General features: G+C 44.6%; 2 protein-coding genes across 6 annotated transcripts; one reads left to right on the top strand and one right to left on the bottom strand.

The window, feature by feature from the left end:
- Positions 1-31,449: 31,449 nt before the first annotated feature.
- On the bottom strand, positions 31,450-100,723 carry PRKCQ (protein kinase C theta). Of its 5 annotated transcripts, XM_075428158.1 has the most exons (21): positions 100,634-100,714; positions 98,331-98,544; positions 82,276-82,392; positions 81,626-82,028; positions 80,343-80,468; positions 74,742-74,941; positions 72,865-72,925; positions 69,416-69,578; positions 68,888-68,919; positions 68,705-68,790; positions 67,506-67,635; positions 66,694-66,803; positions 64,891-65,014; positions 62,687-62,862; positions 60,029-60,202; positions 49,944-50,035; positions 47,507-47,569; positions 42,161-42,299; positions 37,681-37,869; positions 34,748-34,876; positions 31,450-33,420 (listed from the first exon to the last, which is right to left on the bottom strand). In XM_075428158.1, exons 5-21 carry the CDS (start codon positions 80,458-80,460, stop codon positions 33,265-33,267), a joined length of 2,142 nt encoding a protein of 713 aa, XP_075284273.1. In that variant the 5' UTR covers positions 80,461-80,468; positions 81,626-82,028; positions 82,276-82,392; positions 98,331-98,544; positions 100,634-100,714; the 3' UTR covers positions 31,450-33,264. The 5 variants fall into 5 exon arrangements, with proteins under 5 accessions (XP_075284273.1, XP_075284272.1, XP_075284276.1 ...); XM_075428157.1 differs by lacking the exon at positions 98,331-98,544 and having other exon boundaries at positions 100,634-100,723; XM_075428161.1 differs by lacking the exon at positions 82,276-82,392.
- On the top strand, positions 87,305-104,694 carry LOC142362328 (uncharacterized). Its single transcript, XM_075429564.1, has 3 exons — positions 87,305-87,318; positions 100,560-101,330; positions 104,231-104,694. Exons 1-2 carry the CDS (start codon positions 87,305-87,307, stop codon positions 101,221-101,223), a joined length of 678 nt encoding a protein of 225 aa, XP_075285679.1. The 3' UTR covers positions 101,224-101,330; positions 104,231-104,694.
- The last annotated feature ends 39,485 nt before the right edge of the window (positions 104,695-144,179 follow it).

Below are 144,179 nucleotides of genomic sequence, written 5' to 3'. Positions count from 1 at the left end.
AAAGATTTTTCTAATGATGGAGATCACAAACGTCCTTGCCTGAAGTTCTGCAGTCAGGCAGGCTAGGAGCCCAGGGCAGTGTGTGCAGTTAGGGGTGAAATGTATTGCAGGTCTTTCTTCTTCAGCTCCAAGGTATGGTGTGATGTGAAAACAGAACTGACAGTAGCTTCTCCGGTTTTTCACAATCTGGGGTAACAGGAGGACCTGCCTTATCATCGTAGAACGACCATAGAATCATGATAGAATAGTTTGGGATGGAATAGACCTTTAAAGGTCGTCTAGTCCAACCCCCCCTGCAATGACCAGGGACATCTTCAACCAGATCAGGTTGCTCAAAGCCCCAGCAAACCTGACCTTGAATGTTTCCAGGGATGGGCCTTTACTGGGAGTTGCCCCGACCCAAGTGCAGCACCCTGCACTTGGCCTTGTTGAACTTCATGAGGTTCACACAGGCCCACTTCTCGAGCTTGTCTATGTCTCTTTAGATGACATCCAGTCCCTGAGGCATGTTGACTGCACCACTCAGCTTGGTCTCATCTGCAAACTTCTTGAGAGTGCACTAAATCTCACTGTGTAGGTTATTGATCAAGATCTTGAACAGTACTGGTCCCAATACCGACCCATGAGGGATACGACTTGTCACGTATCTCTGTCTGGACATTGCTCCATTGACCACTACCCTCTGAATGTGACCATCCAACCAATTCCTCATGCACAGAACAGTCCATCCATCACATCCAGCAGTCCAGACAGATGACATCCACAGCTCTTCCCTTGTCCACTGATATAGTCACTCCATCATAGAAGGTCACTAGGTTGGTCAGGCAGGACTTGCCCTTGGTGAAGCCATGCTGGCTGTCTTGCATCGCCTCCCTGTCCTCCATGTGCCTTAGCACAGCTTTTAGGAGGATCTGTTCCATGATCCACCCAGGCACAGAGGTGAGGCTGACAGGTTGGTTGTTCCGAGGGTCCTGCTTTCTGCATGTTTTAAAAATGGGTGAAATATTTCCCTTTTTCCAGTCACCAGGGACTTCACCTGACTGTCATGACTTTCAAATATTACGGCAACTACATCAGCCAATTCCCTCAGGACGGCGGGACGCATCTCGTCAGGCCCCTTGTCCTTGCTGCCTATCCGGAAACCAAGTCATCTTTTCCAAATAACTGAACATCCTTGGGGCAAACAGTAGTTTCACCTTTCCAGACTTCACCTCAACGTATTTTCAAGCAGAAGAATATCAAGATATTTTCTCAAGTGCTGCCACTTCAAGGCAGGAGAAATGCTGGGTTCTTGCATAGTCATGTTGGAATCCTGTAATGCAACCTACCATAAAGATAATCTAATCTGTTTTAAAAACTATGTCTATTTTTTGCAGTGGGGATGAACCCACCTGTTGTCTCCACAGAGCAAGCCCTGAGTGATCTGCAAATTTCAGGGCCATTTACAAGGCAGAATAAATTTCCATTTACTGTTTTTGCTTCCTTTCTGTGAACATCAGAGTCCCCAGGGGTCAGGATCAAGCTATTCCTTCCATCTTGGAAAGCCAATATAGGGGTGAAGGTCAGAGTACCGATACAGACACCCAGTGAAGGCATCTGGACAGAGGTATCTCTATGTGATTTGTGAGAGATTTAGTTAAAATAAGTGACAGAATCTAGGCAGGAATCCAGCTAGTCATATGTAGGTGCCTGATACAGAGTGAGTTGTGTCACTCTCTGGACTACTGACTGCATTGACTAGTGTTGGCTTCATTGGCTGTGGAGGGAACCTAACCCTGGTGGTTTCTATGCAGAAGACATCTATGGGTGGTTGCTTTGACAAGCTACATCACAGCAAGAAGGGTGACAGCTCAGTCTCTATAGAGAAAGCAGTCTCTTCTGCATTACTATGACAAACGCACCGAAGGACAGACAGTCAGACAGATGCTTGTCCCTCTCTTCAGATTATGATAGCAAGAGGTTCATCTTCAGTCATTCCCTGCCAGCCCAAAGTTTCCATTTGCTGCTTAGATAATTAGGGATAAAAATCTCCAGTTTTCTTGCCCTGTTCCTCCAAATAGAAGAAGAAAACAGTGGGTTCTGGACAGCCGCAGGGAATATTTTCAAGTGAGTTTGAGCAAGGAGCTCTTCACTGCTAGTGTTGTCATTTTTGGATAGTTTTATGAATTCCTGCAGTTTGTGTTTATTTCCAGAGGAAGATGTTAAGGCTCTGACCTGTTTCACAATGAGTAAGACCCAGGTCCCGTAGACACAGGTGATGCAGTGTGCAGCACCCTTTACGATTTGCCCTGAAGCCATGGTCACCACCAACACACCTTTGCTCCCACTGGGGCTTCCATGTGTCCAGGCAGCTTCAGTGTGACACTGAAAGCATGAGACCATGGTCTGGGCAACTGGTGTACCAGGACTGTGGAGCACACAGTGCATCTCTGCAGCATCGACACAGCCAGGTAGAAGAAGGTCCTTCCCAGACATTCTCAAGAGCATTGCAAATGATCCACAGTCCTTCCCAGCCAGAGGGAGCTTTGTGGGCACAAGCTGGATAGTTGGGGAAACCCAAAAGGGAGAATGACTGCTTGGAAGAGAATGCCTTGCTGGCCCACCAGCCACATATTCGGCTCTTGTATTTACAAGCTATCTTGAAAATGAAGGCAAGCCAACAGTGTGACCCCTACAGAAAACTCTCCTAACAGGGACTGTATTGTTGAAGACCACCTAAGAGCAGGAGAAAGCCTGTGCTACAGGCCAGGAGTGCCAATATTGTGGGGCAAGCCCTTGCCAATCATTTTCCATCAACATTTTCTGCATTGGAAGCATTTTAAAGTGACATTTTCCTTAATCACCATGTACTCTGTGTTCGGAGCCAAACAGGGGAATTTATTTTGCTTTGGGGCCATAGCTCAGCTTAAGAATACATTGCCTTTTGGGTGGACACAAAAAAGGAGTAGGGTGCGTTGTGTCCTTCTGAGTTACCCCTTGACTTCCAGGTTAGGCTCAGGCAAGAACAATAAACAAGACCGAGCCCTGGTGCCGCTCCAGGGGCATTCATCATACTTGAATTCCTGTGGCACGTGATGCTCTCACACGGCTCCTACCTGAGACCAGAAAGCTTTGGAGTGAGTTACAATAACTTTAGCCCATGCCTCCCTTCTGCCCTGTGCTGCTTGATCTTATCTGACTGCAAGAATGATGACGAAATTTTTTTTTGCGAAGGGAAAACAACTGAAATGTTATGAAATGTGTTCCCTGCGCTTCCCCCCTTCTGTGGTGGGTGGAACAATTTAAAAGCTCAAGCGCTTTCCCTCTCTTATCTGGCTCCTCTCTTCACATGGATCCTAAACCTCGCTGGAGGGGTTTGAAAAGTCTCTGAGCTGGAAATGCCAGAGTGTCTTGCAGACTTGTGACTGCTTCAGAACTGTCTCTGTGCTTGGGCCCTGGCCCTATGCATCTGTCAACAGGGCAAAACACATGTCTGCCAGCTTTTCCCACGAGCGCAGCAAAGCTCGCTTCCCTCTGCCTGGCCCCAACTTGTTTCAGGTCAGATTAAAAGCTACATAAGCCTGATGCTGCCTCTATAATGCATAGATGTGGGCTGATTACCAGGGAGAAATCACTTTGCCGCTACTTTCTTGGCAGAGGATAAGGCGAGAGAGACAGGATTAGACTGGAGAGGGGCAATCCACTCTGCAAGCATTTCTCTACCCACAAATTAGGAGTATCTCAGATATGCAAGGTGAATCGGAGACTAAGGCAAGATTTGCAATTAATGTCACAGGAAATCTAACATTTTTCATGGACTTTGCAAGGCCAGTGACACTGACACTTTCATGGGAACAGCCTCATTTTTGAAGCATGCCAAAATCCCAGATTTTGCCAGCTCCATCCCCAGTTTCTAGCTGTTGGGATGCTGGATGGCTGAGATGAGTCTTTCCACCCCAATAGCTTCAGGATGCTGCAGATCATTGAAACCGAACTTGTCAGGGAGGTAAAGGCTGCAAAAGTACTTATTCCAAGGAGTTTAATGAAAATAAGTAGCCAGAATGAAGACAGAGAACATAATAAAATCCCCTCTGAGGGAATGGCTGTGTCATGAGCTCAGTCCTTACTCGGCACTAAAGAATTTAATTTAAAACCTGAGGTAGAAGAAAAGCCCCACGGGAACTCACAGACACTGGAAGTCCAACCACAAGCTTCAAATCAACAAATCCAGGCAGGTTCTGTCATCCAGGAGTAGCTTGTTTAGCCCTGATTAGAATAAAATCAATTTAGAAATAATAAATAAATTTTCCATCCTACCCCACCTAGCTTAGGATGTGTTAGAGGCTGAGATGGTCTTACATTTTAATAGATATTTTTCACAGTAACCTAAAGGCTTTGGGCTGCAGCTGCTCAGTCTTGTGGAAATGTTGCTGGTGCATTAATGATGATAAACACGGTATTATCAAAACGCCTTTCTGTGATTTGCCTACCCATAAATAATAAGAAGTTGTTGTGCTTACACAATGATTCATTTCTAGACCACTTCAAAGAAGTAGTATTCCAAATTATGGCTTCTGCAAGTGTGGGGAGAAGAAGTGTCTCTCTGTTCTTCTTTTGAAGAGAACGCATGAAAACTTGCTTGTGGCAGGTCTGGATTTTTGTAAAGCCTTTGACACGGTCCCCCACAACATCCTTCTCTCTAAATTGGAGAGCCATGGATTTGATGAGTGGACTGTTTGGTGGATAAGGAATTGGTTGGAGGGTCACAGCCAAAGGGTAGTGGTCAATGGCTCAATGTCCAGATGGAGACCAGTGACGAGTGGAGTACCTCAGGGGTCCATACTGGGACCGGTGCTGTTCAATATATTCATCAATGACACGGACAGCGACATCGAGTGCACCCTCAGCAAGTTTGCAGATGACACCAAGCTGAGTGGTACGGTTGAGACACCAGAAGGACGGGATGCCATCCAGAGGGACCTGGACAAGCTGGAGAGGTGGGCCTGTGTGAACCTCATGAGGTTCAACAAGGCCAAGTGCAAGGTCCTACACCTGGGTCGGGGCAATCCCCGGTATCAATAGAGGCGGGGGGATGAAAGGATCGAGAGCAGCCCTGCCGAGAGGGACTTGGGGGTACTGATAGACGAAAGGCTGGACATGAGCCGGCAATGTGCGCTGGCAGCCCAGAGGGGCAACTGTGTCCTGGGCTGCACCAAGAGAAGCGTGGCCAGCAGGTCGAGAGAGGTGATTCTGCCCCTCTACTCTGCTCTGGTGAGACCTCACCTGGAGTCCTGCGTCCAGCTCTGGAGCCCTCAGCACAAGAAGGACATGGGACTGTTGGAGCGGGTCCAAAGGAGGGCTACAAAAATGATCTGAGGGCTGGAGCACCTCTCCTATGATGACAGGCTGAGAGAGTTGGGCTTGTTCAGCCTGGAGAAGAGAAGGCTGTGGGGAGACCTGATTGCAGCCTTTCAGTACTTAAAGGGAGCCTATAGGAAAGATGGGGACAATCTTTTTAGTAGAGACAGCAGTGACAGGACGAGGGGTAATGATTTTAAACTAAAACAGGGTAGGTTTAGGCTGGATATAAGGAAGAAATTGTTTACAATGAGGATGGTGAAACACTGGAACAGGTTGCCTAGAGAGGTGGTGAAGGCCCCATCCCTGGAAACATTCAAGACCAGGTTGGACAGGGCTCTGAGCAACCTGATCTAGTTAGCGGCATCCCTGCTCGCTGCAGGGGGGGTTGGACTAGATGACCTCTAGGGGTCCCTTCCGACCCAAAACTTTCTATGATTCTATGATTCTATGGAAGAGTATTGTGAAGGAATTTATGGAGTCCTGAAGATGGAGCAAGATCATACTCCAGAGAAGGCTTTTAGCCAATATAAACTAAAAAGATCTGCAGGGCTTCACCAGTTGCATCGCATAGGAGAAGAAGCGAAACAGCTCAGGGACCATGGCAGGAGAAAGGATGGTCTTCCAGCTCTGGACACTGAAGCTTCAGGCTAGTAAAGTAATGTAATAGGCAATTATACAAGGAATCCCTGGAATTTAATGAAAAGCCTCAGCTCTCCCATTGAAAAGGAAACAGTAAAACTACTATTGGAGAAGACTGGTGGTCTCAGGGCTGGATGCAATCATGCTATGGAGGGGTGTAAACATTTGTATGTTCAGCTGTGAGTCCCCATGTTCTGTGACACGGTGTGAAAGGGGATTACAGCTCCCTTAGTAAATGCCAGGTAAATAAAGTCTTTGGAGAAGTGGGCAATGCTTCCAGTCCTGGCATTTATTTCAGTCTTTCATCTCTGGCTCATTGATCTCCTTTGTCCACCTAGTCCCCTTCTGGATGAGGCTGCTGCTAGAAGTGACCATCACAACCATCAAACGGCTTCTCTGGGCTTGCCCGCGTGGAAAGGGACATTTCTGAAGATGTAGCTCCATCTACTGCCATAAAGGGAAACGTCAATCCTCCACCAGCATTTGTCTGGGGCCTTTTGCTGATGCATGAAACAACTTCAAGTCAGCATAGAAATGACACTTTTTTTTCTTAAAAAAAGACAAAACAGAAAAGAAAAAGGAACAAAACCAGTAAGGAGCCAGTTATCATTCCTGGACATTCAAAATTCCAGTGAAAAAATTTCTAGGAAAGTAGAAAATAACAATGCACAAATATTTTTTTGGTGCCCAAATCTCCAGCTTACCCTAGAAAAGGCATTTTACCTGCCACAATTATGCAAAATTGAAGAAAGTTCTGGAAAAATCTGGCCCAAAGCACTGTTGCTTTACCTTACAGAAGAAATTCAAGGTGCATGGTTTGGTGGCGGTCAGTGGTATGAGTTAGCTTTCAGTGGGTTAGTTTTCACCTGGGTTCTGTCACTGAAAATGTTAGGACCTCGTGTAAAATACTGTTTGGTTCTCCTTGTAGCCAATATGGAGAAGACAAAAACTCCAGAAGACAATTCATCCTCCTTCTCTCGGATGCCTGGCTCAGGGTTTCATGGCTGTCCTTCTCTCCAAAGAGACACAGCAGGTGGAAACAGGAGCAGGAGATATCCGGAGATGGAAGCTAGATCTTTTCTTTTTAATTGTGATAGTGGAAACAACTCACATGGGATGTGCCACAGGAAAGGAAATATGGATTGGGTCTCTTCCCTTAAACACAGTCTTTTGGACTTGAGTATAAGCGAAGAGCTCTTGGCTGAGTCAAGGAGAGTTACGCAGATCTGGAGATGGGCAAAAGTCACAGGCAGTGGGTCACGAGCAATGGGGCAGTGCTGGTGGGCAGGGCATGCTGGATATAGATTGTCACAACATTAATCTTGCCAAGAAAGCCAACTGCTTCTCTAATGGTCCCAAATCCCCTGTGACATCTCCCTGGAACCATGACACTGCCCTATATCTTGGTACAAGTTCTCCATCACTTGAAGCCCTCCAGGAAGGGATCAGCAGACAGGGACTGGTTGCAGGACTTGCAGGGTGAAGTTCTTTGGCCTTATTTATTTTTTTTTTTTGCCAAATCTGAGAATCATTCTAATTTTTATCAAGGACTAGTTAATATCAGTGATGTTATTAATGATGCAAAGCCAGTGAGAGCAGAGGAGTTTCCAATGGTCCAAGAGAAAAACCTTACTCAAGGATATAACATAAGAGATTTTGTTTTTAATGTTAAAACAGATTCGTGGCTGGTTTAAAACAACTAGCTGATATCTATTTGCCTGACCTCTCATTTCTCAGTTCATTTTTGCAGTAGAAAAGGTGTTGCTATATCCCAACAGTGGTTTCACATCACACCAGGATCAACTTCCAGGAGATGAAATCAAACTTTGAAAAAGGATTATGCAGAGTTAGGGCAAGGAGTATGTGATCCACATGTGGTTGTAAGAAGTCCTTCTGAGGGTAAAAGACACCTAGAAAAGACAAAAGATCAGCTGTAAATCTGAGCCTTTATCTTGCATCCTCTAAAATATGTGGAAAAAGGTGACCATAGATTTCAGCATCACTGAGACTCCTGAATGACACATGTTATGGTCCCGTTTGGATTCAGTGGTGGCCATTGGTAATACCTGTATTGATTACAACAAAAGCATAAGCCAGTCTAATTTTACAGAATCCTGGGACAGTGCATTGGTCACCAGAGACAATGACAGCCTTTCTATTGACTTCACTGGGCTCAGGTTAGGGCTATGAAAGCTGGTCTTGTGTTACACAGAAAGGGAAGGGCTTTGGGACTGCATAGCTCCAGGGATTAGTAACAAACAAAGAGGCTTTAACTTCTAGGTCACCGCTCTGAACCCCTGCCAAGCTGCTGGTGAGTGAATACTATTACCATTTATAAAGCAGCAGCTGATGAATGAGTTTGACAGTTCTCGGTGTGGTCCTGGACAGAAAATGTCCATATCATTGCAAAGTCAGTCTTCTGTGCCTTTGTTGAAGAATCAAGGGGACCCATGAGATAGATCATTTTGCTGATAGCAGTATCCCCAGCTGCATGGTACCAGCTGGCAGGGAGCACAGCAGTGCTCGACCTTTGAGGAAAGGTGCCTCATCTTATCTGGCTGGCTATTGGTGTGGCTGGGACAACATATTCCTGCTTAACATCTGGCCCAAAGGGTTCAACTGGTGGTAAATCAGGTTAAATGAGCAGCTGTAAGGACCTGAATTTCTGACCAATCCATGTTAACCGCTGTATTCTCCACCTGGACAATCCCTGGACCCCAGCAGGTCCTATTCAGGGACTTACAGGGGTAGGTGAGTCCTGGCTGCTTTCTTGCGTTGGTAGGAGACCAGGGAGCAGGCCAGTTGGTATTCATTTTTCCCTACTCAGACATATTGTGAGCTTCCATGATTTAGCACTATTTCATGGGATCATTGGACAATTCCTTCAGGCTTGTAGCCCATTCATTGGATAATACGGGCTTGTAGCCCATTCACTGGATAATACGGGCTTGTAGCCCACTCATCCTCTTCACTTGGAAGGGCTGGACGTCGTGGTAGGACATGAAGTGCAATTGTGGTATTGAGAGGAAACAAGGCAAGGCTGTCTGCCTGCTAGGGAATTGCTTTTTGGCAACAGAAGCTTCAAATGTGTACATTTGCAACCTCTTTTCCACTCGTTTCTATCCCATCCAGGATTTGCCCTTGCTGGTATCATCTGATTTGTGGCACTAATAGGTGAAGGAGTTGGGGCATGCATAGAAAGAGGCATGACTATCACAGCTTGGGACTCAAACACCCAGTGCCTTATCTGCAATGCTATACTCCTTGAGGGTCTTACTGAGCATCAGCTTTCCTGTAATGGCAGGACCTGACCCAAAATGCCGTGATCTGGGAGACTTCCAAGCACATTATGATCCTCCCCATCAGTCCCTGACAAGCTAAAGCGGTACCAGTAGGTAACCCAGAAAAGCAGATTCTCTCAGCCACCAGAAGTTCTCAGACTTGGTGTGATTTGTACCCCAGCAGCTTTCCTTGGTCTACTTCTTCCATTCTAAAAGTTGATCACCTGCTTAACAATTTTTAAAAAATCCAGAGCTTGGGACTGTGAGCTGTGTGGGTCTGTCTGTAAAGGACTTTTCTCACCACATCCCCGCTTATGCTATATTTATTAGAAAAGTACAGGACGTCACAGAAATAGGGACAGAAAGGAGGATGCGTGTATGACAGTGGAAAAGTATAAGGTAATTGCAAGCAGCCTTTTTAGGAGGCACAAGTCTCTGCAAACCAGAAACTGTGAAGACAAACCAGTACAAAGAAGTAGATTGATTATTACCAAAAGTCAAGGTAATTGCAGGGAAGGGGTAGCTAATCAGAGGTCTAAAGAAGTACAAGGATTTGACCACAGTATTCAAGGTCCACCCACTGAATTGGTGCACTTCTGAGCCCTACTGAAATTTTCTACCACTTGGTTTATTCAGCTCCAACCACTCAGGTATTTGTTTGCTACACTGTCAAACTGCAAGCTATTCTCAGAGCCTAGCCTAAAATTATAGGCACTTCCATAGGAGAACTGACTTGTAGTAACGTCTGCCTGTGGCTTGTTTGAGGACACCTGGAGTGGAGACTTCTACGAATGGCGTCAAGCTAGTTTGTGGGGGATGAGAGGAGAAGATTGCTTTGGTTCAGGTTGTTGTCCAAATATCAGTAACAGTGTGGCTGTCTTCCCTGTGTCACTGACACCTACCTGGACTGCAATTCAGATACTATCAGGATGGCAACTCAAGGCACATCCGCCAATCCAATGGCATAGCCATGTGAGGGGGAGAAACATTCAGGTTTTGATGGGAAAAAGTACACCTGACAAAATGTCAAAGCCACATCTCTGCAAGCCACAGACGCCAGTCCTGCCACAGTGAAGTCCTCATGACAATGGGAAAGAAATGTATAAAATGATCTACTCTGCAATGCGAAGCCAAGAAATTTGGAGTGGGGAAGGGCTAGTGCAGTGCTAGTCACTGCGAGCCTCAGAGTCTGAAAACACAGTGCAGCCCTCTCCCTCCTTGTGAAAAGGGCGTCTGCGTTATGCTTTTTAACTGTGTCCCCAATGAGGAAAGAAATCTGCCTTTAGCCTCATTTCCTTCCGAAAGGCACTTATGCAATGCTGCGTGTCCCACCAAGCACCGTTGAACCAGTTGGCTGGTTTTAACTGCACTCAGCAGAGAGGGAGACGTCTCCCCTTATGTTCTTGTGGATTTTGCAGCAAGTGGCTGGGCAGAAAGAAAAGTCTATAAGGGCTCGTGAGAGCCCCTAATGAGGGCAAGGCAAAGTCACTGGGCACAAAGAAGCCCCATGCAAGAGCAATGGACAGTTGTGTGGTTCACAAATGTCTCAGTCAAGTGCCCACTGGGTTTAGCCACAGAAGTCAGGCAAGGATGGTTTTTGAGTCTATGAGGAGTTGGATTTGTGTAATTTCATTAAAACTTGTTAGTCTGGCACATCTTTTTCCTAGTGAGTCTCACATAATCACATGACCCTGGGAGCAGTGACACACTGTCTGCTCCATCTCTCTGGTAGGTCATGTCTCTTCCCTGTGCTCTTTTTTATGTAGGCTCAGCTTTGTCAAGTGGCTCAAGTCTTGTATACGTCAGTCATTAGCTTTTCCTCAGAGAGGGGCAAAGGGCTGGCCTGGGAATTTGCATTGCATTCGCAGTGGATTGAGAAGTCTTTCCCAAATGCTGACTGCAGTGGAAACACTGCAGACACAGCAGATCTTAATTTGGTTAGAGTATAACCCTAGACAGTGCATTTTTTGTTGCTAGATTTTGTTTAGCTTGTATTGCATTTGCCATCTGGCACTTTCTGCCTGGACTAATGAGGATTTTGCTGGGCATCGTGGCATTAACACAGATTATCTAGGTAAGGGATGGTAGGCATCATCTCCTATGGAGACTCGTCACAGGAGATGACTGCGGTGGTCATTGTCCCCTGAGGAATTTTCTACACTGGATGAGATTTAAGATGAGTCCTTGAGAAATGTAATCTTTGCTTGCAGCTCTCATACAACTTGGATTTAACCCTGCTCATATGAGACAGGCTGCCAGAGAGACGTTTTAGCTTGTCCTTCTCAGCATCCCAGAGACTTCTTGGCAAGATTCATCAACAGAGGATCCAAAGTGGGCTTGTTTTAAATGCCCCGAGAAGTAGAAACAGCGTAAAGCTACACGTGAGGCTGGCTATCAGTGGATGGCAGCACCATCTTGTGTTCACTTCTGGAGAAGGGACAGAGACTGTTTTCATCGCTGAACAGGCTACATATTCTCAATCTAATCGGCAGCTCTCCTGAGATAAGTAATAACTATTGGAAAAACCTGGATCGACACAAGACAGAGGCATAAAGTCTAAGCCAGGCTCCAAGCCTCCATCGCACCCAGGGTCTCCAGCCAGCACATCATTTTGTTTGCACATCAGAACTGATTAAGGGTGTGTGCCACTCTCATCCCAGGAGGTGCTTCAGTTTTGTGCTCATTCTGATCACATATGCTCCCTAAGGTGACTAGAACCACCCTTTAAAATCAGGCATCTGAGAATTTTTCCCACCCTGTAAAGTTTCAACGCATAGAAACTTTGCATTATCTAGTCTGATGGGCGATATCTGGACTTCATTATCACATATTATTAAATCCAACCAATAAAACCCTCCCACAAAAAGCTCTTGGAAAAACTAAAGACAATTTCAGCCTGTTTTAAAAGACATTTTGTACAAAAAAGCTTGAACCCTAGGCCATTAATATGGTACTATGAGGTTAATTAATGACTCCTATTATTTCACATTTGCATATTTGAATAAAACTCCCAAGTCTCTTGCCCCAAATTTGTAACCTCTGTGTGTCTCTTGTCTCCAGGTTACCCACAGGTAGCATCAGGTCTCACTCATTTACAGAATCAGAGAATCACAGAATGTTCAGGGTTGGAAGGGACCTCTGTGGGTCATCTAGTCCAACGCTCCTGCCGAAGCAGGGTCACCTACAGTAGGTTGTAGAGGACCTTGTCCAGGCGGGTCTTGAATATCTCCAGAAGATGATGAGATGCTGAAGACCGGGTGACGAATGAGCTTGGCTCCCTGTCAGACTCCAAAACAAGCAGTGGCACAGCTGCTTTTTTCTGAAATCTGGCCCTACAGAAGAGAGACAGGGAGTACCCGAGCCATCTAATTCCTGTCACTGCGGGCATCAGACTTTCCTGAACCGAGCAAACACTGTTTTGAAAGTCAGTCTGTCATTTCTGCTGCTGCTTCTCCTATGGGAGTGAAGTCCATGAGGGTTATGGGAACCACCAGTGGTGGCTGTAAGTCAGACTTTCATCCCAAATATGTTCAAAATTGGTTTTTACTCACCTATTGTTGCGTACACCAGTTCAGAGCTTCTCCCATTAGCAAATCCGAAACCCTTTGTGCTTTGCTCAGTGTCACACACGGCACCAGGGATTAAGGCATCTTCTCCAGACCCCTCCTCAGGACCGGACCTGAGTGTCTTTGCGAGTCTCGTCCCCTTTGCTTTGCTGTGTGTGTGTCTGAGGCTGTGAACGGGGTTGTGCCATACGCAGCCATCATGCTCTACAAAGCCTTGTCTCTGTAACGCAAACTGTGATAGCTGGTTGGGAGTGTTGGGCATTCAAGGTTTGAGGCTGCAGACCTGCCCATCACGTCTCAAGCCCACGTCCTGGCCAGCCCTCCTGCTGCTGCGGGGGAGATCTTCACAGAATCACAGAATCGATTTGCAGAGCAGCACCAAGACACATCAGTTGTGATGTATCAAATCACATTGTACGCATCTCTATGTGATGATGGAGGGGTGACAGAGAAGGGAAGGGACTGAGAAGTGTGCAGGAAAACAGGAGAACACAGGGAGGGAACAAAGAGCAAGTACCTCCTCCAGGTGTGAGGTTTCACCTGTCTCTTCAGACAGGTTCTCCATACTACTTAAGTGTTTTTATCACCAGGTTGTCAGAGAAAAAGACTCAGGAAAGTAGGAAAGATGGATTCACCTTAATCACAGAGAACGAGAGCATAATTTTCTGGGTGCCTAGAAAAATTCTGCGGGAGAGCAGGTGTGCAAAGTTTTTTTGGGTACTTCTACGTAACACATCGTCTGCTGGTGTGGAGTGGTGGGACCACGGCACAGCTCTACACTGGCTCGGCAGGGCTCACTACAAGGTCCTGAGCCTTTAGGGACCCCTGCTCAATTGCACCTTCTCAGGCTCAGCACGGTGCTGGGGCTCTGTTTTCCCCATCCCCTGGCCTCACACACCTGTATGTTCTGCATTGGACAAGTACCTCCATGAGAAAGCCGAGAAGGTACCAGCTGGCCAGAAAAGGGGACCACTGCCAGATTAAATCTCGCCCAGTGGACCTGTATGTATGAAAAATGTGCTCCTAGCAATTTTTGTACATATTATTTTACATAATTTCTACCATGATGTCACTTAGGTGCCTGGTTTTTGACCTAGATCTGCACTAGACATTTGCAAGAGAGAGCAGGTGACATTTGGCCAAATTTGAAGCAATGACAGATTTGCTGCTTGTTATGAAATATGTATGTCGTAACTGTTGTCTGTGAAAGCTGTGAAATTAGAGACCAAGGCTTTGAAACCTCAATAACATTGACTGTGTACTATTATTGTGTTTGTCATGTCATCGGTTTTGAGGTGTAACTAAATATTCCTAGTGGGGACCAGGTCCTCCTGGACGTACCTATATCAGTACAAGTATACACTCCTTGTATAGCTATGTAGATAAAACCTGGTGAAGTATTCTGGGAATATTGTCCATGTTTGTGAAATGCTAGAACATTCCCTTGCACACATTTGGCCTATTTGTACTAAGAGTTACCCCAAAACCATTTCTTCTTTGAAATTGCAGAGACAATTTCAGGCTCTCTAACCTGTCTCATTTGTTGTCCAGAAATTTTATCCTATGAGATATATGTGATAAACTGATCCATTTTCCTAATCAACCTTTTCTGATGCAATCATAGGATGGTTTGGATTGGAAGCGACCTTAAAGATCATCCAGACCACCCCCCTGCCATGGGCAGGGAAACCTTCCACTAGACCAGGGTACTCAAACCCCGTCCAACCTGGCCTTGAACACCGCGACCGAGTGGGCAGCCACAGCTTCTCTGGGCAACGTGTGCCAGGGCCTCACCACCCTCACAGTAAAGAATTTATTCCTTATATCTAATCCAAATCTCCCCTCTCTCATTTTACAGCCATCACCCCTTGTCCTTATCACTCCATGCCCTTGTAAAAAGTCCAGCTTTCTTGCAAGTCCCTTCAGGTACTGGAAGGTTGCTGTAAGGTCTTTTCTTCTCCAGGCTGAACAGCCCCAGCTTTCCCAGCCTTTCTTCCCAGCAGAGGGGTTCCAGCCTTCACATCATTGCTGCGGCCTCCTGTGATCTGGATCCAACAGGTCCAGGTCTGTCCTGTGCTGAGGGTTCCAGAGCTGGATGCAGGACTCCTGGAGGGTCTCTGGTTTCACCGCCACATCTGCAGGCAACTTTGCTCATTGCAGCCAGGCAGAGTTTTGCCTTGCCCGCAGGCACCTTGCGCTGCAGGATGGTGCTGGGAAATGGTGCTCGCCTCTGCAGAGCTCACCCAGCGAGTGGCAAGGCAAATATCCCCTCTGATAAATGGGAACGAGGTTTTGCACGGATGTTACCAGCTGTGTTGCCCACGAGGCCATGCCAGAGTGGGAGAAGATAATGCAGCTGGAGAGCACTGGCAAAAGCCTCCCCTTTCATTCCCAGCCACATGATTTGGGCACTGGGTTGCAATGACCCTCAATTATTTCTAACCTAGGGACAGAGCAGGTTGCAATTACACCTCTTTTAAAAAAACAAATCTCTCTCTGATAGTTTTGCTTCAGCTAAGGTTTTTCCAACCAGCTTTGCTGAGGAGCTGCCACCAAGTTCCCAGGACAGAGTTTACAACAAAAGACTGTTACTGGAGGGGTTAAGGAGGGAATTTAGGGGTGGAGGATGGGGCTGAATGGATATGTCTATGAGGACGATCTGTCAGTCTATGGCAAGGAGACATCTTCAATCAATGAAGGCGTTTGATGCCACAGGAGCCTCGAGGAAAGGGATAAAGGGGTTTGGAATTGTGTTAGTTGCTACCACACCGATGAGCAAGGAGATCCTTCTTCCCCAAATAGACAGGACCCTCTGGGACTGGAGAGATGCGATCACAATGGTGTTATACTGGAGTTACTCTAGCTTGACACTACGGACAAAGATCACCCACCACCTCTGTCCTGGACGCTATCTGTTGGCCCCTTCTTTCCTTTGTAGGGAAGGCACTGACACAGCAGTGCTTGGAGAAGAAGAAGACAGTAAATGGGTATTGCTGGATCTGTCCTTTTGTGTCCAAAGGGGTTAAGAAGGGAGCTATTTAGAGCCAGAACAGTAGCACTGAATATGTTTGACATCAGTCTCCTTGCAGGGCTTCTCTGAAATTGTGCTGGAAATGGATTGATTTTAAGCCACCTCTTTCTTGAAGAGTCTTCTTTCATGCCACTGTTTCATTTTGAACTTGTCTGTTCTTTTTGAAGCTGACTCATCTACACAGAAGGGAGATCTACTTGCAATGTTTTTTGTGTTTTTCTGTTTCAGAGGAAAAAAATACTTCTGAACTATGAAAAAAAAGGCTGGTGCCATTGCCATATGAGGAAGTAGCTGTAGTTATAAGGAAGAGGAGTTCTGAGAAGCGAGGACATTTCTCTGGCACACAAGAACTAAAAAGTTCCTAAGAACTGCAAGATGAGACTTCAGAGCTGCAGGACCTTTCCCTTGTTTACAAACTCTGACTGACAATGAGCAAATCCCTGGAATTTTAGCTTGTTTCATGCCTCTTTTGATTTCATTCTGTTCTTCTGAGGAGAACAACTTCAGGAGACACAAAAGCCATAGACAAAAGTACACCTGTGCCAAGTCTCAAACCACCATCCACCAGAACACTATGGGGAAGGTTACAGTGGATAAGAGTCTTGGATTTAGGTTTACCTCTTTGCTCAGGCAGAGCTGCAAATGAAACGAAATTTTTAATAGCTGAACACTGGGAATTCATTATATGAAAATATGGTGTGTAGTTATTCCTGTAAATGAAGTTTTCCCTTTAACCAGAAGAGTTGTTAGTTCAAGCTGTTGGCCAAACAAGGATGCCTCAAGGTGGTGTGTTATGGACCCAGAACCAGGCTAATAAAGTGCAAGTGAAGACAGCTGTTGCAGAAGAATAGGCTACAAAGGTAAACAACGTGATGGCTGCACAAAGCACTCCTCAAATAACTATGACTGACAAATGAGTTGGTGACAGTTAAACCTCTGTGCACAGACAATTCCTGAACAAAAGATTCAGTTGTTTGTTTTTTTTTTTTCTCTCCAGTATTTTGACGTTTTAACTGGCTCCAGAACTCTGGCTTGGGACATGCAGCTCTGGAGTTTCCATCCTTGCATATTTTAGCTACCATGTATGGAAAAGTGAAAAACATTATTTCTGAAGTTCCATTTATGTCTAGAGAATCCGTCCAGGATTCTTCTGAGTTTTTGTAGATGTACAGACATGGAGAGACTAGGTCTGTGCCAGAGAACTTAGGGTAATTGCATTTTGCCATATCATCTAAGGAGTGTTCAGATTTTCAGCTTCCACTTAAAAGAAGTTAAACATCCCAATACCCTGGAAAAACAAGGCAAGGACTTAAAGTCTGAAACTTAAATTCTACCTAGTTTCATGAAACTAGTTTTTAGAATTGTAGAATCACAGAATGGTAAGATTTGGAAGTAACCTTAAAGATCATTTGGTTCCAACCCCCCTGCCAAGAGCAGGGACATCTTCCACTAGACCAGGTTGCTCAGAGCTCCGTCCAACCCGGCCCTGAGCACTGCCAGGGAGGGGGCAGCCACAGCTTCTCTGGGCAACCTGTGCCAGGGCCTCACCACCCTCATGGTGAAGAATTTCTTCCGAATATCTAATCTAAATCTGACCTCTTTTAGTTTACAGCCATTCCAGTTTCTGACCAGCTGCTATCTCTGAAGGCTTTGAAACACTACCGGGAAACACTAGACACCAGGGCTGAAGAGGACTTTATGCTAATTCTGGGTGGAGTGACTTCAATCCTATTTTTGCCTGGGGTTCTGGGTATCTAGCGGATTCAGCGATGGGTTTTGTGGGTCACAGGTCATTGTCTAAACTTGACTGGAAAAACAGCTGCAAGAAGCCACCCATGCACCGGGAAGGCAAGAGTCACTTGAGAAGGGATGTGGTTCACAAGAAATCAGAGGGCATTTTGAGCTTTCATGTACTTTTCCTTGGTTGGGTTAAAATCTGGCTGTGCTCATTTGTACGTCCATAAGGTGTCTGTCCTGTTGCTTTTCCATCACTGCACATGCTTTTTGCTAGTCTTTGATTTTCTCTGCACCTTCAGAATTTGTTTACTGACATCCACATTTAATGAGATTAAAAGAAGATACTGAATAATTCATTTGAACGAATAATTGAACCGCAGCGACCTTTATGTTAATAAAAGCGTCCCTTTCCTCTGTGCAATCACTTTAGCCTTTGCAAAGCAGGGAATTCATTGCATCTGTTGAATTCACAAGTGGCTTTTTTTGTTTCTGTTTGTTTTGTTTTAAATAACTGCCTAATAGCTGGAACTGGTATTGTGTTTCTCCTGCTGACTCACTAGTTTCCAAAAGCTCTGCAGTGAGTGTGACATCTTTAAACACCACAGAACATACTGTTTCATTTCAACCAGGCATAATCTGCAGTGATTCAACTCACGTAAAAGAACCGTGTGGTTACAAGCATCCCAGCTGAATACGACAGCTTCCATACCTCCAGCCTCTGTGCCTTGTACCCAATGTGCTATGCTATTCAAACACAATTCACTATGGCAATCTGTAAAAAGACACTGTCTTTGTTTCCAAAATCATGTAATGAACATGGAATTTGACTGAGGCAAAATAGTCCGTGCCTATTAAAGTGAATAATTCCAGTTGTTGCCTCTAATGGGGTATGAAGTGTACTGACATTAACTACAAAGTAGTTATATAGGGTACCCTGTATAGGGTAGCACATTGCTTGGAGTTATGAAAGAGGGTAAGGACAATAAATCATATACTAAAAAGTCCCTAAATCACTGCCTGTTAAAAAGCATCTAGATCTGAACATTGTGCAAGGATGGGAATTCAGAGAGAGCAGAGGTTAATTCTGTGATTCTGCCATTTGCTGTCTAATCTGGGGCAAGCTTCCCCATTGTGGTCAATATCAGTTCCTCATCTGTAAAACGAGGACAGTATCTTGCCATTCTTTTGTGTACATAGACCAAGCTCTTCAGGAAGGAGATAATTTTTCAGCTGTGCAGCTAAAGAGCTGAACACAAGAGGGCTTTTCTTCTGGGTGAGATTTCTAGATAGTGCTGCAAAATAAATAATCTGTAAGCATTCTTGTGTTTATGTGCAAAACCTTTTTATTTGCTTTTTTCAGACTGTTTGAGTGTTTACTCGTAAGAATGTCCGTGGAAAGTTAAGTTGTCAGGAGAATTGGTGAGAATAAATATTCATGAGAATAGTGTCGTTGCAAACACTTTTGTGGCCATCTGTAAAAGCTTTTTCATTATTCAAACAATGCTGAGCTTTTGCAGATAATTTGCCAACAAAAAGCAAAAAGAAAAAGGTTTTTTTTCTCCTTTTTTTTAGAGACTGCTGATGCTGTAGTGGCACAGCTATCATCATTGGTGTGATTTAATATCCAATATGTAGCACAAGTAGCCAGGAAGAAGTGATGAGAACACTACTGCCCTGCTATCAGAGAGACAAAAATATGCCTACACCAACTATTTTGAATAAGGAACAAATTAGTAAAACCACCACCTGTTTGTGAATAATTAAGACAAACAAATAAAAGATTCTCAATTTACGAAATAACTTGTTTATAGCAGCAATTCCCTTTAATGTTGGTGTGATGCCTTACTGCTGTTACACAGCACCGTTCTGTTCAGAAGAAAATTCTTCATTGTGGGTATTTCCCTCTCTTTTTAACATGAATCAGGAGTCACATGACTTAATTTTTCTTTTATTGGTCTTTTCATCTAGATGTCTGTGTTTTTCAGCACCATATTAGCAAGGCATGTCCAAAGTGTTATGGCTCTAGACTTACACCACCTCCTTTTTAAAGTAGACTTGTCATTTCTGTGTTACAGCAAGGGAAATGTGGTGCAGACATAGTATTTGCCTTCTGTTGAGATCAGCCCAGAAATCTCTGGCAAATCTGGGAAATGCAATTTTACCCAAATCCCTCCTATATTGCCATTAGCACAAAACCATCTTTTCCATTGATCATTCTACTCCTTCTTTACTTTATGCTTTGGAGCTGAAAGGGAGCAAAAATTGGGAGGATCTCTCTGTTCTTAGACCTTTTCTCTGTGCAAGGACTTCTTACCATAGTTGGAGAGATGTTTGTGCACCACAAGGGCTATAGATCTGACTGAGCTGTGAGTTTTCTCATTTTCTTTCCTACCCCATAAGAGTTTCACCAAAAATTACTAGCACATTTGGTGTGCTGTTAAACTCCTTACTATTCTTCAGCAGTAAGTTCCACAAGTTATTTATTCATTGCATGCAAAGTTATTATTTCAGTTTTTGTATTTGACTTCTTTTTCTGCTTAGAAGGGTGTATAGGATTTTTTTTTCACTGCACTGATCTCTGTTCTAGCTTGTGCATATCTCAGATTCCTAGGTTGTGGGTTCTGCTGAAAGTCCTGGGGCCAGACATTTACCTCTGCGCTGAAAGGGTGAATCTGCTTGAAAAGGCAGTCTTTGGGATCTCTTTTTCTTTAAATGGGGACTTCTCCAAACACCTTGAATGTGTAAGAAATTTCGGCTGAAAACATCTCAACAGAATCTGCTTACAGTACTCCATCTTCTCTGAAATGAGTCACTGAAAACTTTCGAAATATCATAGGAGCGATGGAGCGAGTTTCCTCCTACCTCATCGCATCAGGGTGGCCAGAAAGCAGGGAGCTGCTTCATGGTGCCCGACCCCACATCGTGGATCAAAATCAAGGCTCAGGAATTAGGGGAGCCCTGTAAGCTTTGAACCCCTGCTCTGTTCAGGCAGTGGTCTCTGGGGAAAAGGCAGTAGTGTGATCTCAGCGTTTTTCCTTCTGCGGCAGCAGTGATGAACACTTGAGGGAGGCAATGTGCTTCTGGAGGAGGCTTCTCCATCATTTCAGGGGAAAGGGCCAGCCCTGCCGTCAGTGTGGGTGCATGGGTGCATCGGCATGGGGCCATGTCCCTGTGCACCTGCCTGAGTGTCTGTGGACATGGCTGGGCTGCTGGGCGGTCTCTGGGTTGTTGGTTGAGCTGGAGTTCAAATACGTTACTGTAAAAACTACAGGGAATCAATCTCCAGGAAAACTCTCCCTTCTCCCAGACACATAGTTTGCAAGACCCCTTTTTTTGCAAAAATACCCTATTTCCCAGCTTAAGCCATCGTGATAATTTTGAACTGTTCTCATGGACTGACTCAGTCTCTGCTGCAGACCTGGTCCTGATTCTGACTGATCGACAGGGAAATAAATCAGGAAAGCATTGCATTTACACCAGTGGTAACAGCAGTCCAAGCTCAAAATCATTTCTTTTTCTTCAAATCTACTCTTTGCTGCCTAAACTCAAAATTTTAATCTTTCTAGCTAACACAACCATTCAGACTCCTGATCATTCGGGGTAGCCAGCTACAGTGCAGTTAGTGGATGGAGGGACAGACAGATTTTGAGCATGGATTTCACAATGCTCTCAGTTCAGAAGGTCTTTATACCTATCAAATATGAACCAAAATCAATAAGGATACATTTCATCCATGGCTTTATACCATGCCCTGCCTAAGACCCCAAATTGAATGTCATATACAGCAGAGTGTGTTCAGACCCAGACCCTGAATTTATGGTGAAAAATAAATTTCCCTCTCTGAACAAAACTGGCTTGCACCCTGCAGCTCACGTCCTCCTGCTCTCTCCCCTTCATCAATTCTCTATTCCCTTTCTCACGTCAGCTGCAAACATCTCATTTGGCTGGGATGTTGAAGGCAGGCTCATCTCTAGCAGTTCCAGGCTGTTACTTCAATCAGCTCTTATATCAGCACTAACATACGTGAAAAAGGCTTTTGAATTTCATGACCTTGTTAAAAACTCAGATAGATTTCTGGAAGGATTATTTGATTTGCTTCACTACGTTTTATAAAGGTTTGTACATAGCATTTAAACTATTATTATTTACTTTTAACAAGCTATTTATGTCCTACTCTGAACTGCATAATCAATACTGTTCTCCCATCTGTTCAGAGATCCTGACATCAGCAAATTTCAATTCTCTTCTGACTGAGTGAAAAGGAAGGAATAATTTAAACACAGCAAGTGAATGAGAGAAAAAAGAGCCCAAAAGAGACTGATACGAACTAAATCTCTATGTCCAAAGATGTCCAGGCATTCGGGAATTGTGCGTCTAAGTCCTAAACTTGCTGAGGACGTTGCTGAGAGCATTCAAGGAAAATGCTATGCCTGGGAGTAGATTAAAGTGACTGCTATCCCTGACAAGAAGAATATTTTGATGGCCATTAAAGCTGCTTGAATGAGTTTTCTTTTGAACTAATTTATTGAGCCTTGTGAAGGTTTTTTAACTTTGCCCTGGAGCAGATCAAGGGGTCTCACCCGGGCATTTCCAGCCCCTCCGCTGCATGGCTGGCACAAAGTAACTTCTGAAACCTCTTTGGCTAGATGAATTCACCCCTCTGTATGATGAAAGGTGAGACAAGGATAAACGTCTGTGTATGCAGAGGGATGCAGAAGCACAGATGGGTGATACAAACGGAAGGGGTCCTAGTCTACTGCTGACCCACTTTGTCAAGGTCTCAGGAGATACCCAAAATCATGGGGCCAAAGGTTTCTGGCTTAATTTACAGTGGTAGAAATCTGGATTAACAGCACTGAAGCTTTTGGATTAGGTCACTTGAGGATGCTCTGATTTCTCCTTATTCAGTGATTTCAGGCAGAAGAAGTAAGGGTTTGGGGTAATATCTTCAGCCTGTTGGCATTATCACCAGAAACATAGCCAGAGATAGCACAGAGATCACAGCAGCTGGATTTACTTCACAGTATTTTTCGTGGTTGTTCTCTAGCTAATAAATATTTAGCACTCTAGGGGCAGGCTTAGTTGGTCCACGTGGACTGGCAAGTCCATGCAGCCACTCTGCTGCCTCTACAGCTCACAGTTTAATTAGTGCAGCTTGTGATCTTCTTGTTCTGATCTCATCTGGAAGGAGATTCTTCTCTCCTAACTCAAAGTGACTTGACTTTCGGCACTTACACAGGAGACAGCTCTCTTGGTCCTGTGATAGTCAATCGAGACCTCATCAAAACGGCTGGTGAGGTTTAGGGTACAAATTAAAGATTACTTAAGATTAAGATCTACTTAAAGATTAATTGATTTGTATTATAAATTTCTCTGACAGTAATAATTAGTCCTTAGTGACTATATATACTATACATATACGATATACTCTTGAACATATATAACTTGCAGATCTGTGATTTGCTAGACTAGACCTTAACATCCCAATAGCATCTCTCATCTCTCAGATGAGATAAATATGGCTTGTGCTATCATGGAAAATGGATTCCAAGCACAAAACATTAAACTCAGGCCTACAGACCCCGAAGAAATGGGTTTATCACCATATTATGCAAGGTTTGCATTGCCTGCAGAGCCACACTCAAATAAAAACACGTTCCAGGCTGCTCTTCCACTTTCCTGTTTTAGTGTCAGCCCAAGGTCACTCTGTAGCAGCACCCTCAGTTGAAGAAGCACAAGATTTTAATCCAAAATCTCTAATCAAAGGAATAGGCAGATGTTTGGGTCTTATTCCCTGGTATAAACTGGGCAACATACTAGGGACATTAAGAGTTATACACCTGGTAAGATATGGAGAAAGCTGCCTCCATCTGAATGATCAGTTATTTCTTCCAAAACTGAAGAGTTTGATCGTAGTTTCACCACTGTTCAGGCTCAGCGTTTGGTTGAGCACTGACAGCAAGGATGAACTGTGTATTTCAGAGAGCTGCTCCACAGGGATCAGACTTGCCTGTTTCTCCACACCAAGAAAAAATGAGTCTTTTCTGTTGCAGTGGTCCTCTGCAGTCCCAGCCTGTATGTTGAACTTTCCTAATCACCTTCTCAGCTATGTCTAGACCCAAAATTTTTGCAGGCTTTGGGCGCAGGAGATCTTATTCTCCTCTGTCCTCCTGTGATGACAAAGAGCCACTTCACAGCTCCCAAGAGGTCCATCAAAGACCCTCCATTTGGAAGATGAGAACTTCTTCAAGGTGGTTACTGCTCGTAAAAATAGTGGCTTGAGATGATACAGCTGTCTCCCTTTAGTGGTTAGTCCACATAAGCATGTGAAAGTGTTGCTGCTTTTAAGCCAAGGCATTTAATTGAAGTTTTAAGGCAATGGCTCATATTAGCAGGTTGAAGTTCTGCTTTTGGCACAAAGATAGCAGTTTTTCTGCCAAATCTGCTGTGGTCTTTTGTGGAGACTTTCTATTTATTCATTTATTTTCTGTCCACCGAAAGAAAGAGAAGCAAATGCATGACTTGGTGTGGAGACAGCCCCCCAAAAAGAAACAGCTAATGCTCCTCTTCCCATCTGAATTCCAGTGTTGCCGGATCTCTTGATGAACTAAGATGCATTATTAAGTTTTAACACCATTTTTTACAAGAAAGGTCATTTTGTGTCACTGCTGACTCCTACCTCACTATCTCAAAAATGCCACTATGGTCTGTGATTTATTATCCTTATGATAACAGTGTGCTCAATTTTCCCCATTTTGTCAGTTTTTTTACATTTTTCATTATGCCTAGTTTGACCAGAACTGAGTTGATTTGCTGGGTGAATTTTTCTTTCTTCTGAATGAGGGTTGCTATTTTGTCCCTTTTTCTCCACTACTTTGGCCCCGTGACATTTCTGGGGGAAGGAGGGAGGCAATGAGAGGTTATATCTTGAAGAATTTCACCCTGGTGGAAAATACCAGTGATTTAAAACAAATATACTCTCTGAGATACCACATTACCCTGCTGAGCTCATATACAGCAGAGATAAAATGGCTTTTTTAAACCGATTTTTCATTCCTCACCAGCTGAATGGAATAGCAAAATACACAATTTAAAGTAACTGTTAGAAAAAAGGTTATACACAATGCTATCAACAGAAAGGAGCTGAAAATTAAATGGAAATGATTATCGGAGAACGCGTTTCCTTTGCTACTGGGAGACTAACACCAATAATAAAAAAGAATTTAGAAGTGAAAGCTGAGATTCTCCCTTTGATGTCTGAATATTTTCTGTTTATATTCCTTTGAAATTAAGGGCCACAGCATAGATTAATTGTAATGCTTAATTTTTATTTTCTCTCCACTCAGACAGCATGTTTTCCTCTAGATGATTATTAAAATAATGGTTCATGTCTCCAGCTGCTGTATACTGGCAGGTTTTTGTTTAGCAGTGGAGCAGCACGGGTTGAGTGATAGCTGGGTCCCAGACTGACAGAATCCAGTTGCCTCTTGGAACAGAGATTAAGGCTTTATTTTAGTTTAACATGTGAAAATGTAGAATGAGAAAGAGCCTGTGACCTTAAGCATTTCTGTAGGCTCATCTTAATTGAGCATCTCCTACGATACTCCAGTTATTTAGCCAAGATTTCAACCCGCTTCAGCTTTGGAGGAAACACCATTGCTTTGATGAGATATCTCAGGCTGATTGACCATACTCCAGGTTCCTACATACCGGTTACACTGGGGCCCTGGATGTCTTTAAAGACCAGTGCACCATTCACAACCCACAGGCACCCTGGGGTGCACCTGCAGGTAGAGCTGCACTGCAGTTGGAGAGCCCAAGCACACCCACCGCTGTTAGGATGGACCCAGGCTCTGTCCAGGCAAGGCACATATGCGCAGAGTCTTTCTAGATTCCAACCCACCAGTGGCTGTCCCAGGACCTTACCAAACACTCCTAAACGGGCTTCACTTTCTTTATGGCAATGGACTGTGGGAAATGTCCGTGGCTTAGTAGCTGGAGCTTTCTAAGATAAAATGTAGACAGGTTACAGCTGGGCTATATCCAACCACATAGACAAACACGCAGTAGCTTTTTGCTTTGAATAGATTAAGACCATGAATGTGGTCTTCAACTGGAGTGCAGAAGAAAGCAAATGTCACTCGTATCTTCAAGGAGGACAAGGAGTAGGCTAAGGGGTCTGTAGGCTGGTCAGCCTCACCTCTATCCTGGAGAACTTGATAGAGAAAATCTTCTGGAAAGCAATTTCCAAACTTGTTATGGACAAGAAGGTGATTAGGACTAGTCAGCATGTATTTATGAAGGGGTAATCAAGTCTGCAGAAAAGCCCTCTACAGTGAAATTATTAGCTTGATGAAAGAAGGGAGAGCAGTTGATGCTGTTTATCTTGATTTTCACAAAGATTTCAACATAGTCCATAACAGTCTGATGAACATCTCTTCAAACTGATGAAGCCTAGACTAGCTATGTGGATGTTGAGGTGGATCAGCTCCTTGCCCATTCCTAGCTCTAGTTGCCAAACCAGGGTGCCACAACAGAGACCTGGGTACTGTGACACTCACAGCATAGTCATTCAATACTGGTCTTGGGAGAACAAAGCCTCATTCACAGACAGATGAAGTATTTCTATATTCTCCTTATTAATACAATGGCACTACTGTATCTACTGAACCCCAGAAGTGATGCACAAGGTGATGCACGAATTCACACAGGGTAGCACTTGTCTACTTTTCTAGAAAGTGAAAGTGAAAGGAGAGAAAGTTCAGTGGATAACTCATGCCATCTATCTTAGAATGGGATGAATCACACTCTTAGACTATTTCCACTGATAACAGAGGAAATGTAGGTGATTACTTTGGGAGCAGCTAGTTAAATTTTAATGAACTTTAAAGATCACATACTTTTAGGCAATTCAGGTTAGTTGAGCTTGAAGTCTATTCCATGAGTCTCCATTCTGAACAATGTAGAGCAACAGAGTATGAACTATGTCCATTTAGAGCAAGAAAACTCAAAGCCTAGCAAGGTAGCTGGAACCAGGCCACAGGAGATATGTACAGTAGAACTTGGAAACAAATCTAGGTCTACAACAAAGATTTAACCACAGGATCGTCTTCCCCCTCAGACATGTCTTTCTGTAAAGTAGTGTTGAATATTGTTAGTTCAGTTTTGCTCCAACTTAACTCCTTCGAGAGATCAACTAGACCTTGCTGACCTTTTGAGGAAATCTCGGAAGGTGTTAAGGGTTTGCAATGTTTTTCTGCATGATTTTCATGGACGTGGACAAAGATTTCTGGCAGAGCTTTACTTTGAATTTGTGTCCTTGTTGAGACTGAAAGCAAAGACTGTTCTCAAAAGCAAAGACTGTTCTCAAAAGACCACAAACACTGAGCTTTCCCCCTCTCTGGTTGTCACTGCTTTACTGTGGGAGAAGGGAAGATGCTTATCAATGGGAATGCAGGGTTCTTTGGTCCCCCTTAATGAGAATATACCAGGAGAATGAAGAATTTCCTCCACAAAGATTTGTTAGCAACTACAAAAAAAATGTTGATGACTGTCAGAAACTGAAAGGGTTAATATGAGTTAATGCCTCAAATATTGTGCTAAAGTAGCTGCCTCAGCCCCGGGGTGGCTGTCCTGAGCAGGCAGGATGGCAACCACCCACACTGGGGAGTTTGCCCAGCAATGGCAGACTGCAGACAAGGAGCAAGGTAACACAGGACGGGGAGGGGGGATCGGAGGATGCGCGGTCCTGCTTTTGTGATGTGCCTTACCTAAATATGGCCAGAGGTCACACAAAGTCCGTTAGAGGAAGGGACTTGAGACCCTCTAAGCAACCCATCGCAGCATCTTCCCCCCCACTGGCTCCTGTGCAGAAGTTCATGAACTTTCTAGAAGAATCGCCATAGAAGTCACCAAGAGGTGTGACTGAGGGTGGAGACTGGGCGATAAAAGACACATGTGCAAAGAGCCTCACACGTGCCTCCCACCAGAGGATGCCATGCCTGTCGTCATCATGGGATCCTAGGGCTGTGATACCTTTTTTTTTGTTGTCCCTATTTCTTTTCTTCTCTTTTCTTTACTCTCCCTCTTACAGATCTTTTTGATAGGAACCCACATTGACAATACTTTCCATGTTTTCCAAGTTACCTCTATTATAAGAACTCACACTGACAATGCTTTCCATGTTTTCCAAGTTACTTCTATTATACAAAAATGCTTAAATTGATCATTTGGTGTAGGTTCACCTTAATTTAGCCCAAGGGGATTCACAGAATGTGAGTTGCTTTCCCCCCACCCCCCGTCATAGACAGGACACGAGAACAACAAATGCTTGGCATCTTTTCTTGCAAGGCTCTTCCTTCATAGGGACAAAATATGGCAACATTGCCACTCTCAAGTTCAGGCTCTTTCAGTAGCTCAGTGCTGGCAAATGTCCCACAAGCAGCCACTGCATGCATGTAGATCCAGTCTGCCTACCACGGGGCTCACGCTGGTTGCTTCCAGCAGCCGCAGGTTTCCTCTGGCTGGAAGGCTGGTGAGCATCACGGTAAAGGCGATTCGTTTCCAGCGTTTTTCAGGACAGGAGTCAAGGAGATGGCATTTTTGCAATCCAGTGGCAAAAGAAAAAAAACAACCAAAACAAACGTGTGTGTTGAGCTGTGAGATTCTGTTCCCGTCGCAAGGAGTGACTCGGCTGAGTGCAGGTGCCTGCTGTAGGGAGAACTCAAGCACCGGGCTTGGTTCAGATGCTTATGCAGAGATGTCCACTGCTGTTGGGGGTGCTTTGGGATAATGCTTATAAATATCTGAAGGGTGGGTGTCAGGAGGATGGGGCCAAGCTCTTTTCAGTGGTGCCCAGTGACAGGACAAGGGGCAATGGGCACAAACTGAAGCATAGGAAGTTCCGTCAGAACATGAGGAAGAACTTCTTCCCTCTGAGGGTGACAGAGCACTGGAACAGGCTTCCCAGGGAGGTTGTGGAGTCTCGTTCTCTGGAGATATTCAAGACCCACCTGGACAAGTTCCTGTGCAGCCTGCTGTAGGTGACCCTGCTTTGGCAGGAGGGTTGGACTAGATGACCCACAGAGGTCCCTTCCAACCCCTACCATTCTGTGATTCTGTGATTCTGTGTAATAGGGCTGGGGATGCGCCACAGGTTGTAGGGGAAATCCATGTTCTGTGGAAGTCCTCTGGGATAGCCTAGGCTGTCTCAGGGATGCCAGGTGACTAAAGGTGAACAGCTAATCTGCGTTCCTATGCTGCAGATAGCTGAATTCAATTAATTGAATTGCGACCTGAATCCTGATTCAGGACAGAAATGCTTGAATTTCTGGAGGAGATGTCAGGGTAGGAGTGGCTGCTCTGTGTCACCCAGGATGCCAGATTAGACCCATTCATCTGTTCTAGTCTCAGGTTGTCCCAGCCTCTGAAATCTCTGAAAATCCTGTGCTTTAGCTACAAAAGCAACTCTAGGATGGTACCGGTGGCTTAGAAGAAAAAGAGTAGAGTTGTAATTGAAACCATTGAATGAAGGGAAGTGTTACATAAGATTATACCAACCTGTTTCCCTCCTTTCTTGCCTACTTTCCTTTTCTGTGCTTGTTTTACCTTCCACAATTAAATGATGTTTTTGATTTGTTTCCTTTTACTTTTCAAATGTTTCATATCCTTGTGTATATAAACGTTAAGGTAATACAGAGGATAAAGGACTCCACTGTGTCTGTTACCAGGCAGTAGAATGGGTCCCATCTTGTCAGGTAGAGTCACTGAGCTGTACAGGACCACTGGCTTGCAACCAGTGCCAGTTACAGAAGAGCCAGAAATACATTAATTCTTGTATTTCATCAGCGCTGCATGCACTGTCTTGGCTGCTGTGATACAGCAAAGATAAAACTTCTTTGTAAGCAAGGAAGGTAGAAAAGCTTCCTGTGGTCTGCACTGAGACCTCCGCTGGCTTCACAACACCGCAAGGCACACTTTGGGCCACATATTGATTATGATCTCAGCTGCTGTAGCTTATATGCTAGCTGAGCTGGCACCTCTTGGAGTGAGGGAGCAGTTTAGATCCCAGCTGTGATCTCTCGCTTCTGTTTTAAGTGTCTAAGGTACAAATCCAATGGTAAAGGGAGGAGCATATCTACTTGCAGTATCCACTGTTTGGAGCTGTGTTTGCAGGCAGGGACTTTTGGTGATACCTCTCCACTGCAAGATGTACCTGGTAACCACTGGGCAAAGTTGCCTTTCCTGTTTGCATGGGCAGCAAAGAGCATGGTGGGGTGCAGGATGGTGCTCAGGCAACCGTACCCCTGGGCTGCAAGGTGAGGAGCTGTGAGACCAACCAACCTCCTCTGGAAGAACCTTGGAGGTCTTCGCAGGAAAGCTGAAGTCAGGGCTGTCACTCACTGGTGGCTCCCACTCGTCCTGACCTGTTAATCAGCCTGAGGTTTAGTTTGGTGAATGCCAAGAATTATGAATTTGTGAATCTGTCAAGTAAAGCAGCAAGACTGGGGAAGGAGCGGCTGGGTGGTGAGGACTCCCAAAACTTAAGCTGAAGCAGGTGGTGCTGGAGGTCAGACCCTGATGTTTTCAGGTACCATGTTCCTACAGCAGTGCCGTGATCCCATGGAGATCCAGAACACGACTTGGACTTCAGCAAATGAATAACCAAACCTGGCAAGTCCCATTTACTATGCCATAAAATGAACATTTTATGGAAGAGAGGAAAGAAAAAAAAAAAGAAAAAAGAAAGGATGAGATGGGTATGGAGGTACCAGGCTTAGCCAAGGCAAGGAGCATCTCTGTGAGTATCTGGGCTCCCGCTCATTTCCGTAAGGTGTTTGGCTTTCAGCCCTCACCATTTCCTATCTCTCAATCGCTGCCACCACAGGAAAACGCTTGCTGCTTACCACGTCACTCTTCGCACACCACAGGCACAGCTGGGAGGGTTTTCAGGCTGTGGCACCGGTGAGACATGTCACCCAGGTTCATGGTGGCTCGTACCCATCTCTCTCTGTCTCCCTCCCCCCACCCTCAATGGGTTTCTTTGGCTTTTAAGCTGAAGACACCTTGCAGAGAGAAGCAGGCACTTCTTGTGGTTTGCACCAAAAGCCCCACAGTTAGTCTAACACCGTGTCTGCACTAGCAATTACTCAAATGTTCTTCGTTACACTTCACTCATGTCTGGCTGCCTCAGCTACACAGGACCACAGCTGGCGTTCAGAGGGCCCTGCCTCCGGTCAGAGAGGTGTTAAAACCTCTTGCTCTTGATTTACTTAACCGCAGGAGGTGATTCAGCACTCTCCTTCCTTAGTCTGTGCTCTTGGGGTGTCCCTGCACCGGTGTCAAGCACAAACCACTGTGCTGTTGCAAAGAAAACATCCCTGACAGTCACTTAGAGTGGCATACTGCCAATCTTCAAATGCTTAGAAATGCAATCTCTAGTCCGGATCAGGCTGTCCAGACTCCATCTGTAGCAGGTGGACAGAGTCAGGCCCTCCTAGGACTTGGCTGATCCAGCCTCAGTCAGGTGTCAAAGGAAGATGGCCTGAATCGCCCTCTAATATTAACGACCACTGCACATCTGCCTCTGCAACCCCAGACCCCATTTACAGCCATGTCATTTTCTGGTAGTGAAAAGGAACATTTTACTCTCTTCTTGGATACCATTGCATGACACTGAAACCTTGTTTTAGATACTGGCCTGTGGAGTACTTACAGTTCTTCAAATGCTTGCTGGTCCTGTGTGTTTTTGGGTTGAAATTCCCCTGGGGAACATCTCCCAGAAAGTGCAGAACCATTTTAATGGCTTTGCTAAGCACCTCTGTTTTTTGTCCCTATTTAATCACTTCCATGCCCATTTTCCCATTGTATACAACATTTTATTAAACTGTACAAACAGCACTGGCATTTAAAAAATTCGTGTTAACCTTTCTAATTAAACCTGACGACCAGCTGTACAAATTTGGAGCACAGAAGCCCCCTGCGTTTAATACAGCACAAAGAAGGATTTCACGAGAGTCACTGGACTGAAACCTTTTTCAGGGTGCTCTGCTTTTCTTGTCAACGTTAGGCACTTCTGCTCTTGGTCCTGCAGGATTCGGTGCCCGCAGTCACTGCCAGCAAGGCTGCATTCATCCTGTTGGGAGGTCCAAGCTGACAGCCTGGTCCAGCAAAGCCAGAAGGGCAATTCTGAAGGCAATTTGATTTTGGGGTGAATCACGTTCTAGATCTGCTCTTCTCCACGACCTGGAGGGGTTGATGAAATGAAGCTCCAAATGTATAAAATTCAATTAGAGCTTAACACCAGTTTGGGTGACTGCCTAAGTCTAAGCTATTACAGAACCCTCTGTTCGGGCTTTGACTAAGTTTTGACCTGGTATTTAACTTATGTCTCAGTGACAAGCAGTAACTGGGCGGTTCTACATCTCTTCAACCTCAGAAAACAGTACACCTTTATTTAAAAGGATCCCATAATGAAAGGATCACAGAAAATGTATTTTTTTTAACCTGTCTACATTACCAGAGACTGCAAAGGGATAGAACACACAGCAAAATGTCACGAGGTGAAGGAGAGTACCACCCTTACCTGATGTGCTGTCCTGCCCTGTGACCTCTGGGTGCAGATGGTTGACCTACGTCTGTGATGTGTGCCAAAGAGTTGGGACATCATTTAGAGCAACAGAAAGTATATCAGCCTTTGCAAGAACGGATTACTGCCTTTCAAATAAAACGTGCCAGTGCTGTGACCGGAAAGCCAGTTTTACGACGCTTAAACAATGGTATGAGGAAACCTCTTCCACCTTTCACATGCAGTTTTAGGATAAAACTCCAGAAAGCCCAGTTCAGATTTTGCTCTGAGCCTGGCATGTGTGAAGACAGTTAAAGCTTTAGAACAGGGTTTCTCGAGGCTCTCTGCTGAACTGCAACTGCTCAAGTATCCTTCCTGCTCAAGTACTAAGTGTAAACCACTGTTTTTCTGTATCTTTCTTGACACTTGCCATGGCAACGATCCTCCTTGGGGCCTAAGTCCTTAGCTCCAGGGCCTCTGATTGAGATATACAAATGCTGGAACAGACACCTGCCAAATATCTTTGTCCCAGTGAAGCAAAATTGAATGCTAACCCCTGTGAACATGATTTTTAAAGTGTGTGGGGAGTTAAATTACTTCTTCAAAACTCCTGTGCACACAGGCACAGTTCTGCACATGTACAAGTGGAGGTTACCAAGCCTGAAGTCTTCCCAGATGCCTCAGGCTTTCAGCAAACCACTTGTCCTTCAGAAGGAGGTAGGGCTAGGTGCGCATTGTAGAAATGGGCACTGATATCACCAGAAGCTCAAATATACCTGTTCTTTCTTACAGAGAAACCCATTGGCTGTATGCACAAGTAGTGGGGAACAGGTTTTGGAACCTTTTCATTTTCAGATGCTCTCAACTTCGAGAACATTGGGAAAAGAGAGAAGAGAGACCAGAAGATACTATGAAGAAACTTCATCCTTAGTGAAGAGTGGCTGGTGTCTGTAGCAGAAATAAGCTGGAAGCCTTCCAGGCATGATAAAAACTTTCACTCAGGTGCTGTTCTGGTGGGTTCTTGACAAAAGTAACCATGCATAGTCTTCAGTTGACAAAGTGTTACTCAAACCATTACAAAGAACTCCTTCAGTAAGGCAGATCTCAGGAAAATATTTTCTCCATTTTAGGGTTCACAAAAGAAAAGTTGCTGAACATATTTTGGTCCATGCTGTTAATGAGTGCTCTGTCGGCACAGGACAGTCTAGGTTTTTCATTTAGAAATTCCTTGTCGAAGTTGCTACAGTCACTCGGAGATTTCTTCAAGAAAAGGAAAAAAAAATTGATGTCAAACCACTAATATTCAGATCTTGATTACAACGGTACTGGCCCTATCAGGCTGCTTCTTATGGGCTCTGCTCAGTTAGTTGGGAGCAAGCTCAGCTCAGCCAGGGAACCAGCAATGAACTTGCTGTTGGCCTTTTGCACAATGATTAGTTACTCCAGCCCAAATGATACACAGAAGCATGTCAAACTGCAGTGAACTTCTGTCTGAGCTCTTAACATCCAGCAGCCAGTGCTAATCAATTGCTTATTACCATCCTCTTTAAGTAGTAATGGGAATAAGTATTATATAGGAGGCACTGAGCCTGTGATCCATGAATTCTGCCAGGCAGGGATGTTACAGCTGTGTAATATGTCAGACTGGACCCATTAATTAAATAGGACTTGTGGAGGACCGTAAAATGAACGTATTATGCACTTGTTAAATTAAATTATATTATTATTATTAATAGTAGGATTTTAATAGCTTAATAGGACTGCTATTGATCGTCAGGATCACCCTGACTTGGCTGACTGCCTGGTTACCTGAACTGCTTTTCCTTCTTTACCTTCTGTAGTGCAATGAAAGATAATCCCTACAGAAAGGGTGTACTTGTGTCGTTAAGGGAAGGTGTTTTAAGTGGTGTTCAGACCCCTGCAACAGTGACTGAGAAAGTGATGGTTAATTCATGCTTTCTCAGCTCTGGACATGCCAGACTTGGGCTTACAGCCATCAGAAAGGAGCAGTCATGATGACCAAGCCAGGCAGCCCAGCCAAGAGGGGTACATAGTTCACAACCGTCTATCCAATGATGCTGTGGCACATCCAAATTGTAGATGGTTTCAGCTGCTTGTATCTGATGTACACAACAGCCTGAACAATTTCATCTGAATCTGGACATTTAAATAAGAGTCAACACTTTCCATTCTGACTGCTCATGACCAAGGTATTCCATCCACTTTTAGACAGAGAGGTTGCATGTGCAGAGCAGCTCCAGAAGATAACCCCTGAAAGTTTGAGGGCATTTTAAATGCCTTAAGCTGGTGCCTAAAACTTCAAGTTCCAGCGTGAGGCAGACATTTATCCACCTTTAAAATACTGACTCCGTGAACCTAAACAGGCTTTGAGGTCTCTGACATTAAAAGACCCATGCCTGCAGATTTTGGACAGTGACCCTAAATAAATGGGTTTATAACATTACTGTGGGCCCCGGCTTTGGTTTATTGCTAGCATGTGCTGGACGGTTTTAAATATTTGGTGAACTAATGTTTTCAGGAAAGACAGACAAGAGAGAGATGGAAATCAAAGAAGATGCATCCTTACCACTCTCGGTTTGAAAGGAGGCTCCATCCTTCTTTCTTCTAAAGCCTCCCAGTTTATTTCTCGGAAAAAGGCATGCTGGCGGATGTTTCCTCTTGCTCCCAGCCTCCTCTCAGGCTCTCTCACAAAAAGCTAGAATGTTGAAGACAGTTAAATACCTTAGTCTTTTATCAATAATAGTGTATTCATTAGAACAGCCCTACCAGATAGCATCTCAAGACTTCAAACTCTAATACGGTTGGTAAGAGTGTGGAGACTTTTCTAACTTACTAAATTTCTGATTGGGCAAGCATTTCGGATTCTTAGCCTAACATCCCAAAACCGAGAGACTTTGGCCATATCTTCCTTTGCAGGAGAGAGAGGACAAATTTGCTACAGTGGCAACAACATACATGTCTGAGCATGCAAATATGCAACTACACAGGTGAAATATCTGGGTCTCACTTGCAAGCTTTTGTTTTGACAATTTATTGTTATCAGGAAATTTTTTATGGTTGAAATATAAGCACAATTTGTGAAAATACTAGTCTGGTCTCTGTGGGGTTGCATTCACCTCCTATATCTTTGCACACCTGGAGTGTCAGTATTTGACCCTTTACAATTAAAGGAGAAAACCCAGACGTGTCAGGTGCAAATCATCTCACCTTCTTTACACACTTAAAGATGAGATAAAAGACACCCTGCAAGTGCTTGCTTCTCTCCTCTGACTCTCTCAGATGCCGACAACCGTCTACTTTGTCAAAACACTCCCAATTCAGATAGCTTGTGTTTGCTGCACACTGCGGGCTACAAGTCCTGTGGATGACTATTTCTGCTGAAGGTAGGAAAAAGCTAGAGCTAGGGGCAAGGAAAAAGCTAGAGCTAGGGGCATATCTTTTCACCATCAGCTACGTGCAGGTCCAAGCCCACTCTTCATTTTAGGGTAAACATAGCCTATTTTGTCACAGACGCTTTTATGGTGATGCACGAGCCATTTGGCTCTGGAAGCACCTGAAGTGTTTCTGGGGGAGAATTTCAGGAGTGCTAAGTGCTTCAGAGCTCCTCTCAACATTTGTGAGCAGGATGTAGTGCTGAAATATTGCTGTAATAGGGAGAGTGAATAGTTTAAAATTTATCTTTATATCTGCAGTAAAACGTCTGGGGTCTTTAGGCTAGCTGGCCAGTAGCACACCAGATCCTAGATCCCTCTAAAGTCAATAGAGAGGAACAGTGGCAACACTTGAGAGCAGGTGACCTGAATACAGCCCACATGTCTTACTTCAGAAGTAAGGGTAAATTTTCAAAAACACTTTACTATTGGAGGTCGTCTCAAAACAGATTTGGGTTACATAAGACAGAAGTTTCTTGCTAGTCTATTGGCCAACAGTGAGCATACAACAGATACCACTCAGCAAAGGAAAAATAGAAATATCTAATGACAAAAGTGGCAGCAAAAGAATCTGATGTATGGACCATTGAGGGCCTGTTTGAAAAAAATTTGGCATTGGGTTTTGGTGAACAGTGTGGGCAAAGCCTCACCAAAACTGAAGTGTCCTGCAGACAACTGATTACAGAGCAGTACTGATTCCCTAGGTTAAATTCTATGCTGATAATACAGGCATTAGGCAGGGTGGAATATGGAATTATCCAGAGTCAGTGGCTGTGAGACTAGCCCATAATGGAGAAATTCTTTTTTTTTTCCTGAGCAAGGAACTTTATTGATGGGTATAAAGTTGATTACTATCTCTAATCCTGACAGAAGTACAGGCTGTTTGTGCAGAAATAGACATTCAAAATCTCAGTCTGCTGTGGTATGTCTTCCTGAACTGCTTTCTATTGTTTTCAGTATTATAATTTTGTAGCGACAGCTAAACATCTGAGCCTTGTTACACACAGCACAGATGTTAAAATAATCTGTTCTCCACCTTTTTTTTTTGGTAGTGGAATGCTGTATGTTGTCCTGTTGTTTTGTAAATGCAAAAGTCAAGGTAGGGACTGTAGGTCAAATACGACCAAAATCTTGTGATGAAGAAGTTTTCTCATCTCATCTGAGCCACTATAAGCCTCTGTATATGCTCTCTCACCATGCTCCATCTCTAGTTAAAATGCCTTAGCTTAGATACTGTTCTGTGTCAGTCCAAAGCCTGACTGAGGGGTGGTAGCTTGTTAGACTTGTTGTGACCTGCCTGCATTTTTATCTTGAAGCTCTGGAATAATTTGCCCCCCAAACCAGAAATGCTACAAAACTAAACGGCATGGAGATGAGAAGGCAGCAATGAAAAAATCAGTATATTAACGAAAAGGAACCTAAAAGACGAGGAAGATGCCCATTAAAGGGAAACAGAAGAATGCTCCACTCACAAAGGACAGTACATATTGCTATGTAGGAGATTAAAACGGCCAAAAATCCAGACGACATTGTGCTACTAGCTTCAGTAGGCTCTTCTACTTCAGGACATAGGTCAGGTTTTGTTAATCCACTCTTTAGCTCAGTGCAAAGATGTACAATATTCTCTAATGAAAATCAAGCTGAACACCAAAGCAATCTACCCCAGATGTCCTCACATCTCTGAGGCACAAGAACTGCTTCAAAGCCATAAATATCAGGGAAGTCACTGTAACCCTTAGTTTGAAGCCTGACCGAATATCTTTTCCAGGAATTAACACGTCTTGCACCTTAGGGATTGCTCTGCAAAGAAACTGATCTCTGCTGGTATCTGATACCCTGTGATCCTACTTGCTGGATGTGATGAGCCACCATAACAACTCAGGAGGAAGAAGACACAAAGATGGCCTTATGACTTAGGTCAGGTGTGCTTTGAGGTCCACAGACAAGAAAAGACTCTCTCTGGTCCTATCACACTAAATTTCTTTCTCTGAACAACAGCTGAAGACGCACAAATCAAAGATGACAGTTTTGGCAAAAAGACTTTTGTTAGATGTGTGGCAATTCTTACCTTCACCAAAATGTCCTTTGCATCCTTGTCAAGCCAGCGAGGGTAGAATGGGTTATCCATACGGATAGACTGGAAAAGCTCCTCTTCATCTTGGCCATGGAAAGGAGATTGGCCAATAAGCATCTCATACAGCAGGACACCAAAGGACCACCAGTCAACGGAGGTGTTGTACTTCTGCCCCAGCAATATCTGCACAAAGAGAGCAGTGACAGAGACAGATGTAAACTGTCTGACATCAGCATTTCAGCTTCGGAAGGGTGAGCAGCCCTGACCTTTCAACAGTTTTTTTGTGCTGAGTGAGATAGCAGAGGTGCTTCCCCCTGCTGCAGCAGGAGCCAGAGCGTCTGCCAGTGGTGCAGAGGCTGTGGTTCGAGGAGCTCCAAGTCACAGCCACATCTGGGTGCCAAAACAGTCCTTTGCACTACAGATAACAGGTTGCACATAACTCTGAAGTTATTTGAACAAATCCTTGGCTGCCAGAGAGATATCAAACATAAAAACCGAGGCAAGTCATCTTTTGGCTGCTCTCCAAGTTATCTCAAGGGTTCAAATCAGGCTGGTGAAGTCCAAGAAGACAAATGGGTAGGCATTAGCATTTTGAGGCTGCTTTGACTCACACAAGCTGTATTTTAAAATTACAAGTGTGGCAGTGAAAGGGTAATTTAGGACTATCAGTGAGTAGAAATGGTGTGAATCTATCCCACCAAAATCTGCCCCAGGAAAAAAATAAGAAAGCCGTTGCTGATATGTCAGCTTGAGATTGAGGTAGAGGAACGTTAATTTGTCCTCAGTCAGTCCATTCATTTGTGCCTTTTTGTGTCAGCTATAAAGTGAAGGCTACATCCAGTGTGGGGAGCCCAGGAGGTGTTGGCTGGAGTGACAATCTCCCATAAGAAGGGATGTGGCATTTTCTTCCCCTACAAACTTGGCCAGGCACCACCAAGTTCTCAAACTTCCCCTCTGGGGAAGCAAAATTAATCACACCTGCCTTTAGATATCTGTTATGGAGATACCTAGAGCTGAACCAGTTATCATCCACTCCTTTTATAGTCAAGGAAAAGATTTAGTCCAATTTTAGACATTCAGCTTAATATCTATGTGCTGTAAAATACAACCCCTATTTGTCTCCTTTGGTTATCAAGGAGCCTAGACAACTTAGAATCATATAAATCTTGCTCATACATAGATATTTACACTGCAGATGTCTAAAGGTGCATGTGATGACTACGATGTCTAGGATCCTTATAAGGATTTTAGAGCTGGAGAGGGGAATAGCTCATTTTAAGGCACAGTCCTTACTCTTGAGCTCACAGCTTGGTTGCAGTATGATCCCCTATGCTATAACTACAATGTAGGTGTCAACAACAAGCCCTGGAGATGGCTTAATACCACCAAAAACAACTATCCAGTTCAGTACATGTGAAACTGCTGAGAGCTGAAAAATTATGATTTAGAGAGGTGATCTTTACTGCTGGGTCTGAAGTACAGTGGAATTGGGTGAGCAATTTCTTGACTGTTTTCATGTCTTGTCTTCCTTGTAGATTGCCACTTGGGCCCAGATTAATTTTAATGCCTAAAATTTATGTGTCTTATTAAGTGAGTTATCCAGAGTCTCTATGTAGCCAATGGAGGGAAAATGGTGATTTAACCGACTTACACACCTAAGATAGGAAGGAATCACTTGTCTTCTGGGATGCTTGTCTTTCTACAACACTATGAAGTGCCATCTAGTGCTTCATTCTTAGATGAAGTTTCTCACATTAGGGGAGCAGTGTGCCCCTCTGATGTTCCTGTGGCATCTAGCAAAGCAGGAGCCTAATACCAGAAGTCTAAACCCAAGCTGATGTAGAGTACTCGTGACTGACATATCTGTGTCCAAAAACGCCAAGAGACACAAAAAGGACAAAAAAGCTATTTGAGTATAACACACAAATGTATATATTGTGTTTCACTCCGAGCTAAAAAAAAAAAGGAATCAGCAAGACTCCCTAATATATTTCTTCTGGATCACTTCTAAACAAAATATCCCAATAATTCCTTCTAAAAAGACATAATATTTTTATAAGGTGTTACCTTTTAAAGTATAAAATGCCTGGAAATTGAAATTAAATGTTTTATGGCAGTCAAAGACAAGATTTACTAGCTTTGCAATTCTCTGGAGAAAATAAATAAACTCAGCAATTTCATTTCAGGTTAAGCCTTTTTTTTTTTTTTGTCAAATATTTTTTGAAATAAAAAAAAATTGCTTTTCTACTGACCCAAAGCCTTCTTATTTGCACTGCTGTATCCAAGATGCTGGGTCTGTAACAAATTACATTGCTAGCAGCTGCATTGTAATACTCACACAGAGTCCAGTTCTCCTGCCTCTGCAGAAGAGATGATCCATGAACTCTAGCAGTGCTTTCAATTTAGAGGTAAAATGTTTTACATGCACTTATTGAATCTCTAAAATAAATGATGGTGCAGAAATAAAACTCTGAGGTATTTTAGTCTTTCTCTTTTCTATGAAGTAAAATCACAGATAATGGATTATCACTTGGCTCTTTTCTTAGGATCAGAAAATAGCTTTTTTTTCTTTTAAATAAAAGCATATTGAAGTGGAATGAAAGAAAATTGCAGCTTGATTGCAGAGCACACTTACACCTGCTCTTAGGCAATAGAAATCCAATTGACTTGAAAAGACCAGCCTTTGTGTCAGCAGTGGTGTAACCTAGATCAGAATTGAGCCCTTGGTGCACAGTAGAAGATCAATGAATTATAGTGGAGGGGAAAAAAACATAAGCTTTAAAAGCTATTTGGAAAGTACCAAGATCCATCATGAAAGCACTAAAATCAGGAAATGGGATCTCGAAAGGCAAACAAATGGATTTCAGAGTCATGTTGGACATGATGTGTGGATGACTTGTAGGTTCTTCTCAGAGCTGAAAAATGTTTCCTTTGGCCCCAATTTGCCACCTAATCTGTCAAAGCCTCTCCACCGTAAGATCTATCATTGTGTGAATCCACCAGGTTAAAGGAGCTTTCTCTTTTCTGGAAGGACCTAGTCCAAAATATCTAAATTTAATAGGGGAAAAAAAAACCCCAAACAACAAGTTCCTCTCTGTGAAAAAATCAAAAGAAATCAGGGGAAGGACAAAGGATCTTGCTATGGACAAGTTGGAGTCTGGTGTCTGTGACCACCCAGTTTTATTGCATGGGCACATGGAGCCCAGGTTCAGCTTTCCTCTGTCAAGTATCAATAGATACCAACTGCAGAAGGAGAAAAGGTACTGTTGGTATGTTTTTGCACGGAGCTTGGAGACTGTCTCCATGCAAGCCCCAGCCTTCCTGAGTCAATGGGACAGAGTAGGACCTTAACACAAGCTCCAAGCTCTACCTTGCCCCTGTTAGCTCAAGCATAGCCTGGCCCCGACGCAGCTCCATCATTTCTAGCTTTAGAGCCTCCTTCACCAGGAGGTGACCCATGGAGGCATATCCTCCAGGGATCGATTCATGCAGTGATGTAATGTGCTCTGGCACTGTGCACAGTCAAAGCAGAGAAGCAGGTAGTCCAGAGCCCAGAGTTAGCAGGTCTGGTCCCAGCTGTCCTCCAGACAGCAACACCTCTCCTCTGACTGCTGGCATTTAGAGGGGAAAAATCAGGCTGTATGACCACTCATGTTTATGCCTCCAAGCATCTCCATCCCTTTTACAAGCAGCTATTGGTTCTTTTTTATCTAGACAGACCTGCAAGCCTGTGCTCAGCTTTAAGGTTACGCCTATGATGGCAGAGCCTTCATAGAGTGCCTTATTTAGCTCTGGGAGGATGCTTGTGATGCAGGCTGTGTTTGCAGCCAGCTAAGAGCCTGTCTAAGAGAGAAGTCCAGTCTTATGGGTGGCATCCCAATTCAAGCACCAGAGCATATCCCAGAGGGAAGATAAACCCCAGTCACTGATTTATTGCGACCCAATCTCTCTTCTTTATCTAAAAGTTGGTTTGTTCATGTGGAGGGAGAATCACCTCCAGGTGGCCGTTTCGTACCACCTTTCTCAATTTACTTTCTTAGGTTGTGATGAACATCATCACTTAGAAGTGCCCATAGCTCCCTACCAGCTGTAAAGGAACCTGCACAGCCGTGGAAGCCTACTGTTAGCTAGCTAGGGAACATAATTCCCATTCCTCATGCTGTTTCTGTCCCTGAATTGCAGGACCTATCTCTTGGAGCTTCCTCTGCCATGGCCCAAACTGGATTTCTTGGTTAAGCTGAGCACCACTTGCTTCCCAGATCCATTTGCACAAAAAAAAGAATTAGCCATAAAAATATGCAATGCCAGACAGCAACTCGGAGTCTGAGTCAAACTGAAATCTAGTTTCTTACCTGGAACTGATCAAAAGCAGGCTATTACTCTTTGCACCCTCTACCACTGACCAACAGTCACGTCTTAAGACACATTGTCTGTCCCACAGCAGCTTGCTGACCTTCCTGGACCCCACACCTACCTCAGGTGCGATATAGTCTGGAGTCCCACAGAATGTACTGGTCTTCGCATCTCCAAACATGTTCTCCTTGCACATCCCAAAGTCAGCAATTTTGATGTGCCCTTCATTGTCCAAGAGGACGTTGTCTAGCTTCAAGTCTCTGTGGAAGATGAGAAGGAAATCCCTCCTTTAAAGCGTTACAGAGCCACACAAGTTATTTTAGCAAATTACACTTCTTAAATTGATATCTGCGTCTATGTAGTGTTGAAATTACAAAGGAAGACTGAGGGCTGAATGAGGAGCTGCTTTCTTGGACCTCAATATTGCTCTTCCTCATTCCTCCTGTCCCAGCACTGATTCATTTCCTGAAGAAGACTTTACCCAAGACATTTTCTAAAAGCTGCCTTCTTTGAGGATGCAGAACAGGGAAGCGAAAAAGGGCTTTGTGAGAGCTGGTGCTTCTGCCCTGACACAGCCTGGAGAAGGTGAGCAAGAAGGGACCAGCTAATGCTCACTTTCTCCTTCCCTAAGAGTCTCAGTACTCTCAAGCTGCTGCCAGCTCTCCCTCTGTGGGACTCAGCCCCACCATTTTGTGAGAAGCCTCAGAAAATTTGCCACCATTTTGGGTCTCCCCTGGCACCACAGCCTGGCTGCAAGGGAAGGCTTTCTGCTGCCTGATTGGCCATGGCTGGCTAGCAACTGGGGAACCGCCAACCAGACAAGAACTATCACAAACTTCAAGGAGACAAGAGCCACCAGGTGAAGCCAAGAGACCACACTGCAGAAACCCGCATGTACCAAGGTCATTGGTGGAAGACCGATAAGTACAAAATGATTGGTGCAAACTGACCACAGCCGATTTCCTCGGATGGATATAAAAGGACACTGAGAGACCATGTGTGTGCACCCACCACCCACTGCTGAGCACCATCAACGAGGGACCCACGGGATGCCACAGGATCCAGGGTGGTGACTATCCCTCTTTCCTTTCCCAGTGCCAACCTATCTCTCTCTCTCTCTCCTCTCTTTCCTCTTTGTTTCCTTCCTTCTTTCTCTTCTTCGTGCCATTTTTGTTAGACTGTTATTTCTACAGCCGCAGTAAATAAACTCGTGAAGTTAGTTGGTTGCCGTTATTGTGCCTCGGTTGTGCTTTATCCAAGCTCAAGGATCACAAATCTATTTTATTTTCCATCGGGGTTCAGGAGTGAGTACTCTATCCGCAGGCAGGTAGAGCACCTCATGGTGTTCTGTGGGCGGGCTCCGCTTGGAGCTGACAGCATTTTGGTTTTACAGGCAGGCTAGGCGAGGAGCCCATGGCATTTTGGCTTACAGGTGGGCTCTGAGTGGAGCCGATGGCATTTTTTGGTTTCCAAGTTAATGTTGTATGACTGTGTGTGAATGAGACATACAAACAAGTACTAAGCGAGTGTGGAGTTCTGATCCGCGGTTCTGCTCTCCCACGAGGGAAGCAGTCGTAGATTAACGAAGCGCAAGAAAGAAGTGAACATTGATCTCTTAAATAATTATCACCTTGTTGTTTTATATGTCAGAACCTGACACCCTCCCAGTGCAGGCTCTACAAATGTTGGAAGAGGTAAGGACCTGCAAGCCCTGCATGGCTTGCAGAGGGTGAGAACAGTCCCAGACGTCAGCACAGCACCCACCACGTTTTCATTGCTGGGCTGCACTTTCTGAGCCCTGTGGATTTACAAAGCCCTTCACACATAGCTGCCAAGCTGTTGTCAGAGGTTTCAGGCTCTGAGCTACTGTGGGAAGCAAAGACCACAGAGAGAGAAAAAAAAAGAAATGCACAGAGAAGGAAATAAAAGCAAGCGAGCTGATGAATCATGGCCATTGACAGAGTACAAAGAGGTCCTCATGTGAGAACAAAGAGGGCCTCACATGAGAATAATCTCTGAAAGGAGAGAAAAGCATGTAAAGAAAGAATGAAAAAGGCAGAAAGAAAGGAAGGCTGGCATGGTTTCTATGTTAAATTTTTTATAACTTACCTAAAAGTTTTGCTTTTCATTGAAATAATAACTCAGGGAGATGTTTGGATCAGCAGTGCTGCACTTCACCTGGGATGTAGGCAGAATTTGGGTCTCAGAGTACCCACGTTCCTGCACTGCCTATCCTGTGCTATCAGCCTCTGCTCTTTCTCATGGCTCCCAAAGGACCCAGAGACAACATTTGCTTGTGCCCACAGCTGAGGAGACAACTGGTCTTTTCCAGCCTCTGCTGATTCACAGTTTACACACATTTTCCACATCTCAGGCAAGAGTCCTAACCACGAGGCTGCTGTATAGCTGCCCTCCTGGTGACAACTTGTTTTACAATGAGTTTTTTTCAAAAATGGCTTGGACTCCCTCAAAGAAGGTAATTTCTAATGCATGATGGTCCTGAGATGATCACCTACAATTGCAGGAAATATGGCTGTTCAGCCTCTGTGCAAAGCTCCTCGTCTTGCTTCGGCCAGGTCCCAGTCGGGGTGGGGGACCCTGTAGTGTCTACACTGTAAATTGTTGCCATGGGGCAATTGTTCACTGCTGCTAGAATATGGCCCAAGAAAATGTGGGAGTCATCAATCAAAAAGAAATATAGAGACAACCAAGACATTTGCTTTCCAAGTGGCAGACTCTCATGTTGTCACAATTTCCAGCTGGAATGACTTATTTTAGTTACACCATTGAGATCAATCTCTGCCTGCCAGCACTGCTTTTATTCATCTGGTAGATTGAAGTAAAACAAAAACCCCATCACCTACAGTTCGCTTTCATTATCTTGATGAGTCTCAAACTCCTTGGCTCCAGGGACTGGAGTTTCTGCCAAAAACGCCTCAGCTCATTCATTAAAATTTAAGCCAACATTTCCAAACGTGGGTGCATGAGACAGAACAACTGGATTCATTGTTCTTACTACGTCGCAAGTGATGTAGTTTCAAAATTGATTTTTATTCACTTTCCTAAGTGCTTAGTTAGCTCTGACTGAGATACGATGGCTGTGCAGTCTCAACTGACCTTGTCATTGTCTTCAAGGAAAAAAGGAAAAAGGAGTAGGACTGGTTAAATCTTTTCTCTCAAAGCTTGATACTCAAAGCAATGCCGCACTGACTCATGGGAATGAGCTATTTCTTTCTATCACCGTGCTACCCAAAGTCTAGCTATCGCAATTTTCCCATGTTTCCCAAGGCACCAGACTCTAAACATCTCTCTCCTTTCATGAGGAAACAAGTCCCAAACCCTGACACAACAGTGGTGTAACAATTCCAAACAAAAATGTGAATTATAAACCAAATCTCAGCATTAACAGTCCTGCCACAAACTCAGAATGTCCTGCAGATATTTTTAATCAACTTTTCTGAGAAATCTGAGTAAAAATTACAGACATGGCTAAGTGATTTGGGCACTTCAGAAAATGTTTCCCTTCAGTCATCCAGAACAACAATTAGACACAGAAACTTGCTGAGACCCCGGAGATCATCTTAGCTTAATGCCATTGATATTGATCTCATGTTTACGCAGTCACCGTCATTGGTCAATAAAGACTATAAATGGCTCCCACATGAGCACTAATACTGAATGAGGCGAGTTTATATGAAACAAAGCTTGCGTTTTAATGGGAGAGTGGATTGTAAACAAGCCATTCACTTCTAGCATTTGTTCTAATGTTCACGCTACATGACAAACATTAAAATAAGCTCATTTGGGTTTCAGTAAACACTGTTGTTTTAGTGAGCTTTCTCATTTGTTTGTGATAAGCTACTTGCTTCCTGCTTTTACAGAAGGCTGCAAAGTAGTAACTAACTTCTGCCATGAAGATGAGCTGGACTAGAGCTCCCCAGAAATTCAGTTCCTCCTTTCGGCCATGGAAAAGCATATTGTGGCCTGATTTCTGCAGCCCTTCTTGCTCCCGTCTTGTCTCTGTCCCCTCATCTAGAATCATAGAATGCTTTGGGTTGGAAGGGACCTTTAGAGGTCACCTAGCCCAACCCTCCTGCAGCAAACATTGATATCTTCCACTAGACAAGGTTTCTCAGAGCCCCATCCAACCTAATCTTGACTATTTCCAGGGACAGGGCCTCCACTGCCTCTCTGGACAAGCCATTCCAGTGTTTCACCACTCTCATGGTAAAAATTTTCTTCCGTATATCCAGTCTAAATCTACCCTCCCTTAGTTTAAAGCCATTACTCCTTGTCCTGTCACAACAGGTCTTGCTAAAAAGATTGTCCCCATCTTTCCTACAGGCCCCTTTATCTACCGAAAGGCTGCAATAAGGTCTGACCCCAGCCTTCTATTCTCCAGGCTGAACAGCCCAGGAGAAGCCTGTCCTCACAGGAGAGGTGCTTCAGCCCTCTGATCTTTGTTGTGGCCTGCTCTGGACCTGCTCCAACAGGTACTTGTCCTTCTTGTGCTGAGGGCTGCAGAGCTGTATGCAGGACCCCCGGTGGGGTCTCACCAGAGCAGAGTAGAGTGGCAGAATCACCTCCCTTGACCTGCTGGCCTATAGGTCTTCAGATCTGTAGGTCTGAAGAACTGCACTTGTGCATTAGATCAAAGCATCCATGCATAAGTTTGAAGCTCCTACGGAAGTCATGCAGAAGCTGGAATGGGCAATTTTGTAGTAGAGGACTTCTCCTCCTTGGGATTTGATAGACTGATGCATTGTGGACTAAGTTCATAGCAGTAACTTTGAGAGAGGTCTCTTCTGTCTGAGTGCAGCTGCCTGTAGTGTCCCACTTAGTCCTCATGATCTTCCTGTAGAGCCCACAGGTAGAAATGGGCACTTATACACAGTCTAACACAGGTTTGATGAGCCCAGAAAAGCCCACTGCTCTGTGCTTACTTCAGGAAGAGGTTGGGTGGCTAGGTCAGATTCATGATGGTAGGTGAGATGAATCCCATCTCGCCATGGAACTATGCACAGCAGACATGTTAATAACCCAAAAATGAAGGTATATCACGGTCTCCCTGATGTTGTTACTTGAGCTGAACTTGTCAATACAGTCCCAGGGTAACTAGTACAGCAGATATACCAAATTTCTCATGGCTAGCATGACCTTATATATGTTCATATACGGAAAGCTTAAACTGGGTGCCCATACTGGGTGCTATATGAATGAATGAATGTAAATGCATCAAAGAGGTTGTTTTAATGCTAACTGAAATAGGACTGGATTCTCAAAAAGGGCTCAGAACTGCCTTTTCTACACTATCTTTTCAAAATACAACAGCCAGACTCTGTAAAAAGGAAATCTGCATAGAAATGCAATACCAGTAAGCACATCCAAGCAACAGTCTCAGTTACCACTAGCACTTGCAGGGAAGCAGAAAAGGTTTGGCATATTAGATACTAAAGAGTAAAATTACCTGTATATTATGCCCTTGGAATGGAGGAACTGGAGCCCGCATATGATTTCAGCAGCATAAAACCTGAGTGACAGAAGGCACAAGTTAGAATGGATGCTTCCCAACAGGCGTCTTCAACTAGACCCAAAAAGATGGAAACTTTGTCTCCACAGGAGCCAAAATTTCCCTAAGTTCCCAGAAGGCTTGGAGTATCTCCAGAAGGCTTGGAGTAACTGGGTTTTACAGGTAACTGATGGACGATGTGAGATTCCTGAAAGCCTGCCACATGGCTAGCAGCCCAACTCCCGCTGAAGCCATTTTGCGAAATGGTAGGGGTTTGGAGCCTACTCATCTTCAGGGATATGGATGCCACACTGCATGGCTAGTCGTATTTTTTTGTATATAACTGACTCTGAGGACATGTCCTTCAGTGCTCAAGGACATCTTCAGAGCAGCTGTGGAGCAAAAAACCACCGCCCAGCTCCTGTCTCCTACCCTGCCTCACCTCAAAGATATGGTCTCTGTCACAAAGGTGGCAGACCGAGTGGTATCTATCTATTCCTCTCCCATATCTACATATTTAAAGTAAATAAATGATTTACAGTGATGCACCAGACTGAAACACTGCAGATTTTGGTTAACACCTCAGACCTCAAAAGGACAGCAGTAATTTGCCATGTTCAGTAGCTGCTGTACAAACAGTGGCGTAGTCCCAGCGATGGGACAGGCAGGTGGGCATCTGGGTTTGGGGACTACAGCCTCCTTGGCTTGTCTAACAGACCTCTTCACTGCTCAGATTTATGACTTGCCTTTGAAATTTTATCGAAGATATGAACTAGCTAGCAGCTTGGTGGCCTTTCTCTGGAGTCTTTTCGAGTTTGAGACCTTTGTTCCAAACACTTTTCTACCTAAAGGACAACACCACATCCTGCTGCAAAGAGGACCATAAGGCTGAAGCACCACTGCACAAAGAAAGTGCTGTCCCAGAAGGGAACGCAGCAGCAGGACTGTATGTCCCTCCGGTGTCGTACAGCTCCGCTCCCTCAGTCTTCAAAGCATTGGCCCTTAATTCTGAACATTCAAATGCTTTTGAAAAAAATCATTAAATTAAACATTGATTTAAATGAGGTTTTGGGTTTTTTTTTTAAATTATTAAATAAAAATTAATTCCCATAGTGGTTTCAATATTGACTTTTAAAATACCTTTTGCTGGTGTAAGGATTAAAAGCACCTTTCATTTATACTAATTCTTCTATTTACTTTAATCAAAGTGAAATAAATTTTTAACTCCCTGTTGGTGTATTAATTTTTTGTTTAAATTTAGCTTTTGCTCTTTTGATAGATTTTATCTCTCTTTTCCCCTCATTGAATCTTAAAGGCAAAAAAACGAAAATCGCATTACTTCTAACAAACAACACCTTCACCTCTGATCACTGGACCAGGAACTTCAGCTTAAGCAGGTCCTTCAGCTTGGCTAGAGGCCATCCAGTGTTGTAAAGCACAAGACATTTGATTCCACAGATGGGAAAATGCATCTGTGGAATTTCTTTGATGGTAGTAAATCTGGGGTGGAGGTTGGGTCCATGATATCATTACTGGGGCCTCCAATTATGGGCCCAGCAAGAACTCAATGAGCACAACAAAAGGCAACCCCCTGGCTGCTGTAATTCACAGCAGACACCTGTATGTTGCTTTAAAATGACCCTCATCTACAGGCCTTGTGAATAAGGTCTTAGGCATGTCTGGGGCTGTTTATAGACAGTGGAGGCACTCCCAGAGGTAAGATCTCAGATGGACTGAATGGTCCCTCCGGAGCCCCTTTCTGTCCGAGGGACTGCAATCCTGGGCAGGGGACCGATCCAGCAACCAGGGAAGCCTAAGGGACAGCTCTGTCCAGCTCAGCTCTTGGCTCTGAAAAAATGTTTGTGGGACTGTGCTGAGGTTAGCACAAAATACAGGAGCCAGGTCACAGGCTGGAAGGAGGTCTCTGGTTTGCAGGCTAAAGGGTAAGCCTGCAGGCAAATGCAATGCTGACGAGGGTGTAGCAGCATCTGTAATGCTTCCAGACAGAAATAGCTCCTCTGGTTGACCAAGAATGCAAAGTAAGGTCATGTCTGACTGAAATCAGCTGTGTGGATGGGCTCTAAAAAGCCTTCTGTGGGAGGGGAAGGAGGACAGGGAGAGGAAGTGACTTTCTCCAAGTCCATCACTGAGTCGGGCTGATGACTTGCGTGTCTGTTTCGTTCAGTTTGGAGAGAACTGGGATAGAGAGTGATTCTACTTCCAGCACAAGTATGATCCCCAGTTGCAGCTGGGTGAGGTGCAGAGAGGTCAAATGACTTGCCGAAGGTTTCCTCTACAGGACAGTAGCAGAGCTGGGAATAAAATGAAGCTCCCTAGTGTCTTTCTTCTACCACACATGAGAATTGCATGCCAAAAGGTTATAATAACTTCTTACGTTGCTCTGGGAAGGTCGAACTTATGACAGCTCTGGATATGGAACATGAGGTCTCCTCCATTGAGGTATTCCATCACAAAAAAGAGGTTTTCCTAGAGAATGAGAAAAGAGGATAATAAGGGGTGGGTAAGAGCAAGATAAAAGCACCGAGAAAGCACTCAAAAAGAGGAAGGAGAAGATTACAGTGAGGGTTTTGGAAAGAAAGCAGTTTCTTTTTCAGATTCCTCATTTCTCCTCTTTGTTCTCTGAGCCTGTACTCACCCTCTCTGCTCTGATTTGTATAAACAGCATTAGAAAACATTGCAAATCCACTTAATAACCAGCTGGTGCCATTGATTTTTACTAGCAGACCTCAAGGCTCACTAGAAGTGGATAAGTGACTTGACAGTGCCAGTATAACAGAAGGACAGATGGACAAGCTTCCTGGGGGACTAGCGGAGGAGGCAGAAGTAAATCTCAGGTCTCCTCTGGTCCCCAGCCCAGTATGTTGTCCATCCTGTGGAGTGATCTTAAGCTGGTGTTAGCTGCATTCCTGCACATCGTTTGTGGAGGCTCACGGGTATGACTGTTTCAAGTTATCAGAGACGCTGGCCAGATGCAGCAATCTGTTTCAAGCACAAATTGATTTCAAACCTGGAAGCTGCTGTATTAAATAAGGCAGGACTTAACTTGCTAATGGGAAGATTCATGAACTAATCATATTTCTGTATGCCCACTGAGTGTTCGCATGTCAGAGAAGCCTGGAAAAAGATCCAGTCCTTGTCCTTAATTGCACGCATCCATCAGCCGTTCTACCAGGGCAATGCAAAACCCTCCTCCTGGCACACAGAAATGTTGGGGTAATCTCTGTATTGAATAAAGAGCAGAACTGATCACCAAGGTTTCCTTTCCAGTGCTTGATGTACACCACACTGATCTGCTTGTTGGTTCATCAGCCTTAACTTCACCACCAGGCCCCAGCAGAAGCTGGAGGCTGATTCAGATCAACCCCGTCCACATTGAATTGCAGCTACAAAGCAGGAGGAGTGCCTTTTTCTGGAAGAAGAGTATCCGTGCAATGAGTTATGTTCCCATTTTAAACTTCTATTGCAGGAATCTCAGCTTTTGTGCATAAATCCATGAATAAAATGAAATGGATGCATTATTTTTTTTCTCAAAAGCCTCCCTCTGTTCTGTACACATCTGAAGTTAGTCATCTCCAGGCGATGCCAAAGTTCATTAATATCTTCCCTTTGTTGCCTATTGCCCATCACAATTTCTTTGAGGGGGAAATAGAGTTCTTTTCACTTATATTTTTAACAGTTGAAGGAAGATATTTCTCCATAAGATCTAATGTAAGCATTTCTGGCAGCAAGCCAAGAGCTGGCTGTTTAAAAAAACAACAGTGCTTGTTCCTTTCAAATAACAGCTGTCTGCTCTAATTTGTGCAATTTCTTTAGCCAGATCCTTTTAATTACAGTACTCTTGTTTAAATGGATGTCTGGCTGGAAACCCCACCTGTCAACCAACAAGCACAGGGCCAGATCTGACCTCCCAGGGAAAGAACATAAATTTTGCCAATAAACCAAACGGATGCAGGTTTTCCGGTCTTGCATCTGTAAAAGTTTGTGCACTTAAGTCAGTTTAAGCAAGTAAGAAGGGCAAAAGGAGCTGGGCAATTTAGTACACATTTGCATAAACCTTGGAAGCAATGTAAGCTCAGAAGCCCATTCAGCAAAACACTTGAACAGATGCTCTTTGTGAAGGTACACAGGGATGTGATGAGGTCTAGCCAACAAGAGACCAGCAGCCACGTGTATCACGTGGGGACAGAAGAAACTTCATGGGTCTTCAAATGGGCCAGACGCAGCTTCAGTGGGCTGGGAAAGAGAAAAGCCCTGGGTTTCCCTGGAAAGTCCATGGAGTTTGGTTACAGGTTATCAGACATATTTAAGCATAGCTTGAAGTTCACATTTATTCAGCAGTCGTGCTTTGCTTGCTCTTGGATTTGAGCAACCATCTGATGCACTTGTTTAACTGAACTGGCTAATCTAACCTGAAACTGAGGACTTTGGCAGTATCCTTCTGCCATCTAACGAAAGAAAATATGGACAACCTGTCAGATTAATTGGCATCCAATGGTCATTATATGAACTCAGATGCTCAACTGTCTAAAGCTATGCAGCTGAAGACTACAAACTAGACTTAGGCCTGATTAATACTGAAGTTCATGATCTACCAGATGGTACAGAGCAGTACATAAATGGTGTTGTAAAGAAAGATGACATCACTCTGAATTTTCTACTCTGAGTCTTGGAAGTTCCCCTTGCTTCTTACAAAGGTCAGTTGTCCGGAACAGCCCATGGAGAAAAGTTGCTTGAGATCAGCCCCAAGTACACCATTTTGTGTAGCAAGATGTAACCAAGCAGTGTAAGACGCAACAAATTATTGGAGACAGCTTTTTAAGTCTGAGATCTACAGAGCCGTTGAACATGTTAAAAATGGGAAGTGGCAAAACCCATGACTGAAACCACTGACAATTCAACAGTGTGCTAGAGGTTAAAAGGTCACAACGGCATGGAGGACTTGTTTGCAGACAGGCTCTGACCTACACTTCCTCTTGTCCTGGGAAAGTTATCTGACCGTTCCTGTCCGCTACTGCCAGGCTCTGAAGTCTGTCAGTATCTGAAGCAGGTGAGCATGGGTTAAGTGGGTATTTCTCAAGCTGTGGTTGCTGGGATGGCATGACTTTATCATGTTCTTATCCCCTTTGATGGTCCAAGCTCAGGGATGCTAAGCAAACAAACAGGAATGCTGTTCATCGGTGATGAGACCTAAACATCTCTGAAGAAGGTTTGGGAAGAGCTCCTCACATTCTTCCTACCTGCCTGCCTTGCAGACAGATGACAGACGACTTGTGACCATCCGTGAGAGCATCCTCAGGCAGCAAACACTCAGGTCAAACTTCTGGTCACAGTTCCAGGCTCTCACAACTGAACAAAACAAGTCCGGTCTCTTGGCAGAGTTTGGGGCCATCTTTTACAACCACAGAGCTCAAGGAGGACTGCATTTCCTGCACTCAGTGACGGACACTGCCCCAGGATAGCTGGCACTAGTTGTCTTGAGGATATCCATATGTCAGCCATTCCCTACTCTAGATCATCTTCCAGGGGCCTCCTCCACCATAACAGAGGGAATGTGACAAACCACTTTGTGGGAGGATGAAGAGCTTCTCCTACAGCATACAGAACCATGTGACGTGATGTTGTAGGACACACAGACACATACATGTGTGCATCCTGTACACAAAATAACCTGGTTCCCTAGTCAACTCAGTCCTGCCAGGTGCTGAAAGCCTTGGTTACTGCAGGAAATGAATTTCTTGCCCCATCAGTCCCTCAGTGCCTGTGCTGAGCTGAGCTCCTCTCTGCAGAGTCACCCACTCCCTCTGTTTCTCCAAGAGATGGCAGGGATGGAGTTAAACCAACCTGCTTCTGTTCTGCATGCAACTGCTGTGAGAATGAATAGTCACTATCAGAGATGCTTTCAACTTTATAAACAATGAGTATAAAGGCAGGCAGCATTTAAATTGATCTTTTTTGAAGGTAAATCCTATAACAGGCTCTTAAAATTCTCAAACCAGCTGGGAGCCCTCCAGAGCACTTTTCTGCAGAGATTTTCAGATTTTGTTTTCTTTGCATTTGAAAGCACTTGCATACATACAAATACACAATTTAACGCCATTTACTGAAGAGCAGATATTCTTCTTCCCAGGGCTTCCAAGATGATGAATATCAGAATAATTAATGCTGCAGGACAGTGCGGCTTTACCCTTACTTAGACGAGTTACCCTAGCAAATGGCTCCATGTGGAGAAGGCTCCACAACACATATTAGTTGACCTAACCCCACTGCATGCCCAATGAATTATGTTGGCCCTTGCCAAGAGAAAACTTCGACACCATGCAATTCCTGCAGCTGATTCTTGTCTCACATTTTCACACAGCTCAGCCCAGCCCAGTCTGGGTGCTCATCCATGCTTCGAATCTATTTTATTTCATGGGGTAGATGGGAGCCGAAGGCCTCTCAGACCTTCTCCACCAAGCTGCCCAGTGAGTGTTGCAGTCCCATCACAGCATCCCATCTAGTGGGAACACACACAGCACATGTGTTCCTCACTGCATCTGTTCCCATGAGTTAATGCAGGATCACTCCTTGCTCATAGGCGAGCACAGGAGGTATTAACATCGCCATTTGCACCATCTGGGGACAAGCAAAGCCAATTTGTTACAGATTAAAGCAACCCCAGGTTTAATTTTGTTCTCTGGTTTAAAGAGTTCTTTTTTTCCCTCTTGTGTAATATCAGTCTCTCTTCTGGAGATGGCAGCATTTCTTACAGCTGTCACATAATTCAGTACAGTCCCTGATCTCACAATTTACTTTTTGTTCTAATCTTTGCATTGTCACATTTTTGACTGCATGTTAAACTGCTCATTTGGGATGCTTAGCTTTGTGTGCCCATCTACTTGGTACAAGGCATATGAATATATTTATACATATATGTAAAAATACGTGTGTACAAATAGAGGTGCAGAAATGGCTGGCAACAGCTTCTGGGATCTCAGGACCCTTTTTCACAGCTCAGAGCAGGTGGAGTACACCATTCACAGTGGTAAACAGAGTTACTATCAGCCCTGTTGTGCAAGAGAAAGTGGCTTTCCCTACAAGTATTGGGAGGGATCTTGGAAAGAAACTAATATTCTCAAGGCTAGAAAAAATATTCTGGGAAAATTTGGGATAAAAAAAATCACCAGGCCAAAAACTAAACAAAAAGCATTCAAATTTCTGAAAAAAAAAGGTATTTTATCAGCTGAAAAATAGGGGGGGAAAAGTAACATTTTTATTTCAAGAAGTCAACTTTTTTTCAGGACAAAGTGCAGCTACACTGCAGACTTTTAGAAATCTCAGGCAAAGTTGAACGCATTTTGGGCTGATTTTCCTCAGAGCTGGACAACATCATTAGATAATTAGAATATGTGCATTGAATATGCCTGTCATTTGTCACTTAAAAAACCCATGCTTGTGAGCTGGCCGCCTCTTCTCCATGCCAATGCACTCCACCTGTTCATGCCACATGGGCTGACACCACCTAGAAGTGTCTTGTAAAGACTTCCTATTTTTGATGTTATAATTACAGCTGCTCACACCTTCTCTGGCAGAACCTTGTTGAAATCCCAAAGCTCTGCTGAGGCGCTGCTGTTTCTACTGAACCATGTTGAAATTTTGGCCAGGACTGAATAAGACCTTGCCAGTTTTCCTGCCTGCTGGTTGCAAGAGCTAAAATCCCCAAAGCCTCTTGAAACTTCCCAGTTCTTCCTCAGATTTACCATCAGCTGGCTCAAATTTGGCTAACTAGCCTTGAATCAGATGTTTCCAAGCTGACTTATCCTCCCCAAAGTACTAGGAGGATGGAGACCTAGAAAAATTGAAGCTTCAAGATTGTGTTTCCCAAATGGCTGAACACCAAGGCATGAGATGGAGGAACAACCTCATGCACCAGTACAGGCTTGGGGTGGACCTGCTGGAGAGCAGCTCTGCGGACAGGGACCTGGGTGTCCTGGTGGACGACAGGTTAACTATGAGCCAGCAGTGTGCCCTGGCTGCCAAGAAGGCCAATGGGATCCTGGGGTGCATCAAGAAGAGTGTGGCCAGCAGGACAAGGGAGGTTCTCCTTCCCCTCTACACTGCCCTGGTGAGGCCTCATCTGGAGTACTGTGTCCAGTTCTGGGCTCCCCAGTTCAAGAAGGATGAAGAGCTACTGGAGAGAGTCCAGCGGAGGGCTACAAGGATGGTGAGGGGACTGGAGCATCTCCACTACGAGGAGAGGTTGAGGGAACTGGGCTTGTTCAGCCTGAAGAAGAGAAGGCTGCGAGGGGACCTTATAAATGCCTACAAATATCTGAAGGGTGGGTGTCAGGAGGATGGGGCCAAGCTCTTTTCAGTGGTGCCCAGTGACAGGACAAGGGGTAATGGGCACAAACTGAGGCACAGGAAGTTCCGTCTGAACATGAGGAGGAACTTCTTCTCTCTGAGGGTGACGGAGCACTGGAACAGGCTGCCCAGGGAGGTTGTGGAGTCTCCTTCTCTGGAGATATTCAAGACCCGCCTGGACAAGGTCCTGTGCAGCCTGCTGTAGGTGACCCTGCTTCGGCGGGGGGGTTGGACTAGATGACCCACAGAGGTCCCTTCCAACCCCTACTATTCTGTGATTCTGTGATTCTGAGATGGTTTGTACAAGGGAAAAATCCCTGTGTTGCCCTGTACTCTCTTCCTTACCCTTCCTTCCTGGTCAATGCCAAAAACTGGATGCTGGCTACAAAAATATCTGGTCTGACCTCATAGGACGCCTCATCCTGTGACCCAGATTTTTGTTGTGCTTTTAGTTTAGTCCATCCAATACTTTGTTGTGCTTCGGTGGTTCAGCAGTGCTGGAAGTCAAGGCTTCCAACCTCACTTCCCTGCAGGATGACTTCTCCTGCAACGCATCAGCATACCCCAGCCATGCTGTGGTCAGAAAGGAGGGCATGTGGGCCTGATCCAGGGCTGCTCAGAAGGTCAGTGGCACAGCAAGCCAATGGAGCTGAACACTGAATGGGTGTGAAATGCACATGGGCCAATCTACACGCTCTGATTCAGGTCAAATAATTCAGCCCTGTCCCTCTAACAGCAAGATAAAGATAGAATAAAAATGAAATTGCCCCTGGAAAATCTTCCAGGAATTGCGGTTTCCTTCAAGGAGATATATTAATGAGAAATCTCCTGAAAATACTCATGGAAAACATTTTAAAGCCTAAGAATCTTTAAATTAGGATCACACTCCTTATTTACAATCCTTTTCTCCTTCCTGCCAATGTAAGAGATTTTAAAGTCAGTATTAAGCACATTAAAACAGCACAGCATGTGATAATGGCTCATCACCAGGACTTAGAGAAGATATAATACATTAGTAAAGCAGAAAACAAATGTTCCCATAACATTTCCTTTTAAATTACAAGAAAGATTACTTCTTTCTTGGGTTGAGATAGTCTTCTGAGTTGCTCTTTTGGGCTACGAGACAAAATGCCTAAGGACTTCATTTGCATTTAGGTAAAGGATGTGCATAAAAACTTCGCCAACGAAGTAACAAAACAGTTTGAAACAACAGTGACTTTCAAAACGGGAAAGCCTATTTTTATCACAGAAGATCAGTAAAATGCAAAAAGAAGAATAAAACATCAGCACTGGGATGCTAGTCATTGTTTTGGCATTACTAATTTTGGGATTTCACAGAATTATAAAAATGTTTTTCCTCCTCTTTAACATAACAGTGTCCCTTCAAGTCTAATACAACAGAACAGCTCTCTGAGCTTGTTGTTAAAACTCACACTATGTAATTATGTCAGCTGAATATCTGGATGCAAACATTACCGCAGTAAAATAAAACAGTCAAGATCAAAAACAGATCGGGGAAAAAAAATGCATTTGAATTTATTCTCATGTAGCAAAACGTGACAAGCGTTCTGAGTTTCGAAAGCACTGATCATTTAGCCTCCGCAAGAATAAAAAGAAGCATTGGGTACCTGGTGCCTACAAAAACCTCTCTGAAGTGCTGTCAGGCTTTATATATTTCAATATTCACTGATTATTTGGGTTAAGGCGAGGAAGAAACTCATCCCAGAGTTCAGAGAACTGTCAACAGATTACTTGACTTTTTTTCCCTCTGGAGACATGGGGATTACGGCGGTTCTTCTTTCAATATAGGAATATTCCTGCTTTTGCTGTCCCTTGCAGGGGCACTCAGTACCTTAGAATGGCTCAGAAACCTCGTGAGTCAAAGCATTAGAGATTCAGAACCTCATTGACACATGTATTTCTGTTTGAAACTACTGATCTATCCAGTGAAATCTTAAAAACAAATTTTCATTTTTTCCATTGAAAATTCAAGTTTTCAATATTAAAGTCCAGACACAGCAGTGTCCTGGCTTCTAAAATGATTGCTTTAAAAGATATTGCGACTGAACCTTGCTGTTCTTTCAGCTGTGAAAGACCGTCCATGGCTTGTTGCAGCTCTCCTGCTCTGAATGACTTTCATGCGTTGAGCGATCGCCGCTTGCCTTGCAAAGGTCAAAGGAGAGCAACACAAGCTAGAAATCAATCACAGCCCAGAGCAGCTTTGGCCTGGGCAGCCACATTCCAGCTTCTCTCTCTGTGAACTTGAGGGCGAAACGGAGAGATCAAATAACTTTAAAGTGGCAATGTTGACTTGGGATGAGATGGATGGAGATTCTTTGTATACATCAAGAGGGCAATACTGTGATGCTGCCTGTAAGACAGTGTAGGAAAAGATCACTTGTCTTGCTGAGCCTGGCACCCATGAATTTTTCAGGCACTCCTTGCTTTTCCTTCCTGCACGTTTTCCTTGTCTCAGCCACAGCTGGAAGCATAGTTCCCCCTAAACGGTCGGTAAATCCCATCTGGCTCCTGGCGTGACTCTGTTATGTCTCTCATCTGCTTGCTGCTGTCTCATGAGAAAAACGGACACTTGCATGCACTGCCCGAAACCAGAGCTGCAGGCTGCCACTGTTGTATCCATCCTGCACCTGACCTCCAGCTGCCAGACCAGGGTTGGACCAGGGCTGGACCACAGGCAAGACGGTTCTGCTGCTGCATGCAAGCCAGCCGCTGGCATCTGTCAACCTCTCCTTGGGCACCTGGAGCTACAGACACCACAAGCAGCTCTCCCTGGAGCATAAGCTCTGTTGTAGAGCTGTGATTGTTATGAATATTTTGTCTTTTTCATTAAGTCTTGAATTTCCTTGCTTTTGGAGTTGGGTCATTTATACTTTCCACTGAAATCTGGCCTGAAATAAAGGGAATTAATTCCTTTCCTTTCCAGGCAAGGATCCACTCCCAGGACATGCTGTGCTCACTGACAGTCCCGAAACGGTTAAACATGAATGCCTGGGCTCAGTGTCACATTGCCTATGGCAGTTCCCAGACGTTCTCTGTCATAAATTTAATCTGTCTTTAAACAGGTGCTGCATCCCACGGGCAACAGGGATATACCACAGAGGTTATATTTGTTTCTCCTGACCCTGCAGAAGCAGCCAGACTCTTTCTGAGCAGGTCCTAACCTCACACCGAGCAGTATTTTGTATCGATAAATCCCGGGACTAAGCAGGGACAGGGAGCATGCTGACAAAACCCTGAACAAGCAGCCATGAGAGAGTGATGTTCTTCTGTATTTGAGCTTTGGGACCACAAACACCTCTCAGGAGTGGTTTGGGTAGGTTGGATAGACAAGACAATCTTTCAAATTTCCTTCCCTCAGTTTTTTCTATGCCTTGTGTGTGCTTTACTGTTAAGATGATTGTTTATGGCTATAGACAAGGCTCTGGAAAGTTAATCAGTTGGTGGTTCATTGCCATGTAGGGCCATAAAGGTATATACATCACTTAAATGGTCCTTCAATTTTGGTTTGGAGGCCTAAGCAGGATTTCAGGTGAAGATGCTTTGTGCTGTCCTTCCGAACTGCAGGCTTCATGACCAGTGGTCCTGCATGAATTAGGAAGAGTCTGATGCAACTTAACAGTTACTGGGGGCAAAGAAGCATCCCAAAGAGAATGACAGCATGTTTACTTTCCATAACCAGAGTTTCTTGAGTTAGCTCTGATCCAGGCTGGTTGCTGCAGCATACCACTGTGTGGTCCAAGAGGTTTAGATAACACCAATATGGGCACATCTGCGCCCTGGCTGTGGATGCAACCTTCTCACAGCCTCAGCCTAGGGTACTGGGACACAGATTTTAGTAGTGAGTCTCTGCATAGCCACCTCAACCAGTCTTGGATGCCATAAATCACAAATGCACCCCCCAGGTTCATGTGAGGAAGGCAGATGCAATTTCTAGAGCCATTTCCCAAGTGGCTGACCTGAAGATCCCTTCCCTTAGCACCACTTCATGTCCAAGCTAATCCCTAACATCTAGCAGACGTAAGCACTTCACCAAGTATCCGTATTTCAGCAAAGGATCCTCAGCCCATGGAGGAAGGTGACAGATCCTTGTCTTACCTTGGTCTGGAAAGTACAGAAGACATGAGTCAAGAATGGGTGCTCCCAAGCTAAGGAGAGGACTCTCTTCTCCACCATCGTACATTCAACATCGTCATCCATCAGCACCACATCCTTTTTCAGGGCTTTCACAGCAAAATACTGATCTGTGCTCTTCAGCTCGGCGAGGAAGACCTAGGGTGGAAACAGCTGCTCAGAAAGAGCAATGCTCTTCTCTCAGAGCTGGCAACAGAGCTGTGTGAAGATGGAAGCTGAGCTCTGGGGAATTGACTAGGGCAGACCTTAGAAAAGCTGATGTCTGAGGTCCAATTCTGCCATTAAGACTTTGTAGATTTTGAGTTTGTTCCCCACACCCAGAATAGTTTTATGAAGCTGCACCCCCGGGAAGGATGAGAAGGTCTTGTTGATTACAAGAGCAGGGGCTACGTGCCTGTATGGACAGGACATGTCGGAGGGCCAAACTCTTCTGATAACAGAAACTATCTTTATGCAAATGCTCATGAGATACATTTCCTGTTTTCTGCCTTTAAATAACAAAACATAGAATATTTCTTTGTCAACATGTGAAATGCAAATGCCCTGCACCAGATCCTCAGCAGGTGTAAACTCATGTCCACCAGTAGTTTGACTGATCTGTATCAGATTTGGCTTTCTCCCCTTCCTCCCAGTCAGCAGGAGGCCTGAGCAAACAGGCTGGATCCCCTGTGCTTCTGCAGGACTTCTTCTCTGAGAAGAGCAAAACACATCTCAGAGGAGTTTTGGACCTCTATCTATCTTTACGGACAGGAAAACAGAGACACAGAGCAGCCAAGAATGATTTTCTGGAGACTTTAGAGCAATGAATTCTCCACTGGAAAGCAGTGCCAGTCCTTATCTTCATGCTAACAGCCTGTCAATGCTATCTGCCATAGACTGAATAAAAGTGTAAGATTCATCAAAGAGGCCTTTGAAGTTCTCTACCAGACACTATTTACCGAGTAAGCTCAGACACGTTTTAGGCCTGACAAAAGTTTTGTCTACCCTTTTGGCTACTGCTGCATTTCACTTTGTAGCACCAGACAGAGAGTAGAGCCTAGACCCTGCCTCTGTCTCTGCAGTGAATGACCAGAAATGCTAACAGTGCTGATGCTGCAGACACCCTTTTTACCCCCATTTTTGTGCAAGGCTCTGTTCTCCTGGGGTGAACTGGGGAACACAGTACCTTTGTGAGTTGTGCTGTGACTTCCAAGGTGGGCAATGCTAGACCTCATGCAGAGGGGGCTTTTGCTCACGGGTCTGGCCTTCAAGCTCCCTGGCCCATACAGAGCTGGAGAGACCCCCCCAGGCACAGAGATCTGCACACCCTGTCCCCTCTATGGGGAAGTGAGTCTTGCTCCAAGCAAATAACGGCACTGGGAGGAACACCTACACAGGAAACTTGTGGGTAAGGTTTGTTGCAGAAGGGCATGAAATAGCCCATCTCCTTCACACCCACATGGTGCACTGCAGAGAGATGCAGACATCTGCAAGCTTGGAGAGTCCATGCTAACACAGGGCGCTGAAGCAAGCTATAGAACTTGCTTGTATTCAAGACTTGACTAGACAAGCCACCGAGCAACCTTATCTGATTAGACCTGTTCTGAGCAGCAGGTTGGACTAGATGACCTCCAGAGGTCCTTTCCTTCCAATGTAAATGTTTCTATGATATCTATGCTCTTGAGTCCAGGTTAGTCTCGGCTGTGGAGTTTGGAGTAGTTCGGCTTAGCTCTAACTCAGATGTCTCAGCTCTGCTTCCCATGAAAAGTGTAGACATGCCAAGTGTTTTCAGGTATTGGAAAGCCAACACAGACAATATTTCACCAGTTTAAGAACTGGCTGCAGCAATTGCTCCAGCTCACTTAGCATGCAAAAAGCAGCCTTTCTTTAAGGTACAGTTTCCACCTTGGAAAGGTTTGGGATCCGAGCAATGAGATGCATAATGATACTCATTCTCCTTATTGGCTGTGAAAACGCAACAGTAAGTTCCTCTGAAACTGCTTCATGCAGCTCTGCCCTGGCACCGAGTAACATGAATCCCCTTTCAGGGGACATCTGCAAGAAGGAGGAACAATCCAGAACTCATCAGGATTAATGAATCCACTGAAAACAGGTGGTTCCTGTTTCAAAAGCACAAATTCTTGGCTGTTGCAAAATTTGCTTTATGCTCTGGCTCAAATCAGAGATGGGAAAGAGCAGTCAGCGATCCCAGCTGGGGATCTGCTGCTTTGTAGAGGAGAGATGATCCACACTCGCCTTTTCAGCTAATGCTTCTGCCTCTCTCCGAGCTTGCTCAGCTAAGATGGCAGAAGTAGATGCATCAAGGGGGACAGAACAGAGATGATCCACAGAGCTCTCTGTGGATGCCCAGGCCCTCTCAGCCTGCACAGAAGGAGAAACAGCAGCTTTATTCAGCTGCTTTCCTGTCTTGTCATGAGACAGCAACTAATGGGACAGAGGGAAAGGCAAGGAAGATCTTTGTCCGAAGCAAGGAGAAAACCGGGTCCAAGAATCAGCCATGCCAGAGTAAGGGTTCTTTGATGATGTTTTTTCTCCTAACTGGTCTTCAAGCCTCGTGCTATTTAGTGCCATAATAAGCAATATGCATATCTGTGCAGTGGCATCTAGTCCCCTGATGCTTACCTTGCCAAAACTGCCCTTCCCCAGCATCTTGTGCAGGACAAAATCTTCAATGGTTAGTTTAAGCTGCACTTGGTGCTCTTGCTGCTCCTGGGGCTGTTCTCCCAAGTCTGACTCTATCAGAGACTCTCCCTTCACTGTGCCCTCCACCGGAGTCTCCCAGGAGATGCCCTGTGGCTCTGCAACACACATAAAAGTATTCAAATAAACCCCTGGAAATGAGCAGAAAATCCCCAGAACACTTACAGGTATTGTGTTTAGAGTTTTAAAAGGATATTTCAAATAAATGGAAATTTGGTGGCCACATCTACTAAGTAGATTGCCTCTGCTCCCACATTGCTTTCTCTCCAGAGGAAATTTCACCCCATTGTAACTCCATCTTCTTCAGTGGCATTACTCCCACTTTACAAACTCCTTAACCTATCTTTCTGTCTTGTGGCAGCAAAACATGACCAAATCCTTCATTTCTGGGTGCTTGTATTCTTCATTCCTTCTTGCTGTTTTCCATTATGATGTGATCCCTTTTTTTTTTTTGAGGCCTTTACAAGACCCTTGGCGAAGTTAGCGTGTGAAAAGATGGGACAACATTTTCATACTGGGTCCCTGCTTCATATGTGAAGCTCTGATCAAGTACTCCGGCTGTCCTGGAGTGGACTGAGTTTCTTCCATACTCCATTCACTTGGACGTACGTGAACTTCCAAGAGATCCCATCCCTTACCAGATTTATCCCATGCATTCAAGTGTGCATTTGTTGCACTGTCCTAAACTGCTGAACAGTGAGAACACTACTCAGCAGACAAACAGACCCACAAGCAAACCAGACGCGAAACCATTTGGGGCTTTACTGATTCACATCAGCATAGCCAGTTCTACTCGTAGAAAAGAAAGAAAAGAAGCTCAGATGGGGACATAATTTATTTTTCCTTGGGGCCAAAGGGCACTGTCCCTTTAGCTCACAAGGTACAAAAACCAGCCTCTGAGTCTTGATAGCTTGGTGCTGCACAGTCCCCAACCCAGAGCACTGGTATAATGTGGCTCTGCCCTGCTTTAATCAGTGCCTTCTGGTATTTTGCTGTAGGTCCAGCTTCCAGGATATTATCTCCTCACAGGGCAATATTAACTCTCATTTAGAAAGTGGATGAAGGTGGGGCTTGGGTTCTCAGCTTGACCCTTGTTTAGAGTTGGAGGTGAGGACCCACTGTCCCAGCCCTCCCTAGGTTTAAGTATTGATTCACTTGTACTCTTCTTTTTTTTTCCCTCCCCTTTCTGGTAGATGCATTTTAAAGCTTGTGTAAGGCAGAAAAACATCATGTCAGTGCCATCACAGGTCTGCTGCAGTTACAGTACAGTGCTTGGAGGGACACCACAAACTGTAAAGCTGGAGGAGTCCTGAAATGACCTTTTACGTGGGCCACACGAGTCTAACGAAAGATGGTGACATTTTTTCTCTTAATATTCAGAGTTCTGTGACTCAAGCAGAAAGCGAACAAACAAGGGATCTCCCTAGGAAACCGCAGTTTTTGTTTTAGGCCACCGAGCCCCCAGTAGCTTTGTCCAAGGTCTGCTAATCAACGCTGTTCCTCGTTCTCTCATTCACCCTCCTAAATATCTGCTCTTGTAGCACAGAGAGCCGTGACACCTAGGTCAGCTCCTGGGTGAATGAAGTGGGGATCTGTCAATGGTTTTCAAAGGTACTGGCTGTCAACCCCCACCCAAAAATATGAAATCAGAAAGAGAATTGGCCATGGTGATCAGAAGGACTCCTGATCTCCTGTTTAGAGCTTGGTTTCTCTTTAAAGTTCTCAGATTTTACAGTCTATGAGTCCCAAGAAGGGAATAAACACATTCTTGCCAGGGGAGGTATGAGGTATGCTCAAGTACCAGGTCAGAAAGAGAGTTTAGGGGTTAGCTGAATGAGTGGTGGTTGGTGTCTCGTGTCACCAGAGGTTGGAAGAGCATGGGGGAAGTGCAGGTTTATAGAGAAGGAATCAGGTTGGGATCCAGGGCATCTGCCATGCCAAAGGGATGTGGCTGGGGAGAGTTGTTGATATCCTGGGATGAGAAAGGGTATGTCCTGCTCTAGGCTGGAAGGATGCATGAAAGATTCACTGGCTAATAAATTTCCCACCCTTGTCACCTCCACTTAACTGTGTATAAACCAAAAAATTAACAAAGCCTGCTGCCCCACATCACTAGGGAAAACTACCTTTTTTTCCTGTTGTAGATGCTGGCAATGTCTGAAGTGGTGTTACCTCCTTCACAGGGACTGGGAAGCCAATTTCAAGAGGTCCATCCCTGGAGATCTGTTCAGTGTCACGCTGACAGCGGGCCTGGATTACAGAAAACAGCAAATGACTTCTGAGCCAAACGTCATGTTCTGATCTTACAGACACCATGGCTGCTTGAGTGTGACTGTCACAGAAGCCAAGTTATAGACAAGGTCTTTTCTTATGAGAAGAGCATCTCTGTACCTAACGTTTAGGGGTTTAGTAACCTAGAAGAACCCACAGACTTCTGCAAGATGTGTGGGGGTGTTAACAGATGTTTGTACTGATGAATTAGAGATCCCTTTTTTGCACAGGGGTCAGAGTCCCTGGCTATGTACACAAAGGGCATTTCAATCAATAACTTCCCTCCCAATCGTCCTCTTTGAAGAGAAATCAGGAATAATACTAGAGGCTGGAACATGCTGCAGCCTCACCACTGTATGGTGTCTGGATGTCAGTCTGAAGAACTCCTTGTACAAAGACATTGTAGAAGGCAAGAGTTTGCCTAGATTCAAAGGTGATGAGACAAAAGCATGAAACATAAATCCTCTGAGGGCTACTTAACACTAAGACTCCACTTCTGGCTCAAGAAATCCCCAAAACCTAAAAAGAGTATTCTGGGGAAAGTATCTAGTGTTTGCCCTCTTTGCCCCTTAATGCTGACTCCAAGTATACCATGCAAGGAGCTGTAAAGAGACAGCAGATAGATAGGAAACAGAGAAGCAAGAGCAGAAAAAACTCCTGTTTGGCGGTTTGGAGCACAACCTATCACATAAAGGCGAGAAATATGCAGAGCTAAACCTGATATATAGCCCCTCAGGAAGGTATAGATAGAAAACCACCTGCTGTACGTATGAAGATGCTGCCTTGGGATACCTGAGTAACCTAAATATGGAGGACTAGGAACCTATGGATCTTATCCCTTTCTGAGGTTTCTCAAAAGCTGAGAGGCATCCTAAAAATCCTGATTTTGAACTGGAATCTCTGAAATATTCTTTTTGACTTCGGGCTTGCAAGAAACTATTTTTCCTTCTTTTAATTCAGTTTTCTATGTTCGTACAGTGTTGTTTATATGACAGCAGTATCTAGATCCTCTCCCCAAGGCCCAGGTCTCTTCACGAGAGTCCCTGCTCTGGGGAGTTCCATTCCAAACAGATCAGAGAGTCACAGGACAAACTGCCAAGTCACAAGCACAGAGCAAGGTAGTGACAGCAAAAGGACTCAAATCAAGTTTCTGTTACTCTGCTTGGACCCTGTTACACAACCTCAGTTACGAACATAATGTAAATACAACTGTATGGAATCAGAGCAAGAGTCCATCCAGGTCATGACCTGTCTGCAGTGGGGGTCAAGCAGACACCAGGTATAGATATAAGAAGAGTGCAGGCATGCAAAGTCATCTCCTCAGAATATCCTCCTGATCTCCAGAGATATATAGCTCAGAGATTTCCTGACTCAAAGGCAGTGCTTTGCTATTAACAGAATGAATCATTTTACTATTTGTGAATGGATTTCTTTTTTATGAACACTGGAGATTGTCGCTTGAACCCATGAAAACTTTTGGCCTCCACAAAGTGCTGAGATGAACATAACTACTCATTCCATGAAGGACTCATTTTGATTCTTTGCTCTGAACTTGCTACCCACAGTGCTCCCCTCAATGCCTTTATTTCTTGCACTGAAACAAAGATTGAACAATTGAACCTCCTTTCCCCAGGCCAGTCAAGGCTTAAAGTATTTACCTGCTGGGTGCTCTCTATCATTGCCAGAGCTTCGGCCATTAGTTTCTGGTTAACTCCACAAAGGTTTGCTACTTTTGTCTGGCACTTGTGGTGGACGTTCATGCCACATGCTGAAAGAAAGAACAAGGGGAGTCAGGACAACAGAGGGTAGCTAGGCTGTAAAGGGTTTGATATTAGGTTGGGCAGGAACACATGCTGCTGTTGGCTAAGGGCAGAGATCAGCTACGTAAACAGCTCAAAGCCTGGCCACCATTTAGTTCTCATGAGAAGGCACTCAGGCTATCTTCTAGTTCTCTACTGAGATTAAGTTTTTTTATATCTTCTTTGGGCAAAAGGTTGTATTTCCACATCCATCAGCCTTTGCAGCTACAGGCTACCAAAACTCCACAGTCTGTCAGCTCATAGATAAACCATAATCACAGTACAGAGTCTCCCCATTGGTATAGGATTATGAAGATGGTGAAATGCCTTGGGTATGTCTGATAGTGGAAACAGAGCATGAAAGTCAATACTGAGAGTGATTTTGGAAGATCAAAGGTGGGCACTGAGATGTTCTTTGCCTTTCTGGGAAGTGACTCTTCATTCTTATGGACGATATTCTTTCTGTACGCTGGCAGTGGTCGTTCTCCTTGGAGAATGAGTCGCTTTGAAGAACAGTCCCTGTGCCCACTCTTTCACCACCCTGGACACCACCACATACAGGTCTCATAGACAAACGTGGCAAGTGAAATTTGGCTCTTTAGATTGCCACTCTCTACAGGCAAACATCCCACTCCCATGCTCAGGTCGTGCCACATGCATCAGGGACTCACCATCACACTTCAATCCTTGCCGTGCAAGGCCCCAGAGGAGTGTGCCGCAGTGCTCACAGAAAGTCGGGCTCTTGTAGTTGTAGACTTTGAAGCGGTGAGGCATGTCAATCTTGAACCGCTCTTTATGGAACTGCAAGAGAAAAGTTATGTTGGCAGTTCACTCCTCCCCGCCTCAGCTCTGCATAGAAAACCAAACTTGTACCACAGGAAATGGGATGTCTACTGCCCTTTTATCCTTGGGTATGACCATCGAGATGAAACTATCCATAACTGCCATTCAGATCTACAAAGCCAAACTTTGACACATAATAACTGCAATTCAGTGGGAACTGGGTAATTTCATCCCTGGGCTTGATTTATCTAACCAGATAGCTTGCATCTCAGCTTTGGACCCAGACTTCCTTGATGCTCAATGGAAAAACAGTGGTACTTCTAAAAATTATTCATCCCATCCTGAAATGGATGTCTACATTTGTTGTCATGAATCACTCCTTGGAATAGCCTATTTTTCTTCTTCTTTTAGTACACAGGGAGTCAAAGTTGATGGCAAAGTTGGATACATCTACCCTGGAGATGTCAGAAGACAAGTGAGATGAGTCTCATCTCTAAAGACTGTAGAAGGACAACAGGAGCCAGGGTGGGACTGGAAGGAAAAAGAAGATGTGGGACACAATTAAGGAAAAGTGAATAGTCCTATCAAGAGTTTAAGTTCCACTTTTACTAACATAAAAGAATGTTTATAATAAACTGATATGAGAAAATGAAAACAAATAATAGTGGAGATGCAAGATCTTCTGCCGACTGCTTGGAAATCTCAGATAACACACAGTGGGATGTTGAAGCACTGCTTTGAAAATTCAGTGTGATGTCCTGCCTAACAGCAGACAGTGAAGAATTCCCTCCAGTAAATCTCCACCTCATGTCCCTGACTTCCCTCTGAGCTATACTTCATACATTAGAAAAATGTCAGTCCTGATTCAGCAACTGTTTATTCAGCGGCTGCATTTGAGTAAATCAGAAGCAGGAGGTAATGAAACCACTGGGACCATAAAAAAAAGAAAAAAAAATGGCACAGATCAGATCACACAGCCTTTAGTTCAGTAGCACATTTTGCCTCATCAGAAGTTGTTTTACAGCAACGTAGGAGAGGTCTAAATGACGCCCAAGTTTCTTAAAAGCAGCCAAATGATAATACATACCATTGTTTCTCTGCTATTGATTGCTGATCCTGTACACTTGGCTATTACTTTATCAATGCACTTCTTATGAATGGCAGCGTTACATTCTGAAAGAACAAGTGTGTCACAGCATAAGTAAAAACATGCCTTCAGAAAAGGTTAAGTAAAAAATGACAGTAACCAACCAAACAAAAAGTTTCTTACGTCTGCATTGATAGCCTTGTTTATTCAGACCCCTGAAATAAAGAGAAATGGTTAGATCTGAATTTTCTGAAAGCCTTCTCAGAAGAAAGGAGAGCAACATTTATGAAAGAAACAGAACAAAACATCTTTGCTTTTTATCAGTCTTCATAGCGCTTCTCTAATCTAAATATCTTCATTCAATCCAAATGTGGAGTGATTCTCTGTGGTTCTCACAGCCTTTTCAGCATGTATTCACATTCTGAATTTCACAATATCCAAATAACAAACTGGGCTGATGAGAAATGTCTGTGCATTTGGACAAAGACAAAAATATTTATAATCAAGAAACTAAAAAATGGAGGGAATTTTCACAGTTGGAATTACAACTGTGAACCACATCCTTGAAGTGATACAATAACTCTACCTGTAAGATGCCAAGGGTCCAGTCCTACTGCCTTTACTGACAGCAGGAGCACAGATACTCACTGCAGATGCAGAACTGGTCCCCAGAGTTAAAAGGGGAGAGAGCATAGATTTATTTTCATTTACCATACAAACTCATGACACACAGAGCAGAAGGTAGGCTGGGGAAAGAAGGTGGCCGTGAACTCATGACACTTGACATTATGGATTTTGGCCTGTTTGATGGCTCCCCTGCGCTGGTGCAAGGAGAAGAAGCCTTCAGTCTCGCAGTCAGACAGGTCCTTTGCATCTGGGGAGGGAAGGAAACAGAACGTGTATTAGGGTACCCTGTCCTGATCGGGTGTCTTCAGAAAATGCAGCTTCTGAAATACTAAGTGACTGAAGCTGATGATTCACTCATTTGAATGAATGTTTTTAAGAAATACCCTTTTCTGAAACCCGCACAAGGCTTCTTTGGATGTTTTTTTATCTACCGTTCCTACGGGCACACTAAAATGGCTTTACAATCAGGAGTCTGGGCTCCCTTGAATACTCATAATGCTGCCTGTAAAATACAGACCAGAAATTTCCCAAAGACAGAGAATTTGCAGTTAAACATAAAATTCTAACTTTATATAGCACTGAAGAACCATGCCATAAAGAAGATGAAATTACATAAAAAATAAAAAATTATCTATGTATGCACACAAACACACATGCATTTATAAATGTGTGGGTATTTAACTGAAGCCTTTTTGTGTGCATGTACATGTGTGTGAGTAAGCACATATGTATGTTCCTAGGATATTCTTTTTCTTGTTATTTTTCCATGCCAAGAGTTGCTTTGCTGTTTGCTATGTGCACACCATTATTCACAGTTCATATTTAAACTTCTTAGAACAGCAAACAAACCAATTTTGACCACACACACACATACACGTGTGCACTTATGTGTGCTTGTGCCTACAAATCTAGATATGCACACAATATCTCACTGTCAGTCTTTGTTTTGTTTTACTTATGCGTTACACAGCAAGTTACATAGGTATTCTGTGGAAACTGGTGCCCTGTGTGACCTGATGCTGATCTTGCTATTTGTAATACAAACACAGCTTGCATTTTTATCCTTTAGCCTCTCTGATATCTTACGACATACAAGGAAGCAACAATAGTCTATTCTATGTTGTGGGTAGGAATGGATGAAGAAAATATCAGTATGGAGATGCTATTAGCTTCTTTCAGTACTTCTATGTTTCTGTAAATCACAGGATCACAGAATGGCAGGGGTTGGAAGGGACCTCTGTGGGTCATCTAGTCCATTCCCCCTGACAAAGCACGGTCACCTACAGCAGGTTGCACAGGACCTTGTCCAGGCGGGTCTTGAATATCTCCAGAGAAGGAGACTCCACAACCTCCCTGGGCAACCTGCTCCAGTGCTCCGTCACCCTCAGAGAGAAGAAGTTCTTCCTCATGTTCAGCTGGAACTTCCTATGCTTCAGTTTGTGCCTGTTGCCCCTTGTCCTGTCACTGGGCACCACTGGAAAGAGTCTGGTCCCATCTTCTTGACATCCACCCTTAAGATACTTATAGGCATTAATGAGATCCCCTCTCAGCCTTCTCTTCTTCAGGCTAAACAAGCCCAGCTCCCTCAGCCTTTCCTCTGGAAGGTCATTCTAGATATCTACATCTTACAGCTTCATGCCACATCTGCGGCAGCAAGAACTTTGGCATTGTTTTGTTTTGGCCTGGATAAATGCCAGGTGCCCACCAAAACCACTCTATCACTCCCCCTCCTCAGCTGGACAGGGGAGAGGAAACATGATGAAAGGTTCGAGGGTCAAGACCAGGACAGGGAGAGATGACTCACTAACTACTGTCATGGACAAAATAGACTGAACTTGGGCAGAAAAGGAAGTTTAATTCATCACCAATAAATTCAAAGTAGGATAGTGAGAAAAAAACCCAGACCTTAAAATGCCTTCCCCCCACCCCTCACTTCTTCCCGGGCTCAACTTCACTCCCATTTCATTCCTTCCTCCCCCTCGAGCAGCGCGGGGGGACGGGGAATGGGGGTTATCGACAGTTCATCACATGTTGTCTCTGCCGCTCCTTCCTCCTCAGGGGGAGGACTCCTCACACTCTTCCCCTGCTCCAACGTGAGGTCCCTCTCACAGGAGACAGTTCTCCACAAACTTCTCCAACATGAGTCCTTCCCATGGGCTGCAGCTCTTCACAAACTGCCCCAGGGTGGGTCCTTCCCAGGGAGTGCAGTCCTTCAGGAACAGGCTGCTCCAGCGTGGGTCCCCACGGGGTCACAAGCCCTGCTACCAAAACTGCTCTGGTGTGGGCTCCTCTCTCCACAGGTCCACAGGTCCTGGCAGGAGCCTGCTCCAGCGCGGGGTCCCCAAGGGGTCACAGCTTCCTTCAGGCATCCACTTGCTCTGGCTTGGGGTCTCTTCCACAGGCTACAGGTGGAGATCTGCTCCACTGTGGACCTCCATGGACTGCAGGGGAACAACTTGCCTCACTATGGTCTTCAGCATGAGTTGCAAGGGAAGTCTCTCTGCTCTGACATTTTGGGCACCTCCTCCCCCCTCCTTCTTCACTGACTTTGGTGTCTGCAGAGTTGTTTCTCTCACGTCATCTCACTCCTCTCTCTACCCTGCCGTTTCACTCCAGAGTTTTTTTTCTTCCCTTTCTTAAATATGTTATCACAGAGGCGTTACCACTGTCGCTGATTGGCTTGGCCTTGGCCAGCAGTGGGTCCATCTTAGAGCCGGCTGGCACTTGCTTTATCAGACATGGGGGAAGCTTCTCGCAGCTTCTCAAAGAAGCCACTCCTATAGCCCCCCCGCTCCCAAAACCTTGCCACGCAAACCCATAACAGGCATCAAAGACAGGAGAGTATGACCGAGCATTTGGATTGCAACCCATTTTCTTCAACAAAGCAAAATGCGTTTTACATGGACACCAAACTCTGCAGGTGGGATTTGATTCCTGGAGAAGACACGTAAACGATGGTATGTCACCTGTCCAGGGTGACTAAGCCACTGCCATGTCCCTGGAGCTTGAGCTGGAGCAGGCAATGGAACCCAGTGAATGACTCAGCCCGTCTTGCAGCAGAAACCTGCATTTGATCAGATGAATCACTCTCAAGGTTCTTTTCTGTTTTGCCTAGATTGGTCTTGGTCTTAAAAGTCTAACAAGTATACTTAGCCATTGTCAGCTGTAAACTGTACCCCGAGCTCCATATCTGCACTATAATGCAAACCACGGCACATGTTACATGCATACATACAAGCAGAATGGTTTCAGAGGGAGCTGGTTCCTCATGCGTCTATTCTGTCTTACCTAGTGTAATGAGAAAATCCACCTTTTTAGTGGCAAAATGGCCAAAAATCTGCCTTGCAGATCACAGAGGAACCATCGATATTCATCCCTACCATCCAATAAAAATTGCTATTCTGGAGTGTTCATTTCAAACCATCCCTATGAACAAATCAGTAATAACATAGGCACTGCTTTCAGTGAAGACACCGTGTCTGTCACACATAACCAGAAATCACATCTATTAATTAACAAACAAAATCACTTGCCACTTATTTCCAGGAAGTATCTTGCATTCATCAGCATTCGGCCTTGAGGTTTCAGTTCTAGCTGGTTGAGACAAGGGAGAAACAAGAAAAAAAGACCAGTGCAACCATTAAACAGGCATTCAAAGAAGTAGCAATCATTTCAGATAACTCAAGCTATCTCCTTTTCCCAGTGGGAACTGATGAGTGCCAATGAATGCTAATTTTTGGGTTGCTCATACCCGTGTGGGGCAACAAGGCAGGGTAGGAGCAACTATAGAAAAAGGAGTCTAGATCACCTTGGAGCACTCTTGGAGCAGCACGACAGAAGAGGTAAATGTGACTAAACCACAGATGCTATATGCAGGTTTTTAGACTCCAGCTCAGGACTAGCACTACCGATAGACACAACTTGTCATTCCCAATGGGTTCTGCAAGGGGAAAGTGGTAATACCTTGAAAAAAATCCAGCCAATTTAGGTACTTATAAGACACTGAAATCGTTTAGAAGCTTGATTCTGCAAGTCTAACTCCCATTACAGTCAATACGAGTGATGTTACGTGTTTACTCAGGTATTTTTTGGGCCTTCCCACTAGATCTGGAAATTCCTACCTGTCTGAACATCTCTTCATAGGTGCCTTTGTAAATCTGGATCTACTTGCCTAGCAATAAGGAGTCCTGCATTCCAGGATTTCCGTGACTGTGCCTTCCCCACCCACCTCCAGCACAGCCTGTGCAAGGTTACCTTCACTTTCCAGGTGAAGTGCTTCCCATGCCCATAAAAGTGAGAAAAATATTATCTTCTCCTCTTGATGACCTTTGTTGGGTGGAATACCTGCGACTACCTTCCCTAGGTCGTGACTTGTGCTGGGGAGTGAGTGGAGAAAAAATCCCAGCAGGTGCTACCAGGCTGAGACACAACAGGACCAGGGTCTCCAAAATCCACTTGAACTTGGGTCTGTTACCCTTGCTGCAAGCAAGCAGCATCCCAGCCTATGTGCCCGATCTCCTCATCACCAGGCTACTGCTTCCCATGGCTTTGAAGCCTGGGGTTGGAGTGATGCTGAGCAGGGCCTTTTGGTTTTCGATTCTGTCCCTAAGTATATCAGTTACTTCCAAGTTAAATGTGCCAATCTCTGCTAAGTCTTGCTCTTAGGTCTGTTGTGTGACCAAGGCCATTTTGACTTTTTAGTTCTCTGTTTAACCCAATCAGCTTAGCCCTAGAACTGGCTTGTGCAATAAAAAAAAAAAAATGTATTCAGGAAATCAGTTTCCCTCCAAATGCCTTTCCACTTTCTTGTTATTCGTGACATGGCTACAGCATACTACATGTTAAAGACTATTATTAAAAACTTTCTTGCTTGGACTACCAGGGAACAGAACCTTACATTTACCATTCTTATGAAGACTGTTACTTCAAATTTACTCCACTATAACTCCAGTGATTTTAAAGGAGTTCCTCTGGCATAACTCTCAAGTCAGGCAGCTGTGAATCAGGTACTTGATATTAGATTAAATTTTTAAAGCTGTTTCCCCAGAGCACATAAAATAATTCACATTTAGCCACTCATATTATAATTTGTCCCCAATGCGTTTCCTAAGCGAAGATTAATACTTGGGCACGGCTCAGTTGAACCAGAATCCTTTCATACGGGGGGGGCATATGTTTTGATATAACAGCAGCAGGTAATATAAATGTACCATGTTCTTTTTTTTCCAGATATGCATGGAAGTTTTTCCTTCAAGTCATATCCAAGTAGACTCAAAACGTTCTTCTTTAAATGGCCGCTAGTTACTGCTGCCCTGCTGGTCACAGCCACAGGCTAGCATGGACACAAGGCATTCTCCTACCCCACAGCAGCTCCCCATCACATCCTGCAAGAGGAGGTAAGGATGCTCACCCATATCTCTGTCTTGCCATTGTTCTTTTTGCACCTCTCCGCCAGCACCTTGAGTTCTACCGTGGTCTCTGAAACCATCTCAGCACTTTTGTCCTTGACAACGATGTGCATGACCCTGCCGTTGTTGATGTGGGCATCGAAAGTGCTGTTCCAGGGTGGGTACATGGTAGGCTTCTTCTGCACGTACACTTGGCCATTTTCTGTCAACAAGAAGTGGTTTGGATTGATGAGACTTGCTTCTCATCTGCACTAAGGCCACCACTCTACAGTCTCTGAGACAGATCTGTGTTATTTACCCACTTTGAGGTCTCTCTCCTGGCGGGGTGTGTAACGGACCGTGGTAGAGTGTCTCTGGAGGTTACTGTGTGAAGTGAAACCTGGGATGGGATTCATCTCACTTATCCTTAGCTGTCTACAATGTGTATGCCCACATCTGAGCTATCTGGACACTGGCTCCATTCAGAGCCAATGAAGATAATACAATCAATATAAATCAATGGAGTCAGCGTGTGTTCATTTGACCAAATACAGACATCTACCTCAGAAAAGATAATTGCCACCCTTGAGTCCATTAACTGTATTGAATAGACCTCAAATGTAGACTCTGACACCATAGATACCCACTCCTAACCAGGTGAATCCCATCACAGATAACCAGGTACTTGTCTCCTCTGTCCCAAAACTATGCAAAATGAAAGTTTGTTTTTTTTTTTTTGCTTCAGTCTCCCAAAAAGCTGGGTGCACTTTATGATTAAGATTCAGCTGAAGCACATGTCCAGTCCGTTGCTACATCTCAGCTAACCCAAGGATGTTAATACATGAACTCTCTTGTAGACCTGCAAACACATCCACAGCGGTGTAGGGTTTTCACCCTAGCAAACTTTTCCTGCACCTCCTCCTCATGCATTAATTCCTCTTCCTTCATCTTAATAAAGTGAAGGGTATCTCTGAGGCTTAGCATTAGCTTACAGAGAGTTGTCTCTGGTTAGGTCTCTCTGAAAAGAGTCTCAGCCAGCTTTATTTATTTCATGCAGCCCATTTTATTACATACAGCCCTGTAAAAGGCTTGGACACTTACTCAAGGTAAATTCTATTTTCACAGTTACCCTCTACAAATTTTCAACCCATCAAATGATCAAGCTGGAGGCATAAGAGAATAAAAAGCAGTCGTGTGAGCAGCAGACCTGTGACTCCTGTCTCTTAAAGACCCTGCTTCTTTTTCCAATAATGCTTTCCTTCATTCCACCCAGCTGGAAAAGCATATGCAGCCGATAGCCTGGAACATGGTACATGCTGGAGAAAACCTTTCCCTAGATGGGAGAACTAATTCAAGATTCTTCCTTCTGCTCAGCTTTGATTTACATAGGCAGGAACTCAGGCATTTCTGAGGCTTGCACCACACCTTCAGGATGGATTAAAATTGATAAACAAGCTCCAAAGTTACAGAGCGAGGAGAAAAAATGGAAACAGTGATTCCTGGTTGTGTAATATTCATTTCAGGAAATGAGAGAATGTTTGCTGGGGAGAGAACAAATATCAGGGCTCTGAGATTATAACAAAAACATCTCCCTTCACCACCCTGTACGCTGGTTTCTGACGAGAGGAGAAACAAATGCCAGAGCCACTGATGTGAACTATCCTCACTAGACAGATTTAGGCTGAGAAAGTAGCTTACTGAGGAGAGGCATGCAGGATCCTGCAACCAATACCGACTTGCTGAAATTTCACTCCACGACTAAACACCTGGCTCTCACGAAGCGGTTCTACACTTGGTTTGATCACATAAACTCGATTCAGGCTGCAGCCCACTGACCACCAGCACTGGTCTCCATCGCAAAACTCAGCAGAGATCATTCCTGCAGCGTAAAATCACTTCCCACCCTTGCCCTGACTGGTATGACAAGTGGTTGTGCAGCTAAATCTTAGGTTCATATTCAGTTTCCCCAAAGTTTAGAGCACTTCAGTCTAAGGTGAATCCATCTCTATCAGTTAAATGAGGTTGATTTTTCACATATGGAGATTTAGGCACTCATATACTGAGCTCATTGTCTGCAGGCTGAATTCATTCCCATGAAACCTGCAAATGTATATTCAAAGCACTCTTTCAACAAAAGCAGACAAAATGAGACATAAAAATGAGACATAAACACCCCATCATCACAGAGAACAGAAGTCTCAGTAAGGACCATTATTTCTCTGCTACATCAGTGTAATTCCACTGCTGTGAAACACATCACTTGCAACGCAAGTGCTTTTGTTTGCATTGCACTCCAAAAGATACGGCTTAAATAAACAAACCCTGGAATGTGAATGAACTGGCCAATATATGGGATCAGACAGTCACCCCCGGCGCATCCCCGCTGACGTCTGTGGAATTCTGCCAGGGATTACTCTAACCCTAGGTTCCTGAAAAATAAAATAGCATCTGTCTTTCCCGGGCAGCAGCTTCCACTGTAGCAGGGAGCACTTTCGCTGGAGGCTGCCTGAGTTCAGACACGGAGCAGGATCTTTCACAAAGCAAATGTCACCAGGACAGGTGGTGAAAGGGCACTGGGCTGGGTGGCTCGTGAAGGCACAAGGCGTTTTTAAAGGGCAGATTTTTTTATACCTCAGAGGTGCCTATGATCTCTGAAATGGTTTGTCTTCAGTAACAAATTGCTATAACACTTCTAACTACATGGAAGAATTTGGTTTTTTTTTTAAGATTATACCATAAAGTACTAGGAACCCTATTAAAAAATGAACAATGGGGGGGGGGGGGGGGGGAAAGGCTTTCCTATAACTTTCCTGAGCTTCTGAAACTTCTTAGGGTGCCCTTGTTGTGACACCCTTATGTCCCCAGATGATGTGCATTACTCCCATGCCCTTGGGGTCCTCTGTCACAAAGACTTACTCGTCCCGGCTGGTCGACAAGGGACAGCCTTTGGCATAAACCCAAAGTCAGACTCAAAATCCCTTTTTTTGGGAACCAAACACATTTGTCATCTACCACTGCTCTGTTTGCAAAAAAAATCAAACCAATCTTCCCCCAAACTCCTCACACTCTGCCAGTTCTACATGTGGTGTGTGTCTGATCCATAACAGGATGATTGCAAAAGTTGGAGCAGAGTCATCTACCAAACGGATTGCAGCACGGAGCTTGCTGGGGTTTGGGATTGGATCTATCCTGAATGTAGCTTTGGGTTTAGGCACATCCTGCCCTGCATTCCGCACTCACCGCTACAGAGCAATGATTTGCCCTGAAGAAATCTTCATGGCTGTCTGTCAGGGCATGAGCCTGCGAGTTGAGTTTGTTTGCATCTCTTACCAGCTTTGCAGCTGATTCATTTCTGCTCCTTGAACATGCCACTTTAGCCAAAATTTACATATCCAGGGCATGAATATAATTTTTTTTTTTAATCGCTTTGCCATTGAGTAGCAAGTGCTCTGTGAAACCAGGGAGCTGGAGAGCAAACCACGATCAAAAAAATCACAAAGCAGGGATGCAGCTATTTCAAATATACTCAGCTAAAAAATGTACTCAGGCCCTGAGACCTTCACTGCCTTTTGCCTTCTCTAAGCCTGTTTGAGCATGACAGCTCCTCTGGATGGTCACACTGAGGAGCAGTTCTAGCATTAAGAGTCAGGCTCGTCTCACTGAACTTTAGATACGTGCCTTGAGTGGATGGTCTAAACTGCCCTCGGAGTCAGTGGAGAGCACTGGGCTTTTCCAGGGTGTGATTCGTCAGACCCATTATGGATGTGTTTCTGAAGAAGAGATGTATCCCACTGTGGAAATCCCTGTTTGTTCCCCTGGGCTATAACACAAGGGTAGCTGACTTGCTCAGACATCAATATCCTTGAACAAGACTTGAATTATAGGGGAGATGGAGGCCGCTATGGCCTCATATTGGCTTAGTCACCTTAAGGTAAAGTTAGCCGCCTACATATTTAAACACCCTCCCCCAGCAGCAGATTAACACCTCTCAAGGGTGGTTCAACCCACCCTAAGAGGGGAGTCTGAGGCAAATCAGTCTTAGGAGGTTCCTGCTGCTATCACTGACATGACGAGGAGTCCTTCTGCCTGCCCCACCATGCTCTGAGCAATGGCTAGATGAGTGCAACTGCACCCCAGCAAACAGATATCTTCTAATAGCAGGATGTCATTTTTCCTATATTCAGTCTTTACTAATGGAGAAAAGTTCCCCCGAACATACTTTTTTATTTCTTGTTGGTAGACATTATTAATATTATTATTATTATTATTATTATTATTATTATTATTGCTGTTGTTGTTGCTGTTATTATTATTAGTGACTCTCATGAGCACAAAAATTATAACCCTTGGTTAGTACATTTGTGTTTTATTAGACATCAGAAAACACTTTCAGCTCTGTGTAAGACAAATAAATATAGGTCTGTTCTGACCAAATTGATTTTATTCACTTTTGAACAGGCAGAGACTTCAGTCTGAGTTATGGCTTTCAAAGGCCTTATTAAAGCAAACAGCCAAGCCTTGCACAGAGCTGAAATAGGACATATTTTCAGTAAAAAGTGAAATCTTAGAGATTACTTGTCATGTAGTATTTTCTTTCCTTTTGAATTTACCCATCACCACATCTTCCAGAATTGTTTACAGTATAATTTAAGGCAAGCTAAAGTTCAATGTAATAAATGCTGACTCTTAAAACGAACAAACAAACAACTCCAGTGAAATACTGAATTATTTTAAAGTGCTAAAATTTCTATTTTTTACACTACTTTAACATCCTCTGAAGATTAGAGTCATTGGGATGCTCAAGGTTTAAAAAGGGATTTCTGAATTTATTTAATTTTTCAAAGAATCACAGCAGTCAGGTTAGAAATTTATCAAAGATTTAAGATAAATAGCAGCCAATATGAGGAATTCCCTCAGGCTGAAGGTCTTGATCTTCATGATTCCTGAAAAGCAGAACTGAAGAACTTTTCATCCTCTCACTGGGACTGTTTTCATGCATAAGATATATAAACAAGGTTTTCCCAATGAGGACTCATCAGTGTTGTTCAATCAGGAGAAGCGTGGAACAATCCATATATTCAGATACAGAAAACAGCTTAGCAGGAGGTTTCACTTTCAAACACTTTACGTAGTGCAGCAACTGCACAGAGAAATTAACTTTCTCTACAAATTCTGGGGCTGTTTGAGAGCGATTTTTTTTTAAATTATGAAAGTTGCTGGACCTGTCAGTTCCTCAAAAAAATGTGACAAATAAAGACAGCCCTCCCAGGATATTCCTAGACACCCAGATTTCATCTGTCTGGAGTCCCACTGACAAATCAACAACTGTTCGTATAAAAGTGAAACTGAATACTGCTCAGCTCCTCTGCTCTGTCACATGCTGGGACCTGTAATTCAGTCGATAATAACCTCAAATCGAACACAGGTTTGTTGGGCATCATCTTAAAATCAGATTGTCTTGCAGGCCATGCCAAACTCAAATTTGCACTGTGCTGAGACACAAAAAGCCCTTCACAAACCCTTACAAAGATTTACCAATGCCCTTCCTACACACCAGTAAGCACACAGTAAGAGGCACACAGCTTATAAAAGCTCACATACACATTTATCATCTCACTGCTTACCTGACTCCACGGCTTCTTTAACCATCACAGCACAGTAAGGGTTAATCACCTCCCCCTGGGATGGCAGGTAAGGGCCACTGTCATAGTTGGATAGACCAATACGCAGAAAGGGAGACATGACAAGTCCTGTGTCAAACAAAAGACAGGCAATATTTAGGAAGAGTCTAAAAATTCCCTTGGTTTTAACCAGCGTCTTATCTCCGTCAGAGAAGGTTACACCAGCTGTTAGTTATCCATCCAGCTGGAGACTCTCTGACTTCCTCCACTGTCTGGCAAGATGATGGACTGACCGAGGGCCGCTTAACGTGTGTAAGGTAGCGTAACTCAGCTGTCGGCTTAACCGCGTAGCTGAACTCATCACAAGGCTGGAAAGACCCGCAACAGCAGCTTTGAGTACTAGTGACTTGACGCCAGCCATCAGGAATGAGAGCAACAATACTCAGAAGCCAAATCAGGACTTTCTTGGCTGGGATAACCTCTGCTGTAATTTATGTCAAGTCACACGTTCAAGAACCTGAATGCTATGAGAATAGAAAGGCTTTCGGGAATACAAGGCTGTTGGAAGTCTGCAAGCTGAACATGAAACTGTGAAATAACCACGTACTATTTATATACAGCATGGAAATGATCCCGGGCATTCAACTGCCTGGGTGCTGACCCATATTCATAAGTGAAGCTATAAAGAAAAAATTTGGCTCATATGAACCATGCTATGTAGAGAGTGAACCAAAAAAAAAAACGAAAACAGATCCCAGGATAATTCTAAGCAGCTGAAAACAGAAACATGTAAAATCAAGATGCCAGGAAATACAATGAAGCCTATGGGTTGTTCTTCTCTGTATGCTTTTTCAGAGCTTCCAGAGAAAATATTTAGTGAAGCTAGAAATTATTAACTGCTGTAGCTGGTGCTCATCATTTTGCCATCTGGGCCCAAGGACTGGGATTTGCTACCCAGCTTTTGGGTCAGCTTCTGAGCTTGTCATCCCTGGCTCAGCCTCTAGTCAATGGGGAGCAAGAGGCACTTTGAACTCAGTTGCAGATATCTATGTCTTGGACCACCAAAGTTAAAAGACTTGAGTCCTATCATCAGCTGAAACCTGTCAAATATACTGACAACAATATATTGTTCAACTACAACAGCAAAAAGTGGAATGACTTGTGCTGTGGGATACAGCCCAGGTCTCTTTTCCTTTTTACACACAAAATGCTTTATCCCAGGGGCAGCTTCTCTAGCCTCACACCGAACAAGATCCAGATTATTGCTGGGAATGGTATTTTCTTACCTGTAAATGATATTTTCCTGACAGGCAAGTTCAGTCTCTGGCAAGAGGGGCTTCTCTTTTCATCACAGCAGTGGAAAACACGGAAAGGATTTTCTCAGCTGCAAGAACGAGGATAACTGCTCCTTTGGCTGGGCTGACTTTAAAACTTGGTCTCACTGTTCAAGGACACAGGAGGCGAGACCATCCAGGAGAAAGGAAAACTTGAGAAACCAGGACGTATCCCCTTGCTTGAGTGTCTTCTCTCTCACCCAGCAGTGTGGAGCAATGAGTTTCCATCAGTCCCCTGTGCAAAATTCTAGGGCGACCATAAAAGTCAGAACAACTTTTGGTTAGTGTGCGGCCAGGTCGCAGCAGGTTGTTGGTTTTCTTCTGTCCTGGGTATGGTGAGATCTTCTCCCTCTTCCTGTTTTACAAAATGAAAACAGCTACAGTTAAAACTGGGCTGAAACTATTCTGGACCAAATATTCACAAGTACCGAGCACTCACACTGAGACACTTTCTGACACTTCAGCGAACAGATGGCCCATGCAGCCAACTGCAGCTATTCTCTGATAGAGATTTCGGCAGAGGAGTCTTCCTGTGAGATTTCCCTAAATTTGTCACCCTGCATAAGGCCAATCTATACAATGAACAGCATAGGAAGACTCACCTTCCAGTTTGAGCTCCTGGGGAGGTTAGGCAACAACCAGGCTGAGTTACCAGGAAAACAGCAAGGACTCAGAAATCCTCTTGGATAGTGTGCTTAAAAGAGAACACCATCAGGTTTCTGGGGAAGACAGGATCATAGAATCACAGAATGGTTTGGGTTGGAAGTGACTGTAAAGATCTTCTACTCCAGTCCCCCTGCCACGGGCAGAGACACCTTCCACTAGACCAGGTTGCTCAAAGTCCCTTCCAACCTGGCCTTGAACGCTTCCAGGGAGGGGGCAGCCACAGCTTCCATGGGCGACCTGTTCCAGTGTCTCACCACCGTCATGATGAAGAATTTCTTCCTTACATCTAATCTAAATCTGCCCTCTTTTAGTTTAGAGCCATTACCCCTTGTCCTGTCACTAGGATAAGGACAGAAAGAGAGAAAAAAATCCTGTGATTCACGTCTACAGTGTATCCCTAGGAATCCATAGATCATGGGCCACCAGCAGCTATATCAGACCCCCTCTGAAGACTGTGCAAGGACATCTGCATGTGGCATTGCCCTCAACTGGGAAAACATCATCACTTTTGCAGTTTTACAGAAGCTAGCAGGAAAGGCAAAGCACCATTTGGGGCTGGATGTAGGAGGTTAGGACAATCCTGTTCTCCTATGGATGAGGGCAGCCTCTCTCTGAAGGGTGTTTCAGATACGCAATGACCAAGTGCCTGATGATTTGGACATTCAAGCACAGGTAGCTCTGTGAAGAGGGGCATTTGTGGCACTGCACAGTAGCACAGTGAATGCTTTGTGAGTGGTCCACGGTACAAAAATGACAAAATATCTGCCTGGAATAACAGAAGCAGAGAAATCTGATCAAACTAGATAGGAAAAATCTCTTTTACAAGAAGAAATATGTGTATTTACTCCCTCTGTTTGTTTAGACATTTCCTTTGTTTCAAATAATAAGAAGCCTACTTAGTCTAAAGACAAAAGGAAAACCAAATCAACGGGTCTCTGAAAGCAGGAGGGAAATCCAAGTAGTTGCATGTTCTGTCTGTGCAATGGAGCACCAGTATGGAAAGTTATTATGACCCAACCACTAAGGTCAACAGTCTAAACATCTGCATCAGGTCCCTTTGTGTGAAAGGAGATGTATTCTCTCTGCCTCTGCCATACTCCACTAATACTCCTGGTGACTGGTGGGCAAGAGAAGAATATGTATTCTCTTCCAAATCCCCAGTACCCCAACCCTTGGCTTTAAGAACCTCTTGTTCCATGGACGGGAGGAGGAGGAAGCACAGGGAGAGCTGTAAGCACTCTCTTGCAAGGACTTTCAAAACTCACCTTGAAAAACTCTGAGTGCTAGCCAGAATTACTAGTCAACTCATTGGACATCTAAGAACATGAATGTTGTTAAAGTAAGCCAAAGTTTTTTTGATGACTCCTCAGCACTGAAATGTAGTAACACTATTGGCTAAAGTTCTCAAGAAACAACATTAGGGGCAGAAGTTTGAGCCTGGCATTCATAACATTTCAATGAAATCAGTGTAGTTACAACATAGTTAAAATTGTGAAAGCACCTTGTCCTGCTAATTATTAACATCACTGCTCCAAAAATCACTGGTTTGATGTGCTACAAGATACCTGTTCAGATCTGTGGATCTGCTCCCTAAACAGCAACATTTAAAACTTTTCTTAGTCTTAAATGCTGGATACCCCCTCCCTCCCCTCCAGTGCAATAATTCATTTTGGCTCTGTGCAATCAAGCACTTCATGAACAGGTTTCTGAGAGAGATTGTGGAGTGCCCGTCCTTGGAGATATTCAAAAGCCATCTGAACATTGTCCTGGGCAACTGGCTCCAGGTGGACCTGCTTGAGCAGGAGAGTTGGACAAGATGACCTCCTGAGGTCCCTTCCAACCTCAACCAGCCTGTGATTCTGTGAAAACATGGGTGGGACAGATCTCACCTAATCCTACTTGTTACAGCATCTGTGTCTCCAAGTGAGGCAGTTACCTGGGCTCCTGAGAGAGGAACAGAGAGAAACTGGCACCCTCAGATCGTAAGCTGGACCCATTTTAGACCCCTCCATCAGCATGTGATGAAGCCGTTTGTCTCCTTTGAGAGCAAAGGGGAATGTCTGGGGCCAATCTGTTCACACGGGGCACCTCCACTGTAGAGATCTTTTTTTTTATTAGATTCCCCAAGCTATTAATTTTCAGAAAAACCCACTGCATTGTATTGGATCTAAAAGACTTGTGCTGGGACTTCACAGAAACCAGTCCATTGCGTGAGATGTTCCGCAGCCACCAGCAAACAGGCGAGAATATTCTGCCCAGCTGCAAAGCATGTAGGTTTGGCACACCTAGTGTTAGCACTACCAGACCAACAGCTGCCCGTATAAGCCTTGCAAAGGCTGGCTAAAAATGAGATAAAATCAGAGTTTACTGTTGTACCAGCCTCGTGAGAGCACTCTGCCTTGGGGTGAATTTCTTCACCCTGTCCAATAAATCAGACAGATAACTGGTTTCCTGCTTCTCTCTCGCTGTCTTTCCTGAAACCACCTTGGCTTTGGCCCAAACATCTGTTTTGCAGGTCTTATCTCCAGCGTTTGCTACTACAGGACTGCTACTTGGCTTGAATCCACAGCCGTAAACAATTAAGGAACAACACAACTCGGCTCCAGCAACTGCTCACCGTAATAGCAGCAGTTTAATTTAACACTAGAAGCAGCTGCAGTGGATATGGAGAGTGTCTGCTTAATTTCCCAGTGGAAAGGATACTATAAGGTATCTGAAAACTAAGGATGAAATGCATCTTTCTATAAAGGGCCACCTGCGACCTCCTCCAATAAAACACCAAATACAGTGTAATTGGGGTTCAGCAATACTGCACCCTGCTTCACAGGCACAGGGGAGCTTCGCCCACTCCAGAGAATAATGAAACATATGGAAATCATTCCTGGATGGTATTAGGAAGTAGTAAACTCCTTAATATCCTTAATCAATTGTGGTTAAGGAGAGAGGAAGAAACGAGCTTCTGCTTCTAGTCAGCAGAAGAACTGCACTGGGGACAGCTGCCTTTAGTGGGATTTATGCTTTTGTGTTTCGCTGACTGAAAATGGATGCATGCATGATGCAGTAAGGACGGCAATTTACTGAATGAGGGACAGTTGAGAGCGGAGGGGAAGTACTTCTGGGAGACGCTGCTTTCCTAATGTCATCAAACCCTGATTTTCTACAGGTCAGAGGGAATATTTGCAGCTCTCCCCTTTTCGAGGCAAAACTGTGCATGCAAAATGAGTTCATAATCTGAGGATCAGCATCACCAAGAGCAAAAGGAACTGAGAGTTACAGCGGCAGGGCAGGAACTTTCCTTCATCTCCTGAAAGGCATCTCCCAGCCAAAAAGGCAGGTCCTGACCCTGCAAATATCTGTTTACATAGCGGCTGGAGACCCCCACATGAGCATAACTCAACACACCTCAGGGTCTTCCTGCAGATTTCAGCTGCCAAATGAACTCAGCCAGCTGAATGCCAGCAGCGATGGCTGGGGTCCCTGTCTCTGCCCCCTGACGACTCATCCCCCACAGACCGTACAGTAGGGAACAGAGATCTAAATAACTCTCGAGTGACTTTCATTTTGGGTGCCCATATCACTTGTTATTTCAGTGGAGATCAAACCAGCCTGTTCGTAGAGGAAGTTCAGAAACCCCCTGGGTGTCACCCAGCTTTTCTCACATTTTCCTCTTACGAGGGTGTGGATCAGAGGAGGAGGAGCAAAAGGAGGGGAATTTGCATAGTCATTTAATTTTCCCTCGCTCCATAGTCAGTCACCCCACCTGCAGCATCTCGCAACGGCAGTGGAGGCAGAGGGCAAGGGAAGGCAGGAGCAGCAGTATCTGATGAGACTGGTGCAATAACATACTCCACGCAACTAAACAGCCTCCCTAAACTTCATGGAACATCTTGATTTAAAAGCGCAGGTGATGATCTCCTTGCAGACACAGCAGAGCCGGGCAAAGCATTTCTTCTGCCATGTGAAAACAAGACTTGCAGACTTTTCCAGGGCCCATGGCAGGCACAGGAGTGGGCATTTCTCTTTAAAAACCTCTGAGCTGTCTCGTGATGCTGTGTTTAGAGCAAGTCGCATGCATGGGTAACAGGATCTGGTCTCTTATATCTAGCCCACAAACACAGCTGTTTGGACTCTGCTAAGTTCACGTGGTTTCTTCCTATTGCATTTGCTGTGTACAAGACAAGACCGAAGCCTCAGGTCTGTTTTCAGGCCTTTTACGTGATTTAGCTACAGTGGAGTTGATGCAGGTGAACAGATTTACAGCTGTGAAAGGGTTGGTATTCATCCCACTGGCGAAATTTCATAAAATCGCTGCTGGGAATGCCAGTGGTCACTGCATACACCCATGGACTCTAGGACGAGATCTACAACCATTCTAGCAGGTACATGTATAGCTGGGTCTTAAAAACAGGGAATTCAATGCTTTGCTATCCTTAGGTCTCCACAATAACAATTGCTTTAACCTGACCTAAATGCAGGCGATGTCCAAAGCTTTCCACCCCATCTCACACTGCAGTTTCTCAGCCTCTCCCAGGAGTTTGGTGTCTGTGTATGGTATGGGAACAAGGAACAGATCTTTCTACAAGCAACCCTTCTTTGCTTTACTTGACAAGCAAGGTTGCAGCTTTGTCCATTCCTGGATCTGACACGACACAGACGTGGGGGCCTGCACAAAGCAGGAATGATGACACAGGGGATGGTCTGCAGCAACTGCATTTTGGTTGGGATAAAGAGACTGGAAAATTGTGGCCTTGCTGACGAAGAGATGAAGGGTGGATTCACATGAACATCCACAGACAACTGCAGCGCATGTATGAGCTATCAGCCCAGCTCCTGTCACACAGAGTAAAGAGATACCAGTACTCATACAAGTGCATCACCCCATGCTAAAAAAGACATTTAAAACAGGTTAAGCCAATCCCATCCTGGAATTGCTGCTTCCCCAGCGTGATAACATCCACCCAAAACATGGCCAAAATCAGGTGAGTCCTACAGCTGATGTTCTGATGTCCAGTGAAAAGGACCCACACTGTCAGGTTTGATCAGGGAGCAGACGCGCTCATGTCTAACAGTTACGATAGCTTGAAAAGACAGTGAAGTAGAGCTGGGTGAGGACCCCAAGAGTCCTGCCTGTCCAGGGCCATCTGCTCTGAAAGTCACTCTAGAAATGGAAAGCAGGTCTAGTGCCCAGGGACAATCCTTGACACTTCTTATTTTGCCCATATAGAAGGGACCAAAGTCTCTCATTGAAAGAAGAATCTTTCAGATATGCCTTTTGTTTTCCAATAGACAATGTGAAATTATCTCCCTCTGGAGAGGTGAGATTTTTTCAAGCTAAAACTCTTGTTCTTTCTGCAAACTGGAAAGAGAAGCAGAGCAGACCCACCAAATCTCTATTGGGAATAAACCCCTTCAGGTCCTGCCCCAGAAGATAGGTCATAACCCTTTTTTCCCTCACATTTAATGAACATTTGTCATGTGTGGTCCTGAAACTAAGCAAACTTGCACCCTCACCTGTGTCATGTGAAACATGCACAACTACTCAATTTAATCCCCTTTGTAAATCTTTTTATTTTTGTGCATTTTCTTCTCTTTTGTATTCATATTATTAAAAGCAACTTGTTGAGTTTGCTTTATTTTACTAGAGAGATTCTGGTTAATTTAATTTCCTGTATCACTCCATTTCTACAATGCTTGGGCCACACAAACTCAAAAAAAAACGTTTTCAAAATAATTATCCCCATTGTATTTATTTCTAAATTTTAATACTGACTTCCATTTTGAGTTTTCAGTTGCCTTATAACAAACACAGGACAAACTTGAAGCAACATCACCCAATTTTTCAAACACTGCACACAAAATGTTTTCAAAAAGCTTTTCAGTCTAGCGAGGGAAACGAAAATATCTTGAACTGAGATATAGCTACATTATCTCCTTTCCTTCAGCCTGTTGTTCGTTAACCCAGCAGTTCCTGCACTCATTCGTAGACTTCTTGTTAAGTTTTTTGCTGTTTTGGTGGGGTTTTTTACATGGCACAGGTAGATTTTGCCTCAAATACTTCACCGTCTTCTGTCAAGGTGGTTGTTCATGCACTGAACTTATTGCTGGTGCCAGCATCTTCTTTCCCTTAAAAAAAAGAAAAAGGCCCAAGGAGAGGGCCAGGGCCATAATGGGCCGTATTGACATCCTTCCTTCTGCAGGCAGAGTTTCATGCCCACAGTTCACCTTGCTCAGCAGTATTTCATGTCTTTATTTAATCTGGAAACCTGCTAAAGGTATTTGGACCCAGAATCATAGAAATGTTGGGCTGGAAAAGAGCGTTTTTCTCATTCCTCTGCCTCCTGGCACACTACGTCTCCATCATCCTTGACATATCCATCTAGCCATCCGTCAGAACGAAGCTTCTTGTATGCTTGGTGTTACCACATACTCCTCAAAGACGTGGACAAATTTGTCACAGAGGAGCCTCAGACTGTGACTGGAGCCCCCATTAGGCATCCACACCTCACTTCTGTGTGGCAGAAATTACTTTGGAGAAGTATTTTATGAAACCAGTTCTGATCTAGGATTGTCCCATGTTTGTCTAGAGCTTGCCCTATTATTTTAGGAGAATTAGTATTTTCTCCCCGCTTCTCTCCAACACTGTACATTTCCTATTAGGTACAGCAGATAAGAACAGCAAAAAGATGTCTGACTGCCAGATAACTTAATTTTAGCCACACCACCAGTGCAAGCCCAGCTCTGCTCCACAGCCCTCAGCTGCCTTCTCCTTGCCCAGCAGTCCTCCCAGTAAGTCTGCAGGAATCTCTACTCCCACAAGTGCCTGGCCCAGCTCACACTTTACGATGACCACCACCACGGATAATTCAGTCATCTCCAAATCCTTACAGTTTCATGTTTATTCTTAAACACCTTAAAAGCAGAAATATTTCTTTTCCACAGCAGAAGCTGTCAGACCTGCAGCTTCTGCCTTCATTCTCTGCTCATCAGTCTTTGCTTCCATGGCTTCACCAACATGGCCCTCAATGAGTTTTTTCTTATTTCAATCAATCTCAGGGCTCCCTTCTGCAGATGCCACACCTGTACCCTCTCTTGTCAACCCCACCACAACACCAACCTCTATGTCTTTCCCGCTCCCAATGCCTCTGGAATCCAGTCACGTCCTTAAATATACTCTGACATATCATTCTTTTTTCCTAATTCAGACCAGAGCTCAATTTAAAACTATACTTCCATTTAGATAAGGAAGCTCTGGTTCCAGCTTGGCTGAAAGCCCTCTTTCCACTTATGGTTTGGTGTCCTATTCTCACATCAGAGCCTCAGGTAGGGTCCTGAGTGACCGTCCACCTCTGTCTCTTCATATCTTTCCACCTCACTTATCATTCAGCTCACACCAACTCTTCGAGAGGTCATTTGTCCACCTATTTCTTTCTGTGCTTAGTTATCTCCCTGCCTGGGTGGATATAGGGCACCCAGTGGGTGGAAGAATGAAATACATAACACAGACAAAATTAATTTTATCCCAAAGTGCTGAGAATCAGGTTATGGGGATTTCATCTGCTGTTCTGGTTTTGATTTTTTTTTTCCCATATCACCTCCTGGCTGCTTAAGCAAACCTTCATGGGATCATCTTCACACTGTGTGAAAAGCTAAGTCATGATCATGCAAACAACATCCACCTTTCTTCTCCCCAAAACTCACACTGTTTTCCCTGCTAATTAGTCCTGGCTCACGCTGTCCCCTGAGCACAGGTGGTAGCACAGAGCCTCGCGTAAAGCAAACGAACGCTCAGTCCACCCTACACTAGCTATTTCAGTATTACTGCAGCTCACAGTCCCTGGGAACCACACAGGTTTCACCTCAGCATCACTCTGCTGGCTCAGCTAAGCAATACAGAGCACAAGGAAGATGTGCTCTCCCTCCTGCACACATCACTGGCCGGAGAAAAGCTTGGTGACACACTCAGATATGCAGGTGCAATAGTGCAAGTAGCCCTGGTGCGCTCACAAAATCCCAAACGGGGACTAGCTCGAAAGCTGTGTCACCTCTGTCCGATGGTGTGAGCTGCAGCCATAGCAGCACTTGCAAAGATGCAACAGATGATTGTTATGTTAGACAAATGAGATCCTTTTTACTATGATCAGAAAAGGAAGGACTGACCAAAGAGATCAAGGCTCTAGAGATGGCAAAGATATAATCAGTTGCCATTCCTTCCTCACCACCCACAAGAGGAAGAAAGTCCCTCTTTATGAGGTGATTGCAGAGCCAGAGGGACTGGCCAAGTGGGAGCTGTACAATGGAGAGGCATACTGGTGGCTACTAGGATTTCAGCAAGCACATACGGCATTTCCTGAAAGGACCGAATTCAGAGGCTCACATCAGTACTGCGATCCAAAGCCCGTTCAGTTAACACCGCTTGCTCGTTGTCTAACATGTCACTGCCCTCTGCTCACTCCTTATCCACCACCACGGCCTCCCTCTGTGTGATTAGCAAGAGAGATCCGTGAGTATATGGGGCTGTAGCTGGTGTTGCTTCTACTGCCAGGCTCCTCTGCCCAAAAGGGACCACTGTCCCCAGGAACCAGCCTATGGCAACTTCTCTCACAGAGATATGGGTCCATCTATTGATCCTGACACACTGGAGGTCCCCTTCCCTCTTCTCTTTGCCCAGACAAACCAATATATGGGTGGGATTCCTGACACCTAACTTCAGAAATTCACTCTACTACCTAATCTGTACACATCTGCGTATGGACTATTCACCCCAGGCTCCCTCCATAAATGACAGAAAGAAACAGACCTGCCGGGTTTTTGATTTCCATTATCTCCACGTAGCTGAATAAATGGGTCAAATGCCTGGTGACCTCAAACGCCTCTTTCTTGCCACAGCCGACAGAGACCAGGCAGCTAGTTCAGGTGGAGATTTCTGTCTGGCATTCAGGCTTCTGAGACAAGAGGGGACAGCTCCTACCTGTGGTGTCTCGCCTGCCAGCAGTTCAGCAAATTCAGAGATCAGCTTTTGGGTCTTTCTCTTCATTGATGCCCAAATGGACTAACAAACGTATTGCAGAGAGAGACAAATAAGCTGAGGACCCAATGATGGTGTACAGCTTTGCCTAAGCACGACGGACTCTGAACCAAAACTCAGCGAAACCTTTATTTCACCTTCTATGGGGTTTGAATCTGGTCTCTAAATGAAGCAGAAGGACAATGCTAATAACTAGGAAATGGAAAAACTGACATAAGCCACATAACTGAATTATCTAATGATGAGGTTTGGTAAAAGCACCGTCCTTTCCAATGTCACCAGCAAATACATTGCAGCGAACCACCTTGCTTTGGTGGGGAGGACAGGGAGAAACAGAACTGTTTTCAAAAGACCTTCTCTACCTTATTTTCTCATATGTTTTAAGAACAACTTCTGTAGTTGCCCTGACAAACACCCTCCCCTTGTACAAGGGGGAAGAGGGGACAGGAGGGCTGAAAACGGAAGCTGGAGGATGCAAGTTCTTTACTATTTCACCAATGTTCTAAATCAAAACATAAATAGCAAGTGTTACTGCAAGGGTGGGAGGGGAAAACCTGGGTAAATTCAGCTCTCAACATGTGTGCAGTCCTTCCTGACAAATAACGGTGACACCCACATCAGCATTTGTCTCTCTGGTTTCCGTGGATAAGTAGGGTACGACCTTGTCTAAATCCCATTCACAAGCCAGAAAAAATCTCTGTAAGCCTCAGCTGCTCTTTCTGTTCTCAATATATCCAACCCAAAATGTCTCCTCTTTCACTTAGACTGATTCTTCCCCCACCGCAGCTATTCCTGACTTGTGCTGCTGATTTACATCAGAAGAGGAGCAGGCTCACCAGCGCACAGAAACTCCACAGCAAAATCAAGTGACCACATCAAAAACCTTCTCAGAAGCAAAGGCTTGAATCCAAGTGAAAAATTAATCATATGCAAGTTTAGTTTTGAAACAAAATAGAAGTCAGGTTTCTGCTCCCAATGCACTCGCAGAAGCCTGGAGCAAGGTTCATTGTGATTTATGGTGCTAGATGATCCCAATGCTTGGCCTCTTTGTCGGTGTGACAGCCACCCTCATGCTGGCTGAGGTGTTCCTGAGTATCCCTGTAGATTGTTATCTGCTATTTAGAAATCACAGGATCTTTAAAAGGCCACACCGAATTAGTACTTCGCTTGTGCCGAGGCAAAGCTGCAACAAGCCCGCATATTTCAGGAAGGTTACTCCATCATTACACGTGAGTGCTTGCAGATAACCCTGGTGCCACTAGCATTTCTCTCTTGTGTTTTGTTTTTTTTTAATTAAAAAATAATATTAAGACAATGTATCTGGGCAGTTTATTTAGGTTACAGGTTAAATTAGGCCTCTCAGATAGAGACATTTAGCGCACAGTGAGGTTACTGCTGCTCCGTGTTTGGTCTCAAGGACAGAACTGGGTCCAAAGTGTTGAGTTACTGCATCAGGACAGATGGGGACAAAGTATACACGTACCAAACCCAAGAAAAACCTTACTGTCAGCCCAAAGATATGAGTATGTTTGTTAGAGGGGTTCTTCTCCCACAAAACATCCGAATAACTTCACAAAATGATGAGTCAGCCAAAGCCCTACAACCAGTCTGCTTTGACAACACATCCCCTTTCATCCTTGATCCCCGCATCCCTGAGACGAGCTACGTTAAGTCCACACTCACAGCAAATGCGTGCGGTGGTGCGCCAGCCCTTCTTCTTGTTGGGAAGGACTGGGTTTATTTGCTTTTCCAGAAAACATGTGGTGTAACCGCATATGAGGGAGGAACTGCACTTCCTGGCCTGGGGGGGTGGGTGCTCTGCAATGAAAGATCCAGAAGTGACAACAGAAGTGGAATCTGGGTTTCACTTAACGATATTGTTTGGGTTATAAGTTGTCTGTTGTACTGTTACTGCATCCTTCAAATGCCTCATGCTTAACAAGGTAAAAACCAGAGGAGTCCAGAGGAATCTATGCCCTCGTAAGTGACTTTCTAGGGCCGTCATTTAGTCCATTTAGTGAGGAGCAGGTCCATGCTTGTGACCAGGAAGAGCCATTTCTCCTCACCTTCTCTGCTGAGATCCAAAACTTGCTATACGCAGCATGCAAGGGCAGTTCATTAGGTTCATTACTCCTTTCTGGCTACACCCCTTCCTGAGGGCAAGGGTGTATCTCCTTTCTGTCCTATAACAGTAACTAAGGTCCTAGTAAACCCAAACTAAGCAGTTTGATCTTACAAAGTCAATACTCTTGGGATCAGCAGTGTATGGACACATATGTCCCACACCAAGTAGACCAAGACACCTTCTCTGGTCCCAAGAGCAAAAGTGCATCCGTCCCATAGGTATATCCCCCTTCCTTGAAAGATCCTCTTCCATCCCATCTACAGGGAACAGTCCCCATGACACGCTATCGCTCAAAGTCTGGCTGCCAGAGCGCTGCTCAAACAGGCCACAACCAGACCTGGGACTCTGCTGACACTTCAATGGTCGTGCTGATCGCAGCACAGTGCTCAGCCCTGTTATTTTAATAGCATAGCCAGTATCTCCAGACACACAATAAAGAATGGGACACGCTCGTTCTCAGGAGCACATCCAGTGGCTCACACCAGCTGTCACGTGGAGCTGTGCATCCTGCCCAGCAGGAAAGGGTGGGCAGCAGGTCTCAACCCTCTGCTTGACACCAAAGATGAAACAGCAAAGATAACAAATATCACTGGGGGAAGGTGACCAGGCGTCATTGCTTTTGTTTGGACTGGGACTTATTTTGTGCTACATAAAATGAATATTTGGGTTCACTAAGTTCACCTGGTCTCTAAGGACGTCACCTTCCAACCTGGAAGTAAACAGTGGCTCCATATTGCCCATAAGGCACACTTGTGTTATTGAGAGTCCGAGCGGGTCTGCTCTAGTTCCAGGGCTACAAGGCCTCCTTTCCACGAAGAAGCAACAGGCAGAAAAGTCTCTTGCCTTGGCTATCACCTAACAGGAAGTAATTAGCTCACTCTGTCCCAGGCACGTTTTCTGGAGGTGTCTCTTTCTTTCTTACAAGGAGCAAGGACCAAGGATGCTCTTGTCTTAGCTGTTCTGACGAGGTGTGTAAGCATGACTCTTCATGCCCAGGAACAATGTTAATGAAGCCAAGGGAAGAGTCAAGGCCTCAAGCAAACCAAAGAGCCCTTCTGTACAATGTGCTGGACCTAAACACAGGTGAATCTCTAGCTTAAACCTTCACCTTTCTGCAGCAGGGAGGAATGTACTAGCCAACCCCAGCCTCACCCACCTCTCACCATATACCTGTCTATCTTCTACCCATCTCATTGTAACCAGTGCCTTCTTCTCAGGCTGTCTGTCTACACAGGGTCTTTCCTGCCCCAGATTGATGTTTCAATCAGTCTGAGGTCTACCCTACCTCTCCCACTTAGTGATCTACTTCGGGAGGCATGCTTACATCTTCTCCCACGTTACCCCCAGTGCCTGGAATGACCTTTGGAAACCAGTTTCAAGCAACATTTTCCTGCCTTTCTAAGTGATAACAACCTTCATGAGCAGCAGGTGGTGAGCCAGTGTTCTTTGTTGGCACAGAAAACTCTGTCAAACATATTTGATATAGAACCACTTTTTCAACTGAAAAAAGATAAATATTTTCTGAAGAAAAGTTACAGTTTTTGCTCTAGGAAACTGAGGTGCAAGGTCAGAAATGTTTTCATTTAGCCAACCTATCATAATGCCTCATGGAAGTTACAGATAAAGTTCCCCCATATCCTCTTTCTTTCTGTCAACCAGGCTTATCCACAGGACCACATCTTCCACGAACACTATTGCCAGGGACACTGGGCATGGAACCAACACCTTTCTGCACCACATAAAGAAGTTATGGTGCATCTTGGAAGCTCCAGGAAATAAACTGAATGGAAAAGTTCATATCACCTCTAACTAAATTCCTATGACACAAAATAACAGCATTCAGAATCAAAATATTTTTGTTATGGACCAAAATATTTCTGCTGAAGAAGTAAAAAACCTGAACATTTTTTATGTTTTGGAAAGGAAAACACCTTTATTTCTCTTGACCTCTAAACCCAACTGAATCTGGTAATCCTGAAGCTTCCAGCTTAGACCCTGCTGTTCTAACACCTTACTCAGGAGCGTGTCACTATGCCCATGAAGAGCTCTGGTCTTGCAACACATAAGATTCAAGACTTCCTTCCGTCTCCTTCCTTCACCATGTCTACTTCCATATGTACCATGCTTTTACTGTCTTTGCTATAACTCATTCTTTTGTACATTGTAAGCTCTTAGGATCAAATTTTTTATGCGTTCACGCTATGTCTCACCCTGAGCTCCTGGTCCAGGCAGCCGTAATTAGGGAGACAGTCCTCCTACTGTCACGTTTGCTGATAATTATAACGTGCTACACACAGAAAGGCTTTTATTGCCACCTTTGAATTCCTTTATGTAACATGGAAGATGTTCCAACCGTCTCCTACAGGCACCTCTCTTCAATGTCACATCAAAGTCTTTCATGTAACTGTTCATGGTCTGGCAACCCTGGATGAAACTGTCTGAATTTTTCATCATTGTAGGTGCCTTGTCTAGGCTAGGAGATTATTTCAATGCAGCAATGCTTTGGTAAACTAATACATATTTCTCTTAAAAAAAAAGACACTTCTTATGATTGCTTTTTCTGTTTTCGTAGTTCATGATCAGCGGGGATAAGATGCAGGGCTTTTTTCTTTTTCTAAGCTCAGGCATTACTGGTGAGATACCAGTAAAACAAATATGCCATGAAAGATGTAGTTTCTCCATAAAGTCTCTTCCACTCCCAGAGAAGTGGTGTTATCTCCTGATGGAAGGGCAAAAGTGCCCTGGCCTTGGGGGACAGAATGATCTCATCTGCTCTGTTTCACTTGCAGTCTACACACAGCCCCACTAACACTGCTCAGTGAAGTTCATGGCCAGGTTTGTGATATCCACAAATTTTTCACATCGTTCTTCTGGCTGCGATGCCTTTTTTTGTCTGCAAGCACCTCCCAGCCAGCTCAGAGATACTTTTGCCATAATCTTTATGTAAGCATGAAAGTTTTACCCCTGTTTTATAGCCAGGTCCAGACTGACATGCAGGTCAGGTCTCTGACAGCTTAGTGACAGAGCGTCAGTCAGACAAACATCTGTGGGTTATAACACTTGGCCACGCAGCAGAAGCACTGCAGAGGACACAGGACCAAGTGCTCACATGCTGAGAGGTACCCACCGGCTCTTCTCTCCTAAGCTGGTTTCAGGATCAAGATTCCCTTCACTTCCCTGATGAAATGGTGAGTTCAGTAGATGCAACAGAAACCACAGGAGCAGCAGAATCAGACTGACTACGATACACAGATGGCCACAAGATTCATAATGTCCCTGTTCTCACTCCTTTATCAACTGGAAATTTTTTTGTCTTTTAAGGTTGGTATTTCCTATGCATACGCTCTGACTAAACTGCTGTATGTCCCGGAGATAAATCGGACATTTGTACTTGACAACAATAAGGAAAAGGGGATACACTTCTTTAGAATGAATGCCAAGAAACTTATAAGACATAATAATTGAGGCAGCTAATTACTGAGAAGCAAGCCAGCCCAAAACAGGTCAAACGTCATGTGGAAATGACCATTCACAAAACCCAGAGAAATGTTATGTAGAGCTTATCACCTGCAAATCTCAGGGCTCTTTCTGACTCAGATAAATCTCAAGAAATTCACTTTAGAGATAAGAGAGACTTACATCCGCACCACACACATGGCACCGCGGTGAGAGAGACAGGGTAGGGCTACGTGAAGGCTGCACCATTTTCTTTTCACCCTGCCCTGGGTACACCCTATATAACCATACACTTCTTCCATTCAGCACTTCTGCCCAGAAGACCCAAATACAGGAAAGTATTCTTACACATAGGTGGAACTAATAATATCACTGAAATGGGATGGCACGATTCTGCCCCAGCAAGCTGCTTCAAAGCAATTGGTGGTGTTACAAGTTACGATTCAAACCAGAGGAATTACCCATTGCTAAGATAGCTGTACATAATTTGAAAGGCAATCTGGGTTCATTCCGTACACATTATCAAAGTTAATAATGGTTATCTCTCCTGCTGGATGTGATCTGGTTGGTGGTAAAAAATTAAAAATCTCCAATTGGCCTGATAAATCACAAAATTTAACACAAACAAGCAATGATACAAAAATCACTTAGCAATTGCCTACAGAGGAAGGTTTCCAGTTTACACTGCCTTTGCCAACGTTTTCCTTCCAGCCGAGCCAGCAACCAGGATTCAGCTGCTCTGGTTGGGACGCAAGTGCGGGCAAACAGAGAACAACACCGCGCAGTGGGAACCAACTGTCGCGGTGAGCTCGCCGGCTAACACAGACTGCCTTCTGATGTCAATCACCAGCATGATCCGGTGAACATTCCGACGTGAGAACTGGCAGATGGCACGTGAGTAACCCTCCAAGGGAAATGTGCGTGCACGGGATGCTGTACGTGCCTGTGACTACAGGATCAAGGTCCTGGTTAGTCCTACAGATGACTTCACACATACGGGCTTTGGATGTTCATACTACTGTGCTGACTTTCTCTTCCTTTTCTATCTTGAGAATCACTTTTTCAAAGCTTAGGCAAAGAACAGCACTCTGCTTACACAAATCCTGGCTTCAGCAAAATGGGAAGCAGCAGCAGAATTTCCAGCCAAGTGTTTTAACTCAGATCCACAAACAGACAAGTAAAAAGCCAAGAGCAGCTCCTATAGAGCAGCCTTCCTGACAAAGCCCCGGAAGGTGGTTAGCACTTCACCTCCTTCCTAGGCTGCTGCAGCGCTTCTTGCAGTCAAAACCAGGCAGTAAGAGAAGAAACCAAAAAGTTGCCATCAGATGTTGCATTCACCATATCACCTTCTTCAAAACAAGGTGTGAGGACATACAGAGACTAACCTGCAAAAGATCCCAAGGAGGAAAAGCAATAACTTGTCATGCCGAGAAGCTAAGCTGCTGGGGCTTTCTTTCACTCCATGCCTCCTCCTTCCTCTTTTCTCCCTTTAAGCCTTTCCTTTGAGGCCCTCCACCTCTGACGTGACGGTGAGGCACGCAATGCATCCGTGGGAAGCTCTGAGAGTCAACCGAGTGACTTTCTTTGAAAGGAAATACACTTGAGGCAGAAAAAAAAAGTCAGTTAGCTCCACCCTGGCAGTGTAGTAACTGTTCGTAGGTCTCCTTGGTGTGAAAAATAAAAAAAAGAAAAGTTTCTACCCAGGGTAGCAGTGTGATTACAAAAACAGCCTGGGCAGGGGAAGGGGGTACTGAGATGTAGGTTCAGGATAGGGATCTGAACCTTTGAAAGGGCTTTGAAAAAAATCCCAAAGGATATACAGAAGTGGAGAGAAAGTCTAACTACGCTCTGCATTGCCTGTGCCAGGGCAACTGTGGTATCGTCTTTAAGCAGGGCGTCTTTCAACTCAGAAACCTCTGCGCAGGCTGAGCACCACTTGCTTCATTCATCACGTGTCCTCGCAGGGGTTGGTCAAAAAGTCATGTGAGGAAAACGAGGGGTTCAGCACAGCTCAGGGAGCTTTGGCAAGTGAAGGCTGGTGGATGTCAAAGTGTCGTGTCCAGCTGAGACACTGAAAAAAAGGCAAAGGCAACAACCCAGAGCTTGCACTGGGATCTAGATTCAACTCTGATGTCAGGCCTTCAGCCAACGGCAGCTTGGCAAGGCTGAGCTCCAGGAAAGCAGCTGTCCTGGGAGGCCATCTGATACCTCCAGCTGAACGCAGCCCTGTTCCACCACAACCAGGTGGGACAGGAACGTCCTTGGAGTGGGTGCTGCTTGCTGGTCCCTCGGCTCAGCTCCTAAAGCACATTCCCCAGAAACTCAAAAACACCTGGCTGCCTCAGCTGGGATGCGGAGTCCTTTCTTCAGTAAAGAAGAAGGAAAAAAAGGAAAAATAAAAACCACAGGTCCAGGACCCCAGGGATTTGGCTGTTCAAAAATACAAAAGTCAGATCATTGCCCTATCACCGCAAATAGTGCTGCTTCTCCCTCCTCCCCAGTGCCTTTTTTTTTTTAATAGCAAATTCAGTGAAACTTTATCTCTTCCTGCCCTAGTAACCCTGCTAAATAATCTGCTGTTAGCATGACTCAATTGAGTGGCTTTCAGCTGCTGAAGTTATTTTCTTTGCTACTGTTGTTTCATCAGTGGAAATTAAGAGAAGGGCCCACAAAAGGCTTTCTGCTCCTGCAAAGCATCACACTACAGGAGACCGGAGAAAAGTACAGCCTAGAAGTAAGTTAGTTGCATTGTAGTTACAGTTCAAAAGGTTTAAATTACACTCAAGAGTTTGACTTCTTTCGCGCTCAACGTGCATGCAGGGAACACAACCCAGGTCTCAAGACCGAGCAGCCAGGCTGGGTTTTCGAGTCCCCTGCTTCAAAAGGAAATGCAGCTCACAGCACTGCGCAGCGGAGGAGGAGGGATGGAGGGTGTTCATTTTTTACCGCTCAAATCTGCTTTCAAACCATCACGGCGCTAGTTTGCAGAATATTGCAGATGTGATCCGAAAATGATATACTCAGCTACTGAGATACAGCATCTCCTCTAACACTGGACTTCTATTGGACTGTCTTCTTACATACCGCTGTAACCAAGAAACACCTACAAAACACCACAGAACCTAGTGGGGGAAAGTATTTTCCCTCTATATTTTCCCCGGTTTGTTTACTGTGTTGAATAACACTTTGGCTATAGTCAGTTTTCATTGTTTTTCTCGTTTTCCCCTCTTCTATGTATTGCATGAAGGCAGGCGGGAGGAAACAACACTTTTTTAAAGGCAGGAAAATGTGATTATGAAACCACAAACACTCGCAAAAGACATCAGGTGTAGAACCTGAAAGTAATTTAAACTCTTATTTAAGAAGAAAAAAAAAGAAAAGAAAGAGAAAAGAGCTCTCCGGCTAGATTTCAAGCCAACGGCTTTAAAATCCCGCAGCAGGAGACGAAGCAAGCCTTGAGCAGAGTCCCGGGCACAACGAGATGCCAACGGCACCAAAACTTCCTCGCTGCTCCTGCTGCGCTGGGCACCGTCTGCCCGCGCACCCTGCGCACCCTGCGCACCCCGCGCACCCCGCGCACCCTGCGCCCGGGGGTCTTACCCGCCCCCCGCCAGCCCCCGCCTCACCGCCCTGCCCAGCCCTGCCCGCGCAACCCCCGCCGCCCTCCGCACCGCTCCGCGGGCGGTACCTGCGTGCCCGCGCAGCTCGGCTCGGCTCGGATCAGCCCGGTTCGGATCAGTTCAGCTCGGCTCGGCTCGGATCAGCCCGGTTCGGCTCAGTTCAGCTGAGCTCGGCGCAGCCCGGTTCGGCTCAGTTCAGCTCAGCTCGGCGCAGCCTGGTTCGGTACAGCTCGGCTCGGATCAACCTGGTGCAGCTCGGCTCAGCTCGGCTCTGATCAACCTGGTTCAGTTCAGCTCGGATCAGCCCGGTTCGGATCAGCTCGGCTCGGCTCAGCTCGGCTCGGATCACCCTGGTTCAGCTCGGCTCGGCTGTAGCCCGGCTCAGCCCCGCTCCCCCCCACCCCCCAGCTTGGCTCGGCGCTGCCGCCGCAGCCGCCCCCGCCCCGGCCCGCGGGGGAAGCGCACGCCGGGCCGCCCGCCGCCACCGCCGGGGCTGCCCTCGCCGCCTCTTCCTCCTCCTCCTCCTCCTCCTCCTCCTCCTCGGCACCACCCCGCTCCGCGCCCCGCAGCGTCCCCCTCTCCACCCCCGGGCTCCCCCCGCGTTTGCCCCCCCCGAAGGGGTCCGATCCTCGGGGGCTCGGTGCCGGCCGGGAGGTGAGCGTCGTGTCCAGCCCGGCGAGGGACCCCGCTTCGGGGCTGCGCACGCAGAACCCACTTTTGCAGTCGGCGAAACCATGGCTGCGAAGAAACGCTCACCAAAAAGAAGTAAATAATTCAGATAAGCTGATTTCTTTCAGGCTGCAGAGCCTTGTTGTTGTGGCTAGCAGGGGAGGGGTGCTGAGGGATGCAGAGGAGAACTCAACAGGGAAGTCCTTCCTCGTTCACCTGTCCCATCATGTTACATTCCTGGCCATGGATGCTTGAAACATCTCTCTGCCAGGCTGACCCAACCTCAGACCGGGTTATTGTGTCAAAGAAGGCCAAGTGGTACCTGTTTGGTGCACCCTTCTCAGGGTTGGATGATATCTGAGGCGGGTTTTGCCCGGGACATTCGCTGGAAGACCTGCTCAGCTCCACCTGTTCTTTGGCTTTCTCCTGTGCCGTAAGATTGGTGTGATACTAGGGGTTGCGGGCTGGTGGATCTGGAGGGGGAAACTGGCCTGGGTACCTGGGAGAGGAGCAACAAGGAAAGGAAAGGAAAGGAAAGGAAAGGAAAGGAAAGGAAAGGAAAGGAAAGGAAAGGAAAGGAAAGGAAAGGAAAGGAAAGGAAAGGAAAGGAAAGGAAAGGAAAGGAAAGGAAAGGAAAGGAAAGGAAAGGAAAGGAAAGGAAAGGAAAGGAAAGGAAAGGAAAGGAAAGGAAAGGGAAACCTTAGAAATTTGAGGAACAAAGGGTTTCGGAGAAGACCATGAGAAATCCAGCAGGAGCACACCCAGCCCTGTGAGACTAGTGGGCTTTGCTGCCGCGAGCGGTCAAACAGATTCAATTACAGCTGTGGCAGGGAAACCTACAGACGTCCTTCGTGCCCTGGATGTACCCATAGAAGGCGTGAGGCCATGTTCAGGTACCTTCTGTGCCTCCTAACGCTCTGGTGAAGAATCTCCAATGGTGTTTCCCTAAAAGGTCAATTCTGCACCAGTAGAGGTGCAGAACATGCCACCTGCCAGACCTGTTAAAGAGATGTTTTGTTTGAGATCATCCATATGAGGTGTTTAGAAATTTTAGGACCTGTAAGTGTGCGCTTTGCACAGGCTGGGGTGGTTCTTTGAATACTGTTGTGACTATTTTTCCGTTGTTTCTTATTCCTAAAATGTAAAGTATGCATTAAAATAAAGAAAGTTGAGGCAAGGTAAGGCAAAGGGAAAGGCTACTGGGCTTTTGGAAATGAGGGGAAATTAATTGCTTTTGAAGAGCAGTTCTCTCCTATTTTCTGGAACAATTTGAGCTGGTATAATCTAGCAGGAGAGAAAAAGACATTTTGTGAGGCAGATGACTTTGCATTTTGATTTCTTACACACGGTTAACTTACATATCCATCCTTCCTGTCTGCATCAGAGTGCGTTCTATTGGTGGGGCAAGAGATGAGGTGTTGATCCTGCAAGCATGCAGAAGAGCTCCCTTCACCCCAAGCAAAGGGGAGATGTAAATAATGAAAATCCCATGTATTCCCATCCCAAGCTGAAGTTTTCGGCTCTGTCGGTTGCTGATGCTGTTGGTACAGTTTGGACACGATTGGGATGGCTGGAGGACCATCATATCTGCCTGCACTTAGACTGGGTGAGAGCATCACAGCGGCATATCTCCAGCTGCAGTGCAGCCCCATGGTGTCCTCCCATTCCCTGACCCCGCTGATGTTGCTTACACACATACACCACATCCCAGCGGGGGGACAGGGTGTGACACAGCAGCTGGCTACACGAGGAGCACTTTGCCTGTAGGAAATGTTGCAGATTTGAAAATATTTAGGCTCAAGATTATTTTCTGTGTACCACACACAGAACAATGAATCAGGACACTTAGCTCCAACATATGGGCAAAAAAATCTGCAGTCTCAGTCCTCTCCCAGCAAAACATATGGCTGTGCAATGACAAGGTCTCAGAGCAGGGAAAATCCTTGGCAGGACATCCTCCAGACCCTGCCCCAAGGGAAAAGGAACAGCAGCCCTTTCTAAGGGGCCATTCACCCAACTTGTCCATCCAGACTTCTGGTGACAGCTCCATACCTGCCAATCGCAGCCTGTCCCAAAGCTGTCCTTCACTGCCTGAAAGCATCCCCTGAATGCGTAACCGAAACCTTCCTTGCGGTGATTTAAGCCCACTTCTTGTTATAGAATCAGGGAAGGGTTTGGGTTGGTAGGGAGCTTTAAAGGTCATCTAGTCCAACTCCCCTGCAACGAGCAGGGACACCTTCAGCTGGATCCTATCCACCAGGGACACGAAGAACAGATTCTCCCCTTCTTATTCGCAGCATATTTTTGCATGTTTAAAACCAACAGCACTGCAGGCTGGGAGGCAGCTGCCATATTAATTACCCAGCTGACACAGAGCTTCCACTGAAACACGCATCAACTGCTCTGTGTTATTATTGTCATTTAACTTGACTTGTACAACTACTCAGGCATTGCCTGCTACAACAGACGAGGCCACTCCTGTGGGTGTAGGTATTTGGAAACCAAAAGCCCTTAAAGTTGCATCTTTCTGGTGGAAAATATCACCACAAGCCATCGTGTTTTCTTTCCTGTATTTGAAAACCACCCACATTTTCAGTAAGAAAAAAAAAAAAATTAAACTGATTGAGCGTTTTGCCTGGACAGTGGGCCTTTCTGAAGGGTTTCATTCTCAAAGCATTTGGTGTCTGTTGTTTGGTTTTTAAGGAAGATTTCTTGCAGTTTATTGTTAATTTGAAGGAAGTGTGGGGAAAAAATAACTAGGGAACACATTTAATAGCTGCTGCAAAAAGAAGGTTAAATATTCCTCTTTGTTTTGAATTAATTGAAACTCGGTTAATGAGTCAATGTCCTTGAAAAATAACGAAGAAAATACAGCAGGTTAGGTAATTTTCAATGCTTAAATGACGCAAAAATGGGGCTTTTTCTTTTTTCGCCGTAAAGGTTTGCGTTTCTGCTCTAACTCTGCACTGCATGTTAACATGAGTTTTATATTTCAGAGTCTTCTAGCAGTTGTAAAAAAAGGGCTTGGAAAGGACCAGTGAGGTCACTTCATCCCTTCTCCTATACGACGGGTCCAACGCTCCCCAAACCACCCGTTCCTGAGAGAGGTCTGTTCGCCGGGTCGTTACATGCTTCCAGCTCGGGAGCTCCCCAGGCTCCACAGAAAAGGACAGGAAATGCAGTGAGCAAATCAAACCACTTGTAAAATACTCTGTGACGGCGCATCTCTCCCAGGCTTCACCAGAAAAAGTTGAGTAATTACAGCAGAATCATTCTACAGGGTCCAGTCTGATTTTGCATCCTTGGAACTCCCGAAGTGGAGATATGTGTTGCCCCTTTCAAGCTATGAAGAGAAATAAATCAACTGCAGTGCTGGTCTTGTCACTGGTGTTGTTGCAGTACCCTCCCAGAGATGTTAGTGTTATAGCAAGGACCAACCCAACATAGGATGCAAAATGTATTTCCAATCCATAAAGTTTGCTCAGCTGTGATTTCGTAGAGGTTCAAAGCTTTCTTCAGTCCCTATTCAGTTATTTTGGGCTCAACACTATGGTTTGTCAGCAGCTATGAGCTGGTGGCATTCCAAATAATGAATTTAAGCAGATGCACAAAATGCATTTTAGGGCACAGGCTGAGAGAGGCGAAGCTGCCGCCTGCCCTCGCATTCTGGTTCCCACACTCTGCCTCCCTCCTGCCTGTGTCCTGCCTCCCCACCCCAGGTTACGGCTTCCTCATTTTGCTGACTCAACTGATCGCCTCCCCATGCTCTCAGCCAGAGCAGCAAAACGGTCTGGATTTAAGAAAAACAAGCAAAGCAAAACCAAAAAAAAAAAAAAAAAAAAGAAAAAAAGAGAAACGTTGCCCTTTGCCTGTAACAGGCATTGTTTTTGCAGGGCATGGCCACATGAAGAGCTGAGCGAACATGAACACAGCGGTTGTGAGGAAGAGGTGGGGTGGGTGGCAGAGGGCTGGGAGTGGGTGAAAACCTCCTATCCACCTCCATAGCCAAAAGGTTTGTGGTGCGTGACCATGCGCTCTGGTTGACGCTGCATGAAAGGTGTGGTGCTTTGAAACTGCTAGAAAAATATGAACTCATTTGTGAGCTAAAGGTCCTCTCCTTTCCTGGACACCAGGGTCCCATTGCTTGTGTGAAAGCAACACCCCTTCACGACTTCTGCACAAAGACACCATCTCTAGTAAGTCTCCCCGAAATGGGGATCGTTGAAAGCTGATGCCAAGCTTGGTCTGTTCTTATGCCTGGGCATTAGATATTGACCACCCGTGGAGACAAACTGCCTGGTTTGGCAGTTGCAGGACTAGTGGCATACCTTGCTGCCATTCCGAGCTTCTTCGATAACATTAGTTAATTGCATGAGGAAGTCTGAAGCAAAATCAACAGTAGTCATCTTTGAAACCACAGAGTCACAGAATGATTGATGTTGGAAGTGACCTCTGGAGGTCATCTTGTCCAACCTCCTTGCTCAAGCAAGGCTACATAGAGCTGGTTGCCCAGGACCATGTCCAGACAGCTTTTGAAAATCCCCGAAGGTGGAGACTCTACGACCACTTTGGGCAACAAAATGACTTTGGGGTCTTTTTGCAATGTATTTATATACCCTATGTATTTACTGTCTTCCCAGTTAAAAGAAATTCAGTTTAAATTCAGCTGGGATTAGCAGAAGTCATTGCCCAGGGAGGTCTCAGAGCATCAGCAGGATTTCAAGCGGTCTTGCATTTATCTTTGTAACTGCATTGATATTCAGCACGGAAATTTGCATCGCTTTAGAGGGTATTCTAAAGACAAGATTACTGGGAGGTTGATCAATCTTCTGTCGTTGTGCTAACAATACAGGCTTTTTTTGTTTTGAACCTGAAATGTTTCTTCTGTCTTAGATCTGGATATCTAGGTTCTGAGCCTTGCTGCTGACAACTCACACCATGGTGTCCTCCCATGGTTGGTGTCTGTACCAAGATTTAAGCTGCAGCAGAACTGAAATGTGAAATAAACATCATGGCGAGAAGATGCTTGCTGAGGTGGGGTGGGTGTGCTCCTTGGAGACATAGTCACCTCCTTCAAACTAGCAGGCTCCAGCAGTCCACCTGTGAGGGCTCTTGCATTTAGTCTGGTGATCTTGCACTCATAACAGGTTTCATAATCATCCTTGCAGGAATCCAGAAATTTTTTTTGCATTAGCTGTGCAGTTTCAGCACACAGACAGTCACAGATTCCTATTTTTCAGATAAAGCATTTTGTCAGAAAGAGCGATAACACACCATGAGGTTAATGTAAATTTGTTTTTTAAATAAGTGCTCTCATGTAAGAGTGAGGAGTTGAGAGGTTTTGCTTAGTAACTTTACTTCTGGGTTGTACACTGCAGTAACTCAAAGCGGTTGATCACCTGTATTTCAGAAGTGCCGAGTTGTTCGACGCAAAAATCCTTTGTGCTGGGTGCACTACGAACTCTGAAAAGGGACCAGCTCCTAGCAGCAAATAGCCTCCTTTATGCAGGGAAGACTAGAGGAATATAGTCCAAAAGATAAAGTTATCTAAGGAAGGACCAAAGTCTCTCACATCTAGTATATTAGTCCCTCATAAGTTTTTAATGTATTTATCCTTATTGTGCCCTAAGATAACTGTAAATGTAACAAATGTAACATGTAGGGGATGTTATCGCTTCAGGTGGTCAGAATCATTGTACAACAAAAACAAGTCTTGATTCTTTGTGAATAATTGGGACAGGATGGTTGCAATATAAGGGACTCCTGAATAATCCCATTAGGCGGCTGGGCCTTGGGAGAACAGGTATACAAACTACAGAGATAAGGAGGCTTCAGGATAATCTGAAAACCCTGCCGATCACCGAGAGACGCCAAACAAACATGCCTGACGGACATTACCATATACTAATGAGTTCTCGGTAAAACTATGATAAGCATTTCTTGCAAATGTAATGAATGTGTATGTTAACATAGCACAAATACCTCGTAAGTGTGTCCTTTTGGTGCACACGTTTGGAGGAGAGATCCCCCATGTGCCCGGCGCCGTAATAAAGAACACCTGCTTAATAGTCTTCCGACTATTGAGTCTTCAATTCTGGCTTTTCATGGCATCACCTACAAGGAACAGCTTTCCCTCTTTTATAGACGTAGGACTGAAGCCTACAGACATGGAAGGGCAATGTCTAGCTCTTGGGTTATTGGTCACATATCCCCACACTAAGAGTCCCCATACATCTTGTCTCAAGGTGTTTTTTGCACTTGGACCTGTCTGTAAGGCATGTGGTGAGAACGGACAGGTCAGATCCGGCAGGGGAGAGGATGGAAACTTGTCCCATTGGAGAGTCTTTCTTACGGCATCACGTGAGTTAATGCCAGAAGCAGCTCCAGGTGGTGAAGACTTAGCCAAAGGAAGAGCTGACTGAGCATGGGAAAGACTCCAGGAGCTGCAGTATCTGATCGATGTGCACACAGCCACTGGTGGAGATGTGAACACCAGGCGGACTCTTTCGCCAAAGGCATATGCAGATGCTAATTAGTGGTCTTCACGATCTCAGTAGTGCTTTTTCCAAGAAAGGCTTTGAGAGAAGTGATCAGTGGTTTAGCAAACGGGGCTGTGAAACTGAAACATCGCTGAAAAGGTGTGGTGGGCTAAGCCTGCTAAACCCTGACTCAGCCCACTCTGCCACCCTCCCAACCCGATGCGGGGATGCTGAGGAGCCCCTCGCTCCACTGCCATCCTGCTACTCCACTGTTTGCTGAGGCCATGCATCACCTTCTCGGTGCTGCAAAATAAGCACTGATCTACCTCCTGCGCTGTGCTTTGCACCAGTGCCACCTCTGACCTGGGAGCCGCCAGCCAAAAAACAGCCCTTTCTACACTTTTTATCTCTCCTCTGTAACCTATCCATGAGCAGGCGTGAGCCAAAGAGGACCTGTGGCGGTCTTTGTGTTATTTCTCTGATTTCTCTCTGTGTTTCTCATGTGAGCTGGCCTGCTAATTTTTTTGAATTGGCTTGTTCACAAGAAATGAGGACGTGAGCAGACAGTGGTGTTTCCCAGTGAAATTTTGCTAATAATCAGTTATTCAGCTGGGTACTGCGGTGTTCACACTCCTAAATTTCCCAGAAATCTGTCTTCTCTGCTGCAGAGTTAACGTAAACTGGGGTGAGCAGAGGCTGCTGACAGTAAAATTTCAGACCTGACCTCCTTGTGGTGAATATTTTGGATGAGGAGTGGGTTTGCTGGCTTGCTTTCTTGCAGTGGTTAAGGTGAAAGGTCAAAACTTTTTCTTCTCGGTGCTATGAAAATGTCTGATGTGAGTGCATTTACCATCAGTGCTGGCTGATGGAAACATATCAGACTCTGGTTAAGGGAACCTTTGTCGCATCTTTTCTAGTGTGGCCACAAAATTCTCAAAATGATGACTTTCCACAGTAGCCTCTGTTCACTGGAGGGTGCTGTGTGTCCAGGATAGTTTTTCCAACTATGACCTCAGCTTGGGGACACCCAGCAGACATGATGGACTCGATTTTCAATAGCATGGAAGAGAACAACATTAGAGAGTGTTAAATGTGTCAACCTTTCTCTGAAAACCACACTCCCACAGGCCAGCTCTCTTCAGGAGAGCTGATCTTCGGAGGTGGAAGCTACAGAGATCTCAGCTAGAATCAGGAGGAGGTACTTGGAGCGACGTCCTGAGCAATTGCAGCATTAGGAAGGTACCTGAAGGTGAGGTAAGCAATGATACTCTCTTTCTGCCACTGGCCACGGTCAACAGGTTACAACCCATTTACGTACACAAGTATCTACAGCATTGCCAGCAGGAGTAGAAATGGGATTTCAGCGAAGGAAGAAATGAAAGGGGGATCCCCAGCCATTTCATGGTCGTTGTTTGGCTATGTGCTCACTGTTCATTACTACTGTCCTGTGAATCACTGAAGACCACTCCATCAACCCCTTAGAAACATCACATGCGGTTTTGTGTGATCCTCTTGTCCACTGTGATCAATGGGTCTGGCAGGGTAGAGAGAAGCGCCAAAAACTCCACACTCATGTTAGGAGACCACAGGAGAAAAAAGAGAAAGAAATTAAGGACAGATTAGTGCTGTAGGTGACCTTTAGTACTCTGCCTAAGCCATGCAGTGTGGGAAGATGAGACGGCTATGATGGAGGGACAGGAAGAGCACTCGTACAGCTTGATGGTGATTTGGGGCAGCACACGGCAAGGACACTTGCTTCAGGTAGGTGTGAACACAGAGGATGTTGCCTCACTTGGGTTGGTTTTGGGGATGCCGATGCTGATGCCTGCCTTGCAGTACAGTGCGGAAATACCTGAGCTCATCTGAAACAAGCTCTCATAGCTATTTCAAGGAGTAGTTCCATAACAGTACAGAAGTGGGGGAGGAAGGGCTGATTGATCGTATCAAGAAGTCGCTATCTGTGCATTAGATCACAGTCTTCTTCCTAGATTATCCTTATCACTGCAGCAGCAAAAATGCAACTTTGGGATAACCTAATAACTGTCTGCAAGTTGTCTGGACCCTTGGCGTGCAATAAAGCCTGGGCTGCTGCGCCTTCAGTGCTCTGCTTGTGTCTTGTGTTGGTAAACAGATGAAAGCCATGATACTACTTTGTGGTCTAGTCACATCTCTTTTTAGAGGTCAGGATCTGGAGAGTGAAAAGGATTTGGAGCATCCTTTCCCGCAGCATATCTCCTAGCCATGCTCCAGGGGCCTTACACATTTACCCCACACATCCAGTTCCGAGCTGTTCGCTCCTTCTTAAAAGTAGGTCATCACGGTCCCAGCTCAGACTATTTTGTCTCTGGCAGATTTTGTTTGAACATTTTGCTTTCCAGACAACAATAAACATGAGTGTATATGAATAATTTTTTACCTCCGGCCTACTTTGGTTCTTAGAGAAAGCTTAGAAAGGATTTAGGTAATTGGAAGCATGCTACGTAGTGCCTGCAAACGAGAGGAAAAACAGAAGACGGAAAGGAAAAACAAAGCTGCAATCACTTTTCTGCTGTCTGATCCAAAGTAGTTTATCCAGGCTCATGATTTCCTTCAGGATATGTAAGAAAAAGCTCAAACATACCCTGAAATTAAGTTGCTGTATCATAGAAGGTCCCCCATGCAAGAGGCAAGGGCAGCACTCTAGTTGTACTTGAAGTCTATTTTGAAGGCTTAAGTGGGACTTGGGTAGTAAGTAGGCTTTGTGTTTTATCTTTCAGTACAGCCTTGCAGATTTGTACTTAATCTGAGTGTTGTGTAAGGCATCAAGGTGCTCTAACGCTAAATGCCTCAAAAGTGACAATTGAAACCTGTAATTCTTCTCATTTGTGCCTCCGGTTTGTACTCAAATGCTCCTATAATTGCTGAGCACTCTTCCATGCACAGTAGCATTAGTCAAAAGTCCTTTTCCAGGTGAGAGAATCCAGGGCTCTACTTATTAGCAACAGAAGAGACTTCATTCTCTAGAAGTCCGAGAACAAACAAGGCTGAAGAACCAGAGGAATCATGCAGTGCCAAAAATTCTTTTACAAGGTCACCGCACATAACAGAGAAAGGAAAGTCAGGCCCTACACACCAACCCTAGGAAATACAGGGGCTTATTTAATATTCATTGTGTGCTTTGCCTAAAAGTCAGTACAAGTTTAAAAATGTCACTGCACAGACACTCAATTCGTGTTATTTCTTAGGCCATTGCGTTTTCAGTAATGGGGAATCAGCTCCATGTTGGAAGTGGAAGTTCATGTGGTACACAGGACCCCGACTTTCTGTAACTTAGCATTGAAGAAGATGCAGTTGGTTTTGTAATTTCATTCTAGCAGTGTCCCTCTCTTCCCCTAGTTCTTTTTGATTTGAATCTTCAAGCTCTTTGGGACAGCAGTTGTGACTTCTACAGGTCTGGACAAGTGCTAGCAAGGTAGCTTTTCACCATAGCTGATATCAAGATACTGTTGAAATATGGATGCTAAATAATAACTGTGATGATAAGGCGGTACATATTACCTTTAGGAACTATATCCTTGGCTTCTGAAATTCATGTAGAATTTTGCTTTCATGAAGAACTGCAGTCTAATTCAGATCCTACTTATCAAGATGATAAAGTCAAAGAGAAAGATCCTTGTAAATCAGAAAAATTTCATGGACTTGAAGACGATTGTTCTAATTTAAACCACAGTAGGCACACCTCCAATCATTTGAAAATTCTGGATCAATAGAAATACCATGAAATGATAGAGTTCTCAGTTCAAGGTGAAGTTAAGAGAGGGGCCAGCAAAACCACCACCGTGGACTCTCAGAGGACAGACTTTGGTCTGTTCAGGACGCTGGTTGAGAGGGTGCCTTGAGAGAGAGTGCTGAAGGGCAAAGGGGTCCAGGCAGGCTGGACATTCTTCAAGGAGGCAAAAGATAGAACTCAGGCTGGCCACTGTTGTAAGGGACCACAAAAACTGTTTTTACAAATACATCAACAACAAAAAGAGGGCCAAGGAGAATCTCCATCCCTTATTGGATGCGAGGGGGAATATTGCCAACAAGGCTGAGGGAAAGGCTGAGGTACTTAATGCCTTCTTTGCCTCAGTCTTTAATAGTCAGACTGGTTGTTCTCAGGGTAGTCAGCCCCCAGTGCTGGAAGATAGGGAAGGAGTGAAGAACAAACCTCCCATAATCCAGGAGGAAGCAGTTCATGACCTGCTATGCTACGTGGACACTTACAAGTCTATGGGGCCGGATGGGACCCACCCAATAGTGCTAAGGGAACAGGTGGAGGAGCTGGCCAAGCCACTCTCCATCATATGTCAGCAGTCCTGGCTACCAGAGAAGGTCCCAGGTGACTGGAGGTTCACCAGTGTAACAACCATCTACAAGAATGGCCGGAAGGAGGATTCTGGGAACTACAGGCCTGTCAGCCTGACGTCGATGCTAGGGAAGATTGTGGAGTGATTCATCCTGAGTGCGCTCACCAGGCATATGAAGGACAACCAGGGGTTCAGGCCCAGCCAGCATGGGTTCATGAAAGGTAGATCCTGCTTGACCAACCTGATCTCCTTCTATGACCATGTGACCCACCTAGTGGACAAAAAAAGGCTGTGGATGTCATCTACCTGGACTTCAGTAAGGCCTTTGACGCTGTTCCCCACAGTATCCTCCTGGAGAAAGTAGCTGCCCGTGGTTTGAATGGGAGTACTCTTTGCTGGATAAAGAACTGGCTGAATGGCCGAGCGCAGAGAGTAGTGGTGAATGGAGTTAAATCCAGCTGGTGGCCAGTCACGAATGGTGTTCCCCAGGGCTCCGTTTTGGGTCTGGTCTTGTTTAATATCTTTATCGATGATCTGGATGAGGGGATTGAGTGCTCCCTCAGTAAGTTTGCAGATGACACCAAGTTGAGTGGGAGTGTTGATCTGCTTGAGGGTAGGAAGACTCTGCAGAGGGATCTGGACAGACTGGATGGATGGGCTGAGGCCAACTGTATGAGATTCAACAAGGCCAAATGCCAGGTCCTGCCCTTGGGTCACAACAACCCCATGCAATGCTACAGGCTTGGGGAAGAGTGGCTGGAAAGCTGACTAGCGCAAAAAGATCTTGGGGTGTTGGTTGACAGCTGGCTGAACATGAGCCAGCAGTGTGCCCAGGTGGCCAAGAAGGCCAATGGAATCCTGGCTTGTATCAGGAATAGTGTGGCCAGCAGGAGTAGGGAGGTGATCATGCCCCTATACTCAGCACTGGTGAGGCCGCACCTTGAGTACTGTGTTCCATTTTGGGCCCCTCACTACAAGAAAGACATCCAGTTGCTGGAACATGTCTAGAGAAGAACAATGAGGCTGGTGAGGGGTCTAGAGAGGAAGTCTTACGAGAAGCACCTGAAGGAACTGGGGCTGTTGAGTCCGGAGAAGAGGAGTCTGAGGGGAGACCTTCTTGCTCTCTACAACTACGTGAAAGGAGACTGTAGTGAGGCAGGTGTTGGTCTCTTCTCCCAAGTAACTAGCGATAGGAGGAGAGGCAATGGTCTCCAGTTGCATAAGGGGAGGTTTAGATTAGATATTCGGAAAAATTTATTTCCTGAAAGAGTGGTCAGACATTGGAATAGGCTGCCCAGAAAGGCAGTTGAGTCCCCATCCCTGGAACTGTTTAAAAAACCTTAGATGTGGCACTTCGGGATATGGTTTAGTAGGTATGGTAGTGTTGGGTGGATGGTTGGACTTGATGATCTTAGAGGTCTTTTCCAAGCTAAGTTTCTATGATTCTGTCATTCTATGATTTTAGTTCACTGTCAGTGCAAAGGATTGTTTATTCTGAGTCGCTGGGGACAGGAGGAATGTGCTTGTGGGACAAAAAAAGGTCTGGAAATAGCTGGAATCCGAAGTTAAATAAACTGCTGTGTTTGGGGTTTACTAAGAGAGTAACATAAGACACAGTCTAAGAGCTTAGTTTAAGAGGAAAAAGCCACACTTTTTAAGAGACAGAATACTTTGAATAGTGAAACCTTGTACCTTAATCTAAAGGCATACAAACCACAAAAGGCAAGATATTCAAGCATACAAATCAATATTCATATCCATGTGTAATCTGCAGAAATGTTTAGACGCAAGGCTGTGACAAGGGCATCATCTCCATAGGATATTAAAAGAGCCTACACATATATACAACACCTCCAGACATGCCAGGATACTGCCACAGGTGTCTGCATCTAAGACCAAGGAGAGGGCCTCGTCATCTGCAGCAGCAGGGCAAAGAGGAGGTGGAAGCAGCATAGCGATATAGAAAGAGATGCCCAGATGACAAAGGAGAGCTGCAGTAGCAGCACAGTCTTGTGTCCCTTCTGCCTGTGTGAGTATTTATACATGTGTATATCTGTATTCTCCAGCAGTCTGACTATCAGTTTTTCAAGTATTCTTGTTGCACTTGTCCAGATATTGGAAGAGAGGGGACATACTTTGCAATACCAATGACGTGACTGAGCTAGGAAGCAGTTTCAGGCTGTTGTACCTATACAGCCATTTTTCCCTCTCTAATGTGAAAGAAGTGTGGAAGTAGACAGATTGAGTCTTCCATGCTTGAACTTTTAAACCATGCTTCAGTGCCTCAGTACTGTGTCTGAGTCACCATCAGTCCCTCAAGACTTACGGACACAAGGGAAAATAAGAAAAATTGCAGAGATGGGCACAGACAAGCGCAGCTGGAGACAACGTAGGAGAGCTTTCAGCAGGTGTACGTCTGTATTTGGGGAAATAATCTGGAATACGTGAAGCAGGAGGTGAAGAAGATTGGGAACTACAGCACCGCCCCAGCTGATATTGGACAGCCTTTTCCTTGCCGCATAAACAGAGTCGATGCAATTTTGCTTTTGCTGTTTCTACTGAGGTCTGGGGGGCTGTGGAGGAGGTGGCTGCTCCTGTCTAACCTGCTCAAGTGTTCCCAAACATCACATCTTCTTTTCCAGGTTCTTTGCAGTGAAGATGGAACTAGCTCTCCAGCTGACCAAGCAGAGGGCTGTCACCTATGTGTCAGAGGAGTTGTACCACTGTCTAACTTACGCTGCCATTCCACTCAGTAACTACATCCTGGATCTGGCCTTCCTCCTGCAAGCCAAACTTTGAGGTATTATTATAGGTCTATTTGCCTGTTCTTCATCAGGCTGCTCTGCTGAGCCCGTTAGCAAGCACTTGCAGCCCCATGCTCAAATATGTTTTCCCTCCCTTCGACCAGTTTGTTCAGTTTGAGTAGTGGCTGGTTTTCTCTGTTTGTGCAACACTCTGCAGCATAAAGGGAGAAAGGGGAAGCGATCACTTGTGACTGGGCAATGGGCACTATAATAAGCAAAAAATGACGATACGTGCGAGGCTGAAAGGAAGGCAGGAAGTGCTTCTTCATACATGAGTAGGTTTTATTCTAATTCATGTGACATATGACCATGTTAGTCTGGGGTCAGGCGATGGCATCCTAGACTGGTGAGCACACTGAAGGCCACAGCAGAATAGAGATGGGTAACCAGGATATCTCCATCCAACCTGCCAGAGATGCAGTTAGGTGTCAATCGGTCTTCCAAGGCAGTCCGATGACCAAACTGTAGACCACAGAAAAACCAAAGGGATCATTTTCATGTGCGTATGTGTGCGACTTTCACTTTGAATCCTTCTGTGCTCAATTTGACACAAAGAGAAGAACAGAGCAGCCACTGCTCAACCCAGCGGGGCAGATGAAGTGAAAAGTCAAGGCATCATCTGCAAATTGAAAGTGATTTAATGACTGCTTCCTGGTGGAGAGTGTATAAGCTGAGTGTTTCATGGATATTCTTGGAGTGCCACCCAACAATGTAATACGGGACTTGCTTGCTTCTGGTAGGTGCGTCAGATTTTATAATAACTCAGGCTACATTCTTGGCATCAGTAAGAACTAGTGATCATGCAGGGAGTTTCAGTTTCACTGTGATCGTCTTATCTGAATACAAATCTGAACCCTCTGCGCATCATCAGACATAGCTTAGGACACGAAAATACCTAGTATGCTTTTTATTGTCGTACCACTTAATCATGTTTTTCTTAGATATATTTTCACTGGCAGGTTGCTCGTTCACTGATTCCTAGGGTAGTAGAACAATGACTTGGGTTTGCCCTTCACTGTCATGGATTTGGATGTCACCATAGTCATCAGAGTCACTGGGACATGTGAACAGTCCCAGGTACAGCTCCAAGGAGGCATCCAATAAAAGCTTCTTTCCTAAAAGAGCTTCTTCACACTCTCAACTGATGTAGATGGAAAACAGCAATGCTATCCTTTGTCCTGGGTGAGGCTTTTCCTTGAAAGATTGTTAGCATTTCGTTCGTTATGTGCTCCTTATTGTGGGTTAGGAACCTGTTGCGCCTGGTGCCTTTACGAGAAATTTCTGTCTCGAAAACTTGAACATCAGGTATCTAACTCCAGCTAATCACCTAGGGTCAGTGGGGACAGAGAGGTGCACTGTGAGTGGCCTCACATGTAGTATGTGTTTGCAACTCAAAATCTTTTCTGTTTTTACACCTTCAGGTCTTTCTGTAGCTGTTGATCTGGAGAGTACAATTCAGAGGAGAGATTCTGCAAGGTGGATGTTAGCTGAACAGCAGCTGCGAAATGGCAGCTGCATCACGAACTGGAAAGCTGGCAGCCGCTGAGGCTGAACCTGCAAACCCACAGGTTTCCTGGAAGTAGACTGGATCTGGAAATATTCACACCGTCACAGCACTAGTAATCTGGGCTTGGTCACTCTCAGCAGCAGGTTAGCGGGCTGATGGGAAGATCATTCCAAAACTCTTCCTATTGGGTATAGCAGCATAGGAACTGTTCCAGCAGCAGTTCCCTCTTATAGGAGAAGTTGAGCACCAGTATGGAGTGAGGTCCTCCCAGTGGGTGCATAGGTGAAGCAGATGGATTCAGATTTCATCACTGATGGAAAATTTATTGGGAGATTTTTGATCAAACCCTTGTTGTAAAATCCTCACACTCCCACCCCTTGAAAACCTGGAGCAAATGAATTGTCTCTTCTCTGAGTGTGGAAAAGGCAACATTTCCAACAGCAATTTGTTATTGGAGTTTGTGGGCAGTTTTTTTTTTTCTTTTTATTCCCCCAGGATGGGGAGAAAAAACCCAGAATAAAGCTATTGACTTTTTAATTAACCCTTTCTGTCAATATAGTCCAAGCAGGTTTTGACTTCAAACAGTTTATAGAGATTTACACACCTCATTTCAAGTATCATGCCGTGGTCTTGATTCCGTGCTGCAAATTGTTTAATTAGCCACATCAATCCACTAAGTGTTGGCAAAATGTTTTGTAATGATGTCTAGCTCAGGGATTGCAAGGGAACTTTGTTGTTTAATTAGGAGATAATTGATGATAGTGCAGAGAGTGCCGGCTTATAAAAGGTTTTTGCATGTCAATTGGGCTTGTGCTGAACTCAATACAATAGCTTTTTAATGACCCGTTCAAATTAATTGCCATTATCATGGTACATAGATTTAAGAGGGGTCATTATTCACAAAAAATTTTATTTTAACATTCCTTTAGATCTAGCTAATTGGATATAGGGATAATGAAAGATACCTGGCAGGAATGGAGAGGTGGTGAATTAGTCGTCTGACATGGAATTAGTGATAGTGGTTGCACTGACTGAAGAATCAGCTCCATGGGGGACCTTGGACACTGAATTGTCGAGGCTTCATCTTCCTACTGCTTGTAATGGTTGTTAATGTAGCTATGATTCAGGACCCCTAATACTCATGTGGGTTTGGGCTGTGGAATAGGTCCTTGGTGCTGAGGACGGTTGTGTCTTCGCTGAGCTGGTGGTGCCCATCAAAGTCAAGGTCCTCTTTGAGTCATTTCCACTGTGGAAATTATTTTGGGTGAGCCAAGGCCTCCCAGAGTCGGTGGCTATCCCTTCATGGACTTTGAGGGCTTCTGGCTTGAGGTCTAAGGAAGGCTTGAAGGGATAAACTCAAACAGAAAATATACCGAAGACACCTGGGAGAGGAGGAGGCCACCTGTGGATCCCTGAAGTTCTTGTAGATTTGTGACAGAAGGGAGCATCCTGCTGGGCAAAGCCACATTAGACTGTCAATGGGGGAAATATCTGCTACAGGGCTCTGCTGAGCACAAGGAAACTCAAGTGATGGTGTCCTTTCCTACCACAGTTCAGAGTCTTGGCTTCACTTCTACTCCTAAACCTGGCAGAGCACAGCCACTGCTTGCAGCTTCACTACACAATTTGCAACATCAGATGACTATATGGGAGTTCAGCTGGTATTAGATGTGTTCAGCATCCAAGAACACATAGGAAAAGCAAGTGTTTGAAGGCATTGATCCAAACCATTGTCACAGCATTTCAGTAGTTTTTAATGACTGGTACGGTTTTGCTAAAGAAGGAAGTTTGGCAGTCCTGCTTTGCCTAGGTTGACTCAGATGGGTGGGATTCTTCTCCTCTGACTTCAGTTATCTCCATGTGAGGAGGCCTCTGAGGCTGTATGGTTGTCATTGGAGATCTCATGAATAGTCAGTGGAGTTTAAAGGGCAATTTAATTGACTGAATGTGGACATTGACTTCAGAGTGGGATAAAATGGACCGTGAACATCATTGACTGTTTACCTTCTTGACACATACGCAGTGAAGCTCAATCCTCTTACCATACAATCTATTTCAGCATCTCATTCTCTTTACCACTAGAAAGATGATTCCTCCTTTAACATGCAACTCAAAACCATCACAATGCAGCTGAAGCTTCTGACTTCTTACATAGCGATATGACACAGACCTATAAAACCATGAGTGCCATTGAGACAACTTGCAAGAGATGATTGCCCACAGTCTTTTCTAGTACAAGAACATCAAATTACCATGAAATTATGTGAAAGAAGTAGGTTCAAGGAAATATGCAGATGTAGTTCTTCATGCAGCATGCAAAACCTGTAATTACATTATGAAACCTCTCATTGAAGGATGTTGTGACTGAATAAAGCTTAGGTTCAAGAAGCACTTGAACAAATACATGGATAAAAGTCCCTTGAGGGTTAATAAAATCTAATAGACTCTTTCTGGCATAGGAAATCCTGGAAATACAAGTTGCTGGAGACTGAGAATATTGAAGGAAGTTTTATTCTGTGTTTGGTCTGTTATATTATTCCTTATTTCATTTGCCATTAGTAACTCTCAGAGACCGAGCGCCTGCTTGCCTGCATTGACTTTGTCTTGTCTTAACGGTGAATTGCTCCAATTCAGTGTACTTTTCCTTGCAGATGATGTTATGTTACCCTCCGAGGTCTTTCTTGCCGTCCTTTTCTGTTGCACATCTTTCTTGCAGAATAGGTCCAGGCTGGACCTCATCCTCTATGGGTACTAAGCCAATGCCACATATAACAAGTTTAATTCACCTTTTTTCTTTGTTTTTTTCAGTCTCTGTTGGCATTTCTACCCTCCAAAGTGCTGTTTCCTTTGGGTATAAATATCTCTCCTGAACAGACGCAGGCTGGTGTAAATGTATGGTATGCAAATCAATGTGATATAAGAACATCTGCTCTGTCAGCATGCTAATAGGGGAAGCAAAGGGAGGGACTTGAAGTCCTGTGAACTTTCCAGCTAAATCCATTCCTGTGAAGATGTGGCTATCCACCTCTAGTTGTCCTCACCATATACCAGCCCATCCCTGGTATATATGGCTGGTACACTGAATAATTGAGACAGAAATGTCCCTTCTACTGTTAAAGGACAAGAGTATGGTTATAGTACATCTACACTTAATTCTTGTATCTGCTAGAGACTTGATGTAGGATCTCCCACTCCTGATCACTGAATTTATCTGATACCTCTACCTCCACACCTGACTTGCCCTTTGGGCTTGTCAGAGACCCTGGATGCTGGGACCTCTCTATCCTGCTATTAGTCTTAGTTTGGATTTGTTTCTGATATTTTATTCAGCAAGATCCCAAGCCTGGAACTCTTGACACTACATGAGGTATAAGATCTAGATCCAGACTCGAACTTATAGGCTTGGAGCCATTTTCTCCTTATGAGACAGATGTTATTTGCATATAATTTTTTGCTTCAAAATGATATGATCCTCTGATTTTGCATAGGTCTGATGAAGAACATTTATTTCAGGACACTTTCTATTAATTCCCAGCTACTCTTTATAGCAGATATTATGTTCTAACAAATTCCCTCTATAGAAGCATTGCCTTCTAGTGCTTCTGAAATCCTTTAGTGGGTGGAATATGATTATATGGAAAAAATATGTAAAATATGCAAAGGTTAAAGCAGGCACTTGTTCTGAGGTATTTTCAGATCTGAATATCATGATCTTTGTGATAATATGTGTTCAGACATGCTATGTTTGCGAAAGAAAATCTTAAAATAAAAGTTAGTAAAATACTTCACTTTAGGGACTAGCTGTGAAGTCCCAGGCTGCTCTTTAACTTTTCTCAGCATTTACAAGCTTATCACTTGCTGGATTGCACTTAAATGTCACATTCTCCTCACAAAATGGAGCTGGTTTTGTAGCAGGGTGCCTGGACTTCGAGGCTGCCAGACAGTTGCTCTGCTGTAGGTGTCTAGCGCCATTTCAGATGTGCCTGAGGATCCTGCTGTCACGCTAGCTTCTAGCCATGCATCCAGAAAGGCACAGGTCCTACGTAGCCAGCCTTATATAAATGTCTCAGATGCCCTGGGCATCTAAGTTTAAGTAAGTGAAGCAAGCCCTGACTCTTTCTCATGGGAATTAATTTGATCAATGATTGATTTAGGAGCCTTCCACTGAAATACAGATAAAATAGATGACAACTAAAATATGAGCTGTGTTCTTCATTGAAATGTTAATCTCTGGGTGTTCCCCCACACTTGTTGATTCCAGCTTTCAGTACCCTGTCATCAGCAGTTTTCAGAGCTGACAACCTATGGAAAAGAATCATAACAACTCCCTCACTCAAAGGCTGTCTGCTGCTCATTGAAAATGCAGGCTGTGGCTTGGGCTCCTATGGCCTTCCCACCTTCCAATCGTCAACTGCACTTAGCAATAAGGTTGTTTTCTCAGGTATAAAATGAAATCCTGCAGTACAATTCTCCTCATAGGCAATAAATACACTGACCAGTTCTCTGACATCCAAACAATGCTCTTAATCATGTCTGGTGGAGATAACTTCCTGTCTTCTTTTGTGTTTTCACTGATGATTTCTACTATGAGCTTTTATGATTAGCCACCTCCCACGTTCTAGTCAAGAACACTGGTTTCCTCCTCTCCCCTAAACATCGACTGGCCTCCCTCCCCCTCAAGGAAATGAATATTTGATGTTGGTGGGAGTATTGTTTTAGACTGGGGAAACTGTGGGCTGTCCAGATGCTGGCAGATGACACGAGAACTACCGAAAGGGAATTTTGGGGCTTCTTCTGTGTAACCGCCCTCTGCAGCCACCTGCTCCATGAAAGCACAGCTGGCGATTTAACAGCTTAAATTGTTGCATGACGATGTGATGTGAGGGATAAAAGATTCAGCTCAGGAAATCTGGGGTCTTCTTCCCTTCGACAGTACAGAGCAAGTTCCATGCCTCAGTTTCCCCCTTTCCCACAGAAGGAGAATGCTGCACTGGGGTGGGTTGTTTCCAAGCTGACAGTTTAAGGAAAAAAGAAATCATTCCAAGAATCATCTGTGGATTTGCTGCAGGAGACTGGTTTCTTTCATCCACTTTCAGGGCCCAAGAAGCAGCACAGAGGTTTCTTCTGTGTGGATTCTCCAAGGTCTAAAAAGGGTTATGTTTACTACTGCAGCCTTTGTATGTAGGGATGGGTCTCTATCTTCTACCGTCTGCCTCTTTCTGTGAAGTGTGAAATACTCGGAGCTCCCACTCTGGTCTTCCTGAAGCTGTCCCAAAGGTATGGAGCAAGGGAGGAGGGAGGACAGACATGGGACATGGCTCCACAAGTATTCTTGCTATCTGAAACAAGGCTGAAACATGGCACCAAGCCTATGCTTCAGAGGAAGTGTTGCCCTGTAAAGCTGGGAGACAGCAAAGATACCTCCCTCAGCAACGTGCAACACTGAAATAAATGCCAGAAGTATCCTTGCAGGCCAGCAGCCAGGCAAAATAAGATCAGAGAGAGAAATGAAATGCTGATTTAATTAGTATAATGAATTGTTCCCATTGCTGCAGGACTACAGGTCCCCTTACAGCACAGGGCACAGTGTGCTTGAAACTGAAAGAAAAATCAGCTACACAAGTCCGCAGGACTGCCTTGAGGAACCAAAGTGTTTGCATGGCCAAAATGTTTTAGCATGGTCAAAAGTGTCTAGATACGCGTCCAGAGGGTAGTGGTCAAGGGATGAATGTCGTTGATGGAGATCGGAGACAAGTGGTGTCCCTCAGGGGTCTGTATTTGGACCAGTACTGTTGAAGATCTTTATCAATGACCTAGACAGCAGATCGAGTGCACCCTCAGCAAGTTTGCAGATGACACAAAGTTGAGTGGTGCAGCTGACACACCAGAAGAATGGGATGACATGCAGAGGGACCTGGACAAGCTCTAGAAATGGACCTATGTGAACCTCATTAGGTCCAACAAGGTCACGTGCAGGGTCCTGCACCTTGATCGGGGCATCCTCTGATATCCATGCAGGCTGGGGGATGAAGGGATTGAGAGCAGCCCTGCTGAGAAGGACTTGTGGGTGCTGGGGGACGAAAAGCTTGACATGAGCCAACAATGTGCACTCACAGCCCGGAAAGCCAACCGTATCCTGGCCTGCATCCCCAGCAGCGTGGGCAGCAGGTCGAGGGAGGTGATTCTGCCCCTCTACTCTGCTCTGCTGAGACCTCCCCAGGCGGCCTGCATCCAGCTCTGGAGCCCTCAGCACAGGACAGACCTGGAGCTGTTGGAATGGGTCCAGAGGAGGCCACAGCAATGATCGGAGGGCTGGAACCTCTCTGCTGTGAGGAAAGGCTGAGGGCTTTGGGGCTGTTCAGCTGGAGAAGAGAAGGCTGCAGGAAGACCTTATCATGGCCTTTCAGTACCTGAAGGGGCCTATAGGAAAGATGGGGAAAATCTTTTCAGCAGGGCGTGTTGCAATAGGACAAGGAGCAATGGCTTTAAACTAAGAGAGGGGAGATTTAGACTAGATATTAGGAAGAAAGCTTTTACAGTGAGGGTGGTGAAACACTGGAACTGATTTCCCAGAGAGGTAGTGGAGGCCCCATCCCTGGAAACATTCAAGGCCAGGTTGGACGGGGCTCTGAGCAACCTGGTCTAGTGGTAAATGTCCCCGCTTATTGCAGGGGAGTTGGACTAGATGACCTTTAAAGGCCTCTTCCAACCCAAACTGTTCTATAACCCTATGATTCTATAACAATATTTGAAAAATAGAGGAAGAAGGAACTGGGAGTCAATGAAGTCTTTGGACCACAGATAGGGCAAAGAATAAAGGGCAGTTTTCTGCTGTAGACTGCTCTTCCCTGGGCCTCCATGAATGTTGTTTCTTCACCAGAATCTGGTGCCTTCTGGCCTTTGGGCTCACCAAGTTTTTTGCTGTGTGGAAAAACACCTAAACATGGTTATTAATCCCTGATCCTGCACCAGTGGCTACATCTAGACTGCTAAATCAAAACAGGCATCAATTACCTGTGCCGGGATTGGTTTCAGGCTATGTCCACACTGCATTGCACTTGGCCCTGGCTCTTCTCCACGCCCTGTCTTATGTTCCCATGGTCTTGAGACAGTTTTTTTATCTGCATTGCCTTTATTATCTGCACACACTTATTATCTTGTTTTCAGGTCAAGGTCACAACAGTAAGGCTGCAGAGGAACCCGCTTGCATGGTGCTTCCTAGCAGGAACGTGACAGCAAATGTTTTATACCTTCAAATGTGGCATGAGGATATATCGGTGGGTGTGATGCCTGCAAGCAGCAGCCCACCCCTGGAGTTTATTCCCTGTCCCTCTTTCATTTTACAGCATTTGCAGAGCCAGGAAATCCGCTATGGGAATGCTCCTTACAGCGTGTCAGTTTGACGTCAAACAACAGAAAACCAGTTAGGAGAGGGATAGAAGTGTGAAAGACCTTTCTTGTACTCCCTCAGCCATCTCTTCTGCCTGGAAAAGAGTCCAATGTTATTTAATTGTTCCACTTTTGGCTGCAATTCCACATTTTTTTATCATCTTTGTCATCCTTTTCTGCATTTTCCTTGAGCTGTAAAGCAAAGCTCTCTCTTTCATGTTTTTTTACGAGTAAGTAAACACAAGACATGAAAGACATATTTACAGAGAAATCCTCCTTAATGTATTATTCATTTGACTTTTTAATAGGAGTGTTTCTGAAGCCTTGATGTCCTGAGGATACAAATAACACAAGGTTTATAAAGAGAGGTAACGTTTTTATTAGAGAAATGGATAGATTTAGCGAGGAAAAAAAATTACCAAGTTGTGGACACAAAAGCCCAGCTTAAAAGCCTTCTGGAGAAAGGTTTTTGTGAGTAGAAACTTAACTATGTTCCAGTTGCTCTCTGGAGTCGTACAAGATTTGACGTCTTTCCCCAACATTGCTTTTTCTTTTTAAAGAGAGAATAGAACATGACTGAAAAGCTCAGTGGAGAAGTTAAAAGATGTGCAATGCTGTTGACTACCAAGCTACTTAACCTAATGCAATCTTCTCGATACAAATTGCTGGGAAAAGGCATTTCTTTCATTGACAGGCTGATATATTTTGGGTTGCCTTTAACCTACTTTCATGGACTTACTCTACAAGAGATTACCTCCCTCAAAGTACGAGTGTCCATTTGAAAACTTATAGTAGTTTTACTCTGTTGATTCTGCTTTGCACCTTCAACAGTATCATAGTGGTGTTCTCATGCTGACAAATTTTAGGCCTGTGGGTCTGAACTATAAACTTTTCAGAAGTTAATAATTCTGGCTGGTTTTACCACACTACCCCACAGCTGACCAGTGGCTTTCACTACAGAGATTGCTAGAATAGTTCAAAGCAGTGCAGAGGATGGATTTAACAGGATCAGGACCAGTCTTGCTATTCATTCTGCCAGCTCTGCTCCAGGGGTGGGAATATCTGGTGGAAACAGAGAAATGGGCAGGAAGAAATGGCAAGATCTGAAACACAGCCTTGTGTTTTCTGTCACTTCCAGCGCTGCTGCAGCAAATAAATCTCAGTGGCTGCAATCCCCTTGGGTTCCTGTGAGTTTCTGAATTATCTTGAGATATTAAATTAAACAAAACAAAACAAGGGGACAGGAACAGAAGAAACCAAAGTATTAGGGAAATGGTTTCAACCAAAGGTCAGTTCATTGTTTGAACAGTAAAAATACAGCCTGACTGGATGCAATGGAGAAGTCCCACTGAGCACAGACTCTGTGTGAAGGGAAAAGCTGAAGTTTTAATGCAGCCTGGGAAACCTGTGTTTAAAGACTGGACCATCTAGAGGTCATCTTCTCTTTGGCTGCAGTGGGTGCCACGTGGGCTCCAAGGTTTTTCTAGGAGGAGGCCAGAGGATAGTGTAGGGAACATGACCGTGGCAAAGGATGAAGTCACTGAGGATATTCAGAGCAAAAGAAGAGAGCAGCAAAGCAGGATAGCCATAGGCTGGCTGGGCAAATCACAGCTGGGTTTATGCAAAAAGCTGTGTAGATATGTCTCCCAGATCCTGCAGGATGTGGGGCCAACCATTCCACAAAATTGATCTTGTGAGCGAACAGCCATACAGACTTGCAGCACATGCAAATCATTCACTTCAGTCTATTTGTTTTTTTCATGCCTCAGGTGATAAGAGTAGGTCAATGTTGCTTATATTCCCTGTCACACAAAATGCAATCAAGTTGAAAAAGCCAACCTCGAACCAATCACTCTTGTGAGAAGTCTTTGAGGAATGCATTTTCTGTGAGAGAGTCAAGGGTTACAGATGCTACAAAGGAAGAAAGAAGCCTGACTTTCAAAAGAATAGAGTTTTTATAGCAGCTTCAAGTTACAGTATATGAAGTTAAAAAAAAATACTGTTCCCAGCTGAAAAGCCTGGGAACAAATGAAACTAAAATAAATTTCTTCAGCTTCACGCACAGAGGAAGGTTATTCTTCTCTCAGTTGCTCTTCTTTCATGCTGGTGTAACTCCAAATAATTCATTGGGTTACTCCTCTTCGTGCCAGTTTTGGGGATGAGAGATTCAGGCCCAAGCACTGGATTAGTAATTGACTCATCTTTTCCATTACAGAGAGAAAAAGCAGTGAACAGAGTTTTTATGGCTGAATCTGACTTTCAAACTGCAAAAATTATACACACACACACACAAAAGCACATATGTATGTGTGTATGCATATATATGTATGTGTACATTCTTCTGAACTTCACTAGAACACATTGCACCCTGTTTTTTCTGACAGGCTCCTGAAACGCACGGCTTAAAGAGAATTTATGTTTGAGGCAGATCTCAAATGTGAAATTTCTGAAGATTGTTTGACCGCATGACATGCCAAAACAAAACTTATGATGCAATCTCTAAAATTGTCCGGACAATGGCACATTCTGGTAACCTATTACTCATGCAGGTTTTTGAGTAATTATGAATATTCTTCTTATTTTTTTTAATGCAGTAATTCGAGGAAAGGCTGTTTTCCAGTATATTTGTATAGAAATATGAGGACAAATTCAGACTTCAGATGTTTGAGCTTATAAATCAAGCCTGGAGCCCATGAACAGCCCATAGTCTTCAAAAAAGAAGAAGGCTGTTTTTGTGAATGAGTGTTGCCAATATTTACATGTCCAAAAGCTTACTGAATTAAATTGTTCAAGTGTTTGCAGGATAGAGCTATTAATTAAATAAGAAGTAATATGAAGTACTGTATAGCACACTACCTTGCTGTCTTTCAGAGTACTGGTATTCCTGGAGTATCACTTTCTCTCTCCCTCCTGTCCCTTTTTGACAGTAAGCACTCACGAGGAAAAAATATTGCCTTATTATATATTTTTCCTTTGTAAAAAAGGATCCACACTGAAGGCAGCTACAGCCCCATGACTCTGAAGGGCATTTGCTGTGATACGTGTTTACCGGCTCCAATGATAGGAACAGGACTGGAAATAATGGGTTTAAAAAGAAACAAGCGGAAATTAGGGCAGACGCTGGGGACAATGCTTCATCAGCTGTGACCAAGAAGCTCTGAACAGGTTTCTGCAGGTGCTTTGCAGAGGCTCCATCACTTCAGGTTTTAAAAACAAGTCAGATGTGTACAAAAAATTTGTGGGACATTTTAATGAGGAATTAAGCAAACTTATACAGACAACTGATATAGGTAGGGCTGATCCCACCCTGGGACACATGATGGAAGAGGTGGTCTCCTGAGGTCGTACATTACTGTGATTCTCTCATTTCTCTGAACACAGAGTTATAACACCTATGAGTCTAGCCTTATATTTTTCTGTAAATATTTTTGTACAGCACAAATAAGAGCAATTACCGTAGATGAGAAACACAGTGCATTTCAGTGGGCTACGCAAGGTTTCAACCCACGTTGCATTTAATGGAAATTATGTATCTGAGTCACAGACCAAACGACTGCATAGAAAACAGAAGGTGTTAGAAGACTGTCTATACATTTTGATGTTGTAAAAAAAAAAAATTGATTATGGTTAGCTTAGCAAAAGTTTGCTACTAGCCTGTGAGGAGTTGATCCTGAGTTCAAAATCCCAAGACTGGTTACAATACACATTTGCAATAGTGCAACGAGAAAAAGGGACAATGCATTAAAAATCTTTTTCAGGGTGTAGACGACTCATTTGCTCACTGAACTTTATAAAGTTTCTCACCTGATGACAGGAAAGAGTTTCTCCTTTTTGATCTTAACATCATGGGTGATGTTCTGTTTCAGAAAGATGGGCACTAGAGAGGAACTAGCAACATTAAATAGACACGGTCACCAGCATTGAGGTCATATTTAAATTGGCATTCAAAATTTTGGCCGTGAAATGTCAGAGAAATTGAAGTCAAACTAATTCATGCTGAACAGGTCTGGAGAACCAGAGTTCAAGGCCTGGAAATACAAGACAAGAAGAAGGAAACCCAAGCAGTCCTCTTAGGACAGGTCTTCTAGAAATCCTTTGGAGCTGCTGGTAGTTTTTTGTGCCCACATGAGAAGTCCTTGGTAGGGACAGACTTCATGAAAGGCTGAGAGTCATTCCCTGAAAGTGAGGCTTTATTAAGACTCTTGTGCTGAGTACCCAAAATGAAGCTTCCCAAAACACTGTCAGCTTATCAGAGGTACAGACAATTATTCAGGAACAGCTAAAGTATGGTAACATGCTACATCACAGTCGGTCATGTGTGAAAGCACCCTAGCTGCACAATGTGAAAAAACTGAAACTCAAACCCTGAAAAAAGTGGGGCTCTGGCAAACTCCTTGGGAGTGATTAATGAACGTTTCATGGTATAATGAGTAAATTAACTATATGAAACGTAGTAATGCACTGTCTGGAAGATGAGCCTGGTTATAAAACCTAAATGAACTGCACCCTTAGGGAGAGAGGGGAGCCACTGTTTCATTTTTATTTCATTTTTATTTAGGGCTACAAGAATGTTCAGAGGGCTGGAACAGCTCTGCTATGAAGAAAGGCTGAGAGAGCTGGGGCTGTTCAGCCTGGAGGAGAGAAGGCTGTGGAAAGACCGTATTGCAGCCTTTCATTACTTAAAGGGGGCTTGTAAGAAAGATGGGAACAAACATTTTTGCAGGACCTGTTGTGATAGGACAATGGGCAACGGTTTTAAGCTAAAGGAGGTTAGATTTAGACTAGATATTAGGAAGAAGTTTTTTACGATGAGGGTGGACAAACACTGGAACTGGTTGCCCAGAGAAGTGGTCGATGCCCCATCCCTGGAAACACTGAAGGTCAGGTTGGATGGGGCTCTGAGCAACCTGATATGGGTGAGGATGTCCCTGCTTATTGCACGGTGGTTTGACTAGATGGCCTTGAAAGGTTCCTTGCAACTCAAACTCTTCTATGTTTCTGTGATTCTGTGACTTTGTATCACCATGTTAAGCGTGCCACAGAAAGGAAAACAATCACAAGGTTGCTTTATTTCTGACAGCAGCTGGCTGTAAAGCACTTTGTGCTTTTTATGTTTTTTAGCTAATTCAGGCAGAGGAAGTTAATGTGCTTTTTATGTTTTTTAGCTAATTCAGGCAGAGGAAGTTAACTATGAAAGTGTGCAGCAGTAATGGAAGGACTACTGCACTCCACATCAAGACAAGGCATGTGAGAGTGATATTTTAAAACAGCTATTATCAAAAGAAACTGAAAACATAGAAGACTTCATGACAAATCTAGGATTGAAGAGAAGTTCTTGCTTTGTGGGAGGCTAGATCCCTTGATAGGAGATCAGAGTGTGATGGTAATCAAGAACTAAAAAGTCAGAAAGTATCAGCAGATTAAGAATTCACCCCTGACAATGCGTTTAGGACGCATTAAGGAAAAACTGGGAGACAGTTCCCTCAGAGCACAGCCAGAACTGTGACGTCTGAACTTGACATCACGAAGCCCCATGCAGAGCCAAGGATGTAGCAAGGGGTCTCCAGTGCCGTCAACACTCGTGGCAACTTGTGTTTCCATTCCTGCCCACAGTTTTGGGTTGTCTATGGGGCTGAGAACTACTGAGAAGCATCCTGTGTAAGTGTACCACCGAGTTTATGTGGATGGTTATTTCATTTCAAGAGTATAGCACATGCCTACATAAATCCTGTGGAACACTGATATTAGATCAGGTGAACACCTGTGCACAGTAAGTGTGTGGTAAATCACCTCATCCTCAAGACCATATTGAAATGTCTCCATGGATCTGATCTGGCAGCTGGAATAACTAACTGGAATGATGCTCTGTAATAGTATCTACCCAACATGGGATGCAAGACTTCACAAAACTTATCAGAATTTGAACAGATTCATTATAGAGTCCCAGTATTACCTGTCCAGAAGTAATACAGATAAGATGCCCATAAATGTTTCCAGGAAAGTGCGTGAGAACACGAGCTCAAGTCAAACCAGTAGTAGGTCAGAGCAACACTTGCTGTTCATAGACTTCCTGTACTGGTGGCTTTATCTTCAATACCGCTTCATGGATTTTTCTTCCATCAGTTTATCTGGTTGCTTTTTACATACCAGCAACCTTTCAATATTCACCACATCCCACAAGAAGAACTACATGCATTAGCCTCCTGCAAACAAGTATTTATCAACATCACCACCGCCAACAGTGCAATTACTGCATGGGAGACCTGAAAAATCAGTGACTCCAGGATCTCACTGAACTGTTGAACCAAAACTTTGATAGTCAATGAATACTTTTTGTCATTTAAAGTTCTGCTTTTTGTTAGTGCTGACTTTTGTTACTGTTAACACTCTACTGTTGTTATTATGGACATATCGGTCTGGGAAAGGAATATGTGCAGAACTGTGTTTCTAAGAGGTTTTGTTATGAGTCTGATGTATCCAGGAGTGCAGCTATAGTCAGGACCTGAAGTGGGTAGATATTTGCTGGGTTACTTAACTCCAAGTGACTACTGAAAAAATATCTTCTAAGGACCTCTCAGGCATGTCTTGTCCCTGGTTCCTTCTGATTGTCACAGCTATGTCATGTCTCTTTTGCACAGCAAACTGGTTACCAAAGTCACGACTTTTGCCAAAGCATCTGGGACTAACTGTGTGACTCTCTGAAGCATCTCCTCATCGCACGGCTCGTGGCGACAAGAGCATGGCTCTGCACCACACTGAACGAAATCACAACTACCCCCAGCCCTCATTCCATCCAACAAAGTGCAATAGGGTGCCAGTGGTGCTGGGGACTGCTCCCTTATTCACACTCTCCAAGAACCAAGGCTCGGGTGTAGGAGGGCTTTCACTTCCCAGTTGCTCTCCTGCCTCTCCAGCAGCAAAGAAAAGGAGCTGGAGTTGAGTTAAGATGTGGACAGAGCTGGGGTAATCGTTAGCTTCTGCTCTTGGTAGCTGAAAAAGATAAAATAAAAATACAGGAGTCAAGTGAGAGAGGATTTCAGCGAAGGAAGGCATCGAGGGGCATTGTCTGGGAATCAACAGTCAACGCAGAGGAGATTGCTTGAAGTCAGGGTGAAATGTTTTGTTCCTCCCCAGGTTCAGTGTTTTGTTTTCTTTCCCCTGTATTTAACCCGCTGTGTGTTAGTGTTTGCAGTTCTCTCTGCTTTTGATAGGAAACAGGCTGCTTGAAGTCCCAGTGTCTCATTTTGGAAAAGCAGAAGTGCCACATCTTAACCTTCTAATTGATCTTTTTTGGGGGGTGAGTTTCTCTGTTGAGTTCCGCCCAAGTTGCTGAGTACTTCGGGCCATCCCTGTTTTTTCTTTCATTCTCTTCCTCACAAACTCCCACTCATCAGCCAGGGCCCATCTCTCTCTGTCTTCTGCTAACCCACCCCACCACCCTCGGTCGCTACTTCTCATCCTACTCAGCATTAGGCTGAACCGACACCACTTGGGATGGTGGATGCAAAGGTCTGGAGGGACCTGAGCCTGGGGCTGAGAGTCAATGTCCCTCTTGTGATGGTGAACTCTCTTTTCTACTCTGCAAGACACCCTTAGCATTATTCCCAGAAGCAAAAAAAATATCTGACATCTTTTTGCAAGGAGCATGCAAGAACCGGTTGCATGATACAGCCACAGCCAGTTTGGACATGACAGATTGAGTCCTTGCAGGCAATAAATGAACTGGGCTGCTTTGTTGGCTGCTTTGCTTGTCTCCATGGAATACTTTGAGATGGGAGGCTGTGATGTGGCCCAGCATCAGGCGCAGGGGCAGGAAGGCATCCTGCCCCTCTTCCCATATGTTGTTTGTGGCTGAATGGGACATCTGCAGCATTAGATTTGGATCTCCTCAGGTCTGAGGAAGACTCTGAATCACAGACTTTTCCACAGGGTTGAAATCCTCTCACCAGACCTTCATGAGGGTGGTTGTTCTTTAGCTTCCTCATAGACAAGTACCATCATCTTTGATTTTCCTTCTAGGAAAAACAAAAGATCACGAATCACACAGTGCATTGGTTATGAGAGCAGCTCTGTTTCACCTTTCACTCTGGGTGCCTCAGAACAGCCCTTTGATGCCTATTTCCTGTGGCAAGTGAAAAAAAGAATAGATGTATGGGTACACATTTTTATTGTTTTTCTTTCACGCTGTTTTGATGATTCAGTAGCACCTGTCACACCCCAGTACCTTTCCCTGCTCTGTGTTACCTTCCTCTGGGATGAAGGAATGGGAGGGAAGATGGGAACGGGTGGGTAGAGCCCAGCTCTGGATTCAGTGGAGCTTGGGGCAGTTGTGCCTGGGAAAACTGCAGGGCCCCATGGACCAAGCCCTAAGACGTAGCTGAGACTGATTGGGAGACCACAGACTAACCGCTCTGGAGGTTTCTGCTCTAGTTTATTTTCCTGTTGCCTAGGCATCTCTGAGGATGAATGAGTCAGGGAAGGTGAGGGAAGAGTGAGAAATCCTCCAGCCTCTGCCCCCCCTTGGAGCCCAGAGGAAGAAGATACTGTCTCTGTGGTTACAAAACCAGACACGTGTCAAACGTTTGCATTCGAGTCCTCAGAAGAAAAAATTGTCACACGAGCTGTATCACAACTTGTGGCAAAGCGTTATCTGCTGGGCCCACCAAGGGTTGGTTTGAGGTGGAAAAATGTAGCACCCAAATGCAGCTATTTGCCTCTTGCAGAAAGACACTTGCAAGCTTTTCTGTGTTGGGGGTTTCAGGGGTCTCCCCTTGACTGTGGCATAGCAGGGTCTGATCATCAACCCTCTCTGATGTGTGACCTGCAGCTCTGGAGGAGAAAGAGAGAAAACAGGAGCAAAGCAACTCCCTGAAAACTGAACTTTCTGTTTGTGCCTTTAAGAAAAAGGAGTGTTCTGTCTGTCTTTCTTTTTTTTTTTTCATGGGTGAGATTCAACTCCTTGATGAACAAAAGCAGAGTGTGATAAATAAGCACGGTCTGGTGTACAATCACTTTTCATCATGGGGAAGAGGCACACAGGCATGCTCTTTCTGTAATTATTTCAGCATGTAGACTAGAGTATCACCCTTCCCACCATGGTCCCTAACTGTCAGCTCTGTGTAGACCTGTTCACTGTCCCAAATGTACCTTCTCCATGCTGACTTAACACGTGAGAGGTTGGTCTGTCTTTGTGTGTCTTTCTTGGCTTAGACACCAGACAGGCCATGCCAATGGGCTTGGGGACAGAGAAGGTGTCCTGACCTATTTAATTCACTACTACAGGTATAGCATTGTATGTCGTCCTGGCATGTCCAAAGTTTTCTTTAGACAGCAAATGGTGGTAACTTGTTGAGATGCTTCATATGCAGTCAAGGTTTTCTGCTAAATCTGTCAGTGAGAACAAAATTAGCACATCACTTTAAAGTTATTTCCACCAGACTCACTGTCGGGTCTCTGAAACAAAAGCTGCAGGGCTGAGCACGCAGTGTTTGAAGTGGGCACAAATCGTCATGTTTTGCCTCAGCAGACAGTTCCTTTACAGGAAGCAGCCACAATTTTTGTTCTGTAGCCGAAAGATCACGAAACCCCTCTCTGCTGTCACCTCACTCATCCACAGCAGTGAGCAAAGTCAAAGGAAACATTTTCTTCAGCGCTTTGGCAGCTTGAAAATTTGGCAGGGACCATTTTGTAAGTCCCTGCTGCATTTCCCCCTTCCTGATGTGGTGTGCTTGCACTCTGCAGACCCAAAAGCACATGCACCCGAGATACAAGTATTTGTGATGTAGGGGTTGTCTCTGGCAGTGCAGGACACAGGAAAGCGGCAAATCCATCCTGGCCATTAGTGAGGAAAACATCAGCTTTTTAGTGGCTGGACAGTTAAAGTTTCTCGAAAGTCACAGAGTCACTTTGCAAGTTCTTCTGTTTTCCTTTGGTGGAAATGACACCAGATGTCCAAACCATCTGGTTAGTTTTGTATTATCTTTCTACCAAAGTGTGGTTGTCACAATGTCATGGTGTGAGACTTAGGCTGCAAGGCTGAGCAGTGGCTGTTGGAGGATATTAATGCTGTTTCTTTCATTTTTCTTCTATCGGGGAACTAATCTGATTTGTTCTTTGGTTACAGCTGCTCCGACAAAAAATGTTCTATGAAATCTAAGGCCTGCAGCAGCTCAGGCCATAGTACCAGACCAGGCAATTGTTTCGCACAGGCCAAAAACTTGTGTTTATAAAGAAGGAAGAGGGTCACCATGCAGAGATTTCCAGGCTCAGCCCAGCCTGGGTGTGTGCAGCACACAGCATGGCTCAGCACGGCACTGCTGATGTGGGGTGCAATGAGTGCTTCTCCAATCCAGCACCCCACATCCAACTCAGACAGACCCTTCCTGTGGCTTCTTGGGAAGTCTGGGACACTAATTCCAGTTCTGTTTGAGATTTTCTTCTGAGCTTTACCAGATGGAAATAACTGAAGTGCAAATATGAATATGAACCATCTCAAAGTTTTGGCAACAGCCCAGAGCAATCTAAAACCTGTGGTGGGCTGGTCACCTCAGTTTAACAAACAGGATCAAACACAGATAAGGGAATATTACACAACTTTTAAGTGACTGATATTGTGGTCAGGATGTAGTGGGTTAACCGTTATCAAGATCATGCAAGTGAAATCAGCATTTCTCAAACATACGAATCTCCTTGAGACCATTCATAACAGAAGATAATGTATGAATGGAATGTGCTTTGCTTACAGGTGTTCCAGATGAGGATCCCTCAGAGCTGATGGACACGGCTGAAAGAGTTCAGCTTTATTGAAGTTAACTGCAAAATTAGCAAGCATCCTGTAAAAGACCACTGAGACATCTTAGATATGAACAAGAGCAATTTCTTTTTCCTCTAAATAAAAAATCTGTAGGAAAACTGTTAATTGTTAAACATCAATCTTATGATTATACAGATGTCTGAAAAACCCATGCTGATTCAGGTGTGCAGGGTAAATGCACGTGTCGGATCTGTTGATAAGCCTAAATTATAAACAAAAGTGTGATCAGGCATGGGATCATCATTTCCATCTGGTCATCAGTTAGAAGAAGGGAGTATGTGCAAAAGAAATGCAAAATCTACCCAAGTCACTGTCAAGCTGAGGAGAGAGACTTGGATGTTTGTGGAAATAAATTAACATCTGTTACCTGCGAAGGGTGCAGTCATTCTTCAAAAGACCCAAAAGCTAATCGAATGACAGTTATAATGACTTGAGCCCAAAGGGAGCTGTTATAATAATTATACAACATGCAGAGGATTGTAATACCGGGGCCTCACCTGCTAAAAGATGAAAGGATTGTGTCATATGGAAGCATTTGAATTCTAAAGGATGCTACAAAAGCACTAACAGAAGAGTAGAGGAAAGCAGCTCAGGAATCAATTTACCTTAAGTAGTTTTGGCCCTGGGGGCTGCATAGCTTCAGCTGTTATTTGAGTTGAATGTGGATTTGTTGGTGCAGTGTGTGAACAGGAACAGCAACTCCAACCTCAGACCAAAAGTACTTGTGGAGGATGATCCAGATCTGCAGCTGGGGTGGCTGGTGATTGGAGTCACCATCTCAGACTGTCAAGGTAGAAGATTCCAGTTTCTTAGAAAATTATCCAGCAAATGACATCTCCTTTTATCCTCACATAGATCATCTTTGTCTTGCCTAAGGTGGTACCTGCAATGTCCCTGAGTGACATTCCCAAAGAAAAGAAGGCTCAAAGTACACAGTGGAGGGTGGAACTAATCCGAGCATTAGCATAAAGAGATTTATTCCTAACATAACATTTGTTTCTTAACTTCAGACAACCTTCTTGATTTTCTCCATCTATTCAAGTCTATAGCATGAACTCTCTGTTGCAGCAAATACAGGTGTTGTGGCAAGAGAGCGTAGGTAAATTCCTTGATGCACTATCATGTTTTCTTCCATAAATAGCAGCAAAAGCAGATAGCAGGAACTAGGGATCTATGTGATTCAGGCAAGTTCTGTGATAAATTTAAAGGTGTTGTGCCCCTTGTATTACCATGTATTTAATTTCAGTATGAATAAGCCTGTGGAATTTTAATTATCATCTTATAAATTGAGAACTTTGTAGGGAAAGCTGCACCATAAATCTGATGTGCTGTGTTTCACAAGTCAAATAATAGTACCATCAAATTCTGAAGTTATCTACTCTTCAGATTGGGAAAAAGAGAACTTCTTATTCCTATACACTTTCTAATTTTCTTGAATACACGCTACCTTTGTTCTTCTTCAATTTAATACTAATAGTATGTGTGATTTGCTTTCCATTAACCACTGATTTTCCTGGTAGTAGATAGGAACAATTTACTGTAAAACTTTTGATCCTTCAGTCTATCATCTTCATCTTAATCTAGGTGGATGATCCTCCCTAACAGCTGGGACTCCCTGTGTCATTCCTAGACTTCTAAGAAGAAGTGAAATAGCTGTTGAATAGCCAACAGATAATGGAAATAAGTCTGAGATGTGGACTTGAAGCTTCGGCAAGATGGAAATGGACAATTTCACAACTGAACATCAGTGGCATTGGAGCCAGTACCACATGTTGGATCTGTGTTTCGATGAAGGTATACGTGCTCTTATACTATTATCTTCCACAGTAAATTTGTGATAATTTAGTCTACTTCTCTGAGTAATGCATCTTTTTTCCCTTCATCGCTCACAATAGTTGATAAGTTCTTGTAATGAAAGGGTCTGACTCACTCCTAACTAGTACTCTGTCAGAATTAGCCTGCAGTATGTATATGCAGTGGATGAGGGCCAGTGGATCATGACTGGCTCAGGGAGGGATTAATGTCAAGTCCTGCTTGGATTGATTCTGGATTGCATATCCTACAGTAAAAATATTAGCTGAAAATGTCATTAAAATCTCTGTCTGTGCTCGGTCTCTGTGATTTCCTTTAACATTTCTTACTCTGAGCATTGGTCATTCTGCTAATTTCCAGCTGTTGCTTTTTGAGAAACATGCCCTATGATCAAGAAACAAATGTTTATTCTCCCTTGGCCACTTTACCTAGGTATTAAAGGATAGTTCCATTAATGCTCTACATCAAGGCTTTACCATTACCTGACATATGGTGTAATTTACCCCTGTTGACAAAAGGAACTGAAATCAGCACGTTCCTTTTATAGCCTAATCCTGTACTTCATATTCATGTGTAAACAGTGATACATGAGAATTTTACAGTGTGACATAAAACATACTTCAGCATTGAGGAGATGTGTCTGTGTGTTGGAGGGAAGCATTTTCTGGCTTCAGGGAAGACTGCTTTCTTCATGTAGATATCTTGATGAAATAAGATCAAACCACCTGGGTTGGAAAAGCAAACAAATGTTGCAATATGGAGAGCAAAATGAGACAATTAGCATTTTTTTGGTACTCTGAGAGATCTAGATGTTCAGCTTTAGGGATTTAGAGTGCCAGTGCCAATCTATGCGTTTGATGAATGCTCAGCATCTACTATAGTCCATGGAGATTTAGCACAGGCTGTTGGCAGAGCCTAAAGAGTGACTCAGCGGTGACCCAGGCAACAAGAAAACCTAGAGTATTTGTGGCTTCTGCATTAAGATTCCTTCACACTTCTGGATCAGAAGCTGGAGTCCAGATGAGTCCCAGAACTGAGCTGTGCCCCATATCCCTCTTGTCTAAAAAAGAAAGCTCAGCTACATGATGTATAAATGGACCTACACATCTCTATAGTCTGGGAGGAATTCAGCTCCAGACTCAAGCACTTAGATTTGAGTGTCTGGAGTTGAATATCCCCTGAATTTTTATAATTGTATGGTTAAATAGGGCCTACAGCAAGGACCTGCTCATGAATCAGCTGGATTCTGGAGTAAAGACTTATAAGATTTTTGGTATGAAGACTATTACTGGTGTAAATACTCTCAGTTCATACGTTGTAAAACTAAATCAAGCATCCAGGATTCTCAGCATTAAGCCTAACTTAGAGCTGCCTGTAACTTGTGTGGAAAAATCCTAGAATTTCTAGCATCCATATAACCCATTAACAACTGGCTGTAGACTCTGAACGGTACTTAGCTGTTCAAAACTTTGTGCAGACTTTGGCTTGGAGGAATGGGAAGATCTTTCTTCTTCTGCATTGGTTCACATATGCTCTAAATTCTTGCCACCTGATTTAGCACAGATCCCATTTCATAAAAAAGTTGTCTGAATGCTGAACACCACTATGCCTACTGGAAAAAAACCCACAATGACCGAGTTCCTTTACCTTCTTCATCTTGAACCTAGACAACACTGAGCCTAAATTCCTGGGTAGGCTGACTGCTCTTGGAAAACAGTGTAAAATCCTGCTAAGGCCTGGAGTCCTTAAAGCAACATAAAAGCAGGTGAATTTCTCCTTGTTTAAGTTTTCTTGAGACTCAAGATACTATTTAGAAGGCTAACGTGGATAGGGATATTAGGCATGAAGGATGGGATTTGTCTGATCACATTTAGGTTTTTATTCTGAGAGAAACAGACACTTTCAGAACCCTTTCAACTCAGACTAATGTAGAAGGGTAAAACAGGTCGGATGAATCACATCTTAAAAATGACCATATTTTCCTGTAATCATAAATGGGGAAAGGGGGACTAACACCTACACAAGTGACGTTAGGTGGGATGAATCCTACCCTCAGTGTTTCTGAAAATGAAGCCATTTTAGCTGATGCGACACAATATCGACATCTCAGATGATGGGAAAAGGGGCCATATGCTGTAAGGGACCGTCTGAAAAACACGAGGCCCTCACGATTTACAAAAACAGAGAACCACAGCATTATGGTCCTGTGTGTATCTGTGTCTGGGTATTGGAATGTGTCCTCTGAACTTCTAGTGCTTTGCTCTTCTGCATGCTGTCTTGATTTTTTTATATTGAAAAATGTTTTGGTTTTTTGGTTTTTTTTTGTTTTTAATTAAAAAGATATTTCTTACTAGCTTTGGAAGGGAGGCAAAGCAGGCTCCAGAGCTGCACTGACCTGAGGACTTCTCTGTAACCTGAATTCTCACTGTAGGAGTGAGCCATCTGTCTCCCTGACTAGTAAGATCCATGGAAAACAATAGACATCTGCCCACAATCTATGGCTCTCCTGCAAGGTGCTTGACGGATGTAATAGGCATCTTTTTGGCTCTCACCTATTTTGGTACAAAGCTTTGTGATGAAGAAAAGGGTCATTAATCTTCCTTCATATAATCTTTGTGAATATAACAATAGCAGAAAACACCATTACACTATATGTAAGTCTTTTCAGGGCCTTCAGATGATGTTATTTATGCTGCTGTGCTGTCCCCCCACCTCAAAGCACAATATCCTGGGACTTAAAAAAGTGAGAGAGTGACAAAATGCAAAAATTGTAGAATTTTTTCTCTTTGATGATGAACAATTACATGCAGTTGGACTTTTTGGTCTGGTAAATAGGTAGCTGAGAGAGCACCTGAAATAGATATATGAGTAGCTTAGAGGGGTGGAACAGGGATCAACTTATATCTAATTTTACTGATATTAAAACCCAGGAAAGCATCAAACAGCATTACTCTCTTGTTAGTTCAGAGAATTAAGACAACATATTTCTTCCAGCAGTGTGAAATGCAGCTGTGAAATGCTTTGCCAAAAGGCATGGGGTTACTAACACTTACACGCTTTCAAAAAGTGGTAGAACATATTTAGGCAAGAAAACTCCATTAAGGGTTTTACTTCTAAAATCCTCATGGTAGCTGCTGAAGGCCCAGAGCTACAAGTTGTCCCGTTGTTCTTGGATTTCCTCTACTTTATACATTTTCTGTTGACCATTGCTGGAGACAGACGTTGACTGAGCACACCTTTACCCTGATCTCGTACAGCTTCATGCTATTTTATCACATATAGTCTGCATCCACAACAGTCATGTGCAGATGATGTTTATGCACTCTCAAGGCATTGTCTTAGAATCATAGAATCACAGAATGGTAGGGGTTGGAAGGGACCTCTGTGGGTCATCTAGTCCAACCCTCCTGCCAAAGCAGGGTCACCCAAAGCAGGCTGCACAGGACCTTGTCCAGGCGGGTCTTGAATATCTCCAGAGAAGGAGACTCCACAACCTCCCTGGGCAGCCTGTTCCAGGGCTCCGTCACCCTCAGAGGGAAGAATTTCTTCCTCATGTTCAGCTGGAACTTCCTGTGCTTCAGTTTGTGCCCGTTGCCCCTTGTCCTGTCACTGGGCACCACTGAAAAGAATCTGGCCCCATCCTCCTGACACACACCCTTGAGATACTTATAAGCATTTATTAGGTCCCCTCGTAGCCTTCTCTTCTTCAGGCTGAACAAGCCCAGCTCCCTCAGCCTCTCTTCATAGGAGAGATGCTCCAGTCCCCTCACCATCCTTGTAGCCCTCCTCTGGACTCTCTCCAGTAGCTCTTCATCTTTCGTGAAGTGGGGAGCCCAGAACTTGAAGCAATGTGTGTCTTGAATGTCTTGAAGCAACGGTGTCCACCAAGTGCTTTACCCTGACCTGCAGCAGTAGCTTCGTAAGGTCTTTCACAAGCACTGCGTCTGATACTACAGAAGAAGGCTCAATCGCAAAGACCATATCAATGTTCTCATGATACAAAGCCCCACAGGGCTTCAGGAACCATAGAATCATAGAATCATAGAATGGTTTGGGCTGGAAGGGACTTTAAAGTTCGTGTTGTCCCAACCCCTCCTGCCATGGGCAGGGACACCTTCCACTAGACCGGATTACTCAAAGCCCCATCCATCCTGGCCTTGAACACTTCCAGGGAGTGGGCAAGCTGATGTCTGGTGTAGTCTTGGTGAGGCATTGATTAACTAAGTGCTCACATATGTTATCAGCTTTAAGCACACAGAGACTTCACCAAGCATTTAAGGATAAGCATTTTTGAAGACCTTCTGTTCTGGCACTGATATCTATAAGGCACTACAGTGAGATTGGGAGTACAAAAGTCCACAAAACACAGAAAATACCCCCTGGCTGAAGGGTCCCCAAAGTGGGGTTTAGCAGGATCCCCCACTCAGCAACATTGTCCGTCTTTGTGGCTTTGGACTCTCGCACATAATGAAGTCAGTGCCACCTAGTGTTGCTCTCCTTCAGCGCAAAGCATCTGGACCTTCATGGACATTAAAGGGGACAGGAATAATTTTGTCTCTGCTTAAGAATACCTGTGTTGGGGTTGCCCACTTGGTCATGACTGAGCCCAGGAAAGCCCCATTTTTTTTTTACTGAGGGAGGCTCTAACTAATTGCAGACCTATGAAGCATATCACAGGCAAGGAACATCACACATCAACAGTTTCATGGCTCTTGTGGAAACCTCACTGCTCTCCTCCTCTGTGACCTCCTGTGCCTGGCATCGAGACTCATTCTGACCCATGTGTCTCCAACCTAATGCACTGGATCTTTATAGTCCTGCCATGGGAGAGATGTCAGGGCACGGTGCTGCAGATGGAACTATGGCACAAGGTGCTGTGGGCATAAGAAACCTTCTAGATATCCCCCACTCAGCTGCTGTCCGTCACCATGCTTATTCCACTACTACAAGAACTTTAAACCTGATGCATTGCCCTCATGTGCTTGACAAATTCAGCACTTCAGGTGAATCACAGGTGAAGCTGATACTCAGCTGCTTCGTTAGCGGATTGCCCTGCCTATGCCATGGGACCTGGCTGCTTTTGAAAGCAGAGAAGCAAGAACAAGAGTCCAGCCTTGCTGAGTTGATTTGGTTTTCAGCATAAAAAATGGCCTCGAAAAAAATGTAGATGATTCTGGCTTGTGATTCCTTCCTTTCCTCCTCCTAACCACTTCTTTTGACAAAATTTTTAAACATTTTCCATGTAGAAGGAAAGCATGGGAAGCAGTAAATATTTCTGAACAGGCAGCTAGCTGAAGTGTTGAAGGTCCGAGAAATCAAAGTTTATCATCCAGCAGGTCAGCTAACAGTGTCTTTCGCAGAGAAACAAACTATAGGAATTCAACTCCTTTAAGCTGTTTACTTCTGACAGAAATGCGGTTGAGAGCACGTACTGCCTGTCAGAGTACAGATCTGCTGTCAGTCCTCCCCTGCTAACATCTGAGCCCATCAGCAAGGTGAGCTGAAGCATGACACCGGGACAGAAGCTTCAGAGCTGTTACCCACAAGTCCTGCAAATGTTCATAATTGGGTGCAGAGAAGGTGCCCATCAGACATCAAGAAGAACCCAAACCCTTTTGGTTTCCTGTTGTGATTACATCCCCAGATCAACACACTCACTCTCCACAGCCCTTAGCTAAATAGGTGGTGGACATAGACATAGCTGAGATATTTCAGAGCAAGGGTATTTTGACACAAGAAGAAAATGAAGGTATCATAAGGTGGGCAAGAGATTTTTGCCAGGTAAAGCTTATAGAGGATTGTACAGAAAGTGGGGGTGACATTGGAGAAGGAGTATGTGAAGCCAATGACACAAAACCATAAGAAATCAGACTTCATTAAACGGAATAATCATCCCTGAACAGATCCTGATTGCTATTCTGTCATAGGTCATGTTTGTGTAGTAATTCAGGAACAAATAAGAACCCATGGGATACTTTTGCTCATGATATTTTCTTTCGTAGGGACAGTTCAACACTGGTGTCCACCCCTGGCAAAACAACCTTCTCAATTTCCTCCTTTCTTGATATGTGAGACAATTGTCATGTGGTGGTCTGTAAATATGTGTTAGAAGATGCTCTAGGTGTGATCGCTATAGCTCACCCACAGTACTGGGTAGTCTCCCTGGCTCTGGCAGATTAGCTCTGTCAGTCACAAGGTTGGGACCAGGGGTTTATGGCTCGAGGTCCCAATGTATGACAGTCCCTCCTGCTGCAGAACTGGCCAAGACAACTGCCTCTGGCCACAAGACCAGAGAAAAGCTGGGGCAGAGATAAGGCCTGGCTGAGGCTAGAAAGGAGCAATGGGAAGGCCCACCACACTAGCTCTGTCCTCAAGAAGGAAGACGTGGCAGCCTTGCAAATGTGTACTGCAGCCTGTTAAAAGGGACGTCAATAGACATAAACCTATATTTGGTAGCCTTCGTCGCACTGCTACCAGGAAAGGTTCCCAGCTGAGGCTCCATGGGCTTAACATCACCACAGGCAGGGATGGTCAGCAGAGGAGCATCACTGGTGACAACCACAGTGGTGACAGAGCGTTAGCTGGGGATGTAATGCAAGAAGGTGCCACAAAGAAGGAGGAGACAGACTGTGACAATGAGGCTCTTCAAACTTAGTGGAGAGGGGCAGATACAATAGAAGAATGATTTAAAGCACTTTCAGGAGGTAATCAGCGCCCCTTTGGCCACAGAGCAATCTACAGTTGACTACGCTTGTAGGTTAACTGTCCTGGTTATCTGACAGATGTTAGACAGCAGTAGCCATGCCTTTCTTGTTGAAAACTGGGTAGTGTAAACTTCCTCCTCTCAAAGAAATTGCCACGGTGTTGGGACAAGCTGTTTGGTTACTGTTGTAATGCTGTTGCTTCTGTTTCTGAACTATGGCCCTTCTCCCATTCAACAGGAAAGATCCAAAGCTCACCCCTGTCAAGCCCTGGCTAAGCAGCTTTAACGCAGCATCTGCCGGGGTGTTTTGAATAGCCACTAGTATCTATGCTGCTTTAAGCTAAAAGAAAAGTTTTTTCAAGTGTTGCATACATTGCCAGGAACAGTAGGGAAGGATGTTAATAATTCATTCATGCTCTTAGACTCCGGAGTGTGCTAGATCTTTCAACTTACAATAATAGACATCACCCTGCAGGCTGTCATGTCCCGCTTTTAACAAAGGAAAAGAAAAGAGAGGGGGTGAAAAGGAGGAAGATTTCCTAGGTGGAAAATCTGAAGCATGATGAAGAATTAAAGCCTGTTAAATGTCTACTTGAGCCATCCATTGAGCAATAAAATCTATTTGCAAACGGTTGTTAGAAGAAAGTGCTGCGTGTGTAGGAAGAAGCATTTGTTGAGAAGATGCTGGCATTGCTCTCCATTGGTTGTGGAATATATCACCCCCCTAGGGTTCCTGTTCAGCGAGTTTTTCTTATTCAGACCAGAGCAGAGATAGAAGAGGAAGGAGTTACCCTGAGAAAACGTATGTGTAGAATTGTTTTCATGTGACGGGTCCATCTACTGGGTAGCGGAATAGCCTTCAGCTACAACCTACCCCCATAGGATGTTCCCAATGGACGTGATACAGTCCCGCACAGCGATTTTCAGCTCTACCAGAAATAAAGGGAACAAGAACTGACAAATATTAAGAGTGCTGGTTTGGGACATATGGTAAAGCTTGCAGGAAAGCAGCTGCTGCTGAAAGCACAGCCAGGCTATTTGGGCTGGTGTCCATTGCTGAAGTGTGGTCACCTCCAGCAGCATTCGTTGTGCCCATCACACAGGGAAAGC

Source organism: Opisthocomus hoazin, chromosome 8 (assembly GCF_030867145.1).
Source record: "Opisthocomus hoazin isolate bOpiHoa1 chromosome 8, bOpiHoa1.hap1, whole genome shotgun sequence".
Classification (NCBI taxonomy): Eukaryota; Metazoa; Chordata; class Aves; order Opisthocomiformes; family Opisthocomidae; genus Opisthocomus; species Opisthocomus hoazin.
The sequence above is the reverse complement of the archived record's forward strand: the minus strand, read 5'-3'. Positions and strand labels throughout refer to the sequence as shown.

What these genes read in the sequence shown, in the direction of transcription:
- PRKCQ (XM_075428157.1), bottom strand. Translation starts at nt 80,460, where the DNA reads ATGTCTCCCTTTCTGCGTATTGGTCTATCCAACTATGACAGTGGCCCT. An exon ending in TCAATAGCAGAGAAACAATG is followed by an intron (nt 67,636 to 68,704) that starts GTATGTATTATC and finishes TTTCTCTTGCAG; the next exon opens with TTCCATAAAGAGCGGTTCAA. An exon ending in GCAAGGATTGAAGTGTGATG is followed by an intron (nt 66,804 to 67,505) that starts GTGAGTCCCTGA and finishes TCTTTCTTTCAG; the next exon opens with CATGTGGCATGAACGTCCAC.